Here is a 132370-nt window from a genome sequence, read left to right on the forward strand (position 1 = left end):
TGCCTCGGTCCGCGCCCAGGATCCAAACCTGCAAACCCCGGGCTGGTGAAGCAGAGCATGGGAGCTTAACCGCTATGCCACTGGGCTGGCCCCTACTTCTTTTTTCTTTTAAATTCAGTAGTTTCATTTTGAAATAATTTTAGATTTACAAAAGAGTTGCAAAGATAGTACAGAGAGTTCCCACATACATTTCACCTAGCTTCCCCTAATGTTAACATCTTACATAATCCTGGTACTTTCATGAAAACCAAGAAATTAACATCAGCATAAAACTATTTTTTTTTTTTTTGGTGAGGAAGATCCACCCTGAGCTAACATCTGTGCTAATCCTCTCCTTTTTACTGAGGAAGACCGGCTCTGAGCTAACATCTATTGCCAATCCTCCTCCGTTTGTCCTTCCCCAAAGCCCCAGTAGATAGTTGTATGTCATAGTTGCACATCCTTCCAGTTGCTGTATGTGGGACGCAGCCACAGCACAGCCGGAGAAGCAGTGCGTCGGTGCGCGCCCAGGATCCGAACCCGGGCCGCCAGTAGCGGAGCACGTGCACTTAACCGCTAAGCCACCGGGCCGGCCCAGCACAATACTATTAATTAAACTCCAGACTCTATTTAGATTTCCCTAACTTTTCCACCAATGTCATCCTTCTGTTCCAGGATCTACCTCACACTTAGTGTCTTTCTTCTTTGGCTGGGAAGAGCTTCCTGGTTGGAGATAGTATGGTCTAGGATTCCATGGCCATCTGGAAGACATTCCATAAGATGGTAGTGTTGGCAGGGACACTATAGGCGGGGAACACAAATCCACTTCCTGAATAAGTGCCTATTCCAGTGAGGACAACTCTCTGTCCCCCCTGTTGAACTGCCACCAGAGAACCGGCTGGTTGCCTCGAGGTCTGGTGCTGTGTGAGGGCTCAGGGTTCTCCCTGTTGCTGGGTCATTGGGCAGTGGTGGAGCTGCACTGGGCTGGATGAAGGAAAGCCCATGCGGTTTCACATGCATAACCTCTATTCCTGCTTTGTTCCATGAGCCCTAGTCAGCCCAGTGGTCATCCCATCTACGGGGTTCCAAAGGGCCTTTTCTGCAGTTGGGGGCCTTCTGGTAAACCTGTTCATGACACTTGAATATTTTCAGTCTCTGTGCTTACCTCAAGGGGAAGCCACATAGCTCTCCCCAGATTTCTTTGTCATCAGTCCTTCAGTTGCACTCTAAGACCTTGATCATCTGACTAGAATCTTAATTGCTTCTCAGGAATGAGGGAGGAAGGAATTTCTTTCCCCTCTGACTTTCAGGGCCACCCCTGAGAAAGGGGAATCACGGGGATCCAGACACCCAGGTGGGATTAGGGACTGAATTGGGGAAGCGGAGCAAGAAGGGAGAGGAGATGATGAATTGGAGAGATGATTAGGAAGTAAAATTTTCAGGGCTTAGAGATTGAATGAATGAATGTTGGGAGAAAGACAAGAAACCATCAAGGATGACCTCGGTTTCTGTCTCAGATGACTGAGTGAACGGTGGTGTCACCAGCTGGAAAGCCCTCCCCACCAGGTGATTCTAGATGATTCCCCCAGGTTTCCCCTCTGTCCCCTTGTTCCCTGTTGAGAATCATTGATTGGTAGTAGCAAAAATAGGTGAAACTGCTCAAGACATCTACGTGGATCAAGATGAGAAGAGGGTCAAAAATTGAACTTGGAGAACATCAGCACCTTAGGCTGCGGTGGAGGAAAAAGAGCCAGGAAAAGAACCAAGAAGAGGGGCCGGCCTGGTGGCGCAGTGGTTAAGTTCGCACACTCCACTTCGGCAGCCTAGGGTTCGAGGGTTCGGATCCTGGGCATGGACCTACGCACTGCTTATCAAGCCATGCTGTGGCGGCGTCCCATATAAAGTAGAGGAGGATGGGCATAGATGTTAGCCCAGGGCCAGTCTTCCTCAGCAAAAAGAGGAGGATTGGCGACAGATGTTAGCTCAGGGCTAATCTTCCCCACACACACAATAAATAAATAAATAAAAACAGACCATTATAAAGAAAAAAAAAAGCACTAAGATGGGAGGATCAGAGGTATAAGGACGCCAAGCAGAGACTGGATAATTGAAATTCTGATGATCCTGAGCAGTAAAATGATGCAGAGGGAGGAAGAGAGGGGGGATGCTCTTGAACTCCTGATTTCCTGGTCAACTAACAATCCAGCTGAATAATTTTCAAGTTTCAAGAGCTATATCACCTTCTTTCCTCACTCTGTGTTCAACAGAGACTCCCAGGATGGGATTCCCAGGAGGGGAACAGCTGACTGGTTAATTCGGGGCTCAGCTTCTGGGGCTGGCAGCAGCTCAAAATCCTTCCTAGTGGATCAGGCAGCCCAGATCTCCTGACTCGGGTGCCTTCTGGATCTCACCCCTGCAGCCTGGAGGGAGTGGGGTGGGGATGGAGGTCTGCTTGGCATCTTGGTGCCTCAGAGCCCTCTGCTGCCCCCCACCAATTCCCTACCTGAGCTTGAGGCCTGGGGACAAGACCAGCTTTATGGACATGTTCCACCTGTGCTGTCACACAGGGCCTCCTGCTTAGAAGGGCCCTGTGCTCGGTTTAATTCTTAAGTTTTGAACAAGGGCCCCACATTTTCATTTTGCTCTGGGCCCACATATTATGTGTTTAGTCCTATATAGGGAGACAGAGGCTCAGGCCTGATAGAGGAGGCAGGATGCTTATCCAGGAGCAGCGTTTAAGGTGGGGTTCAAAATAGCACCAAGCCGTCCTATTCCTTGTCCTCCTCCACCATTTCTGAGGAATAGAAGCTGGGAGTGGGGAGGCGACTCTGAAGTAGCTTCTCAAGTCCCCTCGGCCCCTCTGACTTTCCTATTCTCTACCAGACCGCAGAAATCGGTGATGTGGGTGACTCATCGTCTGCAGCATCAGAGCTGAGGAAACAGAAACCAGAGAGGCTGGGAGAGAGAGAGGCAAAGAAGAGCTGGAAACCTGCCTCTCCCCAGCCCACTCCCCCCACCCCATCTAATCAGAATTTCTAAAGATTCTGTCTTCTCCGTCTCTCACACATTCATCTGTTCCTCCCTTTGCTCCCTCTGCCACGCCTTTAGTTAAAGACTCACCACCTCTCACCCCTTGATTCAACAGCCTCCCACAGAACTCCCCTCCTACTGGGCCCCCCTCCCGCCACCCCCTACTTGGCTGCTAGTGTCTTTTCTGTGGTTCCCTTGCTTAAAACCCTTCTTGACTCTCCGGACCCTTTAAGACCAAGTCATGATTCTGGGTTGAGCACCAAGGCCCTTCCTGCTTAGCTGTGGGGCCTCACATCTCCCGATGCTCAACCTCTGCCCCCAGGGCCCCAGTCAGCAGAGCTTCCTTTAACTCCTCCAACCGTTCCTGCTGTGCTTGAGACATCTTATCATGCCACCCCTTCCCTATCTAGCTGATTCCTACAGAGTCACAGCCAGGTTTAAGCATCACTTCTATGAGCTTTCCCTGACTCTCTCCTTGGTGACTGAATGAATAGGTCATTCAGAATGAGGTGGTCCAGAACTCAAGAGATGTAAAGGGTAGATGGCGAACAGTCCTCCCTCCTTTTCTCCCTCTAGTTTCCTCCCTGGAGAAACCAGTGTCACCCGTTTCTCATGTAACCTTTCAGAGATGTTTTATGCATATACAAGCCAACAATACATACAAACGCTCCCCCTTTTTTACACAAATAGTAGCACTTACATGCTGTTCTGCGCTTGAGTCTGGATTTCTTTTTTTTCCACCTTACCTAGGTGGGTTTCATTTACCTTTGTGTTCACATATACTCCTGAGCCTATTACTTTCTGTGTGTGTGTATGAGGAGGATCAGCTCCGAGCTAACATCCATGCTAATCCTCCTCTTTTTGCTGAGGAAGACCGGCCCTGAGCTAACATCTATTGCCAATCCTCCTCCTTTTCTTCCCCCCCCAAAGCCCTAGTAGATAGTTGTATGTCATGGTTGCACATCCTTCTAGTTGCTGTATGTGGGACGCTGCCTCAGCATGGAGAAGCGGTGCGTTGGTGCGTGCCCGGGATCCGAACCCGGGCCACTAGTAGCAGAGCGCGAGCACTTAACCGCTAAGCCACGGGGCCGGCCCCGGCCCCTATGACTTTTCATTTTATACTCTATTTTAGTCTTCGTTTATCAGTCAAGATTTCAAGCTCCTTGAGGGAGAGGTCAAGTCTTTTATTTTTGTATTTCCAGCTCCTAGAACATGGTAGGTATTCAACAAATGGATGTTCAATGATGATGTGTGTTCTCTAATTTATTGGCTTCCTATGTGCCAGGCATTGTGACAAGTGTTGTATATACATTATCTCATGTATAAATGAATAAATAAAGAAGATAATGAATGGACAGCCCTGGGAATCTAGCATAAGGGAGAGACCAGGCTAGGCACAGACCTGGCTGCGCTGGTGGTCCTGGCACTCCGCCATCTGCTGGTGACTCTGATCAGGGACAACATACGGCAGGCACTAGCTTCTGGAAGATGCCCTCGTCTGGCGGCCCTTCACAAGAATAAAACTATTGCAAAGGGCTCCTCAGACTGTTGGTGAGGAGGAAAGAAAGGTTCTCCCCTGAGCTGCTGGGCATGGAGAGAGAAGGAAATGTGGAGAGGGGCTCAGGGAAGCTGGAGCTAGGAGAGGAAAGATGGGGGATGGTGGTAAGCTCAAAAGTGTTTTACTAACTGTGGTTTAAGAACCATTTGTGAGTTATGAAATCAATTTAGTAAATTGTGACTAACTTTTTAAAAATACAAAATATTGGAGTGTACTTTTACATGTAGTGTCAATGCAAACCATCCATACTCAATCTATGAATCAAAATTGGGGTGAGTTTATTATGAGCCAGGTTTGAGGACTACAGCCCAAGGGAGGAAGGGCACCAAAGAAGTGGGGGGTACAGACTGGTTATATACCGTCTTGGAACAAAGAGCATACATCACATGTGATAGGAATGTCCCTTTTATAATTGTCTCGAGATGCTCAGCTGGCACAGGAGGTCAGTGGTCAGCAGGTCAGTGGTCACAAAGTGAGCACGGCAAGTGGGTAATTAATCCTTAGTTCCCAGGAAGAGATGCTTATCCTTAAGGAAATGCCAATATGGGTGGTGGGGGGAGTTACATCCCTATCTTTAGGGGCATCATTCTTGTCTTTGGGACATAGTAAATGTTTAAAGCAGACGTACAATGTTTGCTTAACTGGCCAGATCAGGCCCTTTTGGAAAAACAAGGTCAGGCCTAATTAATTTTAAACCAAATGGCTTCCTCATATACTCCAATATATCCCATTACTTTTCACTTATTTATCAGTAGTAAAGGTGAATATTGTTTCTTAAATGTTTGTTTCAGTTTTGTGTGTGTGTGTACTGGTTTGTGATGTAAAACAAATATCTTACTGAGGGTCTTGGTACAAACAAACAAACAAACAAACAAACAAACAAACAAATGGTGAAAGCCACTGGAGAAATGATGAGAAAGGTCCTGGTGAGCAGGGTCCTGAGTGAGCACGAGGATTCACGTGCAGAAACCTTCCTATACCCCAAAGTGACGAAGACCTTTGACCCCCACCCCCCACCCCAGGAGGCATCAGAAGCTCAGAGTTTATCAAGCCTGTGCTGTTGATGAATAACTCAAATTGTTAGAAAGTTCTTCCTATTTTCCTCTCTAACTTCCACCCACAAGTTCTCATTCTCTGCCTCTGTTGCAACCCTGTAAGTGTTGTGTTCCTCCCCGTATAAGCTTGTGTTCTTTTCTCAAGGATCTGAGCTTCCCTAGTCTTCACTGTGCTGGTTGTCCTTCTAGCAGTTACCATTGTTGAGCCTATCATGGATCAGACACAAAGAAAAGGGCTTTTTCCTTACTATATCACTAATTCTCACAACACTGCCACGCAAAAGACACCATTGTTGTCCTTTTACAGATAAGGCTCAGAATATTTTTAATTTTTTCCAGCTTTATTGCGATATAATTGACATATAACATTGTATAAGTTTAAGGTGTACAACATAATGATTTGGTATATGTATTTATTGTGAAATGATTACACAATAAGTTTAGTTAACACATTCATCATCTCACATTGCTACAATTTCAGAACATTTAAATTGCTTATGCACCCAGCCAGTTAGCGGCAGAATGAAATTTATCGATGTCTTTGTGTCACGCCTAGAATTGAGTCTGATCCTCCGAATGTGGTTCGGCTGGTTCAGAGTAAAGGATCTTTATCCCGACTCCCTCTCTTTGGACAAACTTTTGATCGCAGATTCCTCATCAGTGACCAGGTCAGAAACATGTCTCTAGATAGACGTTTTTTTACTTTTTCAATTGAGAAAATAACACACATTCAGAATAGAGAATGCACATCATAATGTGCATTTTAACAAATTTCTATAAAGTGAACAATCTCTGTAACCTCCACCCAGGACAAGACATAGAATAGTGCCAGTACCCCCAGGAGACTGCTGCGGCCCTTCCAATCATAGCCCTCTCTCTTCCCCAAAGGTATTCAGTCTGTCACTTACACGTGAATTATTTCCTTGTTTAACATGATAGTTTTACCATCTAAGTTTGCAGCTGTAAACAATATATGGTACTGTAGTTAGTTTTGCCTGTTTAGGAACTCTCTGTAAATGGAATCACGTATTATTTATTCTTTTGTGTCTGCCTTCTTTTGCTCAATACTTTTTTTTTTAAAGATTCATCCATTTTGTTGCACATAGTTGTGCGTTTGTTTTGTTGTTGTATAATATTCCATTGTATGGCCTTACCGCAAATTACTCATCCATTCTACTGCGGGACATTTGACTTCCTTCCAATTTTGGGCTATTATTTTGCCAAAGAACACTCTTATACATGTCTCTAAGTACACATATGCCCACAATTCTGCGGGTATATGTACAGAAGTGAAATTGCTAGATCATAGGATATGAGTATCTTCAACGCTAATAGTTAATGTCTAACTGTTTTCCACTAATTTACACTTCTGTGAGAGTTCACATTATTCCACATTCTTGGTAACATTCAGTATTGTCATTCTGGTGAGTGTGTCGTGGTATCTCACTGAGCTTTTAGTTTGCATTTTCCTGATGACTAATGATGCTTTGCATCTTTTCATGTGTATATCAGTTATTTTTGGATTTTCTTTTTTTGTGACGTGCCAGTTCTTTTGCTATCTTTCTACTAGGTTGTTTGTCTTTATTCTTATTGATTTTTAGGAGTTCTTTATACAATCTAGATACAAGTTCTTTGTCAGTTATGCATTACGAATATCTTTTCTTATTCCGTGACTTTTCACTTTCTTATTGGGGTCTTTTGATAAGAAGAACATGGAATATCATATTAATATGGTGACATATGTCAAGCTTTTAGAACCTTTTGTGTTTTGTTTCAGAAGACTTCCCCTACCCTGAGGTCATGAAAATATTCTCTCATGTTGTCTTCCAAAAGCTTTATTGCTTTTCTTTTCACATTAAGATCTGTAATTCACATGGAATGTATTGCTGTGTTTCGTGTAAGTTGCGAGGAATCTGATTTCATATTTTTCCATATGGACACCCAATAGTCCCGGAATAATTTATTGAAAAGTAGGTCCTTTTCCTACTGCTCTTTGTCATAAATCAGGTGTCCAAGTACATGTGGGGCTGTATCTGGGCTGTCCATTCTGTTCCATTGGTATGTTTGTCTGTCCCTGCACCAGTATCACATTATCTTAATTCCTATAGTTTATAGTTGACAATACTGTAAGCTTTAACATATGTAGAGCAAGGCCTCCCACCTCTCATGCCTAGGTATTTTTGAGGCTGTGATCGTTTATACACACAAATCCATTCAAATGATTAAGGAGTGTGTGGGGTGGGGTGGGGAGGAGAGGTGCTCAGGGGAGAGGTGGGGAGAGCAGGATCCTTTCTGTTTCCACGGCATCCTCCCAAGGGGAGGGAACGTATAACCACAGTGCCAATCACCCTGTAGGGAGATCACAAATGCGTCAGTGGGGTCCCTCGTCACTTACCCCAGAGGGACAGACGGCTCTCAAAACCCAAATACCAAATCCGAAGAAGACAACACTCCATGCACGTGTCTTCCCGCTCTCCCAGAGGTACATCGTTTCCTGCAAATCACCTGCGCCTGGTCAGCACCCAAAACACCGATCCTGGACAGATTCGCCAATAGAGACGTGCTCAGCCGCGTTCGTGACCCCATGGAGATTCCTGTCCTCCGCTTGGGAGAAGTACCCCGTTGAGAAACCGCCGGCAGAGATACCCTGTCCGGCTGAGACGGACTGAAGAATCGATACCTTGACGAAGGGATTTTTGTTTTTCTTCTGACCGAAAGACGCGGACAACCACACTGTCCACTGCTTGAGCACCGGACAACCAAGACAGACACACTTCATATGTGCTCCCCAAACACGCACCCTCCTCCCCAGCCTGTTACTCCTTCTCGCGCCCCTTGGCTCGGTCGGACCGTTTCGTTCCTCGTTCCTAGCTTGTGGAGCCGTAAATGTTTCGCTCTCTGCACACTAGCCAATAGGAAGAAGGATTCCGGGGAGCTTTCGGGGGGTGGGATGCCTCGGGCTCCTTCGGCTGTGGCCTCCAGGGTAAAGTCACGTTCCGTCAGTCACCAACACTTTCACTTTTCCGTCCAGATTCTCGCGCATGCGCCCTGTGACCCTCAGGCCAGCCTTGAAATGAAAGCATCCTGAGAGAGGGGGAGGTACCCTAAACCGCGATCCGCTAGGTCACAGGGGCAACGGCACAGCCTGCGGTGGCCGCTGCCGTCAGCTGTCTCCAAAACATAAATTGTGGAATCAAAATTGCTGGTGAGGTCCCACCGAGATTTGAACTCGGATCGCTGGATTCAAAGTCCAGAGTGCTAACCATTACACCATGGGACCTGCCGGCTACTTGAGGCTGCCGGGCGCCTTCTCAAGCCACATGGCTCACTGAGCTGCCCTTAGACAGCGCCTGGCGATGCCCGGTTCGCCCGCCCTGGGCCCTGGGCTCTGGGCCCCAGGCCACACCGGCGGGCGGAAGCGGAGAAGCGAGGTCCTCCGTGTCGCCCGCGTCCCAGCCGTTCCCGGTTCCCGGGGTGTCATCTCTTGCCGCCGCTCTTTCTGCTCGCCTCCCGGGGTCCTAACCCGCGCCCCGGGAAGCCAGGAGGGCGGCGGGCTGGCGGGGGCTCGGCCCACGATGCCGGGCCAGGCTGGGGGCTGGAGAAGGCCAGCTCCGATTCGCAGCCCCGGGAGCAGGAGTCTCGGCGCACGCATCCTGGGCTTCGTACTTGTTTATTTATTTATTTACATAGGGAGTACTCTACGAGGGACACTTTGGCCGAGCGGGGAGCGAAGCGGACTGGGACGTTGGGGGACAGCGATTCAAAGCCCAGGCGGCCCACCTGATTCCGCGCGTCCCAAGTAGCTAGAGACATGTACACAAAGCGCTTTTGCTTCCACTTCTGTGCCCTGCTTTAAAAGCTACTTGATGGGACTGCTAACTTGGTGGGCGGTTCCTCTTAACATGTAGGTTTCAATCAGGTCAGTGAAAGAAACAGCTTCTTTTGAACTGTCTCATAAGTTTTAGTGAAAGTGTAAACGGTTAATGTTTCTTCACGTCAATCTGGCCAGAGGTAAAATTTTATATGCCATTTGACTCAGCAATTTCACTTTGGGAACTTTATCCTAAGGGACTACTAGGACGAGTGCCAAGTGTTCAGGATGTTCTCAGCTGTGTTGTAAAGAATAGAAAATAAATGCACATCAAGTGAAAATTGATTAAATAAATATTTTTGTTTTGTTTTGTTTTTGCTGAAGGGGATTTGCCCTGAGCTAACATCCGCTGCCAATGTTCCTCTTTTTGTACGTGAGCCACCACCACAGCATGGCCACTGACAGACGAGTGGTGTAGGTCTGCACCAGGGGAACCCACTGAGCTGCGGAAGGGGTGGGTGCCTAACTTAACCACTAGGCTACCAGGACTGGCCCCGATTAAATAAATATTGACAATATCTATATAGTAAATATTGTGCAGGAATTTCGGGGATAAGTTATTGTATTGACGTGAAAAATATACAGGCCTAAACAAAACGAACAAAAACAAAAGACTACTTACCAATTAGTATGTATAATAAAATCTCACTTATATACAAACAGAAAAGCTATATACATATGTAATGAACATTTGCCATTTATTTGACCTGGGACATCTGACTGACTCCCTTTCTTGAGGGATCCAACATTGTGTGGGTCTGGGTGACAGCAGGGCTGTGCCCCAAGATAGACATACTCACTCTCCAGGCTTCTGGCAGCCAGAGTGGAAGTGTGTGTCCTTAGCTTGGCCAATTGGATTTAGAATCCAGAAGAAGGGACTGTCTGCTTAAGGTACCCAGAGTCCCATTCTGTTGCCTACAGTCGAGAACCTACTTAGCCCAAATCCGAAAAGGTCTGTGAAAGACAGTTACCTCTGGGGAGTAAATTTATGGGGGCCTCTTTTTCTGTACTGCTTGAAAAATTTTTTTATAACTCTTGTGTATTGTCAGGAGAAACATAAACGATTTTCCATTTTGAGGAATGACCAAACTCCCCTTGAGTTTCTATGTTGACATAAGGGTGTCCTTCTGTTAAGGCTGGAGTGGCTTAATATCGAATGACTTGAGCATCTCTGGACCTCAGCTTTCCTGTCTATTTCCTTCTTATAGGGCTCCGGACCAGCAAGAGTGCATTGAAAATAATTTTTCAAAAGCTACTGTAGAAATCCTAAAGGATGATGATTATATCCTTTGAAAGTGTATAGGACATAGTTCCTTCTGTCCAGTATGAGGGTAAAGGAGCACCTCCCTTCTACTCCCACTTCTCCCTACTCCCATTCCCTAGTTCTTCCTTTCCAGTTCCCTCCACCATCTTCCTCAGCTTGAAAAAAATCTTACCAGCCCAAATGAGACCCTCACTGAAATCCCCCACTCGCACATTCCTCAGGAGGCATAAAAGGATTATCTCCCTTACAGCTTTTGCCGTTACTCACTGGGATTATAGGTAATTGTGTTCTGTGGCTCAGTGCCTCCCATCTTTCCCCCCTCCCTCCCTTGATTGGGCTGTGAATTCCTTTGGGGACAGGGCCCAGGACTTGCTTACCTTTGAATGTGGCTAGTACCTTACCAAACATGTTCATTGAACCCCCCTTAGAGGGCACAGGAGAACTTAGAAGAAACACATTCCACTTTTGTGTTCAGAGACCCTTTAAGATCACATTCATTAATTTTTTTACTAATAACAGAGAAAATGGAGACAATATGTAATCTCCCTGCCCCAGCGTAAATAGTTTCTTTTAACATAAATCCACGGTGCCGTGACATCCCAAAGATGGCATCCCAAGACATATTTGATAACAGACTCTAAGCCTCCAAAAGGTGGCTCCTGAAGCGTGGGGGAGGCTCAGTCCGAGGTGGGGTTAGTGTGGCTTCAGCTGTGGCACCGAGACTGAGGGCTGAACAGCAGCAGAGTGTACCCCAGAAAGTACAATCAGGGCGGGGTTAAGAAAAGAGGGCTAAAGTGCAGGATTAGGGACTTTTAAGATACTCTCCCAAGTTTCTTGTGAGCCTGTAAATGGATAGTGAATGGAATAATGGGGACAACGATGCTTTAGGTAGTCAAAGTGGAAAGTATTCATATTCACTATCCAGGCTATGTGCAGTCGGTTTCCTTTATCCATGCCTGGCTGCTCACAGCTAGCTGGGCTAGAACCAGCCTTGCTCTGTGTCCTCGCCACCCAGGAGAGGTGATATCTGCCACAAATCCCCTGCTTTGCCTTGGGAGCCCCAACTGTGCCAGACAAGCCATCAGCGCCTCCTTGTGCAGGGTGACCAGTGATAGCCTGAGTCTCTGAGCTCGCCCCCTAGAACCCCTACGCCCAGCCCCCTACTCTGGGCCTGGCATTCCTGAGGCTCTGATGGGGAAATCTGGCCACTTATTTTTTTCAACAAGGCAGCATCCGCTTTTTATCCTTATTTTGAATATTTTCACTTTCTCTTTTTAAAATAATTATTTTATCTTTTCAGATTATAAAGGTAAAACATCTATTGTGGAAAATGTAGTAACGTAGAAGAAATATTTTAAAATCACCACAACTCCAACAAGCACTCTTAACATTTGATTTATTCCATTTCCTTTTTTAAAATGTGTTTTTACAAAGTAAGCCTCACTGTATATATAATTTTATGTTCTGCTTTTGCCCTTTACCTAATAACAAAATATCACTTGAAAACCTTTTTGTTTTTTCTCTCTTTAAAAACATTAAAAATATTTAAATGTGTAATACACGAGCATAATACAAAATTCAGAAGGTATAAAAGGAAATATACAGAAAAAGAAAACTTCCTGACTATAACTTTCTGTCCTCAGAGCAACTTCTGATGCTCTCCTTCTAGAGATTTTATTCTTAGACACATATTCATGTGTATGCATACTCCTCTTCTTGAAAAAACTCAAAACACTGTTCTGCACCTTGTTTTATTTACTCAGCACCACACCTTGAGGATTGTTGCATAACAGTACCTATAAAATAGACCTCATTCTTTTTCAATGGTATTTTATCGAGAGACTATTACCTTAAGTAAAATGCACAAATCTTAACCAAAGAAATCAACTATTTTCTACAAAGATATACACCTGTATGACCATCACCTAGATCATTTCCACCACTCCAGAAACTTCCCTGAGGCCCTTTTCCAGTCATTACCTATCCTGCTCCCTTGAAATCACTCCTCTGGTTTCTATCGTCATAAATTAGTTTTGCTTATTCTTTATATATTATATTATATTACATATATAGGTATATAACTGTGGTATATTCATACAGTGGGATACTATTCAGCAATAAAAAATATGCTATTGATATATAAAGCAACATGGACGAACCTCAAAAACATTGTGTTGAGCAAAAGAAGCCAGACACAAAAGATATCACAAAGCAATATCTTTTGCTCAAGATAATGTTTTCTTTTTCTTTTGTGAGGAAGAGTATCCTGAGCTAACATTTGACGCCAATCCTCCCCTTTTTCTTGCCTAGGAAGATTCGTGCCCATCTTCCTCTACTTTATATGGGACGCCGCCACAGCATGGCTTGACAAGCGGTGCGTCAGTGTGCGCCTGGGATCTGAACCTGTGAACCCCGGGCCAATGAAGCGGAGCGCGCGCTTAACTGCCATGCCACTGGGCTGGCCCCTGATGCTGAGGAGTAAACTACTCTATGGATATACCACAATTTGTTGGTCCGTTCTCCCAGTGATGGACATTTGGGTGGTTTCCAGTTTGGGGCTAACATAAACGAAGCTACTATGACCACTCTTGTGCAAACCTTTTTTGTCTTGGACATTACTTGGGAATGGAATTGCTGGATCATAGATTAAGTGTACATTTAAGTTTATTAGGAACTGCCAAACAGCTTTCCAGAGTGGTCGTGCTATTTGACACTCCCACCAGCAGTGGCTGAGAAAGTCCCACTGGCTTCACATCTTAGCTAATAGGTGCTTATTGTTGGTCGTTTAAATTCAGCTGTTCTAGCGGATGTCTAATGAGCTCGCCTTGTGGTTTTAATTTGCATTTCACTGACGGTTAATGATGCTGAACATCTTTTTTACACTCTCACTAGCCACTTGGATATCTTCTTCTCTAAGTGCTTCTTCAAGTACTTTGCCCATTTTTAAAAAAATTATCTTTATCTTATTGCTTTATAGGAATTCTTCGTATATCCTGGATATGAGTCCTTTGCCAAATTTCTGTATGGCAGATATTTTCTTCCAGTCTGTGGCTTGTCTTTTCCCTTCCTTCATAGTGTCTTTTGATTAGCAGAAGATTTTAATTTTTTTAATAATTTATTTATTTATTTATTTTTCCCCCAAAGCCCCAGTAGATAGTTGTATGTCATAGCTGCACATCCTTCTAGTTGCTGCATGTGGGACGCGGCCCCAGCACGGCCGGAGAAGCGGTGTGTTGGTGCGCGCCCGGGATCCGAACCCGGGCCGCCAGCAGCGGAGCACACGCACCCAACCACTAAGCCACGGGGCCGGCCCAGAAGGTTTTAATTTTGATCAAATCAAATTTATCCTTTTCTTTTCCTTTTATGATTAATGCCTTCTGTGTCCTTGCAAGCAGAGAGCTGGGATGTTTCCAAGCACATGGGGTAGGAGAGGGCATGTGCAGTTATACAGATTACTCAGTTACATAATGACAACTTTGATAATCTCTAGGTAAAATTTAAAGTGGGATGAGAGATGTAGATTTTATACGGGAGACGTGTTTGAAGCCAGAGCAGAGAGGCTGAAGGGCGTAAAGGCAGCTGGAGCATCTAGGCAAAGGATTAAGAAAAAGAAGAGCCATCTATAGATGTGAATCCTCTGTGAAGGTCATTAGATACAGGCTTGAGCGGAAGAGATGGCATAGAGAGCAGTGACCTCCTGGGAGGCTGGTGATCCTGAAACTGTTCCTGGCGTCTGGAACACAAGACTACATGCCCATCAAGACTGTAGACTATCAAGAATGAGAAATGGTAGGAAAAAATCAGGATGTTGGCATGTGTTAGCCCTTCATGCAGTCTTTAGGATGGTCCTAGAAGAGAGACAAGTTTTGGGCTGAAGGTGCCCTGTTGTAAAGCAGGTGTATGTGGTTGCAAAAGAGTGGCTCGCAATCCAAGTTTACTGGAAATCCTGTAATTTGGAGCCTTGCAGGGCTGGAAAAGCTGAATTCTCTGCCCCAGAAGAAAGCAGCAGCAGGGACGTAGGGAGACAGCATGAGACCTGTTTGAGCACAAAACCAGCCTGCTACATTGCGAGGCTTTAAACACTTTCTGTCCCTGAAAAGAAAAAACCTAGGGGCAAAGAACAGATTATACATGGTCTCTCTGTACCTTAGACAACTATTTTGAATAGCGTCAAGGTAGAGGCCATTTAACTGAGTGCCAGAGAATAGGCAAGGTGTAGATGTCTGTGGTTGCCAGAATGGATTTCCCAATCTCAAAGACTATGTCTAGACAAAATGTCTGGAATTGATTGGAAATGACAAAAAACCTGTAAGTTTGAGGGATCTCACTGGCAATTCAGTTTCCTTTAAAATCTGACTGATAAGAGCTAGTGAGTTTTAACGCCCACGGCCATCTGCAGGCTGGTGAACACCACTAACAGGAAGTTGGCAGTTAAAGCTGTGTAGGTCTCAGAAAGGTCAACCTAGCTAATGCTTGCTCAAATAAGGACCTGAAAGAAAATGGACAAGGGACTCCTCCTAGAGAGAAGAAACTGGAGCCACTGGATGGGCTGACCAAGGCACCCTGTCCACTGCCAGGGATTCCGAGCCTGTGGGAATAATATTCCTGTCCGTGATAGGACACCCGCGGTCTGCCCCACCTCCGGGCGTCAAGCTATATGAGATAATTTAAGACGGTTTGGGTCAAGTTTCTGGTACCCGCAGGCAAAAACATTCTACTAGATACACTTTTTGTAGTAGCTTATGTATATTTTTGGTCTATCAGAAATCAAAAACAGTTGGGGAGGGACTTTCCTCAGGGCGGAAGAGAGAGTATCCAGAGGGAAGCAGACTGCAATCCCATTTCCACTTCAGCCACATGAAATGGGCATCCCCAAGAAGGCCAGAAAAAGGCCACTTGCCCAGTAGCCAATAAGATTCTTCTTTTCTGGGGGCCAGCCCCACAGCCCAGTGGTTAGGTTTGGCAGGGGCCGTGGCAGCCTGGGTTTGGCTCCCAGGCGTAGACCTACACCACTTGTTGGCGGCCATGCTGTGACAGCAACCCACATACAAAAACAGGGGGAGATTGGCACAGATGTTAGTTCAGGGCTAATCTTCCTCAAGCAAAAAGAGGAAGATCGGCAACAGATGTTAGCTCAGGGCAGATCTTCTTCAGCAAAAAAAAAAAAAAAAAGTCCTCTTTTCTGAAAGTCATGGCAGCAGTTTTCCTTTCTGAGCAGGGGGGTGAGGAACAAGCAGAGCGGAAACAGAGGGAGGAGGCTTGAGCTCCCCCTGGAGGCCCACACAATTATTTGCACCAACCTGTCCTAGACTTGGGAGTTCAGCAGGAAGTATCAGGGGACCTTCACTGTCCTGGAAGGATACCTTTGTCAATTGGTTTGGTCCAAGCTGCTTGGTTGTGTCTGAAATTCAAGGCTGGAGAGAGGCCTATGTGGCTGTTATTGTCTGTGACCTGAGTTTTGCTTGCAAACTACCCAAGGAAAAAACCTTTTATTTATGCCTTTCTGTTTTGAAAACAGCCAGACACACAGAGTGGTTGTATTATTTAGGACACTTTGGCTATAAGTCACAGGAACCCACTCAAATTAGCTTAAGTAAAAAGGGAAAAATATAAGGGTATACTGTTTCACAAAACCCCTGGGCCAGACTGTAGCCAGACCTCAGGAAAGAACCAGAAGGCTGTCAGGAGTCTCTCGTTGCAGCTCCTCTTGGTGCATATGTTGAATTCTTTTCTAGCTGCAGACTGGCCTTCTCTGCTCCTCAGTCCACACGGCATAAAGGGGCAGTTCTGCTCCTGTGTGGTGTCTGAAGGGCAGCCACCCACAGAGCCTGCCTTGATGTTTTTCAGGCCCAATTCAAATCCCAACAGAGACAATCTGATTGGCCATTGGTTCAGGAGCCTGCCTCTCTTGGTCTAATACATTTTGACCAGGGAGTGGGGCACACACTCTCTGGGTAGTTGATCAGTTTCTGGAGAAGAATTCCTGGAGAATTGGCTCACAGTTTAGGCAAACACCCTGCAAGAGCTCCATTTTAACTACTCCTTCCTATTGGAGTAGAAGGCTCCAGATCCTGGGACAGGGAAGAGGATGTGCCTGGAATATACTGATAACTACAGCATGTCAAAATGGTCCCTGCTGGAGGATATTGGCAAAAGCTATAATTGCCAGGAAAGTGCACAGCTCTATCCTCCTAAATCAAGAATGCAAGTAATTAATCAGGATGGCAGAAATTTTGTGGAACCAGGCCAGGGACAAATGTACAAATTAAATATTTGTCTAAATATTTAATTTCTGTTTTAATTATTTTTAAACGTTTAAAAGTTATAATAACTGAAGCTAGCAAACTGTCAAAATAAATGCTCTATCCTCTTACCTCGACAAGGCAAAATCGAAAATATTATAAAGCTGTGGTTTTAGTAAGACTAAAAGTAGGCAACATACCAAAGCAATGGAGTTTAATAATTATCGTGCATGTCTGGTGGTTTAGTTGACGTTTGGATAAGAACAAAGAAATACATATACATTCATAATTTGTCATATATTTATTCCATACAATAATTTGCTTTTTGTTTCAGCAAAATCATGAATTATGTTTTTATAACTGATATTTTTCACATAATTTATAGCCAATGACTTTACTGATCTGTCAATAAACTACAGCCAGTAGACCAAATGCAGCCCGTGGCTTGGTTTTGAATGGCCCCACAAGCTCAGAATGGTTTTTACATTTTTGAAGGGTTATTTAAAAAAAAAAACAATATGTGACAGAGACTTTAAGTGGCCCGGAAAGCCTAAAATATTTACTATCTGGTCCTTTACAAAAACGTTTGCTGACCTCTAAAGTAATGCTACTCAAAGCATCCTCTGAGATCTGGTCCGTGAGCTCTTTGTTTCCAGTCTGCAGTGAGATAAGGAGCTGGTGCCAGAATCAAAATCATCTCCATCCCTTAGCACACTGTTTAGTTGAGGTGACATTTTCTCATGGCAAGACTTTCTCAATAAAGGAAGCAGTATGTTGATTACATTCTGATGCATGCTCCTTATCTCTTTGTGGACCAGCACACTGAGTAGTCATAATCTAAGGAATTAAAACATTAAGTACGGGGCCAGCTCTGTGGCGTAGTGGTTAAGTGCCTGCGCGCTCCGCTTTGGCAGCCCGAGCGTTCGCAGGTTTGGATCCCCGGCGTGCACCGACGCACCGCTTGTCAAGCCATGCTGTGGCGGCGTCCCATATAAAGTAGAGGAAGATGGGCACGTATGTTAGCTCAGGGCCGATCTTCCTCAGGAAAAAGAGGAGGATTGGCAACGGATGTTAGCTCAGGGCTGATCTTCCTCTCACACACAAAAAAGTATGATTATTGTTCACAGTGTACAAAATTTACCTCGAGGGTAAAATTGAAACAAATGTAAGATTTGCTAAAAATTTGTAAAAATTAAAATTATTTTTCACGTTTTTAGAAGTTATTTTTCTTTTAAAGTATCCAAAATTATCTACTAAGATTAAAAGACAAAATGAAAATTATAATGAACAAATATCATATTTAAAAATCAAATGTGGGGGCAGCCCAGTGGCACAGTGGCTAAGTGCATGCGCTCCACTTCCGCGGCCCAGGGTTCGCAGGTTCAGATCCCGGGCGCACACCATCGCACTGCTTGTTAAGCCGTGCTGTGGCAGCGTCCCATATAAAGTAGGGGAAGATGGGCACGGATGTTAGCCCAGGGCCAATCTTCCTCAAAAAAAAAGGGGAGGATTGGCATCGGATGGTAGCTCAGGGCTAGTCCTCCTCACAAAAAAAATCAAATGTGGTTACTTATTTTAAATTTAATTTTTGAAAATTTAAGTCATCAAATATTTTTATAAAAATAAAATTATTACAATTTTAGCTTTCAATAACCACCTAATTGCCAATGTAAAGAATTGGTGTCACATTTCGAGCATGATACAGCTAGATCTACGTATGAAAAAATTACAGAGTAATACAAATTTTTTACTATTTTTAAGTGTTCTTAAGCTGCCATGTGCAATTGCTGTGAATACCACACTAAATTTTTAGTACTTCTGGAACTGTGAATCGAAAGGCAAGAAAATAGACACTAGGTAACAGGCAAGACTCTATGGCTATTTATGTGATCTGAGAGGAAGAATTTAGTAAATCAAAAATTTGGTCTTTTTCTTTTACCTAAGCAATCTAGCTCAAATCTTACCTGCACTCCAAAGTATTGTCCACAAACTTTCAGTGCATTTGGATGTAGCTGTCTTTTGTTTTGAGGACATAAGGCAAGAGGTGTGGAGAAGTACCTTCCTGGGGCCTTAACAGTGTTAGTCCCAAGAATGGGTATTTAGGGTAACAGGTTACACTGTACTAGCTCTGAGCACTGGATCCTGAGTGGCAGAGATGCTCAGATATTCACCGTAAACACACGTTTGTGATGTTCAGGGTTCTCTGAAGCCCAGGATCCAGGTGGGGGCTCTGCTTGCCTGGGTCCTAGGGAAGTGCTGAATGGAACAATCCAACATAGTCTTCCTATATAGCTATGTTATAGTATGTAAAATGCATGTACTATTGCATGAAACGATTGTGCATATTAGTTAAAGCTGTAAAAGCTTTTGCAGTAGAATCTTTATGACATACACAATGGAACGGGGTATGTGTTCAATTACGGTTTGGCAGAATAGAAAATGACTGTCAGTCTATATCCATATCTGAGAAATGCTGAGTTAAACAAAGTTAAACTAATTTCTTTCTTTCTTTTTTTTAAAATTTATTTTTTCCCCCAAAGCCCCAGTAGATAGTTGTATGTCATAGCTGCACATCCTTCTAGTTGCTGTATGTGGGACACAGCCTCAGCATGGCCGGAGAAGCAGTGCGTTGGTGCACACCCGGGATCCGAACCCGGGCCACCAGCAGCGGAGTGCGAGCACTTAACCGCTAAGCCATGGGGCCGGCCCTATTTCTTTATTTCTTTACTGCAGGACTTCTTAGAGCCTTTAATATGTTAATGTGAATTGCAATTTTCCAAGAGGGAGATATAGCATGTAGTATTTTTCAAAATTACTTAATGACTAAAATGTTTTTCATAAAGTTTTACTAATATCTCACAGACACATTTTCAGAGATCCTGAACTACCCTAGGCCATCTTCAGTAAAGAGTGGAAACCACAAAGGCTAGCGCAGTAGTTGTAGAATCTACTGCCTCCCAAGATAACAGAGAGAGCCTTCCTCAACAATGTGTGGTGGCTCCACTCTATAGATGACATGGGTCTTGAGTGGTCAGCAACTGGGCTCAAGTCCCTGGAATTCAGTAGCTTGCCACCGCACTTACACTGTTTATCACGGCATCTTAGCACGGTGTCTTCACGTTCAATCCTTGATATTCTGGACGTGTCTTTGTGGTAGTGAGTCTGATGCCAGAGGAACCTTTGTTCTGGCAGACAGTGGACTACCTCAGTGCTCTCCTCCCTCCCTCTCTCCGATTACCTGAATCTCCTCCATCTTCCAGGCTCTAGATGAGATTATTCCACAGAGCCTTCCTCAGCTGCCTTCTCCTCCTCTGATCCTCTGACTCTGGCTGCCCAATTCTGAACTGAACCAGGCTGCAACCTCCTCAAGGCAAGGACCGTGGAGTACTCACGTTATGTGAGTCCACAAGGTAAGACCAAGTAAAAATTTGTGGATGACAGTGATGCTGGAGACGATGCTTCTGACTGTGACATCATTCGCACCAAATAACCCTCAAGGACTCGGCAGCCATTCCTTTGACTGAGGACACCAACCTATCATATACTCTTGTGTGAGATCAAATGAGATGACGTGAGACACTGTACTTGCAAATGCTTCATAAATGGTAAGGCATCACACAAATAAACGATTGTTATTAATACAGTCTCCATTGCCCCGATCAGTGATTGGTCCATTTTTAATGACCCTTAACCTTTGATTGGTACTTCCTGTAACTTGACCCATTTGCCCTACCCACTAGATGTTTCATTGCAGTTCATCTTATCAGGAGTCCATTTTTTGGTAGCCCAACAACCAGTTCCACTGTTCTAGATACCCACAACCAGTCAGCCTCGTGCTTTTCCCATGCCTGGGCACCTTTATGTGGAGCACTGGAGATGGTTCTTGAAGTAGTGGAGAGCCAGCTTGAACTGGACCTCAGCATTAGTGTTGGCCCGGAACGTGCTGTAGGTCTTCTCCAGGGAGGCCAGCTCTGGGTCCACCACTGGAACATGGGACTGGTGACCTATAATTACCTCTGGACATGACCCCACGAGCAGGCTCCCGAGCCCATCAATAAAGAACTCTGCCAAGAGAAGGAAAGCACAAGAAGGAAATGTGAGCTTCAGCCAGAGATCCAGGGTCATATTCCAGGTCTGGCAGGAGAGTTAGGGGGAGGGGACACAGTTTATAGCCCTGGTAAGGTTCACATGCAAAGCCACCTGCCCAGGCTCATGAGTTGGAAGGAAATAAATAAGCTCATTTATCAGACAGAGATATGGGCAGAGAGGCAGAGAGACACAGATTAGCTTTCCAGTTGGACAGAACTGTGGATTCCAGGACTGAGGATATAGGAGGGGAAAGAGAGGGCAGTTAACTGGTTGCAGTTAAATAGGAAAGGAGGGGCCAGGTTGGTGGCATAGTGGTTAAGTTCACGTGCTCCGCTTTGGCGGCCCAGGGTTTGCAGGTTTGAATCCCGGGAGGAGACTGATGCACCACTCATCAAGCCATGCTGTGGCGGCATCCCTCATACAAAATGGAGGAAAATGGGCACGGATGTTAGCTCAGAGACAATCTTAGTAAAAAGAGGAAGATTGGTAATAGATGTTAGCTCAGGGCCAGTCTTCCTTACCAAAAAAAAAAAAAATAGGAAAGGCTTTCTGGAAAATGAGAATAGGAAGCAGGGTAGGAATAGGAAGCAGGGTGGGAAAAGAGGGAGGGGACAGAGCTGTGGGGAAAGGATGGGGAAGGGTGTCTCAGATAGGCAGGAACAGCCTACGGGAAGACAAGAAGTCAAAGAGAGGGTGGAAGGAGGCAAGAGAGACCATGAGCCCCTTAGCCAGAAGTGAGAAGGGAAGGAAACCCACTGTGGCCAGGCAAGCGACCACCATCAGTGGTGCTCGGCCCTTGGAAAGTACGAGCTTCCTAGGCCAGTTCACAGCCCAGCTCCCCTTCCCACCTGAGTGAGCCACTCGGTGCAGGCGGGGGTCAAAGCCCACTCTTTGGAGTCGCTCTGTGTGGGCCAGGAAGAAGTTGACAACGCCACTGGTCACCACGCAGCTGGGGAAGCCGTCCACGGGCTGGAAAAAGCCCGGCTTCCGGTGAAGACAGTCCCCATTCTTGCTCTGCTCCAGCAACAGCTTAAATTGGAAAACGTTTCCAAGCACACTGCCACCTACCTAGCCGGTGGGCAGAGAAATGTGTTAGAGAACACAGATTCTGTATCCACGTTGCCTCTGCCAGGAAGCCTTACTGGAGTGAACCTCAGTTATAATGAGAATGACACCCTTTCTCTATGTACTCTTCAGAGTATCCCTTAGTTACTCCCTTTTTTGCTGTTGTGGCCACAGCCTTCAGCAAACTACTGCTGGGTCCTTTGGATCTTTTCTTTCCTGCTTACCCCAGAAAATCTTCTCGGTGGGAGCAGCAAGCACTTACACCAAGTCCAAAGGGAAGACAACTTCTCTGCTCTGCTTACCCTACTCTTTCCAGAAGAAGGTAACTCACTCCTTTCCATTAGGAGGAGCAGAATGTGGGTGCAGGGGTCTGTGTGTGGTGTCTCCACTGCTGGGCTTCTTGCAGTGAGCCATTTGTCTCAAGCTGTCTTCCTCCCGTTCTCTGCTCCCAGCTCACCTCTCTGAGCTGCCTGTCCATGCGCTCACGGGAAATGTTCACTTATGTGATTGAGCCTGAGCAAAACAGGACGAGTAAGTACATCTCCTCCTGAACCATCATAATCCTCTAGGGTGGCACAGTAAAGTCTAATTATCCCCCATCACCTGTTCTTTCCTTCTTCCTTTTAGTAAACGAACCCTCTGACTTTTTTTTTTTAATAATTTTATTTATTCACTTATTCTTTCCCCCAAAGCCCCAGTAGATAGTTGCATGTCACAGCTGCACATCCTTCTAGTTGCTGCATGTGGGACGCGGCCTCAGCATTGCCGGAGAAGCGGTGCATCGGTGCGCGCCCGGGATCGGAACCCGGGCCACCAGCAGCGGAGCGCGCTCACTTAACCGCTAAGCCACGGGGCCGGCCCCCCTCTGACTTTTAAGTGGACTAAATTAAGATATAGCCAACTATCCAATTAAAGACTAAATTTCCCCACTTCCCTTGCAAGGTTTGGCCATGTGGCTAAGGTCTGAGAGGATACGATTTAGAACAGATGTCTGCAACTACTAGATCACATTCTTAAAAGCTGGTTGTCCTCCGCTTCCTCTCTCCCTTTCTTCTGGCCATGCAGCCAAGGACCACAAGGATGGCAGGACAACAAGGGAAGGAAGCTGGTCCAGGTGACCCTGGAAACAGAGTCATGTGCCAGCTTGGATTTCTACGTGAGCAGAACTATACCTTCTATCTCATTTATGCTATTGTGATTTGGTCTCTAGAAGAGAAGCCAAAGAGTATCTTAGAAGCCAAGAGGTGTCTTAGTCAATCAGGATGCTTTGGAGACTGCCCACCTGGAGTAGGAGTTAACTGTGGTCACAACGTCACTTACCTTCTTATCCATTTTCTTCTCTTTTCTTTGTTTTTTAAACAGTCTTATTGAGATATCTTTGACATATTAATATCATATATATTTAAGGTGTACAGCTTGATGTTTTGATATATGTATACATTGTGAAAAGATCACCACAATCAAGCTAATTAACATATCCATCACCTCTGCATAGTTACTATTGCGTGTGTGTGGTGAGAAGATTGAAGATCTATCCTCTTCGCAATTTTCAAGAATACAACACAGTATTATTAACTATCACCTTTTTCTTCTCTTTTCTATATGTGAATTGACTTTTGATGTTTCTATCATTATTTTTTTAAATGTCATTAGGGTCATGTGTGCTCTTAAAGTTTTGTGCCATTTACATTTTTTTTTAATGGTGTGGGACAGAACCAGAGCACTGCTCTCTTTCATCTCACACCAGTCTGGGGAGGAAGTTAGACGTGAAGCATAAACACACCATTTTCAAGATGGAACAATGGTGAATTTGGAGGGGGCGTGTAATTTGCTCCAAGAAAAGTGAGCATGGAAGCAGCAGAAATGCACATCTGATCCTGTGTGGTGCTTGCAATGCCAGAGCTGGGCTGGCTTATTCATCTCCTGTCTCAGCCCCTCTCCCTCCCCTGCCTGCCCTCTCCTCTTCCCTCACATACTTTCCTCTCTTCTCTTCCCCTCCCCTTCCCTCTCTTGGCTGTCTCTACAGATTGCAGCCTCGGTAAATCTGGCAACCCCCCCGACCCCTTACCACATCCAGTTCAGTTTTCTCCAGGACATCCACCAGCACCTCAATCTTGGTCTTGTTGTTGAAGAAAAAGTCATCGTCCACCCAGAGAACGTATTTGGTGGTGACCTGAGATATGGCCAGGTTCCTACCAGCAAACCAACCCTGTAAGCGGAATGAGGTTACATCAGGTTGGCTACATATTAGAGTGATCACTTGGGGAGCCTTCTAAATTCCCAATAGCCAGGTTGCACCCAGGCAAACGAAGTCAGAATCTGTGGGAGTGAGTCTGATGTACAGCTGAGCTTGAGAACCACTAGGTTAAAGGGAGTCCATGTCTCAGAGATACCAGAAGAAGGACAGTGACTTTCTGGATCAAAGATTGAGACAAAGAAAGGCTAGCAAGCCCCTCTTTGGCCCCATGGCCAACATGGATCAATTAAAGTCCTTTTTCCCCTGACGGACTCTCTGTGGCTCTGCTTCCTTTTCCCCTTATGTTTCCTGGGAGATGTTAGAGCGTGGGACACCCAGGTATGTATAACATCCATTTCCTTTTGTGTGTCTTTGAAGAAAGGTATATCGGGGGAGAGATAGACAGAGGGAGAGACACTCCAGCTTGGATGGAATCACAGGGATGAGAGATTTCTCTGCTGTTGGATCTGCATGTCAGGAATCCTTACGATGTCAGACACTTCAAGTCACTTAGAAAGGCCTCAATTTGCACATCAAGTGTGAGGAAAGGCAGATTAACCACCCCGTTAATGCAGAAAAGGGAGAGTGACTGGATTTCTTTGTGAACTGGGAGTCAGCAAGGGGACTCAGAGGAGAATCCTACCCCTTCCACTCCAGGACCCTGCTTCCTGGGAGGTCCCTGGAGCAGCCCTATCCAGGGTAGAACCTAACTCTGCAGCTCTCTTTTCCCGGGACCCATTGTCTCCCAATCTGGGAGGGACGTACCTTCCCAAAGGGCATGGCATAATACTCCACGTGGCTGTCATTAATTTTCAGGTGCTCCTTGCTGTCATCAGCCACAATCACCGTCAAGTCTGGGTAATACTCACGAAGGCTCCGGAGCATAGTCATGAGCTTATGGGGACGGAGGAAAGTTTTGGTGGCAACGGTCACCAGGTCTCTGAGCTTCCTCTCTGGGCAAGAAAGGGTGGATGTCAGAGCTCTGTCTTCCAGGAATCCTCATTGTCTTGACTTGTATTGTTCTAGTGGTTTCTTTATGCCAAGACCTCTCAGTGCTTGTGGGCCTCATGTCTCTTGTACACAGTCGGTGCTTCATAAGAGTTTGCTAGTTGGATTAGAAACTAAATATATTTAAAATACATCCAATTTGTTGAAATTTTATGTCTTCTATTCTAGAGTTTCTTTTCCTGGTTCTGTTGGCTCCACGATGCCATTTCCTACCGTCTGTTTGAATGCTCCATCTTATACTTGCCTGTCAGCATTTTGCTCGCATCCTGCTTCCATGTTAACACTAGGAGTTGAGATGGACAGAGCTTTGTCCATCAAGGGGTTCAGTATGGAGGGTCACCGGGCCCAGAAAGAGGAGAAAAGATTTAAAGGACTTGAGACTTGCCCCTGTCACCAGCTACACTCCGAGAGAGAAACCTACTTCGTCTTTATCCTCAGGAAGACATGAGTGGAAGTAGGTCTACTTGGAGACTGGAAGGCCTGGACCAGATTGTCCATCTTAAGGCGTGTGATATATATAAAAGGTTGGAGAAGGGACAGCTTTTCTGTGGAAAAAACCCCATGATGAAACAACAGGAGCTGCTGGTGTTTGTGTGGGATTTAGTCACTGCACGTGGAGCCACGCCAGCTGGCTGAGCCCGTGGGCTGTCTAGGCAGGGTGGGGTCAGCTGGGGTTAAGGCATGCTGAAAGCCACAACCCTGCCTACTGTTTGTGGGTGAGTGCTCCACGACGCCCTGCAGAGCGACTTTCTCAGAATGTCAGATCAGAAGTCATTCCAGAACCCTCTTTTTCATACAAATTGCACCATTAACCCAGCTCTACCTGGGTCTGAGGGAGTGAGGGAAAAGACATCAGTGGAAAGAGTCAAGTAAATTGTGTTCAAGAGCATGTCAACTGAATCCTCTCCTCCTTTTTCTTTTCTTGGGCCACGTGACAAGTTTGGTTCTTTTGTTATAGCAAAGAGAAAACCAGGGGTGTGAATTACCACAGGATATGGTCAAGGTAAGGGACTCTCGGCCAAGTTGGTGGTGTAGCTTTCTGCTTTGAGATTCCCTTTTTTTCCCAAACACACAGCAGTGATAAAGAAAAATACAAAAATATAGCCATGCTCAAAAATGGACGACCTTTCTTCCAAGGAACAGAAATAAAAAGCAGCGAGCAGAGCAGGAGCTGGGGTCAGAGCAGCAGAGGCCAGGAGGCTGATTCCTAGGGGAAACAGGGAGTAAAAGTGTCTCATGGGATGTGTGGCTTCAGAGACAGGCTTTTTGCTAAAAGCCATGGACTGCAGCTAGGTTGCACCCCTTCCATCCCACACCACATACCATCTGCTGGGCAAGGAACCCCCAAACCACTGTCATCCCTGCACACGCCTCTGGGTGCAAAGAGATGACACCGCCTCACAGCCAGGACGTGTGCCAAGCCACCCTCAGGCCCAGCAACTGGGTCTTCAATAATGCCAATATTACCGTGGGACAGGAACCCCAAGACTCCAGTATAAAAGGATGGACTAGGAATCTGGGGATACTGGGAGTAGACGCAACTATAAAGCTGGGAGATGAGAAGGAGTCAGGAGGGAGAGAGGAGAAAATGAAACAAACAAGCAGGCAAAAGACTCCTACTCAAGATGAGCTCACCAACAGAAATTCCAAAACACTCCAAGAAAATTAGTGTGAAGAATGGCAGCCAACACATCTACCAGGTGCAGAGGAACCCGCTCCAGATAGACTGAAAAGAATTGAGAAATCTGAAAAGAATTTAAAACGAGAATGTTTAAAATCTTTAAAGTGATAAGAAAAACAGAATCACACATATGAAAAAGAAAATATGAAACAAAAACAGGCAAAAATAAAACGAGAATATTTGGATATGAACACAACTTAAAATTATTAAAGATCTGGGATCAGTCCGGTGGCGCAGTGGTTAAGTGCGCGTGCTCTGCTTCGGCGGCCCGGGGTTTGCAGGTTCGGATCCCGGGTGCACACCAACGCATCTCTTGTCAAGCCATGCTGTGGCAGTGTCCCATATAAAGTAGAGGAAGATGGGCACGGATGTTAGCCCAGGGCCTATCTTCCTCAGCGAAAAAAAAAAAAAAAAAAAGAGGAGGATTGGCATCGGATGTTAGCTCAGAGCTAATCTTCCTCACACACACACACACACACACAAAAATCAAAGATAGGGGCCGGCCTGGTCGCACAGTGGTTAAGTTCACGCACTCCACTTCAGCGGCCAGGGGTTTGCCAGTTCGGATCCCGGGTGCAGACCTACGCACTGCTCATCAAGCCATGCTGAGGCAGCATCCTACGTAGAACAACTAGAAGGATGTACAACTATGACATACAACTATCAACTGGGGTTTTGGGGAGAAAAACAGAAAAAAGGAGGAAGATTGGCAACAGATGTTAGCTCAGGGCCAATCTTCCTCAAAAAAATAAAATAAAATTATCAAAGATAAATGTTAAGAACCAAAAGTGGGACATGACTTCAGATGTATTAAAATATTTTAAAAAGCACAAGAGAATGCTATGAACAACCTTATGACAAAAAAATTAGCGATTTTATGTCAAGTGTACTTTTATAGAAACATTTAAAAAATTGACTCAATGTACATATAAATCAATAACCATTAAAGACAAAGAATTAATATTTTAAAATTTCTCCCCTTTCTCTCACTCCTTCCCATTCACATTCCCACCCCTAACCCCTAACCACTTCCCCCCCAACTTAGACACAGAAAAGACACAGGGACCAGATAAATTTTAAGGGACATATAACTCCTATTTTATTATAATTCATTTCAGATAATAGGGAAAAAAAAGGAAAGCTACCCAACTCATTTTATGAGACTTGTAGAATATTGATAACAAAACAGGGCAAAGACATTATAGGAGAAGATAGTCTCACTTTTGAATACAGATGCAAGAATTTTAAATAAAATAGTAGAAAATTTAATTCAGCATTTAATCAAATGATGCATTGCAATCAAGATGGGCTTATTGCAGAAATGCAAGGCTATTTCAACAGCATAAAATCAATCAATGTAAATCACTACACGAACCCAATTAAAGGAGAAAAGTATTTCAATAGATGTAGACAAATTACCTGATAAAATTCAATACTCATTCATAATAAAAGAATACTCATTCATAATAAAAACTCTTGGTAACAAAATAGAAAGTAGCAATAGAAAAATTCTTAGAAATCAAAATAGGAAAGAAGGAAACATTCTTACCCTGATACATCTACCACACTCCTACACAGCAAACATTAATGGTGGAACATTAGAATATACTTCTTAAAGCCAGGAACAAGCAAAACTGCCTGCTACCATTGCTACTATTCAACACTGTACTGGACATTTTAGCCAAATGCAGTAAGACAAGAAAAAGAAAGAAATTATGAGAATTGGAAACGAAAAGACAAACATCATCATTATTTGTCTAACAGACTCTCTATGTCAAAAAAATAATCACTAATATGAGTGCAACAAGGATGCTCTTTACAAGTTCAACATTCAAAAAATCACTAATGTTCTTTATGCTAGCAACAACCAGTTAAAATGTAGAAGAGAAAGATCCAATTCATAATAATAATAAACAATATAAGGTACCTAAGACTAAATCCAATAAAATAGGTACAATTCCTTTACAAAATAAATTATTGAATAACCTATGAAGAGACTGTGACATAGAGAATACAATATGGAGAGGCAGACCGGATTCATGGTTGGGAATATTCAACCTTATAAAGTTGTCACTTCATCTCTAATTAATCTATAAATTCTATGAAATTCTTTTTTTTTTTTTTTTTTGGTGAGGAAGACTAGCCCTGAACTAACCTCCGATGCCAATCCTCCTCTTTTTTGCTGAGGAAGACTGGCCCTGGGCTAATATCCGTGCCCATCTTCCTCCACTTTATATGGGACGCCGCCACAGCATGGCCTAACAAGCGGTGTGTCAGTGAGTGCCCGGGATCCGAACCAAGGAACCCCGGGCTACCGCAGCACAGCGCGTGCACCTAACCGCTTGCGCCACCGGGCAGGCCCCGCTATGAAATTCTAATCAAAATCTCAAGGGATTTTAGGAGATCTTGATGAGCATATCCTAAAATTCTAATGGAAAAAGGAAAAGACCAAGAAGAGATAAGAAAATTTTGCAAATGAAGCACAGTCATCCTGAAGTACAGAATTTATCCCCATAGATATAAAAGCTATTATAAAGCATATTGAAACGTAATGGAATGAGCCCGAGGATAAACAGGTCAATGCAACCTCACGAAGCCCAGATTCAGACCCCTGCATATATTGGGTGTGTGACAGAGGTGGCAATACCAGCCAGGGAGGAGGAGGATGGGCTATTCCACATAAGGTACTGGGACAATATGCTATTCGGATACAGAAAATTAGATCTCCATTATCTGCCACACATAACAATAACTTCTAGGTGGATTAAATATCTAAATGTGAAAAGCAAACACGTGCAACTTTGGGAAAAAATGCAGGAGAATATCTTTACAGCCTCAACGTAGGGAAGAATTTCTTGAGCAAGGCACAAAAAGCAAAAGCTAGAAAGAAGACAGTGAATCAATTTTACTATATTAAAGGATAAAACTTTCATATAACATAAGACCCCAGAAACAAAATCGAAAGACAAGCTGCACACCGACAAAAGGTCAGAATCTAGAACTTCATAACACAGAGAGTGACAGCTTTCATGAAAAGTTCAAAAATGCATAAAACCACACTGTATGCTCTGTGTGTGTGTGTGTAATAGAAATCTGCATATTAAATGTACAGAAACAGGAAAAGAAAGATCATGGTTGCTGGAAGAAGGGAGGGGGATAAGATTGTGGAGATTTCCATTGTGTCTGTAATACTTTATCTTTAAAACAAATCTAAAGCTAAAAATAAAAATAAAACTTTTTTTGTGAATTTCTTGTATGTATTTCTTTTATTTTTGAGATAGTTATGATGTTAAACAAATATTTTAAATCTTTCTTCATAGATATTGAATGCTATTACTTTTAAATAATAATTTGTTATATTTTGAATAGAATCTATTTGGATAGATTATATTTTGAAGATATAGGTAATACATTCAAAAAATGCCAAGCAGTTCAAAATTCTAAATATACCAAAAGTTATACCATGAAAATACTTCTTCCCATCCCTGTCCTCCAATTACTTGGTTTCCTCCCAGGAGGTAACCAATATTACCAATTTCTTGTTTATTTTTCCATGATCAAGCAATTACGTACATACATTCTTTTTTCTCTCTCTTTCTTTTTACAGAAATGGTAGCTTACTCTTCACTCTCTTCTGTACCTTGCTTACATCTTGGAAAGCATTTTCATCAGTACAAAAACCTTCCTCCTCCTGTTTTCCTCCTCCTTCCTGAATGCCACTGCAAGGAATTTCATTATACGGATGGACCGCACTTGATCTAACCAGTGCATCCCGCTTTTAAGGTTTTTGCCATTGCAAACAATGCTGCAATCAATAACCTCGAACAAACGTCATTTCACACAGATGTAAGTATCTGGAGGATAATTTCTAGAAGTGGAATTGCTGGCCCAAAGGGTATACACATTTAAAATGTTGATAGATATCGCCAACTTGCCTCCAGCAAGGTTGTGCCAACTTACATTCCCACCAGCAGTTTCTAAGAATGTCTGTTTCCCCTCTCCTCATCTAATACTTTTTTGATATGAATGTAGTTTTCATTTTTACTTTTCTTAGTGTGAGATTGAGCATATATTTTAATGGTTAAAAGTATTGTAGAATTTAAATTTTTGTGAATTGTGCATTTTTCCATTGGCTTATTATGTGTTTTTTTCTATTGATTCATAGGTGCACTCAAGTAAAATTAGACCTTTCGCTTTAGCGTGTTGAAGATATTTTTTGCCAATTCGTCCTTTGCCTTCTGACTTTGCTTATGGTGGGTTTCTGCCATAAAAATCTTTCAAAATTTTATGTATTTTCTGTTTTTAGTCTTTTCTTTATGGCCTCTGGGTTTTGTGTCCTATATAGAAAGATCTTGTACACTAAGGTTATTTTTAAAACTCCATTTTTTTTCCCTAGTGCTTAAAAAAAGTTAAGATATCTGACCTATTTGGAATTTATCTTGGTATTGGCTGTGAGATAGATTCAACTTTTTATCTTCCACATAGCTACACAGTTATCCCACAAGATTTCTTGAATAATCCATCTATTCTCCCTTTAATTTGAAAAGCTACCTTTATCACATGGTAAAATTCCAACACATCTATTTCTGGATTTCCAATTTGATTCCATTGATATATCTATCCACTCCGTTTTGTACTACTATTACTTATTAAAATGTTATAGTTCATTAGTTTTTTTTTGAAAATAAGCATAACCATATAAGTTAAATATAATTAAGCAATATTAGGAGAGTGTGTCCTAGAATTTTTTTCCTCCAAACAAAGCTTGTTGTCAGGAATGACATCAAGGTTGTTATTTTCATCAATTCTCCTCCTCCATCTCAGAAGGGATCACTCCTGAACTTCACCAATAGCTCTACAGGATCCCACCACGGAGCCCCAGGACAAGGGCCTTACCTGGTCCAGGGTCATATAACTTGGGTATGACAGGGTGGCGGATGGTCACTGGAAACTTGGCCACTGAGGACTCGGACTCCAGACTCACTGGAGGGAGAAACAAGGTCAGAGTGGGCAGCAGCGCATCTGGATCACTCTCCACGCTACCCCAGGGAAGCCGACACTATGGTGGAGAATGTCCTGGCTGGGATGAGATTGAGGACCCCATAGAGTCTATGGCATTCTGACTCCTGACTTGCTGTTTGCCACTAGGGTAACCTGCTGAATGCCTCCTAAACTCACATTTCCTCCCCTGTAAGAATCTGTGGGGTGGTGTGGGCTTATAAACAGGGGCTCTAGATTAAGTTTGACTTTGCATTTATTATCTGAAATACCTTGGGTAAATCACTTAATCTCCTTCTCCAGCTAGAAAACTGGGATAATAATACCTGCCCCATTGTACCTCACAGGGTCATTTTGTGAAAGGAAATGTTGGAAAATCTGAAAGTGAAGAGAACACTCTTTGGTTTGTGGTCATGGGTAATCTGTCCCATGTTTCATTTTTTCTGTTGGTGCCCTGGGAAAGCATCCTATGTAGCTAATTGGAAGAGAAAAGGGTGACTTTTAAATTCATCCAGAAAGAAACTGGGGCTTCCCCTAGGGTGGCAGGAATTGTTCTCCCGGGAATTCCTGGGGTGGGGTAGGGATTAGGATGGGAGGAGGAAGACAGAGCCACTGCTCTTGGGACTGGGATTTCCCCCACATCCTTCTTTCCTGTTAGTGCCCAGGACAAGATACAAATGCATAGACTGGCTCCCTGCTCTACGGCAGCTGAAGGCTTCAGCTTTGAGAGCAGCAGAGAAGGAGGAACAGAATTGCATGGTTTCCAGGTACGCAGCATGAATGATCTGTCCTCATAGAGAGACAAGCAGGCATCTCCTCTGTTCTTTCCTTTGAGTCACACTATGGGGTCAACGGCAACGTGGGGATAGTATTGGGTACAGTAATTGGGAAGTCAGGTGTGTAGGGTTAGAAACAGGAGCAAGAGCGGAATCTTAAATGCAGGCAGGCTTCCTGGAGGAGGAAGATTTTGAGAGGGCCCGGTGGTGTTTTCCAGCTCCCTAAGCATTTTGCCATCCAGGGACAGGCTCTCACCCACATCCACCCCGTGGTTCTGGTACACCGTGCTGGTGTATGTCACATGCTGGAGGATGAAATTCAAAAGCTTCCGGTCACTGGTCGAAATGGTCAGCTGCTTCTGACCTCTGCCCTGCACCACACTGTCTGACACGTCAGCGAGGGTGTTCAGTGTCCCCAGAGAAGCTGTCAGGGTGACCTAGGGTGGGTGAGGTAGAAAGACACTAAATGCAAGGAAAGGCACATACCCAAGATGGCCAGCAGGGGGCAGAGCACATAGAGTGAGAGGAGGAGCGTCATGAGAGTACCCCTGAAAGCTAGGGTCTGGCTCCAAGCAAGCTGCTGCTCTCGCCCCAGGCAAGGAGAAGCAAGCCCTGGGCCTGGTGTGTTCAACGGCCAATTCTCGAAACATTCTTAGCTCTCGGCTTGCAGGATACCTTCCCTCTAGATTTCCTGCTGGCTGCTCCTTTCGACTTCCGTTAGCCAACTCCTCCTCCTCTATCTGACCACCAAGTGGAGATTTTCAGGGTTGGGTCTGCATCCTTTTCCTCCGTCTTACTTTACCCCTCGCTAGAGGAGGCGGCTTTAAAAACCATTCATATGCTGATGGCTTAAAAATATTTGTCTCATCTCTTTTTTTTTTTTTGTGAGGAAGATCAGCCCTGAGCTAACATCCATGCCAATCCTGCTCTTTCTGCTGAGGAAGACTGGCCCTGGGCTAACATCTGTGTCTATCTTCCTCCACTTTATATGAGAGGCCACCACTGGCCTGGCCTGACAAGCGGTGCCTGGGTCATGAGCCGGGGCCGGGGATCCGAGCCCGGGCCGCCAGCAGCGCAGCGCGCGCACTTAACCGCTACGCCACGGGGACGGCCCCTCTCATGTCTTTCTGAGATCCGAGTTCTGCCAGGAAGTTTCACAGGCAACCCAAATTGATCTCTTCAAAACTGAACTATTGATTTTTCTCTATAAACCTGTTTTTCACCCTCTCTCTGGCTCTCCCTGCCTCGTGAATGGCACCCTCATCCACTCAACTGTTCAAGTCCCCAAATGGATCATGCCTGCTCTGCTCTTTCCCTCATGCGTACAGCCCATCTATTAGCGACTCCCGGTCAGTTCTACCTTCAAAATGTAGCTAGAATTGGTCCACTTCTCCCCATCCTCGTGGCTACCCCCTAATGCTACTCTCCTCTCTTGCCTTCGTGTCTTCTGTAACAGCCAGTTATCTTTACTGGATTACTAGAAAAGTAAACTGCATTATGTCACTCCTGCTGAATTCACTTTAGTCAGTCAACAGATATTTTCTGAGATCCAAATTACAGGCACTGGGAAGAGAGTAGTAAATAAGACAGACTCCCTGTCTCCAAGAAGCTTCCATTCTAGTGAGGATGAAAGGCGATAAGCGTCTCATGACGCATATGGGGTATTCAGGTACAAAGTGCTGTGAAGAGAATAACACAGAGTAACGAGGAGTGACAGAGGCGGGGGGAGGGGTCTTAGCTCCAGGGAGGGGACAGAGAGGCCTCTGGAGGATAGAGTAGCTTTGCAGACTTGCTCATTCCAACCTCTGTCTAGTATGCAGAGGGGAGGAAACTAAAACTACATTTCCCAGACTCCATTTGCATTAGGATTCTGGATGTGATTTACATCCCAGCGATCAGATATACTTGCGTAAGACCTCGATTTGGAGCTCTGTTAAGTGGGGAAGGTAGGGCACGGAGCATGCATCTTGCTGGCGCCAACCCTGACACAGGCAACACACCACAGGAGTCTGCGGCTGTGGCGGTGGCTTCCTCTTGCGGCACAAGCAGCAGCATCCGTGGTGGCCCAGTTCTTTGGAAGTCCTCCCTGAAACTCCAGCCACTCCCATGGCTGGAAACATCATGCCTTCTGTAGGCACCCTTCTCCTCCTCCCACCTTGGACTCATGTCTGAAGTTTAATCTGGAGAGCGGTCTCTGTCAAAATCTGAGACCAGCCACCAGTGGGGGAAGGAGGCATGGGCAGTAAGCCGAAGACAGGATGTCAGGTGCAAAAAGGGGCTGGGAAGGGGACTCTTGCCTCGTAGGTGGGGGCTTCGGGTCCTTCAAACTGGAGACCTGGAGGACACAGGAAAAGGGACAAAAAACACCATCTGAGAGGATGCCAAGGGCTCCCTGATGCTCCCACCTTCCTGGCTGACCAACACACATGCTTCCAGAGTCCCTTCAAGTGTCACCTCCTCTCCAGGGTGTTTTCTGACCACTGCCCTCTCCCTAGGGTTTTGTTAGATGGTGTCCCACAGTCCTTCTCACACTCCAGTGGTTCTAAAGCCTCTGATACCCACCCTCAGCTTTGGATGGGTGTTGTGAATTAATCCCATCCCTTCCAGGTATCTCTGTTACTGAAGGGAAGGAAGCAATGGATAAATAATAAATCCTCCTTATATGAAGTTCCTAGACTAGTGAAATTCATACAGACAGAAAGTAGAATGGTGGTTGCCAGGGGCAGGAGGGAGAGGGTAGTTAATGTTAAATGGGTACAGAGTTTCAGTTGAGAAGATGAAAAAGTTCTAGAGATGGATGGCGGTGACGGTTGCAGAACAATGTGAATATACTTAATGCCACAGAACTGTACACTTAAAAAATGTTTAAAATGGGTAAATTTTATGTTATGTATATTTTACCATAATAAAAAAATGGATCACTCAGAATGACAAATCATTTTTAAAATGACTATTCAAAAGCACTGGCAATTCATCCCAAATGTATTTACTTTAGAATCCTTCTCTCTTTTTATAATATGATTAATTCAAGTTCCAATTCAAACATATCCTCCCTATGTGGCCTTAGATAACTTACCAAACTCATCTGTGAAATCGGCAAAACAATATTTACCTCACAGCGATGTGATGCTAAACTAGAGGAGTGTGTAAAAATCCCTCGAGGAGGGGAGTTTTAACTGACATAAATGTTCTTTTCAATATGTGCTCATTGGAGATGGGCTCATGCTTCGCCTGCTCGCATTTGCTGGAGAACACCAAAAAGCCAATCATGTCCTTAGATTCCTTGAGGCACACAAATTTCTGTCCTGTTTTGTGTTATCTCGGAGCCCCAGGGAAGTCACAGCTAAGGGCATTCCCCGTGGTGGAAACAGTGAGACTAACGTTAAATGAAACCACGGCAAGCTTCTTGCATTGTGCTGGGTACATGGCAGGTACTCACTCAATGATTGTTCCCTTCCACTCCCTCCTTTTGCTTAAGAAGAAATAAGAAAGTTGCCCAGGTCCTCTCAGGATGGGGATGTACCTACCTGGGATGGGAACTGTGTGCAGGGGCATCACCTCCACTCCGTGGACCGGGTACCCAAAGGGGAGGTTGGGCTGAGCCAGTAGGGGCGCTGGGCGGGGCAGCCCTTCTCTACAAGGAAACAGAACTGTTAGCAGTGCCCTGGTTGGTTCTTAAAGTGGTACCTGTGCCCAGAGCCTTGTGCTGCCAATGGGGAGAAACTGAAAGTAGACCGTCCCACCAAGCTCACAGACACAGAGAACAGATTAGTGGTTGCCAGAGGCGGGGGGTGGAGGGTGGGTGAAATGAGTGAAGGGAGTTAAAAGGTATAAACTTCCAGTTACAAAATAAGTAAGTCCTGGGGCTGTAACGTACAACATGGCAACTATAGTAATGATACTGTATTGAATATTTGAAAGTTTCTAAGAGAGTAGATCTTAAAAGTTCTCAGGACCGGGCCGGCCCGGTGGCGCAAGCGGTTGGGTGCGCGCGCTCCGCTGCGGCGGCCCGGGGTTCGCTGGTTCGGATCCCGGGCGCGCACCGACGCACTGCTTGGTAGGCCATGCTGTGGCGGCGTCCCATGTAAAGTGGAGGAGGATGGGCACGGATGTTAGCCCAGGGCCGTCTTCCTCAGCAAAAAAAGAGGAGGATTGGCGGATGTTAGCTCAGGGCTGATCTCCTCACAAAAAAAAAAAAAAAAAAAAAAAAAAAAAAAAAAAAAAAAAAAAAAAAAGTTCTCAGGACCTTCAAAACATACTACAAAGCAATAGTAATCAAAACAGCATGGTACTGGTACAAAAACAGACACACAGATCAATGGAACAGAATTGAAAGCCCAGAAATAAAACCACACATATACGGACAGCTAATTTTCGACAAAGGTGCTAAGAACATGCAATGGAGAAAGGAAAGTCTCTTCAATAAATGGTGTTGGGAAAACTGGACAGCCACATGCAAAAGAATGAAAGTGGACCATGTGCTATCGCCATTCACAAAAATTAACTCAAAATGGATCAGAGACCTCAAGGTGAGACCTGAAACTATAAAACTCATAGAAGAAAATATAGGCAACACACTATTTGACATTGGTTTTAAAGGAATCTTTTCAGATGACATGCCTACCCAGACTAGGGAAACTAAAGAAAAAATAAACAAGTGGGACTTTATCAGATTAAAGAGCTTTTATAAGACAAATGAAACCAGAATCAAGATGAACAGACAACCAACCAGCTGTGAGAGAATATTTGCAAAACATACATCTGACAAGGGGTTGATCTCCATAATATATAAAGAACTCACACAATTGAACAACAAAAAAACAACCCGATCAAAAAATGGGCAGAGGAAATGAAGAGACATTTCTCCAAGGAAGATATACAGATGGCCAATAGGCACATGAAAAGATGCTCAACATCACTAATCATCAGGGAAATGCAAATCAAAACAACACTAAGATACCACCTCACGCCCGTTAGAATGGCTATAATCACCAAGACAAAAAACAACAAATGTTGGAGAGGATGTGGAGAAACAGGAACCCTCATACACAGCTGGTGGGAATGCAAATTGGTGCAGCCTCTATGGAAAACGGTATGGAGATTCCTCAAAGAATTAAAAATAGAGATGCCCTATGATTCAGCCATCCCACTACTGGGAATCTATCCAACGCACCTGAAATCAACAATCCAAAGAGGCTTATGCACCCCTATGTTCATTGCAGCATTATTCACCATAGCCAAGAAGTGGAAGCAACCTAAGTGTCCCTCGACTGACGATTGGATTAAGAAAATGTGGTATATATATACAATGGAATACTACTCAGCCATAAAAAAAGACAAAATCGTCCCATTTGCAACAACATGGATGGGTCTGGAGCGTATTATGTTAAGTGAAATAAGCCAGAAAGAGAAAGACAAATACTGTATGATCTCACTCATATGTGGAATATAAAGCAACACATGGACAGAGAAAACTGGACTGTGGTTACCAGGGGCAGTGGGGGTGGGCGGTGGGCACAAGGGGTGAAGGGAGTCATATATATGGTGATGGACAAACAAAAATGTACAACCCAAAATTTCACAATGTTAGAAACCATTAAAACATCAATAAAAAAAAAAAAGTTCTCAGGACAAGAAAAAAATTTCTGTAACTATGTATGGTGACAGATATTAACTAGACTTACTGTGGTGATCATTTCCCAACATATACAAATATTGAATCATTATATTCTACACCTGAAACTCATATAACGTTATATGTCAATTATACCTCAATTAAAAAAAAAAAAAGAAAGTAGATTGTCCCTATCTCCCCTCCATTCTCTTGCCCCTCCTTTATTCCCGCTCCTTCCCCCAGCCTCTAATTCCACAAAAGAATTGAGGCAGTTTACAACAAAGCACATAAAAAATAAAATCATGACCAGCAAAAAAGAAGAAACAAAATGAGGCTGGATAGGCCAACCCAGCTGCAGTAGCTGAACAGCAGAGTCACAACTAAACTTCCTGGTAGCCAGGGTAGAAAGTGATTTACAGCAGTGCTCTGGGCTTATTATCAAAAGGACAAAGCAGACCAGCTCGTCAAGGGAAGTAAAACTTTTCCTGGCACTGAATTAAAAAATAACATATATCACAAGAAACTTTCTTTGGGAGTGGTTGTGTCTGGATATTTTCAGATGCAAACATGGTGACGATTTTCATATGGCTTTGATGTGGCTGGAGCAACCTTCCATCAAAGGCAAGTGCATAACCCAGTCCAGTGAGACCCATTCTTTGAGAGATTAAGGGATATGGTTGAAATGCAGCCTTCAGGGATCCAGTTTAGCCAAGGATATCACTTAGATTATCTGGAAGAAAGGTTAAACTACTATAGTGAATATTTATGGGAATATGAAAAATACAAAATTTAAAAATGAAAAAGGACATAAATAGGCAATTAACAAAAGAGAAAATACAAATGGCTAATAAATATATGAAACATGCTCAGCTCAAATATTAATCAGGGAACTACAACTTTAAAAAACAATGAAATGCCTTTTTCATTAAAGTTTTAAAATCTGACGCTAGCGAGTGTTAGGTAGGGGGTATGGAAGGCACTAACTGCACTTACCCACTCTTCATCAAAGTGTGAATTAATATAGGCCCTCTTGAGGGCCATTTGGCAATATTTCTTAAGAATAGAAATAAGCATATCCTATGACAGAGCAATTCAGATGCTAGGTAAGCATGTTTACACATGCTTGCATGTGTAAACAATACATGCAATAAAGACGTTCATTTCAGCGTTGTTTGAAATGAACATCCTTATACACATCTTAATGAAATAAGGAAAGAATGTAAATATAATGTAATATTATTATAAATTACATAAATGTCATAATGAAAAAATTTTTTTAATCTGAATGTCTTTCTTTTTTTTTTTTAACTTTATTTATTTATTTTTTTCCCCCAAAGCCCCAGTAGATAGTTGTATGTCATAGCTGCACATCCTTCTACTTGCTGTATGTGGGACGCCGCCTCAGCATGGCTGGAGAAGCAGTGCATCGGTACGCGCCGGGATCCAAACCCGGGCCGCCAGTAGCAGCGTGCGCACTTAACCGCTAAGCCACGGAGCCGGCCCCTGAATGTCTTTCAATAGGTGAATGGCTTAACAAAACTCAGTGTCTTCATATTCATAGCTGTACAGCAATTAAAAGGAATGAACTAGGGGCCAGCCTGGTGGCATAGCGGTTAAGTTCACGTGCTCCACTTCGGCGGCCCAGGGTTCGCTGGTTCTGACCCCAGACACAGACCTACGCACCACTTATCAGGCCATGCTGTGGTGGCATCCCATATAAAGTAGAGGAAGATAGGCACAGATGTTAGCCCAGGGCCAATCTTCCTCAGCAAAAACAGAGGAGGATTGGGGCCGGCCCTGTGGCTTAGCGGTTAAGTGCTCGCGCTCCGCTACCGGCAGCCCGGGTTTGGATCCCAGGCGTGCACTGACACCCCGCTTCTCCGGCCATGCTGAGGCCGCGTCCCACATACAGCAACTAGAATGATGTGCAACTATGATATACAACTATCTACTGGGGCTTTGGGGGAAAAAAAAGGAGGAGGATTGGCAATAGATGTTAGCTCAGAGCCGGTCTTCCTCAGCAAATACAGGAGGATTGGCATGGATGTTAGCTCAGGGCTGGTCTTCCTCACAAAAAAATAAAATAAAATAAAAAAAGAGGAGGATTGGCAACAGATGTTAGCTCAGGGCTAATCCTCCTCACCAAAAAAAAAAAAAAGGAATGAACTAGATATGTAGCTAGGTCTTAAAAACATGTCATCGAGTCAAAAAAACGAATTTCAGAGTGATTTGTTCTCATGGCACCAATTACACTAAAAACATACACGCAAAACCCCAATAGTATATGTTTATATGGATATATATAGACATAATATGTGTGTGTGATTATGTGTGTTCATCTGTGTGTGTAACAGTAAAAAAAAATAGTGTGGAATAATATATACCAAACTCACAATGGCAGATTCCTCAGCTGGGTTGGCAGGGAGCGTACCATATAAGGAAGGGAAGAGAATGGGGGTAAGGGGTTGGTTCAAGTGGAGTTTTTTTTAAGGAGCATTATCCATGTACTACTTCTTAACTGAAGTACAATATGGAGTTAACACACAGGATCAGACTGACGAATCAGACTCACATGAAGCAGAGCTCTACCCAGTATCAAGCTCCACTAATAATTTCCAGGATACAGACAACTGAGGCACAGACAGAGCACAGAGAGGTCATGGGCATCCTGGGTGGATCCCCCAGTCATGCCTTCCCACATCAGACATCCACTCTCTGGCAGAGGATAGTAGATGTGATCTCCAAATGAGGCTTTGCTGGATTCACTCACACAGCAGGAAGCATGTAAGCTATGAAGCATCTGCATTTTATACCCCTAGAGACTTGTATAGCTTATGAAACACTCGTCAGGGAGCCAAAGATGCTGGGTTATTTACCACACATGATCTCTTTGGCTGGAGACAGCCTGCTAAGAGCAGTGTCAGCTTGCAGAGAATCCCTAATCTATGGGAGGAGACAGAGTCCCTGTAGCACGAACCTTCCAGTCTGATGGAGGACAGTTTGGCTTTCACAGAGCCCTTGGGTTGAAGGGAGAACTACACAGTTCCACCTTTGGGAGCCACCAATCAGGTGGGAGTGTCAAGACATAAGGCTTAGCTAACATTTGGGGAGTAACAAGTTCTGGAAATTAAGACAAGGCAGGGATTGTCAACCTGGTGGAGTGAGGTGTGTGCAGAGGGAAGTAACAGACTTTCTAGAAGGGCTTTCTCAAACTACACAGTCCCATCTACTGCCCAGCCCTGCCCCTCATCACCTCCAGAAGAATCACTACTTGTTGTTACAATAAATTGTAGATTGCCCTATTCCCCTAGGTGTGCTGAGACAGAAAAACTTTTGGGAACCACTGATCCCCATCAATAAAGTTTGTACTTTCTGAGCTGAGAAAGGAAAGTTTCCAGCCTGAAGATGCTAAACGAAGCTTGGAGGAAGAGTGTGTGGGACAGAGAATGCAGAAACAAATCCCAGTTAACTGGTGTGTTTTGCTAAGAACAGGGCTGGGAGAATGTGGGGAAGGGACATGGGTGCCACTGAGAGTGTCAGAGTCCAGCCTCCTGGTCCGAGAGCCAGCCTGTCCCTTTCAGCCGATATTTATTAGGGATGCAGCACCCGGGCTGTGATAGCTTGGCTCACACCTGTATTGCCAGGTGAAAACCCAGGTAAACTGAGTCCTACCCCTCCTACAAGCTCCACACCTGCCCCACCGGACTGTCAGCAGTGTGCAAGGAATTAGAGTGAGCCCGCAGATGGAGTTTTTGCACCTGAGTGTAGTTTATTCACAGTGTAATTACCACTGGGGGGTGTCCCTCAGACTGCAGGGGAAAATGTGAAGATCTTGAGCGCTGGAAGGGTTGGGGTGAGAAGAAAGACACTGTGAGCCTGAAGCAAGATCTTCCTTCCTGAGCAGGGAGGACTGAATAGCAGAAAACTTATCCCAGAGTGGTGGCCTCTTGGATACCCCAAAATTGGTGGCCAGCATGTCAGCCATTGAAAGCTGGTGCCTCAGTGAATTGGCCCAGCCCACTGTCCATTGGTAAGCTTGGATACTTTGTGTGAAAGGGGCCTGTAAGGCAAAATCTTGCCTACTTGCCCCCATGAAGAGGCCTTGATATATATGTATATATATATATCAAGAGAGCCAATTGTTGAATTTTCAGGAATTTTGCAAGCCAGCTGTTAAACACAGCCAATAATAAAAATTAAGTTATATACACTTAAATATAATGTAATGAAAACAAAGGTAATAAACTCTCAAAACTCATCACTTCCTAATTATTTTGCATGTTACTATTATCTCTGCTCTCCAGGTTATTCATATCTACTGTGTCTGTATGGTGGAGATATTGCATCACGGCGACCTACTGAGAATCTCTTCCCAACTCCACATTCAGTGACATCATGTCGGTAGCATGAAATCAACCACGGTATGATTATTAAACCACAGAAATTGGCAAACACTACAAGCCACTGTCAAAAGCCCATTGTTACACACTTAGCACCACTATTCATACCTCTCCCCCAACATGTATAAACACACCTACACACTCACACACAAACATCCACTCCACTGTTAAAAACACAAATGGTCGTATACTGCACCTTGCTTTTTCGACATAAATAGTAGAATAGTATTTCGTAATAAATAGTAGAACTCTTTCCCTTTCAGTGTTATCTAGATCTACTTCATTCTTTTTAATGCCTGAAGCTTTGTCTTCTGAATTGCTCCCTTTCTCTGGGTGTGAAGTGAGTTACACCCAGGGCTCTGCCCAGAGCCACACATCACTTCATGCCCCATTATTCATTCATTTCTTGACTGCCAGGCCCTGTGCTAAACTGGGGACAATAAAAAAATAAAGCCCATTCCCGGAATGGGGAGAACCTAGACCAGACGCCAACAACTAGAACACGGGGTCATCTGTTCAGTGGCTCGGAATGTCACCTTCTTCTTGACTATTCCTTTGTCAGTTCTCAGAGCTGGAAGCTGCTCTCCCTCCTAAGATCGACCACCTCACTCCCTCTCATGGCTGTTATAACTTTGAGCTTTGAATTGAACTCTTGAGTTCCACACAATTTGCCAGATACATTCTGTGGGCCTCACCGCCCACATTCACTCAGCACTGGGTTCTGGCATCCGTAATGATGGCGGCACGTGGATACTGATGTGGAGAATGGACACCACCTGGGGGAGGGCGCACCGACTGTATCCCCTCCGTCATACCGTAAGCTCACTGAGAGCAGGATTTAGATCAGACTTATCTTTGTACCCAACTCAGCGCTTTGCTCAAAGCAGACGTTCAGTGTGTTTCATCAGCTAATTGGCAAAGATTTGAGGCACTGGTAGGAGCTGGGCGTCTCTCTGCCCAGCTGCTTCCTTATTGGCAAGAGACCTGGTTCACATCAATTGTTGTTACTGGGCTTTGTTTTTGTTCATACCTGTATTGCCAGGTAAACCCCAAGAGAGCTGGGCAATTCCACAGGGGAAGGAGGGAGCAAGTGAGAACGTGGCCAGCTCCTTGGCCATCCCTGTTTGGAGTTAGTTCCTTCTTATAATTCCTTCTTCCCTGCTCCCTCCAGATCAGTACCCCTCCCAACAGTCACCCACCTCATGTCCTCTTATCCCTCCCTGTCCCCTCCATCTCACCCTCTCCGATCTCCTGTTCTCCCTTCCCCCACCATGCACCTCCTGTGATGTGCACACGCGAGGCTTTCCCTGCTGGAGACAGCCATGACTTCTTTCTCTGCAGCCCCTGCCTGCCCAGGACAGACAGAGCCATTGTCCTACATAAACGTGCCCTGTGTTTCCCCTCACACCATCCACTTATTCTACAGACCCTTGTTGAGTCCTACTCTGTGCCAGGTGCCTCAAGTCCCCAACTACAGGGACCTCACAGATAACGGCAAAGAGAGACCAGGAGACACACAGTGGGAACCATCCTGGCAAGAAGCAGGCAGAGGGTGTTATGGGAGCGCAGAGCCAGGGAGCAGGTTCTACACGGTGTGAGAGCTTATCACAGCAAGTTATGGTTATTTATATACTTTCCTTCTCTCTTCTACTATCCTATAACCTCATTGAGGCCACAAACCTGATACAGTTTAAGCTCTTCCGTGTATCAACTCACGCTCACAATACCTCTAGGTACTATTACTATCGCCATTTTACAGAGGAGGTTAGGCAGCTTGCCCCAGGTCGCCTAGCTGGGACGTGGAGGATGCAGGACTGGAATGCAGCCAGCCTGCCGCCCTTGGCAGCACTGTTGACTCCTGAGCCCTGAGCCTCGCACAGCTGGGTGGGGCCAGCATTCAAACCCACGCCATAATCACCTGTGTGTTCCACTGGCTGGCTGACTTTCAATACTCCTTCCTGTGTCCTCTCTTCTGAGGGGTCTTCCATTGGTATGTGGCTTGGGGGGGTAGTAGCTGATCCCTGAAGATAAACATGGAGGGGCCTGACTCACCCTTTCCCTTCCCTGATTCATGACTTAGGCTCAGTCAACCGAGCAGCAAGGCAGTGACCCGGGACTGTTCATCATAGAGGCACAGACAACATCTGTTCCAGCACAGAAGGAGTATTTACTTTCCACCCAACTCCTCAACAGGTCTCCCTATCTTCCCTATACCTCCCCTACAATTTAGTCTCCACAGAAAAGCCAGGCTGATAAAAGTATCTCAGATAATAACTTGCCACTTTTTAAAACTGTTCATTCTTTGCATTACCCAGAAAGCAAAATGCACACTCCTCCTCCCGGCTTACAGTGGCCATCCTGACTGGCCTCTCTCTGGGCTCACATACCACCAGCCTTCCCCTGATTTACTAGGCTCCAATAGCCAGGTCTGCTTTCTTGTCATGCAGCCACCACGAAAGGCCCACCCTGACTCTGGGCCCTGCATTAACTCTTCCTTCTGGGATGCTCTTTTACCGGGGATCATGGTAGACTCCTGCTTGATATACAAATCAGAGGTCAAGGTCACCTTCCTTCATCATCCCATGAAATTGTATGCCATCAGGTCACATTCCACCACGATATTTTAATTTACATCTCCAAATAGCACTTATAACCATCAGATATTTAGGTGATTTATGTATTTCTTAATGTGTTACGTATTGCCTGTGAAGAACTAGAAGAATGACAATATTAATAATAAACCACAACAATAACAGTAGGTGATATTTCTACAGAGCTTTTTTTTTTTTTTTAATTTTTATTTATTTACTTTTTTCCCCCAAAGCCCCAGTAGATAGTTGTATGTCATAGCTGCACATCCTTCTAGTTGCTGTATGTGGGACGTGGCCTCAGCATGGCCGGAGAAGTGGTGCGTCGGTGCGCGCCCAGGATCCGAACCCGGGCCACCAGCAGCAGAGCACGCGCACCCAACCGCCAAGCCACGGGGCCTGCCCCTCTACAGAGCTTCTGTATGTCAGGCCCGTTATGAGTTACCAGTTCTTTGCATGTTAACACAATGCTCCTTAAAATAAGCCTATGAAGCAGGTATCTCTATTACAGTTTTTCATATGAAGATACTGAAGCACTGGGAGGTTAAGTAATTTGCCATTCAGCCTCCTCTAGAGTTCAAGTCCTTAATCATGGTGCTATTATTTTTTTATTGTAGTACATCTTCCACCGTAACTCATAAGCGATTGCCAAAAAAAAAACTGGAAGGGCCTGCCCAGCTCTTCATGCTCCCTTGGTTCTTGATTTCCCAGCCTGGTCATCCCACCACCCGTGGATTTAGTGAGATCCCAACATCCCTCCCACAAATTCCCATTTGATATAAGCCAGCCAGAATCAATTTCTGCTCTTTTCAACCAACAACCCTGGTAGATACACCCCAAGGGTTTATCTCTGGGCCTTGCACATGGCATGCGGACCACACGCTCTCAGTGTATAAATGACGTAGACGGTGCAACTCGGTAAGACTGCAAAGCCACCTACTCTGATGGCCCAGGTGCGCGGAAGCTGTGCCACTAACACCACACTGACGTTTCTATCTATCTTCATATCCCTTTGCTCTTTTTTTATTAGGAAATGTCTTAGACATGCAAAGTTTTATAAATCTTCATTTAAGGATTGTTTCCTCAGTTCTTTTTCCTTGGTTTATTCCTAATAATCCCTCCCAGGGACCCCTGCAACAGAGAAAGTTCCTTCCTTTTCTCTTCGGACCCGTGCCCTCTGGACAGAGTAGAGAGAGCTTTTCCTCACCTCAGGACCCAGGAGCCCTCCCGGTCTGCATTACCTCCTCTGAAAATGTTCGAATTCAGCCTGTCTCCTCGCATTCACCGCAGGGAGGTCGCTCTGGCTGTAGGCATCCTGAAAGTTATAGCCGTGCTCTTTGGTGACTTCACATTTGCACTGATTTTTCGGGAACAGCCTAAAACAAACAAGGGGACTGTGAACATGGATGGGTGGGTGGGCTGGTGGGTGAGAGGGAACCTGAGGTCTAATCCAGTGTGTTACTCACCCTGAGAATCAATCTCCTTTTCTATACCCGGCTGTCCTAGTTGGGCTGAGACCCTGGAATCCCAGCAGTGGCCCCTCAGAGACACAGGGAGGGAGGGAAGGGGGAAGAGGGAAGGGGAAGAAGGTCTCCCTCTCTTGAATTGTCCCCTGCACCAAAATTCTTTAAACTTGAGAGTCACGTGAATGTCAATGGCATCTCAGCCCCACCAAAAGAGGAGACCTGTGGGCCAGAAAGGGAGCGTCTTTCCTGTAGTTTTGGTCAAACAGGCCCTCCAAAGTTTTAAGAGACTTCGTTGGGTGCTGTAGAGAACAGAGACTGTGGCCTGCAGACCAAGGACTTTCCTGATCTCGCAGGTGGGAATCACTTTAGCAACCAGCACAGGTTCAGGAAGGTAGGAAACCGTCTATAAAATGGGCTCAATAGAGCAGAGTAAACCACAGGAGGAGCAAGGGAGATGTCGGACCAAGGGAGAAGCGAGCGAACACTTGATATCTCACCAGATTCCGTCGTAGGTAAAGAGGTTCCTGAGACGCTCCTCAGGCAGAAGGTTCCGCATCCGGACAGCCATGGCGGGACGTGGGAGCCCTGATGTGAGGCTACTGAACTCTGCACGGAGGGACACACTTCTGAACATAAATAAAACAATGCCAAGTCCTGAGATTAAGACTGACATCTTGAGGAGCCACAGAAATCTAGAGCTGTGGGGACACAAAAGAGCAAATTCCATTAAAATCTTTTTTCTTGATTACGTAATAAATGACTTGATCGTGTCATGCATACGGAAATAGTAACTTGAGGAAAAATGTAAGTTAAACCTAGATCTTATACTATTTACCAAAATTGATTTCTGATAAATAGAAGAGTAAAGGATCAAATTGCAATAAAGAGGCTCAGAAAAGTCACAAATAAAAGAGTGGGCAAAAACATCCCAAGGGGAAAAAAAAGGAGAGTAAGATTTGCAATATTAATGTCAGTTGAATTAAAGACAAAAAATACTATTAAATAGGACGGAAAGGATCACTTATAATGATCAAACGCCAGATCCACAAAACAGATGTGGTGGTCATGAACTTTATCCACTAAATAATGGCAGTGAAGCACACCAAGCAAAGAATGGCAGGATATGAAAGGAGAAGGATTAGAAATACAAAGATAGTCATAGATTCTAAGATTCTCACACCTAACGTCTAACGTTCTAACATCTGTCCTTGACAGATCAAATCTCAAAAATATATAAAGCAGTAGAGCAACTAAATGACAGAATTCATATTCTGTTAAAGAGCTCTTAGAACATTTACAAAAATTCACCATTTATTTGGACACATAGGAAACTATAATGAAGTGGAAATCGTTCAGATCATATACTCTTGACAGTGCAATCAAAATGTAACCTAATAACAAGCCCCCTCCCTCCAACCATGTGAAAAATTTTAACAGACTTTCCAAAGCCACTCGTGAATCAAGGACAATATCAGAACAAGAATATAAAGGTAGTAAAGACGCTACATAGTAAAACTATGGAGCACACTAAAACTATACTAAGAGGAAAATTTGAAGATTTAAATACAAATTTCTAATCACAAGACATAAAATTAATAAATTAAGCAATCAAATAAGAAGTTTGAAGAAGGACAACGAAATAAATCTAAGAAGAGCAGAAACAAGAACTTAATAACAATGCATGTAGAAAGTGGTGAATTAGAAAAAAAACGAAAACAGAATAATTACTAAATCTGAGCACTAACTGAACAGACAAGTTTTGGGATATCTGCTTGGTTTATAATCTCCCTTCTCTAAGACTTTTCTCCGGACCCACAGAAGTGATACCTACTAGCCTACATGATACCCCCCTGGCCACGGCTGACTGGACCAAGGATGAACACCTCATCTGAGCTGGGCCAGTCAACCAGAATTTTTTTCCCAGGAACTAGGGAATCAGAGATATCAATCAGCTTATCAGAGATATCAATCAGCTTAAGAGAGGAGAGAATAGAAGAAGGTGAGAGACACAAAGAGAAGCCTACATATTGAATATCTAGATGAAAGAGATGACTTTCCAGAAAAACATAAATGACCTAAAGAGTCTTGTAAAAGTGAAAACAACTGAAGAAGTTGTCAAAGGCCTAAGTACTCTCCCTTTCAACAAAGTCCCAAATCCATGTTTCACAAGTAAACACTCCAGCTTGGTTTATAAAAACAGGTTTACAGTGATGCAAATATAAGTACTTATGAATAAAGATGTAAATATGCTAAATAAATATTAGCAAATAGAATACAATGGTATGTTAAATGAACAATTCACCGTTAATAAATGGAGTTCTTTCTAGAAGTGCAAGGATGATTCAATATTATGCAATTTATTAATAAATTTCACCAAGTGAAAATTCAAGTCAGGAGAAAAACCAATATGATTATATTGACAGATGGTTTAAAAAGCATTTAATAAAATCTAACATCTATTCTTAATTTTTTAAACATCCCTCACTGAAGAAAGGACCTAGAAGAAATGACGCCACACTAATAATTATGAGCACGCCTGACACCTGGATCTTGGTTGCCAAACATTATTGCCCTCTAAAGGAAACCAGAGCTCCCTGGAGAAATGGCTGATTCTGAGTTTGGAGTAAAGAAAACTCAAAGTGAATCTGGGACATCCTGCGGTGCCAGAAAGGAAGGGAGGTATCTAAGAGGACCACAGTCATGACCAAAGAAAGAGGAGTCAGCTTAAAGGGTCTTCTACCAGCCATATTTGGGACAACTGAGGTATCAACGAGAACCATGGCTATAATTAATTATAACACACTGAATAAAAGAAGATCCATGAACCTAATGATACTCCAAAGGAAAAAAATGCAAGGGATGGGGGCCAAAACTTAAAAAAAAACAAAACAGGGGGCCGGCCCGCAGCTTAGCAGTTAAGTGCGCACGCTCTGCTGCTGGCGGCCCAGGGTTCGGATCCCGGGCGCGCACCAAGGCACCGCTTGCCCGGCCATGCTGTGGCTGCGTCCCACATACAGCAACTAGAAGGATGTGCAACTATGACATACAACTATCTACCAGGGCTTTGGGGAGAAAAAAGGAGGATTGGCAATAGATGTTAGCTCAGGGCCAGTCTTCCGCAGCAAAAAAGAGGAGGATTGGCACGGATGTTAGCTCAGGGCTGATCCTCCTCACAAAACAAAACAAAACAAAACACTTTTTTTGTTGTTTTGTTTTGTTTTTTGTTGTTGCTTTTTTTCTTCCCCCAAAGCCCCAGTAGATAGTTGTATGTCATAGTTTGACATCCTTCTAGTTGCTGTATGTGGGACGTGGCCTCAGCATGGCCGGAGAAGCGGTGCGTCAGTGCACGCCCCGGATCCGAACCCAGGCCACCAGCAGCAGAGCGCGCACACTTAACCACTAAGCCACGGGGCCGGCCCACAAAACACTTTTTAATTGTAGAAAAATTCCAAGCAGACACAAAACATAAAGAGGATAGCAAAACGAAGCTCCAGGTACCCATTACCCACCTTCTACTCACGGACAAAATGGACTTATCTATTTATTCACCTATTTCCCTCACTTCCCAAATCATTTGGAAGCAAATCTTGACATCATATCATTTCATCAGTAAATAGTCTAGTACATATCTCTGAAGGGTAACGAGGTAGTTTTGTGCTCAACTCAACTGAGCTGGAACCAGTTTCCTGGAATTCCTTTCCTGGTGTAATGCCAGGTTAAGAAAGGCTACAAGAAAAATTTGCATCAGATTTGGGAGGCAGCAGCCTTTATGCTCTGAAGGTCATCCTTCACTAGCGTAGTGAAGGGCAGCTGAGGTACCGGCAAGTTCCATCCACTTGGTCCTCTTTCCCCTATTCTGGGTCTGGCCCTTCTTCCCAACGACTGACCCTGCTGACCAACAACCCCAGGTTCACTACCAGAACTTTCTCTGTGAACTCACAGTAGTGGTAGCCACGAAGCAGTAACAACCTTTCATACTCTTCTCCACCAACTTGCTTTGTGGTTGTCCTCCAGAAAATGGACGTTTGTGGATTCTTGCCAGTTTCAACTTATTCACCTGTGCCAAGGCTCTGAGCGACTTTTCTCTGATCCTTTTTGGACCTTGACCTCCCCAACTCGTCCCACAATTGTGTTAATTCCTACAATAAATTTCTCATTCTATAATACTCATAGTGGTTCTGCTTCCTTGATTGCGGCTTGACTGATACAGACAGATAAGGCTTCTTACACACACACATGATCCCATTATCACAGCTAAAAAATTAACAATCATTCTTTAATACCATCAAATATCCACAGCGTTTAAATTTCCCCATTGTCTTTTTTTTAAGGACCAAAGCAGGATCCAAATAAGGTCTATATATTGGTTGACTTGTCCCCTAAGTTCCTTTTAACATATAGATTTCCCTGCATCTCTCTTTTATTTTCTCTTGCAACTTATTTGTTGAAGGAACCGAGTTGTTTATCCTATACAGTTTGGATTTCTCACATCTGGACTGTGTGGTTTCAGCCCCCTGGCATCACGTTCCTTTGTCCCCTGTTCTAGAAATTTGTAGTTAGATCAAGAGGCTTAATCAGATTCAGGTTTGATTTTCTGAGAAAACTACTTCACAGGTGATGGTGTGTGTCCTTCCATCAGGGAGGCGGGGCACAGAAGAGCTCATCACCTTTCTTTTTTGGGGATATTAGCAGCTATTTGTTGATGACTGCTCGAATCAGTGGTTCTCAGTCTTTTTGGTCTCAGGATCCCTTTATAATCTGAAAAATTATTGAGGATCCCAAAGAGCTTTTGTTTGTACCTATCAGTGTTTACCATTTTCGAAATTAAATTTGAGAATTTAAGTATTTATTTATTCATTTAAAAGTAAAATAATAAACCCATTACATGTTAACATAAATAACAGATTTTTATGAAAAATAGCTCTGTTTTTCAAAACAAAAAATAGTGAGAAGGGTAGCATCATTTTACCTTTTTGCATATCTCTTTAATATCTAGCTTAATAGAAGACAAATAAATTTTCATATTTGTTTCCGCATTCAATCTGTTATGATATGTTGTTTTATTGAAGTAGATGAAGAAAATATGGTCTCACACAGCTATGTAGTTGGAAAAGGGAGAAATATTTTAATTGCTTTTTCAGATAATTGTGGATATTCATCTCCGATACTACACCAAAAATCAAGAAGTGGTAGTTTCTTAAAAGGTTGGTCATGATGTGGAATCTGAAACCATATCAATGAATTTTTCAAACTTTTTTACATTAAAATCCAGTGATAGGGCCGGCCCCGTGGCTTAGCGGTTAAGTGCGCGCGCTCCGCTACTGGCGGCCCAGGTTCAGAAGCCCAGGTGCGCACCCACGCACCGCTTCTCCGGCCGTGCTGAGGCCGCGTCCCACATACAACACCTAGAAGGATGTGCAGCTATGACATACAACTATCTACTGGGGCTTTGGGGGAAAAATAAATAAATAAAATTATAAAAAAAAAATAAAAAATAAAAAAAAATCCACTGATACGTCTTGCACTTTGAATGGATCTTTTACCCATGCATGATTTTATAACATCATGCAGTGGTCATGTGAAAAATATTGGTTCACTGAGTTATGCTGATCTTACAAATGTTGATGCATTTCATAATGCAATATCAATAATTCACATTCATTAATATCAACACCAATCTCATCAGAAAAGTCTCTAAATATTAGAGGCTGTCAAGCTCATGGTGCTGCAAAGAAGTTTTACAAAGTTCTAATTTTTTAAAACTTGAATTTTATCACTGGCAACAAATATCGCCACCTGTTTTCTTGAAGCGACAGGATCACTGGGTCAATTTTTTGAGAAGACTTCTACCAAATACACAAGTCTGAATAACCACAGTTTATTAGTCATTATTTCAAGTAAAAAAGATTTCCACTAAAAAAGCAGCTAGTTCAGCTCACAAGTCAAATTGCACAAGTGCTTTTTCTTGAGACAACAGCCATTGTAAGCAGCAAGCATGTTTTATGTGTACATCTCATTAAAAAGATATACTTAAAAGTTGCAATTTTAAAAAAATCAAGTTTTTACTGTTTCATCAAGGATATTTGAAGTGAACTGGGTTTTTTTGTACTGTGAGTGTGTGGTGGTGAAGTAGATAACTACCACTAGTTCAGTTTGGTGCCACTGCATTAATTTGCCCATTATTGCCTTTGCATCATCAGTATAAATATCAGCATAGCAAAAAAGGCAAATAACATCTTAATATTACTATGAGAAGAGTTTTGACCTTGCAGACTCCCTTCCCCTCAGGAGTCTACGGCCCACAGTTTGAGAACCTCTGCTCCAGCCCCTTCTTCTATAGGTTGTCAGAGTTTTTCTTCTCCATATTTAGAAGCTCTTGATGTATAGAGATATTCACCTTTGTCTGTCACGTTAAGTAGCAAAGATTGTTTTTTCCAATTTGTCACTCGTCTTTTAAAAAAAATTTTTAATTGTGGTCATAAACATATAACATAAAATTTACCACCTAAACCAGTTCTAAGTGTACAGTTCAGTAGTGTTAAGTGTTTTATTCACATTGTTGTGCAATGGATCTCCAGAACTTCTGTCTTTTTTCTTTGTTTCTATTTTTGCATTGCAAAACATTTTTTCGAATTTTTTTCTGTAATTGAAATTCAAATCTTTTGCCTATTGAAGAAAAGCTCTTGTTTACTGAAGAATGAAAACTAATAAATGTAGAAGGAATGACAGAATTAGAAAAATCACTATTTTGCAACCACCAATGTAATGAATGATTCTGGCCAGGATCATGCATATATGCTGAAATTACTGGGTGAAAGGTTGTTGAGGAGCAGGATATTTAGTGGTGCCAACACAGAGATCACATACTATTTACAAAGCAAAAAAACGTGCCTTTACAATGAAATGATCAGGCTGTCACTACCTTAACCAAGTGATCAAACTTAGCATCACTAATAGTGAGACAGTCTGACAAAGTGTGCCTTCTGACATGATACCATATGAAGCACACAAATCACTTATGGAGTATTACTGCCAGAAATGTTTAACCAAGACGTAATCAAGCCTCGAGACCTACCTTCCAGTTTACAGAAAATAACAGGGCATAGTGAAGCAAATTGAATAACACCATCAAGAACAACCAGATACGTCAGGATGTGGGACATTCTACAAGACAGCTGCCCTGGACTCTTCCAAAAGACAACGTCATGAAAAGAAAAATAGTGGGGGGATGGGGACTGCTTTTGATAGTTTAAAAAGATCTAACAACCAAATGCAATGTGTGAACTTTGATGGGATCATTGTTCCAAAAATGTGGATATTTGACCATGGGCTGAATGTTAGATTATGTTAGGGAATTGCTAATGTTTTTAGGAGAGACAATTATATTGTGATTATATAGGAGAATGTTCTTATTCTTAGAAGTATGCTGAAGTAGTTAGGGGTGAAGTGTTAAGATGTCTGGAACATCCTTTCACATGGTTTGGCCATTAGAGATAAGGCAAATGCAGTAAAATATCAAGAATTGTTGGGTCTAGGTCGAGGGTGTTTGAGTATTCACCATAACATTCTTTCAAGTTTTCTTTAGTTTGACAATTTTAAAAATAAAACATAGGGATTTGGAAACAATTAAATAAAAATTCCTCATGTAAAATAAGAATAGGTGGATGCTTTCTCAGCATGGCAAAAGATTTACATTTCAAACCAAAAGCCAGCGTTATGTTTAATGGTGAAATACTGGAAAATTCCATTATAGTCAGGAATAAGATCAGAATGCCCACTGCTATTATTTAACTTTGTCATGAAAGTGCTAATCAATGCAGTAAGATTAGCTTATGGAATAAAAAGATATATAACAAAAAGGAGAATATTATTTACACATGAAATAACTGCATATTTGGAAAACTAAAATGTATTAAACGAGAAACTATTAGATATAATAAGATTTTAGTAGGGTAGCTAGTTATAAAATAATTAATTAATTAATTAATTAATTAATTTTTTGGTGAGGAAGATCAGCCCTGAGCTAACATCCGCCAATCCTCCTCTTTTTGCTAAGGGAGACTGGCCCTGGGCTAACATCTGTGCCCATCTTCCTCCACTTTATTTGGGACGCCGCCACAGCATGGCCTGACAAGCGGTTTGTCGGCATGCATCCGGATCCGAACCCCGGGCCGCCAGCAGTGCAGCGCGAGCACTTACCCGCTATGCCATGGGGCCTGCCCCTAAAATAAATATTTTAAAAATAATAATAATTATAGTTACTTGTAATGACCACTTGCAAGGTTCTAACCCTCTGCTAAGAGCTTTGTGTGCATTATCTCCTTTAATTCTCACAACAGCGTAATGAGAGAGGTTCCATTACTCCACCCAATTAGCAGATGAATTAGCTGCGGCTTAAAGAGGAAAAGTAACTTGCTCAGTTGATTAGTGACAAATGCAGGATTCAAAACCAGACCACACTTTTAAATGCTACACTACACAGTTTTCCATAAGCCAACAACAAAGAAGAGATCTGATTCAAATTAACACAAAAGGATAGAATACCCAGGCAGGCAGAAACTTAAGAAGGAATCTGTGGCACCTGTATGGTAGACAGACTGTTAAAGTGGTCCCATGATCTCTGTCTCCTGGTCCTATTTGAAAACCTCGCAAAAGATTCTTGCTGTGCAGCATTTAAAATGGGCTTATCATTTGTACCAACTGACCTTCCTTGAGATCATGCAGTCTTACCTTATGTCTTCTTTAAATCTATTCCCCCGCCAGAATCGTATCAATACATGAAAATTTTAGAGAGACTAAGTACCAAAATACCCAGCCCAATACTTGTATATTTTTAGTATCATATGGAATTAAAATCCTAGGAACTATAAACCCTCTAGATCTTATGTGGTTTATCCCTTCAGGCATTTCAGACTTTGAAAGTAGGGCCTGTGTGGTTATTTGCCTGCTCGTTTGATGTTTACATTTCCCGTATTTGTATCAGTATATATCCGGTTTAAGCAATCACTGATCTTTGTTGGATTTTAACCAAGTCTTACAGTGATTATTTGTGTTTCTATAGATCTCATTTGTGCTGTTATAGAAAACCTCCATTTTGAAAATCTACATTGTACAGAAGCACGTCTTTAACGTCTTCAGACAAAAAGCCTTAGAGTTAACTGAATGTTTACACTTGGTGTGCAACTTAACAGGGAGGGCCTGAAAAAGAATGAGAGTGGACTATTAATATTTTTAGTAAAATGTTGCCTTTGTCTTGTGCAGAACATGTAGAATATACCCTTTAGTAAATATTTTTAAAAGGTAGTGATGCTTTGTTTTGGAACTATAATATTTAATCATAAAACTTCTGAACATCTTGTAATTTTTTAAACCTATTGGAAGTTGTTTACCAATATTATTTTTGTTGGAAATGTGAATTTCTTCCTTTTCTTCCCAACTTCTCTTAAAAAAAAAGGAAGTCAGTTTCTGGTAATGAATTGAGCAGATATCTAATATATAATATGCCTTTTGAGCTGTGTAACCTAATATTTGGACACTTGACCATTTGTTTTATTATGTAATTGATAAAATAGTGATATATATTGATATTCGTTCAATCATATATTTATGCCATCTGGGAATGTGTGATTATAGTTCTTTGGGAGAAATAATTTGTCAAGTATTGACTAGTCTGTAAAACCTTATTGTGAGAGCTTAAACACCTAAATAAATAATGAAATGCATTTCTAAAAAAAAAAGCAGGGGGCCGGCCTGTGGCGCAAGCCGTTAAGTGCGCCCGCTGGGCTGCTGCGGCCCGGGGTTCACTGGTTCCGATCCCGGGCGCGCACCAACGCACTGCTTGGCAAGCCATGCTGTGGCAGCGTCCATATAAAGTGGAGGAAGATGGGCACAGATGTTAGCCCAGGGCCAGTCTTCCTCAGCAAAAAAAGAGGAGGATTGGTAGATGTTAGCACAGGGCTGATCTCCTCACAAAAAAAAAAAAAAAAGCTGAATATACATAGAATACACAGGATGAGCCTTAAAAAAACTAAAACTTTATTGGATTATATACCAGACTACATGTATATTTAAAGTATACAGTCATAGGGGCCGGCCTCGTGGCTTAGCAGTTAAGTGCGCGCGCTCCGCTACTGGTGGCCCGGGTTCAGATCCCCGGGCGCACACTGATGCACCACTTGTCCAGCCATGCTGAGGCGGCGTCCCACATACAGCAACTAGAAGGATGTGCAACTATGACATACAACTATCTACTGGGGCTTTGGGGAGAAAAAGGGGAAAAAAAGGAGGAGGATTGGCAATAGATGTTAGCTCAGGGCCTGTCTTCCTCAGCAAAAAGAGGAGGATTGGCATGGATGTTAGCTCAGGGCTGATCTTCCTCACAAAAATAAAAAATAAATAAAGTACATAGTCATAGAAAAAATATCTGAAATGACACTCATCAAGTTGTTAATTGTGGCCAATGCTAAGAATTGGATTATGGTGAGGAGTTTTTCAATCAACATATTCTTATATCAACATATTCCTATACTCACTCTTTCTCTTTTTTTTGCAGTGATCAAGTATGAATTTTGTCATTGAACAAATAAGAATTAAGAAAATTACAACTACATTAAGGAAATATGAATAAATGGAGATAAATTCCTATTCGTAACTAGAATAACTCAATATTGTAGGGATGTAACTTCACCCCATATTAATCTATAAATTCAATACAATAACCACATAAATGAAACTGCAACAGAATTTTTTAATTCGTCAAAATGACTCTAAAACATATTGGAAGTAACGTGTGAGAATAGTAAAGAAAATATTATAAATAAGACAGATGGCTGTACATTAGGCTGTGCTACCACTAAAGAATAAAATTATTATAAAGCTACAGTTATTAAAAGTATGATACTGATTCAAGAAATAGGTGAATAGGTGAATGGAACAAACCAAAGTCTAGAAATACTTGAGTACATATAAAAATTTTATGCGGAATTTTCACTACTTTGTTGTATATTTCTATAACATCTGTATTTTCTAAAACGGTATTCAGAAAAAGGTAGATATATTTAAACTAATCAAGTTATCGAAACACTGGCAGAAAATAGACCTTTACTTCCTCTTTGTCAAGTTCAACCATCTGATCAGACCTGTCTCAGCTTAGTTCTGGTTCACCAACCCTGGGTCCAGCTGGGGACAGCATCTCGTGATGCAGTCATTAATAGAAATTGTGTGGTAGGAAATTACCAGTAAAATGTTCAACAGCTGAATTTTTATCAGATAACTACAAATGTTCTACACTATTAAAATTGTACTGTTTATGTGCTTAAGTGGGGATGTTAAAATTATAAATCTATGAGTCTGCTATTCTGGTTGGATCATATTTGAGAAACATTCAAGAAAGGGCCAAGATGCAATTTATGAAGTCAGTGAGAAATGAGGAAATGAACCAGTCATCTGTATCAACTGATGGCAATTTGCCCCTTCAAGCCAGGTGAAGCTGTTTAATTCTGCCAAGCAATTCTCATATTCCAGGTAGAGCTTTGGGAACAGGCAGAAACCGGGTGGGCAGCCTGAGTCCTGAGTTAGAAGATGGAGTCCCACTGCCCCAAGGGCTCTTGTACCCTAGCAGGAATGGTCCTGATGTCAAGCCCTCTCTGCAGACAGTGAAAGCCGGTTAGGCAAGATTTTCCATTTGCCTAAGAAATTATCTCATGATTTCTGTGTGCTCTGTCACACTAATCCCTTTATGACCACAACTCTTTGACAGAAAGACCTACAAGGGGAAAGGCTGAAATACTTAAATATGCAGCAGAACCTTTTTTAACGTCTGCACAGTGAAAAACAGCACTGAAGTAAAAATGGTAATATCGGATTTCTGAAATTGTTCTAACAAATATGAGAGCAAAGGTTTAATCTTAATTCACTTATGAGAAAAACATCAAGACACCAATTAACAAATGGGCACGGAATATGAAGAAATGACTGACCCAAGAATAAATACATTTAGTAGGCGAACGCATAAGAAAATATTTGTCTTCACTTGTAAGTTAAAAATATTGAAATTAAAAATAACTTTGAAGTAGCATTTTAAGCCTGTTACGTTAATGACCAAAAAGGTCTGGTGAGATTGTGGACAAAGGTGATATATACACACTACCTTTGAATATTTTCGTCAGTAATTTTTGGTTGCAAGTATCAGAAACCCATTCAAATTATATACATAATAACTATGAATTATTACATAATTATATAATAACCATGAATTGTTTCACAGTACTGAGTACAAATAATATCACCTGTCTTTATTTTCTTGAACTAAATTAGAATTGGCTACATGCCACCCTTTACTGTGATTGGTGGAAAGTTCAAAAACAGTCTTACAGAGCTTCTCCCTCTTCTACCAGCTCATGTAAGAGCCTTAGGGGCAAAATGGACTTCTGTCTTATATAATAGTGGACTAGGTGATTCAGACTTAACTTTCCCGCTGATGACTAGAAAAGCTGGACCAAAAAAAAATCTGCTTGAAAAGATCAGACAGCTACCAAGATAGCGAATTACTGGGATAGGATTCAAGGGATAATGGAGGCTACGGAACAAGGCTACTTCCTCTGGATGTGTTTGCTGATTCCTAAGGGAGCTGCTGAGAGGCTGAGCATGCTTCTCTCAGTCTCTTGGGGTTAGGAGAATAGATATTAGAGTCCAAGATTCACCATGGGGTGGAGGTGGGGGTGGGGGTTCCTGGTGACCTCCACTTGCTTTGCATTGGAACTCCAATGGGCTACACCAGGAGAAGGGGTGAACCAGAATTAGACAGACACTCCTAGGCATGGCTGGTAGCCTTCCCATCATCTCTTGAAGTGGAAACATTGCCAGCGCTCCCAGTGCCTAGCAGAACCAAACATAAATCACCTCTGGAGGAAGCCTAGGTGTTTGATTATTTCCACAAACTATTTTGAAAAGACAATGCTTCACACATGTGGAGATAACATTTTTAAAATGAGGCAAATAAGGCAATAGAAACACAGGGCTTCAGATATTGGAGTTATCAGACACATATTGTAAAAAAGTAAACCTATGATGCTAAAGAACTGCAAGTTAATGATTGAGAATTTTAACACAGAACTGGAAAATATAAAAAGAACCAGACAGAAATTTTAGAAATAAAAAATAAAATAACAGGATTGAAAGCTCAGTGGATGAATTTAACACACAATTAGACAAGACTGGAAGACAGGTCGGAAGTCAACAGCCGAAATGAAAGATGGAGGAACAAAAGATTTAAAATTACTGGAAAGAAGTAAAGACATAAAGTAAAGATACAGTGAGTATTGGAGTATTGGAGGAGAGAGAGAATGGGGCAGAGTAATATTTGAAGGGAAAAATGGTTGAAAACCTTCAAAACTAATGAAAGACTTCAACTCATGCTGTCAAGAAGCTCGATAAGCAACAAGGAAGAAAATTTAAAAGTGAATATGAAGCCGGGTGCCTGAGGTTACTGTAAATATTCAGTAAGATTGCTTTTCAACGTTGTTATGAAAAGAAGTTAACCTTGTTAAAGTGCTGTTTTCTTGTTTAACCTGAGGAATTACTCAAGAGTCACAAGGATTTATGAGTTTGTTTTAAGGAAGAAAGAGAACGCCTTCAAGGAAGTTACAATCGCCAAATAAACAGCCCCCAGCTGCTGTTGACACCCAAAAGTTAGATTGCCCAAGGGCTTATCTGGAGTGAAAGATTACCCCTTTGTTTCTCCCAAACTCTTCCTGCCAAGCCCCTTAGCTCTATAACACCCCCTGCTTTCTTCTCTGGTGAAGGCAGATTTGAGAAAACCTATCTTCCCACCTTCTCATTTTGGCCTATTCAAATAAACATTTCTCCATCCCCAAGCACTAATGTCTTAGTGATTGGCTTACTGTGTGCATTGGGCACATGAACTTGAGATTAAGAGGTTCAGTATCAAATTCACACCAAAGAGCTTCATCGTAAAAATGCTGCAAATTCAAGACAAGGAGACAATCTTAAAAGTTGCCAAAGAGGAAAAGATTACCTTCAAAAGAGATTGTTAGCTAACTTTCCAAAAGAAGACATGGGAAGCCAGAGATATTGAAATATCTTCTATCCCAGCAAAAATATTCAAGAATGAAGGTGCAATAAAGACTTTTTCAGACAAACAACATTTGAGGGAATTTGTCACCAGCATACTTGTACTAAAGTAACTACTAAGGCAAATTATCCCAGATGGAAGGTCCTAAGGAAAGAAGGAAGAGAAATAAAAATGGCAAATAAGGGGGTAAATCTAGATGACTACTGACTGCATAAAACAATGATACTGTTTTGTTTAGTTTAAAAAACTACAGAACAAAAAACAGTCAAATAATGACATAAGTCAGGAAAGGCAGTAAACAGACTGACGGTGTTCTAAGGTCTTTGCCCTATTCAGGAAGAGGATTAAAAATACCAAGTAATTTTAGACTTTGATGAGGTCAAGAATATGTTATAATCTATAGTGTACCTACTATGGAAATAGTACATATAGAGAATAACTTCCAAGCTAATAGATAAGAAAATGGAATAATAAAAAAATAATCAATATCAAAAAGTGCAGGAAAAGAGAGCAAGAAGAACACAGATCAGGTAGCAAAAATGGAAATACTCAATGAGATGTTAGATTTAAACCAACTATATTAATAATTACCTAAATGTAAATTGATTAAATGCTCCAATTAAAACACAAAGATAGTCAGACTGGATGGAAAAAAGAAGCCCAATTATATGCAGTTTGCAAGAGACACATCTCAAACACAAAGATATAGAGTAAAAAGAAAGATAAATATACCAAGTGTAACCAAGATAAAGTTGATATCTCTGTATTAATATCAAATGAAGTCGACTTTTAAGACAAAAAGCCAAAACCACAGATAAAGAAGAATACTACAAAGTTAGAAAATATTCAGTTCACAAGAAGAGATAACAATTCTTTATTCTAATAACATAGCCTCAAAATATAAAAAGCAAAATACTAAAAGAATTATAAGGAGAAATAGACAAATCCACAATCATGGTAAGAGATTTTAACATACTACTCTTCCTAACCAATAGAGCAAGCAAACAAAAAATTAGTAAGTATTTAGATGATTTGAAGAAATCAGCAAACTTGATATAAATGGACATATATAGAACACTGCATGTAATGCCCGTAGACACATTCTTTTCAAACATATACAGAACATTTACAAAAACTGAACAAATGCTGAGTCGTAAAACAAGTGCCCAAAGTTTCCAAGAATTTAAATAATATAGAGTATATTTTCTGACCCCCATGCAATTAAGCTAGCAGGGAACAACAAAAATATAACTAGAAAATCCCCATTTTTGGAAATTCAGAAATACACTTCTAAATAACCATGGGTCAAAGAAGATATCACAATGGAAATTAGACAATAGTTTGACCTAAATGATAATGAAAATACCACATATCAAAACCTCTGGGAAGCAGCTAAAAAGCAGTACTTAGAAATATACTATTGCACAACTTCCATAAATTCCCAATTACCTGCTGATCTTAGCCCTCTGTTTTGTCAACCACTTCCTTAAAAACACATTGGGGGACCGGCCCCGTGGCGTAGCGGTTAAGTGCGTGTGCTCCGCTGCTGGCGGCCCGGGTTCGGATCCCGGGCACGCCCTGACACACTGCTTGTCAGGCCATGCTGTGGCAGCGTCCCATATAAAGTGGAGGAAGATGGACACAGATGTTAGCCCAGGGCCAGTCTTCCTCAGCAAAAAGAGGAGGAATGGCATGGATGTTAGCTCAGAGCTGATCTTCCTCACAAAAAAAAAAAAAAAACAAAAAGGAAAATGTCTCAGGGACAGGATTATAAAGAACTGGTACTATACAGAATGGGTTTAACCAGAGTATGCACATACTAGATGGAATTCTGTAACACAACAGACTTTAGCTGTGGTCACACACAAATGAGTACTGTGGGCTCCTTACAGTTTGTATATGGGAAAATACGGGGCATAGCTTGTCCTTTTAGGATATTTACCCACATAGGATATTTATACAACATGTACACACATATAAACATATATTACAGATATGCATAAATTTTGCAAAAATCCAATCTAATTTAGTAAAAATGTACTCATTATGTGGCAGACAATTTTCTAGAATACAAAGATGGGTCAGGAATAGAACCTGCCCTCAACGAGTTCAGTGTAGTTAAATGACATACAGACTTATTCCCTCACTCCTTCTTGGTAAGGGTGAGTATAGTTTCCAAGAACCAAGAGGGGTTAAACCATTCATTTATTGTTTTAGCAACCACATTGCTTCCAAAGTTGTCATCTGGTTTGGATTGGTAGTTAAGTCACAGTTTGGCTTTTTCCTAATTCTTTTTTCCAATAAGCTTTCAGCTAAAAAATATCCAAACCCTGCAACTAATTTAAAAATAAATAAATTATTGCTTAAGGTTTCTTCTATTTTGGCATATAACAGGGAAATTTTTGACTATGTGAAGTTAAAGACTGCTTGGTGTTGAATGTTTAAACTGGACTCAACTCAGCTTGGTTCCACTTATCAAACATCACAAAGTTAAGAAAAAGGGGGAGGAGGGAGGAGAAAATGCAGGAGAAACAAAAAGTAATATGTCAATGAACTGATGACACTTTTCATGTCCTAAAGATAATCTTTGAAGGCAGAACATGAACTGAAAAAGATATTTAACAGAAACTTCTCTCTCCAGTCTCTTTCTTTGTATAATGAACTTTCATTCACTCAACAGACAATGGGTGTTGACCATGCCAGGCACTCTGCTAGGCAGTGAGAAATGGAAATAAACCAACTATAGTCCCTTTCTTCAAGGAATACATAATTTAATAGGGGGAGATACTCGTATAAACAAATATGTACTAGGTGAGAAAGAGAGAGAGATGATAGAAGGAGAGAGAGAGAGAAATACTTTGAAAAAAATTTAAATGTCCATATACAAAGGTAATCCTGATAACAGGTCAGAACTTTTCGTCTCTGTATGATGGACACTAGGATTTTTTTAAAAACCTTGTTCATGGCATTTCATACTAGTCATCTACTCCGTTTGGCAAAACAGAGAACACGTCATAGACCTGGATTTTGGTCAGAGCTCCTCCATTTTATAGCTGCGTGGCCTTGGGCCGGTCACGTCATCTCGCTGAGCGTGTTACCTCATCTGACAGAAAAGGAGTCTGCTTACTACAGGAGGATGTTGATAACAGAAAGCACTTTGCAAATGAGAAATACTCTAAGGATGGCCACGTTCTTCATTAGAGGACCTTTCAGCTGGATGATCTCTCATTTTTCCAGTCATCCATCTTGCACTTCCAATAGAACAAGAGATCTTAACCTAGGTCCATGGATTCATGGTTGGCTCCCAAGTTTGGAGCACTAGCTAAGATCATTTGTAAAGTGTTGGGTGTATGCACATATGCGCATTTTCCTAGTTCCGCAGTATTCATCAGATTCTCAAAGGGGTCCATAGCCGGGAAAGAGGCTAAAACCACTGGTCTAGACAGAGTATTTCGGGGGGGGGGTGCAAAGGGTGCCTTATTTATCTTTGTATCCCAATACCTGTGTCACAGTGCCCTGCACACAGTAGGGACTCCTAGATTTGATATATTAATAAATTATCAAAATGGATATGTGTTATGTTGGCAAATATTAACATTCAAAATGAGTCTTGCTTCATCCTAAGGACGAAGTATTGAATTTTGATGAAGCCTGTCATTGGCTGTCAAATAGGAAGAGGCGCCAAATTTAGAAGGCCTGGTAACTGCACGGTTTCAAGCAATTGATTTTAGAAGTTCATTATTTCTTTACTTGTGTGTTCAACCAACTTGGGGAAGCTCCCTCTCCCCTCTTTGTTGAACTTGCAGATGGTTCCATTTGTTTGTGTCAAAGCTGAAGGCTGCTCAGTCATCAGGTCTCCTAAAGACTCTTCTCGGAACACAGAACAAGTGCCCCCTCCAAGAGAAACCACAGCCAAAAAGCAGAGGCAACTTTGGGTGAGTAGACCCAAACCTTTCAGTAATTTGCTATGTCTGCTCTGACTAGATGTTTCTTACCGAAACGCAAATCTGCTAATACAAAACTTTCCCGGACATGATTACCTGAGATTGTAAAGTTTAACTACATGCTTCATACTAAAGAACAATTGAAATAGGTGAGGCGCTCAGCCTGTCAAACCGTATTAACAGGGGAGGTGAAAGTACAAGGTTGTCCATTGCATCATTATCCCAACATCAAAAACCCAGAAAACAACCTAAATCCCTATCAGTAGGAGACTAGTTAAATGAATTACCATATATCCTAACAACAAAATACTAGTAACTCATTCAACAGAATGAGGTAGTTGTAATTTCCTGAAATGGCACTATAATTAAGATAAATTTTTTAAAGTGAAAAGTCTGTTGCTTTTTTGTGTATGTGTGAGAAAGACCAGCCCTGAGCTAACATCCATGCCAATCCTCCTCTTTTTGCTGAGGAAGACTGGCCCTGGGCTTAACATCCATGCCCATATTCCTCTACTTTATATGTGGGGCGCCTGCCACAGCATGGCTTGACAAACAGTGCGTCTGTCCACACCGGGGATCCGAACCTGTGAACCCCGGGCCACCAAAGTGGAGCGTGCTAACTTAACTACTACACCACCAGGCCGGCCCCTGTTGCTTTTTAAAAAACATTTTATTCTGAAATATTTATGGACTCATGAGAAGTTGCAAAAATAGTATAGTAAGGACAGTAATTCTTGTGTACCCTTCATCTAGCTTCCTACAATGGGACATTTACTGGGGTTTTTTTGGTTTTGTTTTCGTTTTTTGTGAGGAAGATCAGCCCTGAGCTAACATCCATGCCAATCGTCCTCTTTTTGCTGAGGAAGACTAGCCCTGAGCTAACATCCGTGCTGATCTTCCTGCACTTTATATGGGACGCCGCCACAGCATGGCCCGACAAGCGGTCCCCGGCCGCCAACAGCGGAGCACGTGCACTTAACCACTACGCCACAGGGCCGGCCCCGGACATTTACTGTTTTATTTTATTTGATTTTATTTTTTTTATTGTGATAACATTAGTTTATAACCTTATATAAATTACAGGTGTACATAATTATACTTCTATTTCTGCACAGAATACATCATGAGGGACAATATTTTAATCATCAATGCTTTCTATGGAAAAAGGGAGAAAATGATAAATAAATACACAGCAATAGGATATATTGATGTATATGAGGGAGCCATTTGGTTTAATTTTTTTTTTTTTGAAGATTTTATTTATTTATTTTTCCCCCCAAAGCCCCAGTAGATAGTTGTGTGTCATAGCTGCACATCCCTCTAGTTGCTGTATGTGGGACGCGGCCTCAGCATGGCCAGAGAAGCAGCGCGTCGGTGCGAGCCCGGGATCCGAACCCGGGTCGCCAGCAGTGGAGCGCACTCACTTAACCACTAAGCCACGGGGCCGGCCCAGCCATTTGGTTTAAAATCAATTTGGCCTAACCCAATTTTTTTTTACAAAAAGTCCTGACTGGCCTGTTGGGCAGGCTTTGTACCATCTGCTTTAAACATTTACAATACCCCAAAAGCCAAGATAGGGATATCGCCTTCCCTCTCACCCCGGCATCTCTTTATAAATAAGAATTTCTTCCCAACAGGTATGGCTGTACGTACTAATAGGTCATTTGGTGATGGTCTTGTTATACCTTCTGTTCAGATTCAAGACTCTTAATTCTCTTGTCAAGTCTATTCCCAGAGACCTAAGGATATCCATCCCTCCAGGAACAGTGCTCTGGAACTTGTAGGTAGTTACAATTATAAGCTGGTCATTCCTCAAGTCCTTGTTAGGCATACATCCCTCACCAGCAGGAAGCAGCTAGAACGGTCGTCACCCCATTCCCTCAAGATTGAGGAATAAACAAAAAAAAAGGGAGGGATTGATACCCGCTCAACACAAGGTTGACAGAAGAGAAGCCATATTGTAGAAAAGAATCCATATTATAACTTTGAATGACCTCTGATGAACTCTGTAGATCAGTCAGATCTGATCTGATCACTTATGGCCCCTCCCAGCTTCTATAAGGTGATAATTCTCTTGAGTTCCTTAGGAATGCGATAACCTGCAGGGCAGAAAGTCTAGGCTGATAGCCATCACCAAGGAAAACTGAAAGATCAGGGTATAGGGCATTGCTCCAGTCTCTGATGCATATCCAGTAAAACAAAAGACTATCAGGAACTAAAACAAGGTATCTGCCTCCACCCAGATCAGATGGACACCCCCACCCCAAGACCAGATGCCTCCCCTGCCCGGAGCCCAGCCCTCTATAAAACTGGCTGGTAGTTTTTGTTCTGGGAGATGGTTCTTTAGGACATTAGTTGGCCATCTTCCCCCTTGCTAGCAAGCTGTAATGAATTGCCCTTTCTCTGCCTCCATCTTGCCTCTTGATGATTGGCTTTTGTCTTGCTGGGAGCAGATCGTCCCCTTTGTGCAGTAACAACATCTGTGCCAGTCTTCCTCTACTTTATATGTGGGATGACAGTCAGTGGGGGTGGATCTGGGCCTGTGAACACCTGGCCCCCAAAGCAGCTGCAACAGAACTTAACCACTATGCCACCTGGCTGTCCCCCTCCTTGTCAGTGTTTTCAATGATTTTTCTACTTTTGAAAGATACAAAGAAAATAAAGTTTCAGGATAAAAATGCACAAAATGTATTTCTGATCCTTCTTCGTAGTTTATAAAAACTAAATTAGACCTCCAAGTCTACTTCCCCTGGTTAATTACTATGCTTCTCCCTACCGGCTCTTCAGCGTCCAGAGCTACGTAACCCACGCTCACTCTGCCTTGAGGCTGTGCGTCTGGATCTGAAAACCGACTTTCCAAAATCCCTGGTTCTGTTCGGGTGTTTCGTGAAGCTACAGAAGGGAAGCAGCCTCAGCTCCCCCGACTGCCCAAAGCCCACAACCCCCGGGCAGGGGACCCACAACCACAAGGCACTCGGTCCCGGGCACAGGAAAAAGGCCCCAGCCCTGGTCAGAGCCTTCCGGTTCCAAGCCTCGAGCCCCGCACTCCAAAGGCCGCATCCCACGCTCGAGACCACCACGCTACACATTCCCGGCCACGAGAGGCAACCTCCACGTCGAATTTTCCAACTGGAAAACCAGTGTTCCCCGGGGGAACGGCGTTCGGGAAAGAGCAGAGGCTCCCAACAGTGTCCCCATGCGCCGCCCCTTTCCCGCTGCCCCCACCTATGTGGGCGACGGGCCGGACTTGATTTGGAGACCACTTGCCACCCCCCCACCTCCCCCAACCCTCTAGCCCCCAGCCCCCAGCCCCCAGCGTCCGCGGCGCCGGAACCTGGGCCCTCTCCGACCCGCGCGCCCGGCTGGCCAAATTTAACCTCCCGCTTTTCTCTGCTCTAGGAACACTCACCCGCACCAAGTCATCCTGAATCCCGCCGCCTCGGACTGACCGACCTGGTCGAGCCGGGCAGCCACCCTTGCTGACTGCCAGCCCAGGCACCAAGCCCGGCAAATTCCCTGGGAGCAGAGCAGGCCGAGGAAGCCGCGAAAGCTTAGGTCGGTCCCCGCCTACGTCACCACCAACCCCCGCCCAGCTGCTCGGTCTTTCAGAGCGCCCAGCTTGGCGCCAGTCCATCGAAGCATCTTTGTGGTCGTTTGGGAACGACCGAATCTGGTGGCGAACAGACCCCCAACTGGCCCACGCCCTGGAGAGCTCGAGAAGGTGACAATAATGACCACAGCCCCTGCTTATGATACTTGGTACGGGCTCGGCGCTAAACGCTTTATTTACGTTGTGCCATTTATTCGTCACCACAGGCCTAAGAGGTGAGTACAGTTATTAGCCTCACTTTTAGCTCGGGGAAACTTAGGCCAAGCGGGGTGATCAGCTAGTAACTGGAGGAGCTGGGATTCGAACCGCGGCAGGGTGACTCGGAAGCCCGCGGCGAGTCGAGCATTTTCTGTCCCTCGGACGCGGAGCCCCCAAGCCGGCCAGACTCCACCGCGTCGGTGGTCCGAGTTGATAGAAGGGGGCCTCTCTGCAGAGGGCCGCGTGGATACAGCGTTTCACCCAAACCTCCGAATGGCCAGGGGCTGGGAGAGGCTGGACAGGAGCACGGCCCCGTGCCCCCTCCGCGACTAGGAGCTCGCGGCGTCACCCGCGCTTCCCTTCTTCCCCGCCCGGGTGATCCTCCCCAGGCTGCCGGAGCCAGTCCTCGCACCGCGCTTTTAACTCGGAGCGCACCCTGCCCGAGGGCTGAAATTCGGCTCCCACGCGCTTCTCCGCCCAATCTCCCCGCCTCTATTTGGGACCTCTTCTCCTTCCCCTCGGGCGGCAATTGGACTTCTTTCTCCACCTTAAACAACAACAAAATCCCCGCGCGCACATCGAGTCTCCCTACCATGGCGGCCCCTCCATTTGCTTCCAGGGGAAGTTGTGCCCTCGGGTCCACGAGCCTCACGGCCTCGCCCGCCGCTCACACTTGGGTTCGTCACTTTCGGCCTTTGCCCCGCCTCCACCCTCCCCTTCACCCCACACTCCACCGGAACTGTTGTGGCGAAAGAGGCAGGAAGGAAAGCTGAAGTGGGTTCAACCCCTGTAACAGACCTTTGTGGCAGCTCACTGCCTCTGTGCCTAGAAGAGTCTGGTGAATTTCGGATGAAATGAGCATTTGCAGGACCCTTTTCATATGCCAGGAGCGGTGCTGGGCACTGGCCTCCTGTGGCTCAGCTCAGGTGTGATCGTACCATATTTGACCATGACCCAACTGAAGTCGCCAACATCATTTTTTTGTGTGTGAAATAGACAAAACAGTGGCATGCAAACAACCAGTGTTTCTATCTGTATACAGTATGTACTTAATTATACCCTCCTGTGTCCCCAAAAGGCTTTAACACAGAGATACATAAAATACAAGGTCGTGTAAATAAAAGAGAAAAATGATAGTCAATCTATCAAACCAAGTATGTCCGTAAAGAGAGTAGAAAGAAACGTCAGAGGGGTCTACGACCTTAGTGTAGGTGAGTTCCAGACTCCCCGCGGGGTTGTCAGCAGCCAGCAGAAAAAGAAACCTGCTGGAGGGGAGTTCTGAAGTAGCAATTGCAGATAACTGTTTTCTAGGAACAGCTGCAAAAGGGATCTTATCCCTTCCCAGACAAGACTCATCAGCAAAGCATTGTACTTACCATGTGCATTTAGTAAAAAGACCTGGTTGTTTACAAAGGGCTTTCGCATACGTTGTCCTCCATAATCCAACCCTCCTCACAATGCTGTGAACCACTTTGAAGTCGTGAAGACCCAACCTATGAGAGATTTCATGACTTGTTCAAACGTTTGTGGCCAGTGGGAGAGCTAGGACTTGTCCCCAGGTGCTGTGTCTGTAAGGCCAGTGCTGGCTCTGCTGTACCCCCTCCCTCACCAGCTCTTTCTAAATGAGAAAGCTCTTCCTGTGCCTTGGAAGGGGAGGTGGGGTTAGTTCAACCACAACTTCTGCCACACGAAAGTGTTATGACCTGTGATTTCCATGCCAGGGTGAATTTCCTGTGATTTTGAGTGTGTCTGCCTGCTCTGACGGTAATTGGCAGGAAGGGAAAGTTAGCTAAGTGAGAATGTGTTTGCTCTTTTTTAACTTGATCAGCCAGGAGCTCAAACACCAGTTCCCTACAGCAGACCTGGGCTGTGGTCGCTAGGCATCTAGACCCAGAACCAAGTAGTGTTGGCTGCTGCCCTGAGGGGTAGAGACAAAGCGGCCCCTCAAGACCACCTGGAGCCCTAACGGGTGGCCGGGCCTGTGCACATCCCACTCCAGGCGCTATCTGGGGCCAGCCCAAGGGTAGCCTCTCCCCATAGGTGACCTCAGGCTCTTTCACTGTGGCTGGTTACTATTTTACCACCACGACAAGACCTCCACTTCTCCCTGACTGTGGGCCCATTTCTGACTATCAATTAGAGAAATTGGCAATTTCTTAACTTATTTGAATTCCTCTGAGCTTGGTCATTTCAGCCACTCCCAGTGCCCAGTACATCCACTTCTGCCACTGGTGTTGCTGGCCCAAAGGCCAAACTCTTTATCTTTGACAATCAGGCTTTTGTCTACTCGTCCCTTGTGGGAGAAGGTTCAAGTGGCCCACAAGGAACTCAGATGTATCCAGCGGATCTTGATGCCACATCTGAGTGTTCTGAATGGTATTCTTGAAGACTGATTAATCCGCTTTGCATCCTGGTCCAATGAAAACAGTGCTTTTGGCCAAGAGGCGGGGCATTCAAGGAAGAAAGAAGTCATGATTTCTGACACTCTACAAGGTGCTGGTGCCTCATAGCCACTTCTCAGCTCCAGAGGAATGCGACCATGTCCTATTCATTTTTCCACTCCCAGAGCTTCGCACAGGCCTGCTCAGAGTTGGCACTATTCATTGACTGACTGAGTAAATGACTGCCTTGACCGGTGGGATTGTTTTCTCACTAGCCCTTCCTCATTTCCAAATCCAGCCCTTGCCAATGCTCAATAAGTGTATGTTGAAAGAAAAAAGGTTGGGTGGTCAGCTGTTCAGAGGACTGAAGGAGTAGGGACAAAACACCCTGGTGTTGGTTTGCAGACTGGCCCCCATACACGGAGGGCAAGGAGAGACTGAAGAAAGAGGCAGCCCATTACAGATTGGTAGGTGTCAAGTTTAATAAGCAAGGGAACTTACTTACGAGGCTTGTCTTGGGCAGCCACGAGGCTAGTAGATCTCGCATCCACCTGCCAGAATCTTAAAGGTTATATCCAAGCCTTAACTGGGTTTGGTCACATATACTGTCCAGATGGTCTAGACAACACCTTACTCTTTCAAGGCTATGTCCTTGGAACAGCTCCCAATGTGGGAACGGTAGGTAGAGCATACATTCCAAGACAGAGGAGGGTGTGAGAGCCTCCGATTGCCCAGGTCCAGCTCGCAGGTCAACTGGCAGTCTCGTCCTCTTGATTACCTCCTCCAACACCTGGCTTGCCATAATCTCAAGGAAAAAGGAAGTGATATCCTTTGCTCAAGAATGAGAATTAAGCAATGTGTGTGCAGGGTTAGCCCTCAAAGGAGAAATGTTCTAAACAGATTGTGCCAGGATCTCAGTGAGCCCTGAGAGGTGTTCAGGCTCTCACACACTGGTCTTTCTCCCCAAAAGACACCTCCACACCCCCGTGCTTGTTTTATCTGGCTTTCACTTTCAGTTTCTGGTTAAAAGTCACTTCCTCAAAGAGGCCTTTTTCTGACTAGGACAGTTCCTGTTTTGGTGTCCTGTAGCACCCAGTACTTCATGGTCACAGTCCTGGCCAGAGTCTGTAGTTGAATATTAACGTGTGTGTGAGTTTGTTGCCTGTTTTCCATGTTCTCTGGAAAGCAGTACCACTTCTATTTTGCTCTGCATTGTATCCCTAGCGTAGAGGCTGCCTCATAGTTGATATTCAAAAACTATCTGATGGAGAAAGGAATGAATGGATTTTATTATACAATTTGATGCAGAACACTCTTGGGCCCTCCATGTTGCACTTGTCTCATTTTCACAACGAGGAAAGTGAAACTCAGAGACTTGTGCAAGGACATGGAGGGATTGGAGCCAGGCCTGCTGAGTCTAACGCCCTACACCTCCCCTGCTGCCTGGATGTAGGAGGGTCTCCGTTAGTGAGTATGAGACAAAGAAGAGATAGAAAGAAAGTCAGGAAGGACCAGGGCCAAGTCTAGAACAGTGAAGCAAGGACAGAAGTCGAGGATGCTGCCCAGCTGGCTTCTTGACCCTGGTGGTCAAGAAGTACCCCACTGACATGGACCAAGGCAAAAGGAACACAGACTTGAGGGGCTGCAGACTTCTCAGTTGTCTTCTGAATTGTCTAGATGTCTTCAGGAGGCAGTATAGTGTACTGGTTAAAAGACGAACTCCAGAACCTGGCTCTGCTCCTGCCCCCTACCTGCTGTGCCTCAGCATCCTCAGTTGTAAAAACATAGATGATAATAGCACCTACTTCATGAGGCTGTTTTAAGAACTAAGGGAATTAATACATGTAGAGTGCTTCAAACAGTGCCTGGGAAGTAATACTTCCCTAGTAAATGTTAGCAATTATGCAGCTTTTATGCATTGAAAAGTCTTTTTGTGATTACTAGGGTTTAAATTAATATTAAATTTAGTGAACTCACAAGTGCAAGCTCTATATTCAACGAACAGATCTTATTATTTGGGCTGGAATGAGTTATTGGTTCCAGTACTTTACTCTCCTGTAATAGAGTTATACCTCACACACTTGCCATGGCCTCAGGGTGAGCCATGCCCCTACAACCTTGGGTTTAACCATGACTTTGCTTTAGCCAAAGGGATGTTAGCAGAGGTTGAAATATATTTATGTGGATTGGCTTTTTCTCCTGAGTTCCAGTGATCTGCCATTAGAAGAACACGCCCCAGGCCAGCCCCGTGGCTTAGCGGTTAAGTGCTCACGGTTAAGTGCTCACGCTCCGCTACTGGCGGCTCGGGTTCGGATCCCGGGCGCGCACCGACACACCGCTTCTCCGGCCATGCTGAGGCCACGTCCCACAAACAGCAACTAGAAGGATGTGCAACTATGACATACAACTATCTACTGGAGCTTTGGGGAAAAAAAGGAGGAGGATTGGCAGTGGATGTTAGCTCAGAGCCAGTCTTCCTCAGCAAAAAAAAAAAAAGTGGAGGATTAGCATGGATGTTAGCTCAGGGCTGATCTTCCTCACAAAAAAAAAAAAAGAGAGAAGAAGAAGAACATGCCCCAGGTAGCTGTTGCCCCTTTGACCTTGGCTCCAGAAAAAAACCAGGAATCAGATTCAAACCCAATGCATGGCCTGAAGCCAAGCCCAGCTGACCAGCAGTGTATAGCAGAGTCGTTTCACTCAGCCCCGCTTAGATCTGCTGAACCATAGTTGATATTTGTACCCAAGAGCTTGAGAATAAACGCTTGTTGTAAGCATTATTGGGGTGTTTTGTTATATGGCACATATAACAAATGGTGACAAAAGTCAACTAAGAGATATTTCTATTAATAAACCCAGTAAATTTTAACCCTAAGTTTCAAGGGAAACTTTGATTAATATTAAACTTCCTTAAACAATCATATGCATCAGTCAATGTCAACCTCACAGGCGGAAACACATGGCTCACTCTAAAGGGCATAACTGAAGTGAGTCCAAATAAGGAACTGTTTACAGAGATGTGGGTAGGGTTAAGGAAACTGACGGGATGGTGAAGCCCTCAGCGACTAGCAACAGCCAGAAGCTATTACCACCTTAGGCTGAGGGGCAAGGAGTGGAAAGGGATATCTGAATCCAGCAAGAGCTGTGGCCTTAGGTGGAGGAACCACAGCCACTGCCAAACCACAGGGAGGGAGGTGGGGGATAAATACAGCAGTCTCCTTATCCATGGGGGATGCATCCCAAGACCCCCAGTGGATGCCTGAAACCACAGGTAGTACGGAACCCTATACACACTATGTTTTTCCTATACGTACATACCTGTGATGAAGTTTAATTTCTAAATTAGGCACAGTAAGAGATTAACAACAGTAACTTCTCTTTGGCATATCCTAATTGCCAGCATCACTACTCTTGCACTTTGGGGACATTATGAGTAAAATAAGAGTTACTTGAACACAACACAAGCACTGAGATACCACGACAGTTGATCTGATAACTGAGGTGGCTACAAAGTGACCAACAGGCCAGTAGCATGCACAGCGTGGATATGCTGGACAAAGATGATTCATGGCCCAGGCGGGATGTAGCTGAAGGCACAAGATTTCATCACACTACTCAGAACAACATGCAATTTAAAACTTATGAATTGTTTATTTCTGGAATTTTCCATTTAATACTTTCAGACCACAATTGACTGTCGGTAACTAAAATCGTGGAAAGCAAAACCTCAGATAAGAGGGGACTACTGTGCTCTGATCTCTTTCTTCCTCCACTCTCTAATCTCTTTCTAGTTCCTCCCATTGACTGAATCCAACTGGAAGCAGGAGGACAAGGGACCATGAGTCCTACAGACTATAGATGTCTTCCTGGAGTACAGGACAGCAGAGAAGGGTGGAGGATAGATCTGGAGGAACAGAGAATAACTAGCACACAGTCTCATTCACAACTGGATCAGTCAACGTTTGATAATAGCTGTTAAGAAACAACCCCTAAATCTTAGCGGCTTAACACAGTAAACTGTTATTTCTTGCTCATGTAAAGACAATTGTCGGGGCCGGCCCCATGGCTTAGCGGTTAAATGCGCGTGCTCCGCTACTGGTGGCCCGGGTTCGGATCCCGGGCGTGCACCGACGCACCACTTGTCCAGCTATGCTGAGGCAGCATCCCACATACAGCAACTAGAAGGATGTGCAACTATGACACACAACTATCTACTGGGGCTTTGGGGAGAAAAACAGAAAAAGAGGAGGAGGATTGGCAATAGATGTTAGCTTAGGGCCAGTCTTCCTCAGCAAAAAGAGGAAGATTGGCATGGATGTTAGCTCAGGACTGATCTTCCTCACAAAAAAAAAAAAAAACCATTGTAGATGTTCCTGGTTGGGTGGTTTTGTTGAATGACTCTCCTTCAAAGGATGATTCAGGGACTCAGGCTCTTTCCACCTTGTAAACCCTTCATCCTCAACGTGACCTCTAAGCTCACCACTCAATAGAAAGAAGCTCATGGGAAAGGCATGGCAGATACCTAATCCCCCTATATAGAGGGGATATATAGCTTCTCCTCCCTTCCACTGACCTCAGCTAGTCACTGGGTGCACCCAACCGCAGGGGCCCTGGGGAATGTAGTCCCAGGTTGCACAGTCACTTCCTGGCAACAACCCTAGCAACAAGCCACAGAGGACTTCCCCCCGTGCAAGAGAGGCCCACTTTTTTGGTGGCCAGATAGTCTTTTTTTGCACACCAATCTAAGTTCATTAAATTCCTTAAAATATTTCTAGTTGCATTTTTAAGGGTAATATATTCATATTCATTTTTTTTCTCTTTTTTAAGTACTTCACTTGTCTGATCTGATGAACAAAACTTCTCTAAGTACTTTAACCACCCAGGAAAACCTAATCAATTAAATTGATAAAATATTGTAAATCTCAAGTTCTCTAAAACCATTCCATCACTATTTATAAACTTAATATGTCTCATACATTTCTCTTAAATATCAAAAAATGTCTAGAATTTATTACCCAGTTGCTTACTAACACACAAATTATTCCTGAATATGACATAAAAGTACTAATACGATGGGTTTTATTTATTTTATCATCTCTATATTTAACTCTGAACTATCCAGGAATTAAAATAAATTGCATTACTAAGAAAACAATTTCACTTTACCCAGAAATAACTAGCAGGCTGAGTTGTTTATCAGCTGGACATTTTTTACTGGGATGCAAGACTTGACTCTCCATGATTTAAATAAATGCTCAGGGGCCGGCCCCGTGGTTTAGCGGTTAAGTGCGCGCGCTCCGCTGCTGGCGGCCCAGGTTTGGATCCCGGGCATGCACTGACACACTGCTTCTCTGGCCATGCTGAGGCCGCGTCCCACATACAGCAACTAGAAGGATGTGCAACTATGACAGACAACTATCTACTGGGGCTTTGGGGGGAAAAAATAAATAAATAAAATTATAATAAATAAATAAATAAATAAATGCTCGGCCAGCTGGGCCTTGCAAATGCGTATCCTACAATTGGGGAATTCTCAAAGGACCTATCCCTTTCAGTCTTGCTACACCATTACCTAATTTTTTTGTTAAATTTGAGTATACTGAAGGCTTCATCCTCTCCAAGATTGCATCTAATTTCCTCACCACTTGGATGAATTTTGCATTTCTTCTATTTTTTTGAGGAGCAGTAAGTTAAAGTAGTGAGAGGGGTTAAGAGCATAGACTCTAGAGCCAGACTGCCTAGGTCAAATTCTGTTCTACTCTGTAGCTGTGTGACCTTGGGCAAGTCCCTTAACTTCTCTGTGCTTCAGTTGCTTCGTCTGTAAAATGATGATAATAGGACCTAACTCACAAAGCTGTTAAGAATATTAATAGTTAGCAGAAGTAAAGCAATTAGAACAGTACTTGACATATGAGTAACTGCTATCTACTTATATATACTCATTTACTAACATTTTTAAGACTCTTTGTTGTTGTTACTGCTGTGGAGCTGATTCCGACACCTAGCAACACTGTGTACAGGAGAGCGAAACCCTGCCCAGTCTTTTTGCGCCGTCCTCTCACCTTGCAGTGCTGTATCAGACAATGCTCCACTGCTGTTCACAGGGTTTTCATGGCCAACTTTTTTGGAAGTGGGTGGCCAGGTCCTTCTTCCTAGTCTGTCTAGTCTGGAAGCTCCACTGAAACCTGTCTACCGTGGGTGACCCTGCTGATGTTTGAAATACCAGTGGCATAGCCTTCAGCATCACAGCAACATGCTGCCACCACAGTGTGACAACAAAGAAAGGGGTGGTGTGGTTCCCTGACGGGGAAACAAACCTGGGCCATGGCTGTAAGAGCACCGAATCTTAACCACTAGACCACCAGGGCTGGCTTTTTAAGACTCTAAAGTCTCTTAATGCTATTTCATTCACTCCTTCACACTGTTATGTAATTCCGCCGTAATGTCTTTACATTCTGTATTCTGTGTACATTCTCCTTCTCTCTCTAGGCATAAATGCACCTGAATGTACCTGCATCTCCTCCAAGGCTTTGTTTGACATTACACGACACACAGAATACATGTATACCTAGGGTGAGATGAGACAAATGGCTTGCGCAGCAAACTACAAGATCTCCGCGGCCCTGATCTCAATCACATCATTCTAGACTTTCCCACTAATACTCATTTCTAGAGTAAACAAGGAATGAGATTTTCCTCAGAGACAGAGAAAGACCAAGATGGGGAGATGGCTTCCACAATTCCCACCATGTCATTTTTCCCTTGAAAGCAAACACCACCAGTTCTAACCTTGGATCAGAATGCCTGGAATTGTTTGGACTCTGTGCTGGTTGATTTTAAGTGTCAACTTGACTGGGCCATGGAATACCCTGATATTTGGTTAAGCATTATTCTCTGTGTGTCTGAGAAGGTATTTCTGGGGGAGATTAATATTTGAATCAGTAGACTGAGAAAAGCAAGTGGCCTTCCCCAATGTGGATGAGCCTCATCCAAGGGGTTGAAGTCCTGAATAGAACAAAGAGACTGAGTGAGAGAATTTCCTCTCTCTGACTGACTGTCTTCGAGCTGAGACATCCGTCTTCCGCCTTCAGACTCAGACTCAGACTAGAACTTGCTCTCCTGGTTCTCAGGCCTTTGCACTTGGACTGGAACTATCCCATTGACTCCCCTGGGTCTCCAGCTGGCCAACCACAGATCTTGGGACTTCTCAGCCTCCATAATCACATGAGCCAACTCCTTATAATAAATCAATCAGTCTATCTATCTGTCTGTCTATCTATCTATCTAAATCTAAATCTCTATCTCTATTTATATTTATATTTATATTTATGTTTATATAGATAGATACAGATTTATCTATTTATGTAGATAGATAACAGACCTGTTGGTCTGTTGGTTCCGTTTCTCTGGAGATCCCTGACTTATACAGAATCCTAGCTTGGAACATCCATTCTTAGGAAAGAGATCTGAAGCATCAGGATCCCAACAGTGCTCCTCTCTCTGCACCAAACTCTTCTATGTGGCTTGGCCTGGGGCTGGGGCTGGGATTGGGAAGGAGCTTAGGGGAAGTGTGCTGGGGGCCTCAGGTAAGAGAGACACGTAAGGGGAGAAAGCTCTGCCCCACTTTCCCCGTTTGGGGAGCTGCTGCCATAGTCTTTCCACCATGAAGAGAAACACTAGGTAAGACAGTGGAGGAGGAAAACAGTATGAGCTTGGGTGCTCAGTGACACTGGGGAGTCACTGACAATTCTGAGGAGCAGGCTCCTCTGGCTTCAGGCAAAGCACTGACCAATGCCCTGCTGCTTAAGCCATTCTGGCCAGGTGTTAATTGTAATCTGTAAAAAAAACATGTAATCTTAATCTTAACGTGACCATAAAGTTCCCCCAACTCTTAGAGTCACCTCTGTAGGTGACACACTAGACATGGAGTGAAGGACAAAGAGGCATTTACGAGACTCCGCAGTTGCCAGTTGGGGCTATCAGCATCAGCAGAATGGAGGTGACAGAACCCTAAGCCAAGATGCAAGAGACTCGATTCTGACAGAAGCTCCAGCTGTGCCCTCCTTCTCTATGTGTCCTTGAGAAGGTCGCGTCACCTCTCAGGGTCTCAATTTCTACTCTCTCCTCTTGCCCCATTCTTTCCCTATTATATGTACAGACTCTTAAAATCTCCACCTTCTCCTCCTACCAACACCCAGAATTAGGATAAAGATAAGAAGAATAAATATTAATTTATGTATTTATGACATTTTGCAGATGATTCAAAGATGAGAAGTGTAGCTAATATACTAGATGACAGAAACGAGACCAAAAGAAATTTGGCTCTATCTAGTAACGCCTGAGCCTATTCTGATGAAATCTGCAGGGATAAATGGCCAGAGGGGCACTCAGATCCCAAACACTGGTGCTCCATTACAAGAAAAGGGACTCAGAACATAACTGCCCCAGCTGTGAAAAAGATGGGGGCATTGGTGTCAACTCTAAGTTCATTATGAGTCAAGAGTGGGACCTGGTGTGGTCCCTCCTACTACATATAGTGCAAATCTCACCTGTTACTTGGGTCCCTCCCTGCCCCTTCTCAGGGCCCCGCCCTATCAATTACCTCCTCTGTCTCCTGTATCTTTAATTTCTCCCTCTCTACCAGACCCTTACAGACACTATACATGTTCATGCCTCTCTCATGAAAAAAGAAAAATCCTCCCCAATTTTTTCTTCAGCCACTATTCTCCTCCCTCTCTTCACAGCCAGATTTCTCTGAAGAGGTGTCTATATTTATTGCCACCATTCCTCCACCTGCCACACACTCCTCAATCTCCCTATTATGGATTCTACTCCACAGTGTCACAAAAATTGCCTTTGGCAAGATTACCAATGACCTTCACGTTGCTAAGTCTAATGTACGATTTTCAATCTTCATCTTTCTCAGTCTTGCAGCAGTGTCCTCACAATCCTAAGTGTAGAGAGTTGGGTTATATACACCCCCTTCTTCCCAACCACTGATGGCTTCCCAACCATACCACACGTAGTAGATTGCATTATTGTTCCCAGTTATTCACCCTTCCTTGTATCCATACCCTTGGTGATGCGAATTTGCAGTTCCCCCCATAGAGGAAGAGTATACTTCCCCACTCTGCTGGTGCTGGGACTGGCCACATGACTTGCTTTGGTCAGTAGGGTAGGGGAAGATATGACAGTGTGCCAGAATGAGTCCAGGACTTCAGAGGTGTGGGAGATCAAGATTTGGCCACCCTGAAATATATCTCTTTACCTTGGTTGCTTTCTCTGACGGACATTTGACCTCCCCCACTAACTGCTAAAGAATTTGACATAGTGGCTCCTTCCTGGAACAGATCTTCCATCTGATGGCTGTAATATAATGTAAAATAGATGTTACAACAGGAAAGGCACCAACAAGCCCATCTTATCAGAAATTCTGTCTCTCTGGCCACAATCTCTGGATGGCCCTGCCAGGAGTTGCCAAACAAACATTTAGATTTATAAGGGAAATCTCCATTTGTAAAGGTATCTCCCTCTCTGTCTTGGGAAGAGGGGGGATGACCTCATTTCTAGAAACTTATCAGTGTGGAAGGTGAGGCCTTAAATCTGCATAATAACCTTACTCTTGTTTACTGTGCTTTAGTGGTAATGTCCTGTAACTGACTCCCCCCACCCCCAACATCCTCCTTTGTGTTTAGCTCAACATGGTACTTAAGACGAGAATTTCTGCTATTGTGTTGAGAAACGCAGTGTCCCTGCTTTCTCCCATGTATACATGTTATTAAACTTGTTATTATTTTCTCCTGCTAACCTGTCTTGTTAATTATTTGGCCAGTCATAAGAACCTTAAGGAAAGGGGCAGAGGGGGATTCTCTCTCTTCCCCCAACAGAGGCATTGCATGTTTCTAGTCACATTGCTGTGTTGCTCCCATTGCCATGAGGGAAAAAAATGCCCTGGTTCCAGAAGAATGAGAGACACATGATCAGAGCTGCTCCAGGTGGCCCACTATCTTGTTAGCACGAGTGTGATAATTAGTGCTTTCTGTTGTATGCCTGAGTTTGGAGCTGTTTGTTACACAGTACTGCTGTAGCAATAGTAGCCTGATACACTGTGCCTTTCCCACAAAACAGTCATGGGCCTCAAAGTTAGTCAGTCTAGATATCAAAGCTGTTCATCAATGGCTGTCTTAAGTCTCTTCTTCCATTTCTTCTCTTCCTATATCTTGGCAGTAGAAGACGAATGGAAGTTTCTAGGAAGAAGACATGTCAGCTCTTAGAAAATTGTGAGGACCCCTCATTTCCACATCAGAGTTTGGGATTGGGGATCTGTGGGTTTGGACCCCATGGGAGGTGTCTTCAAATATTATCACAGCTTTTTGGTCCAGGAACCACCATCTGGAACTTAAAGTAACCAAATTTTGTTTCAGTTTCCTACCACTTGCCGGGCCAGAAGGAAGATTTTCTTCCTCCTGCTGGAGCAGTAAAGTAGTTACACTTCCTGTTTGGGAGGGCAAGGTACCTCTCTTCCTGTTGGGATCTGTAACTGTGTAATAAACAATTGACACTGTAATTGAAGTCTTCCTGTGTGGGAGTTATTGAGGGTGGCATGGTAGGGCATGAGAGCTCCCTCTACAGACCTTTTCGACTCCAATTTTAGTTGAGGTTTCCTTTATTAATTTTCACAGTATTTGTGACCCTAGATTCCCAATGGTCAGTATTTGTAACCATAAATATTAACACAGTTTCCTATACTTCTGAAAACAATAAAATGCTCATTATTAAATTTTGAAACGCCTTCCAACTATTTCTGTTCTTTTATGAGTTATGTACCTCCTTGACACTGGCCCCAAAGTTTCATCAGCAGCAGTAGTTGTAGCCATTTTTCATAGCTAAGTCATCTATAAAAGTTTTATTTCTAAATTATGCTATCTTTGTAATGCCAAGCTAGTGTAGTTTCTTCTCATCTTTGTGGCCCATCCATGAAAAAGTGTGAGGGAGAATTGAGCTGGCTCCGTTAGGTAAGTACCCTTTACGTTTTTATATATGAACTTGAATTATCTGGCTATAAAAGGGACTGCCATGGCTGGATGAGGAGATTAAATAACATCTTGGGCTATAATCCCTCTAACAGAGACCACGAGTGCTCATCAGTATCAGTGTTTTCCTCTTCTTCCTGACACATGGCTCAGTAACATCCCCCAGCCTCCGCCGTAGTAAGAAGCCACACAAACTTTATGATGGGGTTACCCTCACGCCCTCTTCCATTTGGCTCTAACCATTACCCATTGTAACTGATTCATAACATCCCAACCAGTGGCTGCAATATCCTCACTCATCTCCAGGTCTGTGGTGTGGGACCACATGGTCTTTATGCCATCATGCCCATCAATTTCAGGCCTATTGCCTGGATTTGGAAAACTTATTAAATACCCATCCCATTCATAAATCCTCAATTCTCCATAGACCACTGACTCCAGGTTCTACTCATGTCCCCCAGACAAGTTAAGAAAATCCCTTGGTTTCTCAGAGCTGAGACTCACTTAAGTGGTTCTGTTCTGCCCTGTGGCACAGGCCCCAGACAGAAAGCAATGGCAGACATGTTTTAGGTGCACTGTTTTTTATCACCTGGACCTGGCATTCTCTTTCTAGAATAAGTATGGGGACCATGGTACTAGGTGAACCAGTCACAATGACAATTAAAGGTGCATAGGAGGCTTTTGTCCGTGCTTAGAACCATTCATCTGTTACCCAGCATACCTCCGCTGGCTCCTGACTTCTCTAGAGCTGCTGTGCCAAAGAACAGAATGACCTCCCACTCCAAAGGACACCTAATGGCATTGTCCGCTTGTAATCTGACTCCCTTGGGAATACTACCAAGTTGTGTTGGTCCTGTAGTTGATTCAGAGGTTTCATGGAGACCCAAGTAGCCAGGTGATGGCTGTGTAGAGCTTGTGAGCAGTTCACTACAAAGGTGTTTCATTCAACCAGGTGGCACTGCATAAGCCTCAGGGTACCTGATACCACAGGGTTTGGTTGGGTACCTGGTGGCAGTGTTGTGAGGTCTCAGGCCTGGAAGCAGCGTGGTATTTTTCCTCTATAGTTAATTCAGCATAATAGTAAAAGCCAGAACCACACCACAGTTAGAAATTGAATCCTTAAAACAATGCCAGAACATTATGGAAAAAACAACAGGCAGATTTGAAAAAGATTCAAATAGAAAGTATATAAATGGAAAAAAGCATTAAAATGAAAACCAGTGGATAGATAAAAACTGTTTGGACTTAGCTGAAAAGAGATTCCATGAACTGGAAGACAGATCTGAAGAAATTCCCCAGAATGCTGCAGAGAGTTAAAGAACTTAAAAAAAAAATGAAAAATAGGTTAAGAGACAGGAAGGTTAAACGAGAAGGTCCAGAAGACATCTAATGGGAGTTCCGTTAGAAAAGAATAGCAATAATAGAGAGTCACAATATTCAAAGAGTTAATTGCTAAGGATTTTCCAGAATTGAAGAAAGGAGTATGCATCCTCAGTTCGAAAAACACACACCAAGTTCTGAGCAGAATAAATAAAAACAAATCAACATATTGTGGTGAAACTGCAGATCGAGGATTAAAATGGAAAACTTAAAAACCACCAGAGAAAGAGGCAAATACTAATAGATTTCTAACAAGGAAATGATGTCCAGACTGGCAGCAGCCTGCTTATTAGCAACACTAGATGTCAAAAGACATTTCAGGGCCGGCCCCGTGGCTTAGCGGTTAAGTGCACACACTCCGCTGCTGGCGGCCCAGGTTCAGATCCCGGTGCGCACTGTCGCACCGCTTCTCCGGCCATGCTGAGGCCGCGTCCCACATACAGCAACTAGAAGGATGTGCAACTATGACATACAATTATCTACTGGGGCTTTGGGGGGAAAATAAATAAATAAATAAAATCTTTAAAAAAAAAAAAAAAGACATTGCAATTATATTTTGGAGATCCAGCTAGTGCTCAGGGAAAATAACTCTCAATTTAGAATCTATACGCAACTTCAAGGGTGAAGTAAAATAGACATTTTTAGGCTTACAAAGAATGAAAGGGTTTTTTCAACCCCTAGATCGCCTCTGAGATATCTACTAAAAGATGTGCTTGAGTGAAGGCAAATATACCCAGAAGGAAATTAGTGGGATGCAATGAGGAATAGTAAGATTAGAAATCAATAAAACAAACTGATGTGTCTAAATAATAATTGATTATAAATAAGGACTAATTTGTGCCTAAAAACCTAAACTTAAAATATTTAAATATTTGTAAATTGAAATATTAGAAAACAAGATCATAAAATATGAAGAGAGAAAGTTTGGAATACAGTAAAAAAAAAATGCTAAGATTCTTATCTTACTCAGAAGGAGGAAAGATATTTTGATCAAAATGAGTTTTGTTTTGTTTTGGTTTGTTTTGTTTGCTGAGGAAGATTTGCCCTGAGCTAATATCTGTGCCAACCTTCCTCTATTTTGTTTGTGGGTCACTGCCACAGCATGGCTGCCGAAGTGTGGGTCTGTGCCCGGAAACTAAATCTGGGCCGCTGAAGCAGAGTACGCCGAACTTAACCACTAGGCCACAGGGCCAGCTCCCATCAACATTACATTTTGATGGAAAAAATATAAGGATAAGTACATATGTCAAGAATGTAAGAGTAATAATTAAAAGTATAGAAATAGATGCATATCTTCCAAATGAAGAGAGAAGGGGGGAAACGGAGAAGAAAAATTTTCTTAATCCGACAGAAAACAGAAAAGCAGTAGGGAGTGGAGGAGGAAAAAAGCATGGGTATCATAAAATTCCAAATAAGATATTAAAAATACATCCAATGATATTAGAAATCATAATAAATATGAGAAATAAACTCATCTATAAAAGACAGCCTATCAATTTGAGTTTTTAAAATGAGCCACATGATCCTTGTAAGGCAGACCCAAAACCAAAATAAAACAAAACAAAAAGGACACGGGAAGGTTAAACATGAAAGGATGGAAAAATATTTACTGGGAAAATAGCTAAATACAAGAAAGCTGGTAGGGCAATACTAAAATCAGACAAAATAAAATTTTAGACAATGAATATTAACAAGTGTTGGTATGAGAATCTGGAAATCATCTGTCCCCTTATAACAGAACCTCAAAAAAATAGAAAGAACTAGAAGGAGAAATTGACAAACGTCCAATTATAGCTGGAGATTTTAACATAAACAGTTAAAGTAGAAAAAATTCTAGTGAGGATTTAGTAGAATTGCACAACCCAATTAACAACCTTGATCAAATGTGTGTGTGCACATACACAGACACATATACACACATAGATGTACCCCTAAGATAGAGAATACACATTCTTTTTAAGCATACACATAAACATTTACAAAATAGACCATTTACTGTGCCCAAAAGAAATCTCAAAAAAATCGTAACTTACACACCACATTCTCTAACCACAATGCAATGAAGTTAGAATTACACACACACACACATACACACAGGCCAGAAACTCCTACTGATTTGGAAATTGAGACACACACATAAATAATGCACAACTTAAAGAGGAAATCTCAGTGGAAATTTCTAAATATTTAGAAATGAACTATGGCATGATTCTGGATTTTACGAATATGCTGAATTAACTACAGAGGAAAAACACCATGAGATGGGAAGATTGTGAAAAACCCCAGGGGTGGTGGGGTGGCTGCAAGGTTAGGGCAGTAGCTTTGGCTAGAGGCAAGCTGACTGTGGGTGTGTAAACTCCCAGAGAGGAGCTGTTGCAGTGGTGTTATTGCTTCTTCCCCACCATTGCCTTGGGACAAATAGTGCCTGCCCCACACCTATAGTGATTCAGAGCTGGTCCAGGTGTCCTCAGGAGTAAAATCAGGGCAGCACAGGTGCAAGTGAGAGGCTAAGGAAAACAAGTGCATTTGACTGTGCTTTCAATGAGAACATTCCTCCTTGTGTACTAGGATTTTCACATCCCCAAACTCCAGGTCATGGGGGATGAGATGCAAAAATTATTCAACCAGGCTATTATGTGTGTGAGGGGGCTACTTCATCCTTCACCCCTTGGTTCCCCAATCCATGCATTCAGGTTAAGGGGAAGAAGCATATACTGGCCACTGGTTTAAGGCATGTGCCCTTTAGACCTGGGCAAAAAGAGCCCCTGACTTGAGCCCAGCACTTCAGAGGCCCTGCTCTGTTTCTCCTGTGGGGGCACCCTCATGGGATGAGGAGTCTGGGCCAAGGGAATGTACCAACCTGGAGCCCACACACCCCAGGCCACTCTGGGTGCCCAGGACCCTGGAACTCCCTGCCCTCCAGAGTCTGCACAGTCCTCTTCCCTAGGCTTGTGCTGCCACCGTCAGCATACACACCTCTAGGCTCATGGAGTGGCCAAGGGTTGGCTGTTTGCAGGGCATGTGGATGGAGCTTGAGATATGAAAGTTTGGGTGTCCATACAAATTGATGGAAAGACAAAGTCAGTGGTTGGAAAGGGAGGGGCTGGTCCATAGGCTGCACCTGGGGGCTGGCTTACCTTGTGCTACAGATATCCAAAAACTCTAAATTCAAATCTGAGTTTCCAATTCATTAGGAAGGTGTATTTGTTAAGATAGGAAGGCAGAACATACTGTATTTGACTGTTAGCTTGATTTATAACTTCAAAATATTTAGACATATGGTATGTCTGCCTCTACGTATATTCTTGCCTTACCCTTTCAAATGTTAGGGGTGGGCCCATGTACTGTATGCTATAGGACAGAACCCCAAAGTCACGAGGTATTGTCTCCCAGGTAGCACATAACTGAATCTTCAGCAGACTCTCCTGCTGTTCTGTCAGCCACTGTGGTGGGGCCATTCGTTAAGACCAGGAGTTCTGTGAGCATAAGCCCGTTGTCATACTTGCTTCACCATAAAATGTATCCCCTGGTTGGCATTCCACATTTTATGGGGAACACCATGGTGATGGATGAAGTATGCTGTAAGGCCATGACAGGGAGTGCTAGCAGAAGCACTTGAGGGTAGGGCAGGCAAATCTATACCCAGAAGATGTGTCTTATCCTCATGTGGACAAAGCACTGCCCCTCTATGATGAGAGAGGGTCCAATGAACTCCACTTGCCTCCAGGTAGCCAGCTGGTTCCCCAGGGAATTTGGGGAGCTTAGTATTAGTCTCTGCTGTTTAGGTTGGGCACTCAGCAGTAGCTCCTAAATCAACCTTGGGATGGGAAGAACATGTCTCCACTATGGCCACTTTGTACATGGGACCCCATTGAGCATGCTCTGGGGTAGCTGGGCAGAGAAAGCAAACCCATGCAGGGAATACATGTCAATTCCATTTAGGAGCTACCCCCTCCAGGGTAGAAAGGGTCTGATGTAATCAACCTGCTTTTGAGTGGAAGACTGGTCTCCCCAAGAGATTATACCATATTGAGGGCTTAGCCGTGCTTTCTGCTGCTGACAGGTGAGACATTCAGCAGGAGCAGCAGAAGCTAGATCAACTTGGTGACATGAGCCCATGTATAGGCCCATTCATAGCTTCATCCCTGGGGCCGGCCCCATGGCTTAGTGGTTAAGTGCGCTCGCTCCGCTACTGGCAGCCCGGGTTCGGATCCCGGGCGCGTACCGACGCACCGCTTCTCTGGCCATGCTGAGGCCGCGTCCCACATACAGCAACTAGAAGGATGTGCAACTGTGACATACAACTATCTACTGGGGCTTTGGGGGAAAAAAAAATGAGGAGGATTGGCAATAGATGTTAGCACAGAGCTGGTCTTCCTCAGCAAAAAGAGGAGGATTAGCATGGATGTTAGCTCAGGGATGATCTTCCTCACAAAAATAAATAAACAAACAAACAAACATACCTTCATCCCCGCCACCATGGCTACTCTGTCCATAGGCCTAGTGGCAAGCACCAGGGAGGGAGCTGGGGCAAGGACAGAGGCTGGCTGACATCCACTGAATGAGTCAGTGTATCCACATGGTTGTTCAGTGTCTCTGAGGTGGATGCCCTCTGATGGTTATTGATGGAAAACATAAATACATGCACACTAATGCTCACTCCCATTGGTCCATCCACATGCATCGTGGAACCACACCACTCGTCTGTCAGTAGCTCACAAAGAAGAACTAGAAGGACTTACAACTAGAATATACAACTATGTACTGGGGCTTTGGGGAGGAAAACAAAAAGGAATATTGGCAACTAGACCTCCTTTCTCCAATCTTTCAGTCTTGCTTCTTCCACGCCCCAGACTATCTAGCGAGTTATTCTTCATTGTCCAGGAGTTCATAAGTATCTTTATCTCTGACCACTTTTCCATCTATACAAATTTGATGACCACATGAGGACTCAGAAAAAAAACTATGATGCTGCTGTTAAGACACAGCTTGTATCAGTTAGCTTTTGCTGCATAGCAAATGTAACTGCGGGCCCTCCAGAACCAATTCAACTGACCCCATCTTATCAACAGAGTAATTAAGAGTGGTTTTTCAGAAACTGAGACCCCTTGTCCAGTTCAGGCTGGTTGAGACCACCAATCCATCAACTGGGCCTGTGCAAATGCTCAATAAGTGACCTTTTTGACATCAAGGAGCTAAAAACTCCACTCTCGGATCATGAGGCCACTGCCATTTTGTGAACATGTGTCCTATGAAAAGGCATGAAGCTTGACTACACTTGCACAGATCATCAATTACGTCACTTCCTCTTACCTCCAATCATCTTTTCCCACACTTCACACCACTTTGCTCCCTACCCAATATATATACTCGAGTCCCCGTTTTCAGGGAGGCGGATCTGAGATTGATTCTCCCGCCTCCTCACTTGGCTGCCTTGTGATTAAATCTTTTCTCTTTGCAAACTCGTTGTCTCAGAGATTGGCATAATTGTGCGGCAGGCAAAATGAACCTGGTTTGATAACAATTTGGTGAGCCAGCCAGGAGGAAAGTCCTGATGGACTTTTTTCCCCATAGTTTATCAGCCCCTTGGCAATGTGGAGAACCTGTGGATGAGTCCAGCAGCTGCCCGGGACCACTTGTCCCAGGGACCATTCCAGGATTTTTTCATGGCTTGGCACTGCTGGCTCCGGTGCCTAACTTCACTTTGCAATAGAGAAATGGTTTCTGGGTTTGGAAGATGTCTGTTCAGTGAATAACTTCGATACAAGTGACCAGATTCTTATCTCTTCTTCCTTCTAGTTTGACTTCCAAAAAGGAAGCTTTGGATTGGCCTTCATTGTGAGGGTCTTGGTTTCGAGACACCTGATATTTTCAAGATCTGGTTCTAGCTGCAGCATAAATATACTTTTGACCAGTCGTGCCTAAATTCTGACACAATGGGAAATGCTAATTTGATCCCCACCTATAGCCCTCTGGGCTACATTATCCAAAATTTGGTGACTCTGGTGTGACTGGAATAGTCACTGGCTCCTCTCCCTGATTCCAGCCTCTCAGCTCCCAATAGGTGAAGCAATGGGCTGCAGCAGCACCTCCTGGGCTGACTCACCTATGCTGCTGGAGGCTTGCGAAAGGGAGGGAAACCAGGACTGTCCTTCTCGGTGCTTGACTGCCGGACTCTCCCCACTGACTCTTACCAAACTGGCACCTACAGCTGCACTTAGCCTTTTGTCTTCTGCTGCTTCGTTCAAGTCAAGGGGGATCTCCCAAGAGCCAACATAAAGTCTACCTTTGGTTTAGTATCAGAATAGGGTGTGTGCACCCACACAGGACTGAGGGAGAAGAGGGGCTTCTCCCCAGGAACAGACTAAGGGAAAGGAGAGGCCTTTCCCCAGGAATGAACTGAGGGAGCCCCACTCCCCAGAAAAGGACCAAGGGAGCTTCTCTCCTCGGGAACAGTTTTGCCAGTCCCTTAAAGGATCCCCTCTCCTAAGCACCAGTACCCGTCTATGAGGGAGGGACTGGGTGAGGGGTCAGGGATGCCTGATCACCCCAGGTCACAGTCAGGGTCGCATGACCCTCATGGCCAACACACCTCAGTGGGAAGTTTCAAGGTGGCGATGGAAGGAGGTGAGAACAGCTGTTCAGGGTTTTTGTTTTGTTTTTGTCTTTGTGCTAATCTTCTTCCAACAGGACCCTCTGGGAATGATGGGCTTTGTATACAAGTGATTACATCTCTTATGCCTGACTGTATTTTAAATTATATTGTGGGGATAACTGTAAATGCTTGGATCTTTGGATCAAGATAACCTAGGATAATTTAAAATTACAGTGGCCACTTTGGGGCTCCTTTGAGTCTCTAAAACTTGTTCATTGGCTATTAGAAGGAACGTTCCAACTAGGTAAGATCATTTAAGAAGTGCACTTATTAATTCATGGCTTTTACAGATACCCCTGTATCTACCTTCGAAGGAGGACCCAAGACGGCCCCTCCCAAGGTTAACAAGACTCTGAAAGAGTTTCTGGGAAATTGCTGCCCTTAATCAGTCAAAGGGAAACTAAAATAAAAAGATTAATGGAGTTGTTTAATGCTTTCAGGAATAGTTACTGTTTGTGCCAGCTAGAACTTGACAAGATATTTGAAAAGATTTAGTAACTTATGATCAGGAATTTGGCCAAGCTGATATTTAAAGCCTGATAGGAATTTTTTTGGTCTTCTTCCCTAAATTAAGATAAAACTATGTACCCAGAGGGAAAGAAGCAAATTAAGGATAATGTAACTGGATGGGCGTGTCAGTCCCTTGACAAGTAACTCATCTCCCCTATTAATCTCAAAAACTCGTGACCTCTCCAGGACTTATTATCTAGACTACCCCCGACTCCTAAGACTGAAAGAAAGAAAGAAAAAAAAATGAGAAAAGAAGCTTTTGGAGATGCAGACTGCTATGAAAGTGTTACCAAACCTTTAAATGCTCAAGTTCGTGTGCCCAATGCACAGGAAGCCAAACACTGAGACATCAGTGCTTGGAGGTGGAAAACAGTTTATCTGAATTGGCCAAGATGAGAAGGTGGGAGCATGGGTTGTCTCAAATCTGCCTTAACAAGAGAAAAGGGCAGGGGTTTTATAGAGCTAAGGGGTGTGGCAGGAGGAGTTTCAGAGAAATAAAGGGGTAATCCATGTTTCTTTCCCAATAAGCCCCTGGGCAATCTGACTTCTGGGCATCAATGGCAGCTAGGGGCTGGTTATCTGGTGATCCTTGAAAGCATTCTCTTTATTCTGTAAAACAAGCTCATAAATCCTTGTGACCCTTGAGTTACCCCTCAGGTTAAACAGGAAAACAGCAAATTAACAGGATTAACTTCTTTTCATAACAAGGTTGAAAGGTAATCTTATTGAATATTTACAGTAACCCTTAGGTACCCAGCTTTGAAAGCACCCTTGCCTAAAAATCTAAGGAAAAATTTTAAAACAGAGGCTATAGAATCTTTGTTGTATCTGTCTGTTATTTATGTGTGTGTCTATATATATGTTATGTATGTGATATTTTTCTACCTCCAGATGGTATAATTTCTAAAAGCTCTATTTAATTGGCTTAATGTAAGTGCTTACATAAATTATTTCTAAATGTAATAGAAACTAAACCAAATGTCTTTCAAGTTAACATGATATAAGTTAATCTTTGGTAACTGAGAGCTTGTTTAAGATTGATGGTTTGATTAAAATGGACATGTCCTCAGAGTTATCAGCATTATGATGCAGACTTGCAGCCTTTATTCTATGTTTATTGGTCATCTAAGCTGATGTTATCTCTATTACAAAACTGGTTAGCAAAAATAATAACTTAAAATGATAGCTAATTTTGTCTAATGTCTCATGAAGTTTTATAGGGAACCTAAATAATTACTGGGAAAGAGTAAACTAAATAGATGTGGAAAAGGTAAAAGTGTTGGGTGAACTTTTTAACAATAATTATGTGTTATGGCATATACATTAAAGATAACTTCCAAAATCTCTCTGGTATCTTGAAAATTTGAAGTTTTGCTAGGTGAAATTAAATGATAAAAAATTCATTGAATATCTGGGTTGTTTTCAAATAAGAAAAAATACTGAAACATTATTGTTAAACATGTCTAAGTTTATCTACTTTGGCTTCTTATTACAGAGAAAAAATGGTGTTTGGACCTATTAGTAAACATATCTTGTATTTTATTAAAAATTGTACTATGAAGTAGCATGTTCCTAGAAATTATGAAAAGTATTTACAAATTTGCCAAGCCACAGAATGCTAATGTAAAAGACAGTTCATTATTGTTTACTTCTTAGTTTTCACTAAAAATTAATGTCTGTAAGGGTTAAGAATTCTAATTAATATATGCAATTAAAGCTACTAAAAATTAATAAGGAAAATACCTTTGTATTCAAGGAAGTAAGATGTATGTTTTCAGTAAAGAAGCTATAAATAATGGAAATATTTTCATTTGTTTTGTTAAGAAAGATAAATTTGGGGGCTGGCCCGGTGGCGCAAGTGGGTAAGTGCACTCACTCTGCTGCAGCAGCCCGAGGTTTGCTGGTTCAGATCCCAGGTGTGCACCCATGCACTGCTTGGCAAGCCATGCTGTGGCGGCATCCCATATAAAGTGGAGGAAGATGGGCACAGATGTTAGCCCAGGGCCAGTCTTCCTTAGCAAAAAAAGAGGAGGATTGGCAGATGTTAGTACAGGGCTGATCTCCTCACATACAAAAATAAATAAATAAGTAAAAAAAAAAAAAAGGAAAGATAAATTTGGCCTAAAGTACTAGGAGAGAAACAAAAGAAGGCATGGGACACATTCTGAATGTAAAAAGAAAGTTATAGAAGGTTTATGGAAGAGGAACCCTGAAGAAAGAGTTTTGTACATGGTCAAATTGCCTAAGATTGAAATGAATTTAATTAAGTGAATGAGTTTTAATATCAAAAGTAAGCTGGTGCAGAATTAGAATTTGGTTTTCTGGGGCCGGCCCAGTGGCGCAAGCAGTTAAGTGCACGCACTCTACTGCGGCAGCCTAGGGTTTGCCGGTTCGGATCTCGGGCGCACACTGACGCATTGCTTGGCAAGCCATGCTGTGACAGCGTCCCATGTGGAATGGAGGAAGATGGGCACGGATGTTAGCCCAGGGCAAGTCTTCCTCAGCAAAAAAAGAGGAGGATTGGCAGATGTTAGCACCAGGCTGATCTCCTCACAAAAGGAAAAAAAAAAAAAAGAATTTGGTTTTCTGTCTCTTAAAAGGATAATTTTCCTGGACTTTTAGTCTGCTCTTGATAATGAGAAGATAAAAGGTTTTTCTTTACCTTTGAGTAAATCTACCTAAAAGACAGAAATTCTATGTTTTGTCAAAATAACTTCCTATGTTCTAAAAGGCTAAAATCTTTCTATTAAAAGAACTAAGGTTGTTTTTACTGTTTGCCTTTAACATCTGTTGTCACTTTGGTTAATGGATAACTAAGCATTGTTTCATAGACACCTATGATATTATGTGGGTAAATGTTACTGCTATAAGTGTTTTAAAAATTATATAACAGGGGGCCAGCCCGGTGGCATAGCAGTTAAGTGTGTGCGCTCTGCTTCAGCAGCCAGGGGTTAGCAGGTTTGGATCCCAGGCATGCACCAATGCACTACTTGTCAAGCCATGCTGTGGCAGCATCCCATATAAAGTAGAGGAGGAAGGGCACGGATGTTAGCCCAGGGCCAATGTTCCTCAGCAAAAAGAGGAGGATTCGCATCAGATGTTAGCTCAGGGCTAATCTTCCTCACAGAAAAAATAAAAATAAAAAATAAATAAATAAAATAAAAATTATATAACATTCCTAAAATTCTGATCTGTCCTGGTTGTCAGCTGTAATTCTAGTTATTATCTTGAAATGTTGTACGTCACAGAAATAGCCAAGTTTCTTTGTAAATTTCCCTTCTTGAGTCTTTTGTCATTTGCAGATAGTTGTTGTTTTACTTTGATGTTGTTGCAGATGTATTTCATCTTCAGAGATACTCATGAAAAGGACTCTGACACTAACTCTAGAATGAAGGTTTCTGATAAACTATCAGACAATAAAACTGAACTGAGTAAGAAATTACAGAACTCTAATGGAGAACCTGATGGCATCATAAAACTGCTAACAGAAGATCAAGAATTGATTACATGGGGCTAAATGAACTGATGATTTAATTTTCATGACTTTTCGTTTGAAATATTGATGATTTTTTAAATATTTTGTTTTTCCAGATTTAAGGAAATTTTTTTCTCTTTTCTCTTAAGCTAATTATGACTTATAGCAATTTGGTAAATTATGTCTTTGTAAGCAGAATTGAAACATTTCTCTTTTCCTCCCTACTTGATCCCTCCAGAATTTGGAAACTCTTGATGAATGAATATTCTTATTTTCATGGCAATATAGTTATTTGCATAACTTCAATAAGAATCTGATCTCCTTATAGCAGGACACAATTGAAAACATTGGTTATATTACCAAGGCTTTGACTGGAATGTCATATTTGAGAGAAACAGGCATGGACTCAATGACCAGACAGCTTTGAGGAAGAGATTGGACTTTATGGAATAAAGCCACTTGGAAATATTGGCCTGGTACCTTGCTTACAGGGTTCCCATCAACCTTACTAGGTGAGTAAAGAAGGTCACTTCCTTGGCAGGTGCAAAGAACTTCAGGATATTTGGAGGAACTTCAAGAGAAGAGAGGAATTCATCCAAATCTATAGGTATTGCAGGTAGAATCTGATGACAAGTCCTTAGCTTGGCTTTCCTGGCCTTGAGAGGCCTTTAAAGTTCAATCTGAGATTCTTCATGAAAAGTTCCAGCAAAGCAGATTTGAAAGAGCCTATATGACGAATTGCTATTCTTGCTGTACTTATGTAAATAATTGGGCCAAGTTTATTGAAACTAGACTTATTTTGCCAATCAGTGACTCTTAATTTGGCTATCTTTGGCAAAAATGAGGGTGATTTTAGAGAGAAAAATTATGTTTCAATAAAAACTATAGTACACATTCATGGATATTAGCTTCTAGTTCTGTTGATTGTCTTTGAGGTTATTTTCTAGCTATAAACCGGACTGGATGCTGAATTCTTCTGGTCTCCTGAAATATCTGGCTACAAATCTCCAAACTAATGTTTTCAATTTATTTTCCATCATTTTCATTTGAAATCATTGAGAACTAAAACCATTCTTTTTCCTGAAGCCCTGAAACTGAAGCTGGACAACTTATACAAATTTAAGAGAGATTCGTGTCTGTTGCTGTGTAAGTCTTGACATGAGTACAGTCATGTTAGACCATTCCATTGACCTATAGCCACCAGCACACAAAGAAATATAAAGCTGCTTTCTGTGTGGTGGGAACTGGCCTTTCTCCCAGGAACTGGCCCTTCTCCCATGGAGAGAGTTGCAAGTCGTAACATTTCAAGGCTCTTTGGGCATCATAGCTCTGGATAGAGTGGCCATCTGTGCCAGGCTGGGATGATAACCAGGGAAACCAATGCACGTACACAACTGCTGGGCTGGGATGATAGCCAGGGGGCTCAGTGCACGTACGCCACTGATAACCATTTGTGCATGGGAACACTAAATGCTTGCTCTGCAAACTCTGTAACTGCTTACTCTGCAAATTACTGATGCTATATAAACTGCTGGAAACCGAGGCCTGGTGAGAGTCTCACCTGTGGAGGGGATGCCTTGCCCAGGACCTCTGATGATTGGATTCCCACCCAGCCATGTCAATTGAAGGAACTCTCCCTGGCAGTGGGGCGTGGATGTTGTGAGTAACCGATATGATGTGTTCTCTTTTCAGTCAAGCTGGTGTTTCTCTTTCCAGTTGATTTGTGTCATTTCCCTTCAGTCAATTTGGGTGTTTCCCTTTCCAATCGATCTGATGTTTTTCCCTCTTATTATATGATCTGTTTGAATCTGCTGCTATCTCAGTCAATGCAGGTGTTTCCCTTTCCGATCGAGCTGGTGTTTTTCCCTCTTATTATTTGACCTATTCAGATCTGTTTGCAGACTATCACCTTTACTCTCCTCTATATAATAAAATATACCTTCAGTCCATTTGTTTGGAATGGAAAGTTTCTTTTACATCTCCGATGGAATCCCCCGAACCTCTCAAAACATAATTGGCGCTGTGAGCAGGATTCAATTAAGGAGATGGCTTTCCTGTTCAAACAAAAGGTAACTGAAGCCAAGGTGGAAGAAATTCCAGGATGGGAGGACCCTCTCTTTTGCACCCTGCCTGGGGAGTGGGCTCGTAGGACAGGATTATGTGAATCTTGGGATGTTCGTCTGCGAGATATTAATCATTGGATGTGACCAAAGCTTTGCAGATGGTGGAAAACAAGAGATGATGTTTCTTTTCTGGCACAGCGAGGTTGATGTTTGTTGACTGCTTATGGTCGGGCTATAGAAGATAAGAATAAAATACAAAGGGAGAAGGTACTCTTAGAAACATAAGTTTCAGATTTGCAGTCCCGGCTGATGTCACCCAAAATAGGAACTCTTTCCTTGCCATGAGCCTGGCATTCTAGTTTTATTTGGCCCCTCTTATGTGACAAATAGAGAGCCTGAATATGTATCCAATAATTTGGCGAGCCAGCCGGGAGGCTCTTTGCCCATGGCTTGGCGGCCCTGGGCTGGGTGGGATGTCCTGGAAAACAGTCCAGCAGCTGCCTAGGTGATTTGCTCTAGGGACTGCTCCCAGTACTTTCCATCTGACCCGGCACCACTGACCCTGGTCACATTTTCTTATGACAGGGAAACAGGCTCTAGAATTATTTGTTTGGTTGGCTGGTTGGTTTTGCTTACACTGAGAACTCCCTTCCCCTCCATCTGAGGTCCTACCTCTTTAAGAGTCAGGGCTATCCCTACTGGAATGGAAATAATTATAGGACTTTTACCCAGAATCTGTTGGATGCACCTATCTGTTTTGTTTGGGATCCCATTTGACTGTCTGTTATGTATGTTTGTAATTCTAAAGCGGGGGGGGGAGTTCCATCTGTCCCCAAGAAAAGCCCTCTGGGCCACCTCTTGGCTAAATGGGCTGACTTCAGCTAGGAGCCCATGTCCAAGAAGAAGATAGTTTTTTCTTGTAACACTACATGGCCACAATATTCCATAGACTCCAGAGAAAAAGTGACCAAAATGGGGCAATTTCAGTTTACCCAAATTGATGTATTTGCTTATGCAATTGGAAAAAGCCAGCTAAAAAGTTAAACAACCAATGGGAAGCCTATTTTAATCTTTTGAGGCTTCTAAATAAAATCAGGAATACTGTACTGCCTCTTTAAAAAAAGTAATTAAACATGCCAGCAGCTGAAACTGAATCTGCTGCTCCTCTCTCCTCTCTTGCTGAGCTTCCCCACTTCAACTCCCCCAGAATTCCTGATCTAAAATTAAGCAAGTGAAAATAAGTAAACTTTTGAAGTAACTTAAAATTGTAACGGCTATTCTGGAGAACCTATGTTTCAGATGAGTCCGCCTTAAGGGTCACCCTTAAAAGAGAGGATTCAAAACCTCTCACAATGAAATGCAATATTTAAAATATACAGAAACTTCTAAAAGACAAAGTTATTTCAAAAACAGCTTCCAAAATCTTTTTGGTAACTTGAAGCTTTTTTGCTAAATTAAGTCGATAAAAATTTATTGAGTCTCTGGGTTATTTCCACATAAGATAAAACATTAAAAATCAGTTAGTAAGCATAGATTTGTCTACCTTTGGTTTCTTATCACAGAGAAACTGAAAGATGCTTGGGTTTATTGATAAACATCTTTTGTACATGGTGAGGAATTTTCTATGAGAAAGTACATATTTCTGGAAAGTCTGTATACAAGAAAAGCAAAATGTATGTTGTCCGTAAAGAAGGTATGAAGAATAGAGATATTTTTGTTTGTTTTATTAAGAAAGATAAATTTGTCCTAAAGTACTAAGAAAAAAAAAGAAAAGAAGGCATAGGACAAATTCTAAATGTAAAAAGTAAGTGACAGAAGGCTTGTGGAAGTAAAACCCTGAGGAGTTTTATACATGGTCAAGCTGGCTAAAGTAAGCTGGTGGAAAATTAGGATTTGGCTTTCTCTTATAAAAGTAATTTTCTTAAACTTTGGTCTGTTTCTTGATATAGAGGTTAAAAAGGTTAAAAGGGTGTTCCTTTGAGTAAGTCTATGTAAAAGACAGAACATCTATGTTTTGTTAAAATAATTTCCTATGGGACAGAGATTGGATTGCTGGTTGCCGGGGGGGGGGGGGTGGGGTGGGTGGGGGGTGAAGGGGATGGTTCGGTACATGTGTGTGGTGATGGATTGTAGTTGGTGTTTTGGTGGTGAACATGGTGTAATCTGTGCAGAAGTGGAGGTGTAGTGATGTACACCTGAAATTTTTACAATGTTGTAAACCAATGTTACTGCAATAAACAAAAAATTTAAAAATAAATAAAAATAAATAAAAATAAAAAAATAATAATTTCCTATGTTTAAAAGGACTGAGTTCTCTCTTTTAAGGTTTTTGTTATTTGACTGTTTTAACTCTCTGTTTGCCTTTGACTGTTGCTATTGTCAACTTGATTAAATGAATAACTAGGCATTGTTTCCTATTTGACCGTTTTAAAATCTTTTGAAATTTTTGATAAACTTCTGCCAAAATTAAAGTCTTTTTTTAACTTAAAAATAAATTATAAAAATACATATGATTATGGTGCCAAAACACAATTGCTACTGTATTTCATGTTGATGCTCACAGTTCTTTAATTTCTACAGGAAGACAGTATAACTCTCATGCTGATCAGCTGGTGCAGATTCGTGCAGCGCACAACTCAGGCTTAGCACGATGGGTTCACGAAAAGAGTGGACACTTGGGAGAACAAACTTCATACAGGTAGGCACAACAAAGGGGAATCCTTGTCACCCATGAAGATATTGCCACTGCAGTACAACAATGTCAATTTTGCCAACAGTTAAATAAACGAGGAGTTCCACACCCCTACCAAGGTCGTATTCAAAAGGGATTATTTCCCACCCATACCTGGCAAATAGATTTTATTGGACCATTGCCAAATTCTTGTGGATATGTTTATACTTGCACTGCTGTTGATACATATTCTGGTTATTCATTAGCTATGCTGGCTAAAGCAGCCACCCAACAGAGTGCCATAAAATTATTAGATACAATTAAGTTATACTATGGAACACCAAGGCAAATTCAGAGTGACAACGGTTCCCAGTTTACAGGTAAGTTAATTCAAACTTATACAGGGAAAATCATATAAAATGGATTTATCATATACCTTATTACCCCCAAGCTGCAGGCCTCATAGGACGAATGCATGGATTGCTTAAACAACAATTGAAAAGACTCAGTCATGGCTCATTAAAGGGGTGGCACAACCATCTAAGTACTGCTCTAAATATGTTAAATAACAGACCGTTAGGCCCTAATGAGACTCCCCTGTCAAGGTTATTACCAGCAAAGATTACAGAAGTGGCAGCCGCCACTCATGAGCTTATGATCTTAACACATTGGCCATTGACTCAACCTGATAAACTGCCTTTTCGTGCCACGGCGGAAGCAGCTGGATTGAACTTATCCACTGTTTATTCTATTCAATTGCCCCCTAAGAAGCAATCTATAGTCCCTACTGGGATAAAGGTACAATTTCCCAAAAACACTTTTTTTTTTTTTTTTTTTGTGAGGAAGATCAACCCTGAGCTAACATCCGTGCTAATCCTCCTCCTTTTGCTGAGGAAGACCGGCTCTGAGCTAACATCCATTGCCAATCCTCCTCCTTTTTTTTCCCCCCAAAGCCCCCCAGTAGATAGTAGTATGTCATAGTTGCACATCTTTCTAGTTGCTGTATGTGGGACGTGGCCTCAGCATGGCCGGAGAAGCGGTGCGTTGGTGCACGCCCGGGATCTGAACCCGGGCCGCCAGTAGTGGAGCACACGCACTTAACCACTAAGCCACGGGGCCAGCCCCCAAAAACACTTTTGGTTTGCTGAAAGGACTCTCTGGACTAGCAGCAAAAGATATTGATGTACTAGGAGGAGTCATTGATCCTCCAGATTACCAAGGAGAAATAAAATTTATATTATATAATGGTAGTGACACAGTCCTAACTATAGAGTCTGGGGAACGAATGAAACAATTATTGGTACTTCCCCTCCTGACTCCGAATGTGTCACAAGGACAACCTCCAACTGAGTTAACTAAAAGAGGAATGCAAGGATTTGGGTCTACAGATGGATGGAAACCTGGAGCAAAAGTGTGGGTGACACACCCACCCAATGCGGCTCCCTGCACCACAGAAGTAATGGCCCAAGGGCCCACTGCAACACTCATAGTCATGTATCCAGGAAATGAACAATTATATCATGTCCCTAAAAATTCTGTTTCTTTATGTGAATAGATATTCCTGCTGCGCTCGCTATGCTATACTGCAACTCCATGTCTGCTGCAGACCTACATGCCAACTAATGTCTCTGTAGGACAACCCTTGACCGTGCACTGCTGGACCAGCTGCTCTATAGTGGGACCTGTAACCTGGACTATGAATGGTCGAAAAATTTGGTCTCAGAAACATCAAACAACTTCTCAGTATAAGCCTATATCTGATCAATCACACAGAACTAATTATAATTTCTCTATTACCCTGACTTCTGCTGCCCTCTGTGATGGGGGCTGGTCTGGACTTCTACAAGCTAATTTGTTTAGGCCTAGGTGTTACCTTATCTAATGTTATCTTTGATGCTGTACATGATTTGCAAATCAAGTTAATAATATTTCATATTCTAAGGGGTTATTTGATTGGTTACCTTGGGGTTTAGGCCCTTTGTTGTGAGATAGTTTTGTAATTATTGTAGTCATTGGATTTTGTGGTCTTGGGTGTGCCTTATGTACTTCTGTATGAAGTTCATTGTCTGTGCATATGGTGTCTTATGGTTAATGGAGACGGCCACGGCCGAAAATGTCTTGACATGGGTACAGCCATGTTTGGCCGTTCCATTGACCTATAGCCACCAGCACACAAAAAAATATAAAGCTGCTTTCTGTTGATGGGAACTGGCCTTTCTCCCGGGAATTGGCCCTTCTCCCATGGAGAGAGTTGCAAGTTGTAACATTTCAAGGCTCTTTGGGCATCGTAGCTTGGGACGGACTGGCCATCTGTGCCGGACTGGGATGATAACCAGGGAAAACAATGCACGTACACAACTGCTGGGCTGGGACAATAGCCAGGATGCTCAGTGCACGTACGCCACTGATAACCATTTGTGCATGGGAACACTAAATGCTTGCTCTGCAAACTCTGTAACTGCTTACTCTGGAAATTACTGATGCTATATAAACTGCTGGAAACCGAGGCCTGGTGAGAGTCTCACCTGTGGAGGGGATGCCTTGCCCAGGACCTCTGATGATCCGATTCCCGCCCAGCTGTGTCAATTGAAGGGACTCTCCCTGGCAGTGGGGCGTGGATGTTGTGAGTAACTGATCTGATGTGTTCTCTTTTTGGTCAAGCTGGTGTTTCTCTTTCCAGTTGATTTGTGTCATTTCCCTTCAGTCGATTTGGGTGTTTCCCTTTCCAAAATGGATCTGATGTTTTTCCCTCTTATTATATGATCTATTCGAATCTGCTGCTATCTCAGTCGATGCAGGTGTTTCCCTTTCTGATCAAGCTGATGTTTTTCCCTCTTATTAATTGACCTATTCGATCTGTTTGTGGACTATCACCTTTACTCTCCTCTATATAATAAAATATACCTTCAGTCCATTTGTTTGGAATGGAAAGTTTCTTTTACGTCTTCGATCGAATCTCCCGATCCTCTCAAAATGGTAAGCTGGTCAGAAAGATACCTGAACATCCAACATCATCATCAGAGACACTTCAAACTGCAAAAGATGATTTGACCATGACATCTAGCGATCTTCTTGACTGGCTGCCCCCTGGGCTCAGAAACTGGTTTATAATTTGCTCCAGCTATTAAGTTTTTTTTCTTTTTACTTCTCCAGAAATGCTTCTTATTAAATACCTGGTTACTTGCTTTCATAATATAAGCCTACCTTTGGGAGCCCACCTGCATCACCACCTTACTAAGAGACTGGTTCAGTGAGATGGAACAACCTACACCCCTTATCAGCAGGAAGAACCCAGAGCAGTCATCACCCTATATCCCTCAAGGTTGAGGAATGAACAACAAAAAGGGGGTATTTCTAATCACAGGCCCTCCAGGACCAATTCAACCTTACCCCATCTTATCAAGAGTAATTAAGAGTGTTTTTTCAGAAACTGAGACCCCTTGTCCAGTTCAGGCCACTTGAGACCACAAATCCATCAACTGGGCCTGTGCAATGCTCAAGTAACCTTTTTGACATCAAGGAACTAAAAACTCCACCCTCAGATCATGAGGCCACTGCAATTTTGTCAATGTGTCCTATGAAGAGGCATAAAGCTTGACTACACTTGCACAGATCATCAATTACCTCACTTGTCCTTATCTCCAACCATGTATTCCCACACTTCAGACCACTTTGACCCTCTATCCCATAAATAACCCTGAGTTCCCATTTTCGAGGAGGTGGATCCAAGATTGATTCTCCCGCCTCCTTGCTTGGCTGCCTTGTGATTAAATCCTTTCTCTTTGCAAACTCATTGTCTTAGTGATTGCCATAATCATGTGGTGGGCAAAATGAAACTGGTTGGGTAACACAAACCACTCCAAAACTTAATGGTTTAAAACAACAAGCATTTATTATTTCTCATAATTCAGTGGGTTGACTGGGCAGCTCTTCTGGTTTGGACTTGCTCAGCTGGAGCTGGGGCTAGATGATCTAAGAGAGTCTTACCTGAATATCTGATTGGGCAGGCTGAGTGGTCTAAGGAAACCTGAGCTGGAACTGCTGATCTCTGCTCTATTTGGTCTCTCATTTTCCAGCAGGCTTCTTCACACATGGCAGAAGGGCTCCTAAATTCAGTGAGAGGGCAAACCCTTTTTAAATCTCTGCTTTCATCATGTTTTTATTTTTTTGCTTTCATCATTTTTGCTAATGTACCATTGCATAGAGCAAGCCACCTGACTAAACACAGATTAAAAGGGTGAGAGATAGAATTCATCTCTTGACAAGAGGATTGGCAGTCACTGTGCAAAGGGATGTGCACACAGCAATTGGAGGAATTTGTGGCCATTATTGCAATCTACCACATGGCTTTAGGACAAAGACTAAATCAAGGGTGTGGCTATCACACTCTTTTCAAAGGACTTCTGAAAGGATTAAGGTGGTGCCAATAGATGCATTCAACTAGACAAAAGGGTTCCCAGTATGATTAACCATGTAGTCCCACAGAAACCTGATATGCCTGTGTTAAGTATCTGATGTGAAGTCTAGAGAGAAAAGCATAAAAGAATTGTTGGCATAGCTTTTGGCCCATGAAATTGTCTGAAATCAAATATTTAGAAAATATTCAGTTTTGAAAGAGCTACATTGGCAAAATGCCCCCAAACTTGACTGAAAGAGACTGGAGATGTAAAATGACCTCTATGCCCCCAACTTTCTACACACAGGAGGGAGGCTAACAAAGTTTCTCTGCCAACATAGAGGCATATTTTCAATGCCCTCTTCCAAAGTGACCAAGGAGTGATATCGGCTTGATACGAGGTTGACATAAGGGAAGCCATATTGTAAAAAAAGAAACCATATTGTAACTTTGAATGACCTCTGATTAACTGACAGGCTCTGTGGATTTTACGGCACCTCCCAGCTGCAATAAGTTGATAACTTTGTTCTTTTGAGTTCCTTAGGAATGTGATGACCCTCCAGGCAGAGAGTTTATGCTGATATCCACCATCAAGGACAACTAAAAGATCAGGGTATAGGACCTTGTTCCTTGGTCTCTGATGCATATGCAATAAAACAAAAGACTATCAGGAACTAAGACAAGATGTCTGCCTCCAGCCGGAGATCAGATGGATGCCCCACCCTGAGAGTAGATGTCTGCCTCCACCCTGAGACCAGCCCCCTATATAACTGGCCTGTAGTCTTTGTTCGGTAAGATGGTTCTTTTGGACATTAGTTGGCCATCTTCCCCCCTGCTAGCAAGCTGTAGTAATAAGTCCTTTCTTTCCTACCTCCTTGCCTCTTAACTATTGGCATGTCTTGAGGCAGGCAGACAAACCCCCTTTGGGGGGTAACAGGAAGATGATGAGAAAGGAAGGACCTTGTGGATATTGAGGTAGATCTAACAGGAAGGATGCTTAGGTTGCCAAATGCAATGGTTGCTTCTCTCTACTCATGCTATTTGTCTTCTTAGGAGCTTTTAACACAGTTCACTGCTCCCTTTTTCTAGGAACTCATTCTTCTTTTGACTTCTACCTCACTACATTCTTCACGTTTTCCTCCTACATCCTGTACCTGCTTTCTAGTCTCATTTCCTGGCTCTTTTTCTGATCAAAATCAAAATATTAGAGTACTCGAAGGTCAATCTTGAGACTTCTTTCTCCAAGTGTACAGTATCTCTAGGAAATTTCACCCAGACCATGGCATTAAATACCATCTCCATGCCAATGACTATCAAATCTATATCTCCACCATTTCCCTAAACTCCAGACTTGCTGTAATACTGCAATTCAATTCTGACACTAACCACCCAGAGTGAGCACAGATTCCATGGGTTTAACGTAACAGTCTCCAAAACTACCCTCACTTCACGTGCCAAGTTCAGGGCGTCCAGACCACCCACATTTCTGACCAACTGGCTACCAATTCAGGGGTTACCACAACCCCTCAGATTCAATAATTTGCTAGAATGACTGACAGAACTCAGGAAACTCTATAGTCATTATTATGGTTTTATTATAAAGGATAAAAATCAGGATCAGCCTGGGGCCGGCCCGGTGGTGCAAGTGGTTAAGTGCACGTGCTCTCTGCTGTGGTGGCCCGGAGTTCGCCGGTTCAGATCCCGGGCGTGCACCGATGCATCGCTTGGCAAGCCATGCTGTGGCGGCGTCCCATATAAAGTTGAAGAAGATGGGCATGGATGTTAGCCCACGGCCAGTCTTCCTCAGCAAAAAGAGGAGGATTGGCAGATGTTAGCTCAGGGCCGATCTTCCTCACACACACACACACAAAAATCAGGATCAGCCAAATGAAGAGACACATAGGGAAAGATCTGGGAAGGTCTTAAATGCAAAACTTCTGTGTCTTCTCCCCATGGAATCAGGACAAATACACTCAGCGTATCAATGTGTTCACCAACCAGGAAGCTCAACAAGCTTTGGGTATTTGGTGGAACTTTTATTGGGGTTTTATTATATAGGTATAATTGACTAAATTATTAGTCATGTTGTTGAACTTAACCTCAAGCCCCTCTCTCCTCACTGGAGGTTGGGCTGATATCACCTTGCTCAAAGCTCCAACCCTCTAATCACATGGTTGTTCTTTCTGGCCAGCCCCCCACCGAGTCATCTTTTTAGCACAAATGCAGGAGTGGTTCAGAGGTTCATGAGAAACAAACATAATCCTATCACTTGGGAAATTCCTAGGATTTAGAGGTTATCTCCCAGGAACCAGGGAAAAAGACAAGCCAAATTCTTTATTATACAACACTTGCATATCCAATTGTCTACTTGATACAGCTAATTGTCTACTTGACACTTGGATGTCTAATAGGCATCTCAAGCTTAATATGTGAAAAACAAAACTCCTGAATATTCTCCAGACCCAATCATCCCCCAGTCTTGCTGAATTCAGTAAATGGCACTGTCTTCCAACAAGTTTCTCAAGTCAAAAATCTTGTAATCATCCTTGATTCCTTTCTTTCCCTACTCACTCTTATCCAACCTATCAGCAAGCCCCTGCAGGGGAACAGAATATGCCATCTCAAAATGTGTCTCTTTGGCTTGAGGATTATTTTGGGCTGATTATTTTTATTTATTCATTTATTTATTTATTTTGTGAAGAAGATCAGCCCTGACCTAACATCCATGCTAATCCTCCTCTTTTTGCTGAGGAAGACTGGCTCTGAGCTAACATCTATTGCCAGTCCTCCTCCTTTTTTTTTTCCGCAAAGCCCCAGTAGACAGTCGTATGTCAAAGTTGCACATCTTTCTAGTTGCTGTATGTGGGATGCAGCCTCACCATGGCCAGAGAAGCGGTGCGTCAGTGCGTGCCCGGGACCTGAACCCAGGCCGCCAGCAACAGAGAACGTGCACTTAACTGCTAAGCCACAGGGCCGGCCCGGGCTGATTATTTTTAAAAACAAAAGACTCAGAAAGAAAAATTTTGATCTTTCCCTTAACTGCCTAAAAGAATTTAAGATAGAAGCCCTTTCTAGGAAGGAGCTATCACCATAGATAACTATAGTATAATATGAACTAAGTGGGATAGACAAGGAGGAACCTAGCAGGCCCATTTGATCAAAGTCCTCTCTGTGTCCCATTGTCTCTGCAAGGCATGGCAAACGTTTGTTTACTAGGCATTTGCTTTCCCATCCCCATGTGAATTGCCTTCCTCCCCTCTGAAGTCCCAAACCACTACTCCCAACATCTTCTTTTGCCATTAGCTGAAGATGGTATTCAAGGTGATGGCTTCAGCCATTTTGGCAAGTTACTAAGTTTTCCTGGGTTTCTCCCATGTATACATGTTATTAAACTTTGTGTCATTTTCTCCTGTTATTCTGTCTCATGTCAATTTAATTCTTAGACCAACCAGAAGAAGCTAAAAGGGTAGAGGAAAATTTCTTCCTCTCTTACAGTTGGCAACAAGGATGGGAGAAAACTTAACTGGCTGGATGCTACTCGAGCCAGGACTACTGCAGCTGAGAGATCCTGGACCTCTGAGAAGAGCTAGCAGGAGGTAAGAGTTTTATCACATCAGTCTCCCAGATCTCTCTGCCTGCAGGGTCCAGTGGAAATGAGAGTGATGAGTTTTTTCCTTTTCTAAATTTAGATTAGCAGGAAAAAACATTTGTGAAATTTGTATCTTGGATTTAGCAACTCTGGAAAATTTGGTAGAGTACTCTTTGGTTTCTATTGATCCTTCTCCTCTCAGAGATGGTCACTGTTTTTTCCTTGTCTCTGTCTTTTGTAACATTTGTCATGAAAAGGAAAAACCATAGGACAGGCATAGGTCCCATAAGCCTGTTGTCCAGGCCATCCCCGCAGTCTGGTGACAAACTTTGCTGTGGGTTAGTATGCACATGAGGTAAAAGCTATTGCTAAGAGACATATTGGAAGCCTAACCTGCAAAATTGGTGGGCATAGGTGGAGCATTTAAGAGCCATCAGGGTGCTCGCCACCTCAAGAAGTCTCCCATGATAGGATAAGTTGGTCACGGAACAGGTTAGATCCACAACTAGATCACTTGCCAACTTCAAGAAAATTTCCACACAACAAGGTACTCTGTAAAACAACACACAATTCCCAAACCCATGGTACATCCCTCTTAGGTATTAATTCGGCTCCAAGGCTTAGCTAAAGTTGTTAATATGCGTATAAGAAAAAAAAAAAAAAGAGGTTTTTTCTTTTGTCTTATTCTATGTCTTGAGAGCTTGACTTTGTGACCTGTGAGAATATCCTGTCTGATCTCTGCCACCTGGAGGATGCACGTACTGCATCTTGACTGTCAGTCAAATAGACTGGGTTCTGAGATGCACTCTCTTTGTCCAACTATGTCAGCTCTCAGGGGAGTTTGTCATAAGGGGTCCCAGCCCATAAGGGGCCTTTGTCATCTCAACCTTTGTTGTTTGCTAGTGCTGGAAAAATCCCATTCCAATAGTGCTTGCCTGTCACCAAATAAGTGCCCTGAGAAGCTCAAGGTAGGTTTCCAAAGCATTTAACTGTTTCTCCAAATTGTTTTTTTGTTGTTGTTACATTAAGAGATGCAGGGGCTGGCCCCATGACCTAGTGGTTAAGTTTGCACACTCCACTTAGGTGGCCCGGGTTCTGCGGGTTCAGTTCCTGGGCATGGACCTACACCACTCATCGGCCATGCTATAACAGTGACTCACATATGAAATAGAGGAATATTGGCACAGATGTTAGCTCAGGGTGAATCCTGCTCAAGCAAAAAGAGGAAGGAAGATTGGCAGCAGATGTTAGCTCAGGGCGAGTCTTCCTCAGAAAAAAAAAAAGAGAGATGCAGTCACCAGCTGCCCTGAACCAGACCACGCCCCACTCTAAGAGCAGCACCTGCACAGATGAGCCAAGAGATTACCTAAAATCACTCTTTACTTCATTTTAATGCTAAGATCTCCACCCCCAAGAGGAGCTTAGGCCTTATTACCATAACATGCGATGTAAGTGGAAGCATGTTTTCTAACCGAGCCTGCACAAGTGAATACCCATGTGAATGTTCATTCCTCATCCAAGATAAAAGGCCCCTGCTGTCACATGCCTGGGGAGAGTCACAACTTTGGAAATGATTCTGCGTGGTCTCCTATTTGCTGCAAATAAACCCTCCTTTATGTGACAGCTACTTCTGGTGAAGAGTCTGATTTTAACCTACCTGGAAGTGAACGCACTTTGGTTCAGTAACATGCCCAGCATCACAGAATAGCAGGTTTTTTTACTGGAGGTGTCTCACATTCCTATGGGACACCAGAGACAACGTTTTCACTACATCATCCTTACCACCTGTGCAAAGAAGGCCTTTGCTTTCTTAGACTATTTTTGGGAGTGAACTTTCTGGGTCTTCTTCTTTTGCACTCTCTTTTGGGGACACCTCTTACACCCATGGTTAAGCCATAGAAGGCTTATTGGTTTGAGTCACTATTAAGAGTCTACACATCAATGGCCAGAAAATGGATCCTTTAAATTGTAAAAATTTTTAGAGTGCTCTCATCATAAACAGCTGTTTTATTGGTGCCGATGGAAAGAACAAATTAAAAAGGTGGATATAAAGAAATAATGACTAGCCTTAAGACCTTAATTGAATTTGGGGTCTCAGCTTCCCCTCATGGTCTTACAAATGCTAATGAAAGCATTAAGTTAATTAACAAGAGAATGGGAAGAAGCTGAGGGGAGCGTCAAGGGACTCTTCCCAATGAGGTGGAAATTTTTTAAAGGGTTATTAAGAAATAAGACAGGGCCAGCCCCGTGGCTTAGAGGTTAAGTGCGCGCGCTCCACTACTGGCGGCCCAGGTTCGGATCCCGGGCGCGCACCAAGGCACTGCTTCTCCAGCCATGCTGAGCCTGCGTCCCACGTACAGCAACTAGAAGGATGTGCAACTATGACATACAACTATCTACTGGGGCTTTGGGGAAAAAAAGGAGGAGGATTGGCAATAGATGTTAGCTCAGAGCTGGTCTTCCTCAGCAAAAAGAGGAGGATTAGCATGGATGTTAGCTCAGGGCTGATCTTCCTCACACACAAAAAAAGGAAAGAAATAAGATAAATAAAGCAAATGTTGAAAGGGGGGGAAACAAAGAGGAATCAGAAAGGGAAGGGTCACGGAACTCATCCCAGCAGGATGGAAATCTTTAGATGGTTATTAAAAAATGAGATGAATAAAATGGACATTAATAGGGTTAAAACAAAGATTTTTGGTTTTTTGATTTTTACAAATAAAAGTTTTTTTTTAATTGATGTCATAATAGTTTATAACATTGTAAAATTTCAGGTGTACATTATTATTTGTCAGTTACCATATATATGTGCCCCTTTACCCCTTATTCCCACCTGCCAACCCCCTTCCGCACTGGTAACCACTAATCTGATCTCTTTGTCCATGTATTTGTTTATCTTCCACATATAGGTGAAATCATTTGGTGTTTGTCTTTCTCTGTCTGGCTTATCTCAGTTAACATAGTACCCTCGAGTTCCCTCCATGTTGTTGCAAATGAGATGAGTTTGTCTTTTTTTTATGGCTGAGTAGTATTCCATTATATGTATATATATATATACACACACTACATATTCTTTATTCATTCATCAGTTGATAGGCACTTGGGTTGCTTCCACATCTTGGCTATTGTGAATAATGCTGCAATGATCATAAGGGTGCATAAGTCTCTTTGAATTGTTGATTTCAAGTTATTTGGATAAATACCCAGTAGTGGAATAGCTGGGTCATATGGTATTTTGATTTTTAATTTTTTGAGAAATCTCCATGCTGTTTTCTATAGTGGCTACACCAGTTTGCATTCCCACCAACATTTGTTGGTTTCTGTCTTGGTAATTATGGCCATTCTAACAGGTGTAAGGTGATATCTCATTGTAGTTTTGATTTGCATTTCCCTGATGATCAGTGATGTTGAACATCTTTTCCTGTGCCTGTTGGCCATCTATATATCTTTGGAAAAATGTCTGTTCATATCCTCTGCCCGTTTTTGAAACAAAGGTTTTAATACAGCACTACCTAAGATTGGGTGGGCCAAAGGGACCCCTACTGGCCCTCCCAATATTAAAGAACCCCAAACAAGTCTGCTGTATTTACCCTAGTTTGGAGAAATTTAAAAAGCTGGAAGGCAGAGATCACAATGAGAAAACTGACCAACAATCACTTGTGGCAACAGTTAGTCTAGACAATCAAGTTAAAGACTGACAAAAGAGCCAGGGTCCCTTGGCTCAACTTCTCCCTGGGGACTCAATGCCTTTTGCACAGGAATGGGTAAAATGGCCAGGAGATGGAGAGGAGAAATTTCTAGGACTCCATTATGCAGGTGGTACCCCACAAGCTATGGTACCAAAACTCATTGGTGGGACCCTGGCCTAGGCTAGCTACAATTAGATTGAGAAAATATAAAAGTGTAAGGGTTGATAGGAGTACTAAAGGTTGGAATGTTTGAGCTAATATTATATGAAGAGATCACATCAACTTTGCATGAGTGCTTTATGGGAATGGATGTTATGTCCAGCAGAGAATGCTTCCTCTACCCAGTATTATAAGACCAAGACTTGTTGATGGGGTCCTAATGGAAGCTATGGTTAGAGGTATAAGAGTTGATAGAATTAAGATGAAAGTTAGTAGGAGAATTGATGTATTTGAATGGGCTTCATGTGAAATGATTTCATCTCTTTTGCCTAATTGTATTATGGGTTGTATTATGGGGATGGACATTGTGTCTCACTGGGGAACATTTCTCTTGCCTGATATTGTAAAACAGAGAGCGTATAAATCTGCCCTTCGGGCAATGTTAATTAAACATGCTAAAGAGATGATCAATAGAGTTGCCTGAGCCTATAAGAAGGGGCTAAAAAGGGGGCTTATAAGAAGGATAATGGAAGTCCCCCTCCCAAGGTGAATTGGTCTACGGTTGAATTGTGTACTCAGAAAGAGGGCCTTTGTTAAACGCTTTGTGCAGACTTTTTGAAAGTGTAGTACATTGCCCTGAAGTTCTAGAATATAAAAATCTTTTGATTTACCTCTTAGTTAAAAATCTCCCTGATATAAAGAAGAAAATTAAAGAAAATATAGTTACATAAGCAGATCAGCCTTTTGATATCATATTCAGGCTACAACCCAGGTATTTGAGAAATTAAAGCAATTATCTTTGTCTTGCAAATCTCTACAAAATGAGAAATGTAAACACAGCCTATAATCATCCAAGACTGAACCCAGTTAGTTCAATCTGTAGAACCTAAAAAAAAAAAAGATAAAGTATTTGAAAATTTGGCAAAAAAAAATCCTAAATGTGCTCTCCACAATATTAGTAAAAAGATTTAGCAAGTGAACTTAACTCTTTCCAACTGCTAAGATAAAATTTGGGTCCAACTATTCTTTTGTAAACTAGTGACATATATTGCACCTGATTCACAGCAAAAATTTAATGGAAGCTATAGAGTCTCTGTGTCTGCCTGTGTGTTCAGGTATGTCTATATGTATATATGTTGTAAATGTGAGATACCTTTTTCTACCTTAGGATGGTATGGCCAAAATTAAGAGCTATATTTAATTGGTTTACAGTAGTCACCTATATAAATTATTTCTAAATGTAGTAGAAACCAACGCAAATATTTTTCAAGTTAACAGGATGTAAAATAATCTTTGGTAAATAAAAGCTTAAGTTTGTTGGTTTGATTGAAATAGGCACATCCTCAGAGTTATCAGCACTGGGCATGATGCAGACAGGCAGCATTTTTTCTACCTGGGTTTATTAGTCAAATAAGCTCATGTTATCTCTGTTACAAAAATTGTCAGCAAAAATAATAACTTAGAATGTTGGCTAATTTTGTCTAATGTCTTATGAAGTTTTGTGGGTAATCTAAACATAATTATTGGGAGCAAATGATTTAGATAGATATAAGTGAGATAAGAGTTTATAGGTAAACTCTTTAGCAATAATTATATTTTATGGCATGTGTACTTAAAAATAGCTTCCAGAATCTCTTTGGTGACTTGAAACTTTGAAGTTTTGCTAGGTTAAATTAAATGATGGAAAATTCATTGAATATCTAGATCATTTTCAAATAGGATAAAATACTGAAACATTAATTGCTAAACAAAGTCTAAGTTTACCTACATTTGTCTGCTTATTATAAAGAAACTAAAGATGTTTGGGTCTATTAGTAAACATGATTTGTGCTTTTGTGAAAGAATGTACTATAAAGTAACATATATTTCTAGAAATTATGAAAAGTATAAAGTGCCCAAGCCATGGAATGTAATGTAAAAGACAATTCATAATTGTTTGCTTCTTCATTTTTCACTAGAGATTAAGGTTTTTAAAGGTTAAAAATTCTAATAAGAATTAGGTTAAAAATTCTAATAAGAACATACATTTTGTTAAGGCATATGAGAGTAATTTGTCTAAACTAGAACTTCTGGTTATGAAGGACAAAACTAATTGTATACAAAAGGTTGAAAAGAGAGAAATTTACTTTGTGTTGTCAAGTAGGCTAAAAATTGAGTTATCATAAGGATTTTAAAATTAAGTTTTAATATCAATAGTGTACTTATGTAAGACTAGAACTTAATTTTCTTTCATTTGCTAAAAAGAAAATTTCTTTATATTTTTAAGTAACTTGCCTAGAAGATGAAGATACTATATTTTATCAAAATAATTTCCTGTGTTTGCTGTCTTCATTAGGTCCTTGATTACTTAGGAAAACTGAGTCTTCTTAATATTAAAAGAGCTAAGTTTTGCTAACAGCTATATAACCTTCTGTATTTGCATTTAATCTTTTATTGTCACTTTGGTTAAATAGATAATTAAGTATTGTTTCGCATTGATCTGTGATCCTAGTTAGCCAATGTCCAAATTTTTGATGTCTTTAACAAACTTCTCAAAATCAGATTCTAAAAATGAAGTCTTTTTGACCAGGAGGAAACTTCAGAATTTTTCCAGAGGGCCCCTGGAACATTCCAAAGTTTTGTTAAACTAATTAGGCTTATTTGGTATGGTAAATTACATGGGAAGCATTGTCAAATAAGTGATGCTAACCCTCCTTTATGGATATCCTTGTATGTGTATGCTATTAATATAAATGTTCTAGGAATTATATGAATATTTTTTCTGATATGTCCTGGCATGATGTTACAAGTCATAATTTTAGTCACTACCTTAACGTGTGTGTTACGGAAATAACCAAATTTCCTTGTCAAATGTATTGTAATCAAATCTTTAACCATGCCATTTTAAGTCTTCTGTAATTTACAGACAGTTATTGTTTTACTCTAATGCTTTTGCAAATATGTTTCATCTTCATAAAGATTCATGGAAGAGACTCTGACACTTACTCTAGAATACAAGTTTCTGATAAACTTTCAAATCATAAAGCTGAACGGGGTAAGAAATTACAGATCTCTAATGGAGAAACTGATAGCTTCACAAAACTGCTAACAAAAGATCAAGAACTGATTAAATGGAACTGAATGAACTGATGAGGATGATTATAATTTTATGACTTTTGTTTGAAATATTACTGATTTTTTTTTTTAGGGTTTTGTTTTTCCTGATTTAAGGAAAACTTTTTCTCTTTTCTCTTAAGCTAACCATGCCTTATAGCAATTTGGTAAATTAGGCCTTTGTAAGCAGAATTTAAACATTTATCTTTTCCTCCCTACTTGATCCCTCTAGAATTCGGAAATTCTTGATGAGTGACGATTCTTCTTTTCATGGCAATATAGTTATTTACATAAGTTCAATAAGAATCTGTTCTCCTTATAACAGGACACAATTGGAAAGATTGTTTATATCACTAAGGCTTTGACTGGAATGTCATATTTGAGAGAGACACACATAGACTCAGATATGACCAGACAGCTTTAAGGAATGAAGGTTGACTTTATGGAACAAATAAAGCCCCTTGGAAATATCAGCCTGGCACCTTGCTTACAGGGTTTCCAGCAACCTTACCGGGTGAGCAAAGGTGACTTCCCAGCAGGTGCAAGAATCTCAGAATATTTTGGAGACCTCAAGAGAAGAGGAATTCACGCAAATCTATAGGTATTGCAGGCAGAATTTGATAAGTCCTTGGCTTGGTTTTCCTGGCATTGAGAGGCCTTTAAAAGTTCAATCTGAGATTCCTTATGAAAAGTTCCAGGAAAGTAGATTTTAAAAAGCCTATATAATCAATTGCTATTCTTGCTGTACTTTTGTAAATAACCAGGCAAAGTATATTGAAACTAGACTTATTTTGTGAACAAATTAGTTTCAATTTGGCTATCTTTGGTAGAGATGAGGGTGATTTTAGAGAGAAAAATTGTTTCAGTAGCATACCTTTGTGGATATTAGATTCTAGTTCTGTTAGTTGTCTTTGAGATTTTTGTTTTCTATCTGTAAACTAGACTGGATTTTGAATTCTTCTAGTTTCCCCAAATATCTGGCTACAAATCTCCAAACTAATATTCTGAACGTTTCCTCATTCTTTTGATTTGGAATTATTGAGAACTGAAACCACCTTTTTTCCTGAAGCCCTGCAAAGTGAAGCTGAACAACTTGATATAAACTTAAGAGAGATCACCACAATAGCACATGTTTAGACAATCTCCATGCCTGTTTCTGTGTTAGCCACTCAGAAAGTTACGTGAACACTCAATGACATTATCAGAAACATTTCAAACTGCAAAAGATGCTTCAAGTCTGACACTAGCAATCTCAACTGGCTGCCCCCTGTGCTCAGCAACTTTTTAATAACCTGCTCCAACCATTAACCTTTGTTTTTCTTTTGTTTCCATAGAAATGCCTCTTATTAAACACCTGATTGCTTGGAGAAGTTTCAAAGGCGGCACTGTAGGGGAGCAGAATTTGCCACCCCAAAATGTGTCTCTTTGGCTTGAGGATTATTTTGGGCTGATTATTTTTAAGAACGAAAGACTCAGGAAGAAAAACTTTGACCTTCCCCTTAACTGCCTAAAAGAATTTAAGATAGAAGCCCTTGGGCAGGCCCCGTGGCTTAGCAGTTAAGTGAACACGCTCCGCTACTGGCGGCCCAGGTTCGGATCCTGGGCACACACCGACACACCACTTCTCTGGCCACGCTGAGGCTGCATCCCACACACAGCAACTAGAAGGATGTGCAACTATGACATACAACTATCTACTGGGGCTTTGGGGAAAAAAAAAAAGGAGGCAGGATTGGCAATAGATGTTAGCCCAGAGCTGGTCTTCCTCAGCAAAAAAAGAGGAAGATTAGCATGGATGTTAGCTCAGGGCTGATCTTTCTCACACACACACAAAAATAATAAGACAGAAGCCCTTTCCAGGAAGGAGCTATCATCATAGATAACCATAGTATAATATGAACAAGTTATGGTAGACAGGGAGGAACCTAGCAAGGCCCATTTGATCAAAGTCCTCTCCATGTCCCACTGTCTCTGCAATGCATAGCAAACTTGTTTACCAAGCATGTGCTTTTCTATTTCCATGTGAATTGCCTTCCTCTCCTTTGAAGTCCCAAACCACTACCCCCAACATCCTCTTTTGTCTTTAGCTGAAGATGGTATTTAAGGGGGTGGCTTCAGCCATTTTGGTGAGTTACTCAGTTTTCCTGGGTTCCTCCCATGTATACATGTTATTAAACTTTGTGTGATTTTCTCCTGTTATTCTGTCTCATGTCAATCTAATTCTTAGACCATCCAGAAGAATCTAGAAGGGTAGAGGAAAATTTTTTCCTCCCCTATACCTCAATTCACATTACAGATCCGTTCACTTCATTGCCACAGGTACCACTCTTGCCAAAATCTCCATCATTTATTAACTCTCTTGTTTACAAAAGTTTCCTAGCAGGTCTCTTCACTTCCACTCTTACTCTACAGGCCATTCTTCACATCACAGGGTGAATCAGATGACACTTCCCTGTTTAAAAACCATCTCTCCACTGACAGACTACAATGAAGACTTCTCACCATGGCCTATATGATCTGGTCTCTGGCTGTTTCTCAGACTTCATCTTCTGTTTCTCCATCTCCCTCACTTTCTTCCAGCCCCACAGGCCTTATCTAATTTTCTCAAACACATTGAGCTCCTTTCCCTATGCAGCCCTTATATCAGCTATTCCCTGCCTGGAACAGTCTACCTCCAGATCACATGGCTGTCCCTTTCTTGTCACTCAGGCCTCAATTTAATGTCACCTCTCAGAAAGTATGGGTAGTTTTCCAGACTAATCTATTCCCCTAGTCACTCCCTGTTTATTTTCAGACAGCACTTATCACTACCGGATATTTACATGTTAATCACTTTATTGGTTTATTGCTTCCTGACCTCCTGCTCCCTGCAGAATGTAAACAAGGGAGTGGAGATCTCATTTATTTTGTTCAATGATATATCCCTAGTACCAACACAAGGCCTGGAACGTAGTACAAATTCAATAAATGAATGAATTTAGATGAGCTTTCTCACCCAGCTAAAGGCTGAACTAGTCTGCCCTGTCTTCCTCTGATCTTTTTGTTCTGGAACAGCATGGTTGCATGTATTAGTCAGCTTGGGCCACCATAACAAAATATCATAGACTGGATGGCTTAAACAAAAGAAAATTCTTTTCTCATAGTTCTAGAGGCTGGAAATCTGAGATCAGAGTGCCAGCATGGTCAGGTTCTGGTGAGAGCTCTCTTCCTAGCTTGCAGATGGCCACCTTCTCACTGTGTGCTCACATGGTGGAGAAAGAGCACGAGTTCTCTGGTGTCTTTTCTTATAAGGGCACTAATTCCATCTTGGGGGCCCTTGCCTCATAACCTCATCTGAACTTAATTACTTCCCAAAGGCCCCATCTCCAAATACCATTACACTGGGGGTTAGGGCTTCAACATATGAATTTGGAGAAGACACAAATCAGTCCACAGCATTGCAGTTTTCTGTGATCTTGCTTTCCTGCAAGATATGTAGATATCTCATACATATCTTGGTGGTTTGTGATCCCCCCCAAAAAGCATGTTTTAGGTGACTGAGAAAGGACCTACATGTCTTGGACCTCTTTGATGTTTGCTTGGGTTTTCTTTCTTCTCTGTATTGTATCCTTTGTCATTATTACAGCTTATAAAAGTATACTTTCCTGAGTTTCATGAGTCCTTTCAATCATGTGACCCTGTGTAATTGCTGTATCCCATTCCTGCCTAGCGACCTGTTTGGCTTCTAACACTTCTGTGAATTCATCCCGAAGGTCAGATGCATCTCAAGGGAGAGAGTGAGCGTGAGATAAGGCAGTGTCATCACCTACACAGCATTGCTGCAAGGCCCCTATGGCCACTGGAGGAAAAGGACAGGAATGGCTCTAGCAGCTGGAGGCACCATAAGACCATTCCACCCCTACATCTGTGTCCAAACTGAGTTCATACCCCAGAATCCTCAGCTACTCAAACTGCTCCTGTACATCATTCTGTCACCCTCAGTGTGATGACCTCAAGTAGAAAACAGCCCACAGGCATCAGAAGGTATCTACTAGATTGACCACCTCCCTACGGGAAGAGACCTGTAAGGCTCTAGGACCCTCACTACTGACTAGTGCTCTTCCAAGGTCCTTTCATGGCCTGTTTGAAGCCACCAGGGAGGCCAGATGGAAAACTGAGCCCCTAAGAGTAGGGGATGCAGCTGGTTCTCAGGGATTCAAGAGGGATGTGCTCAGGGCAGCCTGGTGGTATAGTGGTTAAGTTTGCACGCTCCGCTTTGGCAGCCCGGGGTTCACAGGTTCGAATCCCAGGCACGGACCTACACACCACTCATCAAGCCATGCTGTGGTGGCATTCCATATATAAAGTAGAGGAAGATTGGCACAGATGTTAGCTCAGGGCCAATCTTGCTCACAAAAAAAAAAAAAAAAGAGGGATGTGCTCTGCTTATGGATTAACCAGTCCACTTCTTTCTCATAGCACCTCCACCACAAAACAGGAAGATGACAAGAGAGATTTCCAAATCATGATTTTGTAAATCATGATATTCTCTATGTGTGAGTGGTCCTGGTAAAGGGTTTAAAAGAAAGAAATGGCAGGTAAAGCTATTGCTTAGGGTTAGAGTTTAAAATCCTAATTATCCATAGACCTTCCCTCATAACATACATAATTGAGACTTGGTCAAAATAAATGTTCCTGGTGATGGTGCAAACAATGAGAATGCATCTCAGGACACCTCGTGCCTAGCCTAGAACAATTTACTAACTAATCCAATTTTTTATTAAAAAGGAAAAAGTAAAGAGGAGTGAGGTCAACATCATGACAGAATGAGTTGTTCCCTTAGTCGCTCCCCTTTAAGTTACAACTAAATAGACATTCATTAACCAGCAGAAGATTCCCTGCACAGCACAACAGGATGTCTGAGAGATCCACGCAGCTGTGCGTCTGAAGGTGGGTGGACTGGATCCCTGGGAGGCAGTGGACATAGGTGAGTGCACCCCTCCCCGTCCCCGGTGGCAGCGAGCCAGGTCGTGGGTCCTCACACAGCAGCAGCCACGACTGTAAGAGGAGGTGGGGACAGCCCAGCCTGCGCAAACACTTTTGGAGTTGCAGCCCTGCCCAAGGGAGCGCCCACCATGCCGTGGCAGCCCCACCAGTGGGAACGCTCTACACCAAGTGGCAGCGGCTCAGCCCCCGTGTGCACAGCCATCCACTGAGCACAGCACAGGAGAGAAAGTACCCCCGTCTGCTGAGAAGGCACCCCACCCATGGAGCACAGCAACCCATGGGACCTATCAAGTGGTGGCTCAGCCCCCATGTGGGCACCACTCCTCCCTAGTGTAGCACAGGCAAGAAGGCACCCCACCCACTCAGAAGGCACCCCGCCCATGAAGCACAGTAGCCCACAGGTCCCACCAAGTGGCAGGTCAGCCCCCGTAGATGCACCCCTCCCACCTAGCATGCAGCAGTTCAGCTGGTCCCCTGACAAACACAGAGGCCCTGCCTACAGTGCCACCTGCCCACCCAGCACAGAGGCCCTGCCTGCGTGAATCCAACCTGCAGAGTGGTGGCGGTCAGCCCAGGCAAACACAGAGGCAAACACATAGCCCTACCCACACAACTTCCAGCAGATGGGGCAGAATCAGAAAACACAGCTCCTGCTCCCCCACAGTGGTGGCAGGTAGAATCTGTAACCTGATACTATCATAAATGCACCCACAAAGGATCACCCCATCAAACACCATGAAGAACTACAATAACACTTCAGAGCAGAAGGAAAATGATGTCTCCAGAAGCCAATCCTGAACTCACATCTGTTGACAATCTGCCAATCTCCCTCTTTTTTTTTTTTTTTACTGAGGAAGACTGGCCCTGGGCTAACATCTGTGCCCATCTTCCTCCACTTTATATGGGACAGCATGGCCTGACAAGCGATGCATCAGTGCACACCCGGGATGCAAACCCCAGGCAGCTGAAGCAGAATGTGTGCACTTAACCACTACACCACTGGCCCAGCCCCTAGAATTAGTGATTTAGAGGATAGAAATATAGAAACGCTTCAGGTGGAGGAGGAGAGAGAAGTATGATTTTTAAAAAATGAAGAGGGCCAGCCCCACTCACACATAGAGAATACCACGATTTACAAAATCATGATTTGGAAATCTCTCTTGTCCTCCTCCTGTTTTGTGGTGGAGGTGCTGTGAGAAAGAAGTGGACTGGTTAATCCATAAGCAGAGCACATCCCTCTTTTTTTTTTCTTTCTCTTTTTTTTCCTGGTGAGGAAGATTGGCCCTGAGCTAACATCCATTGCCCATCTTGCTCTTTTTGCTTGAGGAAGATGGTCCCTGAGCCTCCATGGCCTACTGGTTAAGTTTGGCGTGCTCTGCTTCAGCAGCCTGGTTTCAGTTCCGGGGCGTGGATCTACACCACTCATCAGTGGCCGTGCTCTGCTGCAGATCATATACAAAAAGAGGAAGATTGGCAACAGATGTTAGCTCAGGGCAAACCTTCCTCAGCAAAAAAAAAAAAAAAGAAAAAGAAATTCTTCGAGAAAGATCCAACTCAATTAGGAAAAGTAACACAAGGATTAAAGGTATTCCAGAGGGAGAAGATTGTTCAAAGAAATAGTAGCTGAGAACTTCCCAAACATGGGGAAGGAACTGGACTTACAAGTATCTGAAGCCAATAGAACTCCTAATTACATCATTGCAAAAAGATCTTCTCCAAGGCATATACTATTGAAAGTGGCAAAAGTCAATGACAAAGAAAAAATATTAAGGGCAGCAAGGCAGAAGAAAATAACCTACAAATGAACCCCTATCAGGCTTTCAGCAGATTTCTCAGCAGAAATCTTACAGGCTAGGAGAGAATGGAATGATATATTCAAAATACTGAAAGACAAAAATTTTCAGCCAGGAATACTCAATCCAGTGAAACAATGCTTCAGATACGATGGAGAAATAAAAGCTTTCCCAAGTAAAAAAAAAAAAAAAAAAAAAAAAAAAAAGCTGAAGGAGTTCATTGCCACTAGACCTCCCTTACAAGAAATGACGAAGGAAGCCCTCCTACCTGTAACAAAAAGGCAAAGATTCACAAAGCCTTGAGCAAAGAGACAGAATCAGAAAATTGCAGGTTTATATCAGAATAGGTTAGTAAACATTTAAATATAACACAAAAGACAAAGGAAAGGAAAGCATCAAAAGTGACTATAAACACTTCAATTTAGTCACAAACTCACAATACAGAAAAGAAAAATTTGTAACAACAATAACTCAGAGGGAGAAGAGGAAAGGGATGGAACCTGCTTAGGCTAATGGAAATAAGAGGCTATCAGAAAATGGACTATCCCATCTATGAGATCTTTTATACAAACATCATGGTAACCACTAAGCAAAAAATCAGAGCAGAGCCACAAATCATAACTAAAGAGAAAACCATCACAGAAAACCACCAAACTGAAATGGCAGTTAGAAATACAAGGGAAAAGAAACAATGGAAATATAGAACAGGGGACCGGCCCCATGTCTTAGTGGTTAAGTGCGCGCACTCCACTGCTGGCAGCCCAGATTCAGATCCTGGGCACGCACTGACGCACCGCTTCTCTGGCCACACTGAGGTGGCATCCCACATACAGCAACTAGAAGGATGTGCAGCTATGACATACAACTATCTACTGGGGCTTTGGGGAAAAAAAAAGAAAGGAAGAGGATTGGCAATAGATGTTAGCCCAGAGCTGGTCTTCCTCAGCAAAAAAAGAGGAAGATTAGCATGGATGTTAGCTCAGGGCTGATCTTCCTCACAAAAAAAAGAAGAAAGAAATATAAAACAACTGGAAAACAGGAGATAAAATGGCAGTATTAAGCCCTCATATATCAATAATCACTCTAAATGTAAATAGATTGAATTCTCCAATCAAAAGACACAGAGTGGCTGGATGGGTTAAAAAACAAGATCCAACAATATTCTGCCCCCAGGAAACACATCTCAGCTCTAAAGACAAACACAAGCTCAGAGTGAAGGGATGGAAGACAATACTCCAAGCAAATGGCAAGCAAAAGAAAGCAGGTTTTGCCAAACTTATATCAGACAAAGCAGACTTCAAGATAAAAAAGACAATGAGAGACAAAGAGGGGCAGTGTATAATGATAAAAGGGACATTCCACCAAGAGGACATAACATTTATGAATATATATGCACCTAACACAGGAGCACTGAAATATATAAAGTAACTATTAACAGACCTAAAGGGAGAAATTGACATCAACACAATAATAGTAGGGGACCTGAACACCCCACTTACATCAATGGATAGATCATCCAGACAGAAAGTCAACAAGGAAGCAGTGGCCTTAAATGAAATACTAGACCAGATGGACTTAATAGATATATATGAACATTCCATCCAAAAATAGCAAAATACACATTCTTTTCAAGTACATATGGAACATTCTCAAGGATAGTCCATATGTTGGGAAACAAGGCAAGCCTCTATAAATTTAAGAAGATTGAAATCATGTCAAGCATCTTTTCAGACCACAATGATATGAAACTAAAAATCAACTATAAGAAAAAGGCTGGGAAGAATGTATGTGGAGACTAAATAACATGCTACTGAATAACCATTGGATCAATGAAGAAATCAAAGGAAAAATCAAAAAAACTTGGAGACAAATGAAAATAAAAACACAACATACCAATTCTTGTGGGATGCAGCAAAAGGGGTGCTAAGAGGGAAATTTATAGCAGTACAGGCCTACCTCAACAAAGAAGAAAAATCTCCAATAAGTAATCTTAAACTACACCTAACAGAACTAGAAAATAAGAAAAAACAAAGCCCAAAGTCAACAGAAGGAGGGAAATAATAAAAATTAGAGCAGAAGTAAATGAAATAGAGACTAAAAAAACAATAGAAAGGATCAATGAAACAAAGAGGTGGTTCTTTGAGAAGATAAACAAAATTGACACACCCTTAGCAGGACTCACTAAGAAAAAAAGAGAGAAGGCTCAAATGAATAAAATTAAAAATGCAAGAGGAGAAATTACAACAGATACCACAGAAATACAAAGGATTGTAAGAGAATACTATGAAAAACTATATGCCAAACATCACGGCAGAGTCAGCTTTCCCTGTAGACTCTCTCTCCCCAAGACACAACAAAAAGGACATTCATATACCAACAGAGGACATTCACACAACACAAAAGATGTCTGAGAGACCCACACAGCCATATGTCTGAAGGTGGAGGTGCTGGAACCCCCAGAGGAAGTGGAAGAAGGTAAGGAGAACTCCTCTCCTTCCCAAATGAGAGCAACCCTGGGATCCATGCAGCTCTGAGAGAGAGAGGGGAAAGAGGCAGCCCTCTGCAGGAAAACTGTCCCTCTCCAACTTCTCTCACAGCCTGTGGGAAAGTCCCATATAGAGGGGACTGAACTGTTGCAGAGGTCTCTTCATCAAGCTAGCACCCTGGGAAAGCAGATAGCGAGGGAAGTGCAAGAAGCCCCCAGGATCAGGCAGGCAAAAGAAAAAGCCCACCCCTTGCCTGGGGCACCAGCACAACCAGTCAGCCAGAGCACCCACAGATCACAGTGGGCTCAGAATACACAGCTCTTGACCTCCATCTAGTGGCAGCAGGTGGAAGCTGCGACGAGATATTTTCAGAATGAGGAAAAATAAGCCCACATCCTCAAGCAGTATGCAAAAATATATTAAGTCTCCAGACTGGAAGGAAAATGGCAAGCACCCAGAAATCAATCCTGAAGGCATAGAAATTTATAACCTAAACGACAGAGAATTCAAAATAGCTATCATAAAAAAGCTCACTGAATTACAAGATAAAAACAGATAGATAATTCAATGAAATCAGGAACTTCTTCACAGAGGAGACTGAAACTATAAAGAAAAACCAATCAGAAATGTTGGAGATGAAAAACACAATGGAGGAGATAAAGAAAAATCTGGAATCTTTAAAGAACAGAGCTGACAATATGGAGGAAAGAATTAGCATTATTGAGGATAGGAATGCAGAAATGCTCCAGATGGAGGAGGAGAGAGAACTAAGACTAAAAAGAAATGAAGAAATCCTCCAAGAAATATCCAACTTTATTAGGAAATGCAACATTAGGATTACAGGTATTCCAGAGGAAGAAGAAACGGAAAAAGGAGCAGAAAGCTTGGTCAAAGAAATAATAGCTGAGAACTTCCCAAACCTGGGGAAGGAGCTGGAAATACAAGTGAATGAAGTCAACAGATCTCCTAAATATATCAACATAAAAAGACCTTCTCCAAGGCATATAGTAGTAAAGCTGGCAAAAGTCAATGACAAAGAAAAGTTATTATGGGCAGCAAAACCAAAAAAAAAGTACAAAGGAATCCCAATCAGGCTCTCAGCCGATTTCTCAGCAGACACTCTACAGGCTAGGAGAGAATAGAATGATATATTCAAAATTCTGAAAGACAAAAACTTTCAGCCAAGAATACTCTATCGAGCAAAAACATCCTTCAGATATGATGAAGAAATAATAACTATCCCAGATAAACAAAAGCTAAGGAAGTTCATTGCCACAAGACCCCCACTACAAGAAATGCTCAAGAAGGCCCTCATGCCTGAAAAAAAAAAAAGGGATACAAAGCTTTGAGCAAGGAGAAAAATAGGTAGACAAAAATCAGAAAAATTGCAGCTCTCTATCAGAATAGGTTAGCAAACACTTAATTATTACATCAAAGATTAAGGGAAGGAAAACACCAAAAATAAATATAACCTCATCACTTTAAACACAAACTCACAACACAATATGGAATAAATTGTGACAATAACAACTTAGAAGGGGAAGAGGAAAGGGATGGAAGTGACTTAGTCTAAGGAAATAAAAGCCCATTAGAAAATGGACTATCTCATCTATGAGATTTTTTTATACAAACCTCATGGTAACCACTAAACAAATAAACAGAACAGAGACACATATGATAAATAAAGAGCAAGCTAAGAAAACCATCATACAGAACTACCAAACTGAATTGGTAGTCCAAAACACACAGGACAAGAAACAAAGCAAATGCAGAAGAACTGGAAAATGAGCAATAAAATAGCAACATTAAGCCCTTATATGTCAGTAATCACTTTAAATGTAAATAGATTGAATTCTCCAATCAAAAGACAGAGAGTGGCTGGATGGATTAAAAAACAAGATCCAACAATATGCTGCCTCCAGGAAACACATCTCAGCTCTAAAGACAAACACAGGCTCAGAGTGAAAGGATGGAAGACAATACTTCAAGCTAATGGCAAACAAAAGAAAGCAGGTGTTGCCATATTTATATCAGACAAAGTAGACTTCCAGATAAAACAGGTAATGAGAGACAAAGAGGGGCCATATATAATGATAAAAGGGACATTCCACCAAGAAGACATATCACTTATAAATATACATGCACCCAACACAGGAGCACCAAAGTACATAAAGCAACTACTAACAAACCTAAAAGGAGATATTAACAACAACACAATAATAGTAGGGGATCTTACTACCCCACTTACATCAATGGATCGATCATCCAGACAGAAAGTCAATAAGGAAATAGTGGACTTAAATGAAAAACTAGACAGGATGGACTTAACAGATATATATAGAGCACTCCATCCAAACATAGCAGATTATACATTCTTCTCAAGTGCACATGGAACATTCTCAAGGATAGACCATATGTTGGGAAACAAAGCAAGCCTCTAAAAATTTGAGAATACTGAAATCATAACAAGCATCTTTTCTGACCATAATGCTATGAAACTGGAAATCAACTACAAGAAAAACCTGGGAAAGTGACAAAGATCTGGAGAGTAAACAACATGCTACGGAACAACCAATGGATCACTGAAGAAATCAAAAAATATCTGGAGAAAAATGAAAATGAAAATACACCATACCAGCTCATATGGGATGCAGCTAAAGCGGTCCTGAGACCGCTTTAATGAGACTCATAGTCTCATAGTAATACAGACTCATAGTAATACAGGCCCACCTTAACAAACAAGAAAAATCCCAAATAACCAACCTTAAACTACACCTAACAGAATTAGAAAAAGAAGAACAAACAAAGCCCAAAGTCAGCAGAAGGAGGGAAATAATAAAAACCAGAGCAGAGATAAATGAAATTGAAACCAAAAACAGTAGAAAGGATCAATGAAACAAAGAGCTGGTTCTTTGAGAGGATTTAAAAAATTGACAAACCCTTAGCCAGACTCACTAAGAAAAAAAGAGAGAAGGCTCAAATAAATAAAATTAGAAATGAAAGAGGAGAAATTACAACAGACACCATAGAAATACAAAGGGTTATAAGAGAATACTACAAAAAACTATATGCCAACAAATTAGACAATAAGTAGATAAATTCTTAGACTTATACAACTGCCCAAAACTGAATCAAGAAGAAATAAAGAATCAGAACAGACCAATCACAAGTAAAGAGATTGAAACAGTAATCAAAAACCTCCCCAAAAAACAAAAGTCCAAGACCAGATGGCTTCTCTGGAGAATTTTACCAAACATTCAAAGAATATTTAATACATATCCTTCTCAAAGTATTCCAAAAAATAGAGGAAGATGGAACACTTCCTAACACATTCTACGAGGCCAATATCACCCTGATACCAAAGCCAGACAAGGACACCACAAAGAAGGAAAATTACGGGCCAATATCGGTGAGGAACATAGATGCAAAAATCCTCAACGAAATATTGGCAAACTGAATACAGCAATACATTAAAAAGATCACACACCATGATCAAATGGGATTTATACCAGGGACACAGGGATAGTTCAACATCTGTAAATCAATCAACGTGATACACCACATTAACAAAACCAGGAATAAAAAATACATGATCATCTCAACAGACGCAGAGAAAGCATTTGACAAGATACAACATCAATTAATGATAAAAACTCTCAACAAAATGGGTATAGAAGGAAAGTACCTCAACATAAAAAAGGCCATATATGACAGACCCACAGCCAACATCATACTCAATGGGGAAAAACTGAAAGCAATCCCTCTGAAAACAGGAACAAGACAAGGGTGCCCACTCTCACCACTCTTATTCAATATAGTACTGGAGGTTTTGGCCAGAGCAATTAGGCAAGAGAAAGGAATAAAAGGAATCCAAATAGGCAACAAAGAAGTGAAACTCTCGCTGTTTGCAGATGACATGATTTTATATATAGAAAACTCTAAAGAACCCATTGGAAAACTGTTATAAATAATCAACAACCACAGCAAAGTTGCAGGGTACAAAATCAACTTTTAAAAAAATTGGTTGCATTTCTATACTCTAATAACAAACTAACAGAAAGAGAACTCAAGAAGACAATCCCATTTACAATTGCAGCAAAAAGAATAAAACATCTAGGAATATATTTAACCAAGGAGGTGAAAGACCTATGACAACTATAAGACATTATTGAAAGAAATCGATGATGACATAAAGCAATGGAAAGACATCCCATGCACATGAATCAGAAGAATAAACATAGTTAAAATGTCCATACTACCTAAAGCAATCTACAGATTCAATGCAATCCCAATCAGAATCCCAATGACATTCTTCACAGAAATAGAACAAAGAATACTAAAATTCATATGGGGCAACAAAAGACCCCGAATAGCCAAAGCAATCCTGAGAAAAAAGAACAAAGCTGGAGGCATCACAATCCCTGACTTCAAAATATACTACAAAGCGATAGTAATCAAAACAGCATGGTACTGGTACAAAAACAGACACAGATCAATGGAACAGAATTGAAAGCCCAGAAATAAAACCACACATCTACGGCCAGCTAATCTTCAACAAAGGAGCTAAGAACATACAATGGAGAAAGGAAAGTCTCTTCAACAAATGGTGCTTGGAAAAATGGACAGCCACATGCAAAAGAGTGAAAGTAGACCATCTTCTTTCACCATACACAACAATTAACTCAAAACGGATCAAAGACTTGAAGGTAAGACCTGAAACTATAAAACTCCTGGAAGAAAATATAGGCAGTACACTCTTTGACATTGGTCATAGAGGGAACTTGTCGAATTCCATGTCTACACGGACAAGGGAAACAAAAGAAAAAATAAACAAGTGGGACTTCATTAGACTAAAGAGCTTCTGCGAGGCAAATGAAACCAGAATCAAAATGAAAAGACAATCCACCAACTGGGAGAAAATATTTGCAAAGCATATATCCGATAAGGGGTTAGTCTCTATAATATATAAAGAACTCACACAACTGAACAACAAACAAACAAACAACCTGATCAAAAAATGGGGAGAGGATATGAACAGATATTTTTCCAAGGAAGATATACAGATGGCCAACATGCACATGAAAAGATGTGCAACATCACTAATCATCAGGGAAATGCAAATCAAAACTACCATGAGATATCACCTTACACCCGTCAGAACACCTATAATTACCAAGACAAAAAATAACAAATGTTGGAGAGGTTGTGGAGAAAAGAGAACCCTCATACACTGCTGGTGGGAATGCAAACCAGTGCAGCCACTGTGGAAAATAGTATGGAGACTTCTCAAAAAATTAAAAATAGAAATACCATACGATTCAGCTATCCCACTACTGGGTATTTACCCAAAGAACATGAAATAAACAGTTCAAAGAGATTTACGCACCCTTATGTTCATTGCAGCAGTATTCACAATAGCCAAGACATGGAAGCAACACAAGTGCCCATCAACTGATGAATGGTAAAGAAGATGTGGTATATATACAATGGAATACTACCCAGCCATAAAAAAAGACAAAATCGTCCCATTTGCAACAACATGGACGGACCCTAAGGGAATTATGTTAAGCAAAATAAGCCAGATAGAGAAAGACAAACACCGTATGATTTCACTCATATGTGGAAGATAAACAAACACATGGATAAAGAAAACAGATTAGTGGTTACTAGAGGTGAAAAGGGTTGGCTAAAGGGGTAAAGGGGCACTTATGTGTGGCGACAGATAAAAATTAGACTATTGGTGGTGAACATAATGCAGTCTATACATAAACTGATATATAATAATGTACACCTGAAATTAAACCAATATGACCTCAATAAAATAATTGAAAAAAATAAAAATGATTTAAGACACATACCAACCAAAGAAAAAAGGAAGGAAAGGAAAAAATCGCATTTGTTTTTCTACCAAATTATATTTGTTTCATTTCTTCTTCACTCTCCCAACGTCTGTTTTTTCTAATAGAAGAAGTCCAAAACTTCTGCTGAAGACTAAATCTTGGTCCCTCTTTCTTCCAGAATCTTTAACACTCTTAACCCCCAAACTACACCTGTTCTGTTCCATCTGCTATGTTTATAGACTCTTGTTCAAAGTTTGAGGAAGAAAACCTAATCCTGAGAAATGAAAAGTGAAATATATAATTAAAAAATAAAATTTCTCTCTAGAAGAGCCAACTGAGGGCAGCAAATTTCCCATAAAACCTAATTTTACTCCCATGCTTCTTAGATTTGCTTTCTTGTGGTCAGCCCAGATTTCCCAATCCAGAATAAAGAGAGCTTGGCAAACAACCTGAGCTGTTCTGAGAACAATCTGAGATCTCAGACAGACCACGTCCTTGGAGTAAGGCCATACACACTCCAGGAATAAAGGCAAACCTGAAATAGACCTACTGTAACAAAGACTGAAACCAACATCAACAAGACAGGGTTGCTAATTTCACTGCCTGCCAGAACAAAATATAATAGTCTTCATGGGAAGCTAAAATAATCCAGAACCTCCACAAAATATTATCACAATGTCCAACATGCAATAAAAAATTGCTGGACATGAGAAGAAGGGAAGAAGCAACTAATAATCTGCAGATAAAACAGTCAATAGAAGCACTTTCTTCCTTTTATTTGTAGATACTTCAGACAATTCCTAACTCCATGATATCCTAGAGTTCTCTTTTTACACTTTGAGTTACCTCCTTAACAACTTTATATCTAGTTAACAATTCTTTTTTTTTATTATTGAGGTATAATTGACATACAACATTATACTGGTTTTTGGTGTACAACATAATGATTTGATATTTGTATATATTGTGAAATCATCACAATAAGTCTAGTTAACATCTGTCACCATACATAGTTACAAAATCTTTTTCTTGTGATGAGAACTTCTAAGATTTACTCTCTTAGCAACTTTCAAATATGTAATACATTATTAATAACTATAGTCGCCGTGCTGTACAGTACATCCCCATGACTTATTTATTTTATAACTTGGATTTTGTACCTTTTGATCCTTTTCACCCATTTCACACCCTACCACCCCCCTCCACACCTCTGGCAACCACCAATCTGTTCTCTGTATCTATGAGTTCAATTTTGGGGGTTTTTTTAGATACCACATATAAGTAAGATCATATGGTATTTGTCTTTCTCTGTCTGACATTTCACTTAGCATAATGCCCTCAAGTTTCATCCATGTTGTTTCCTTCTTTTATATGACTGGATAATATTCCGTTATATATATAAAATATATTCCATACATATTATATAGATATCACATTTTCTTCATCTGTTCATTCATCGATGGACACTTAAGTTGTTTCCATTTCTTGGCTATGGTAAATAATACTGCAACGAACAAGAGGATGCATGTTAATTCTTAATAATGATTTTTATATTAAATTCTATCTTTTCAAATAACTAATATGGCTTCTGTCTCCTCACTGGACCAAGCAACAAGAAGAATAACAACAGCAATGAGTTGAAACACATCAATTATGTTAAAATTCATAAATTCATAATACTTTAAAAAATTTTTTGGCTTTGGAGAATGCTTGGAAACCAACTTGTTATTCAGAAAACAAGTAAATAAAGGTGAAGATTTCAAGCATTTATCCTGTCTTTTCTTTTCTTTTTTGTGAGGAAGATCAGCCCTGAGCTAACATCCATGCTAATCCTCTTCTTTTTGCTGAGGAAGACCGGCTCCAAGCTAACATCTATCGCCAGTCCTCCTCCTTTATTTCCCCAAAGCCCAAGTAGATAGTTGTATGTCATAGTTGTACATCCTTCTAGTTGCTCTATGTGGGACACGGCCTCAGCATGGCCGGAGAAGCGGTGCATCGGTGCACGTCCAGGATCCAAACCCGGGCCGCCAGTAGTGGAGCGGGCGCACTCAACCACTAAGCCATGGGGCCGGCCCTATCCTGTCTTTTCTATATGAACTGTTTCTCAGGGCAACCAAATAGTTGATGAGGGAAAGATTTTATTACAGAAATATTCCAGTTAATAAATAAAGAAGGAATGATAGAATATCACAATATTGCAATCTCTAATGAAATAATGAATCCAGGCAGTAATTGTAAGCAGCTGCTAAAAGCATTAGGTGAAAAGCTGCACATATTTTCACTCATGCATGCATAATAGTAATATCTGATAAAGAACAATGTCTAAATAAGTCTAAAAAGACTCTTTCAATAAAATAAAATTTCTAAGTGATAGCAAGCAATGATAAGATGCTCAACATCATTAGAAATGCAAATCAAAACAGCTTGGCAGTTCCTCAAAAAGTTAAACAGAGTTACCATATAACCCAGCAATTTCATTCATAGGTATGTACCCACCGAAACAAAAATACATATCCACACAAAAACTTATACAGGAATGTTTCTAGCAACATTATTCATAATAGCCAAAAACTGAAAACAACCCAAACATCCATCAACTTATGAATGGATAAACAAAATGTGGTATTATAAAATTGGTATTATACATACAGTGGGATATTATTTGGTAATAAAAAGAAATTAAATATTGATACATCTACAACATGAATGAACCTTGAAAACATAATGCTAAGTGAAAAAAGTCAGTCAGAAAGGCCACATATTGTTTGATTCTATTTATATGAAATATCCAGAATAGGCAAATCCACAGAGACAGGAAGTAAATTAGTGGTTGCCAGAGGCTGGAGGAAGAGGCAGTGGGGAGCGACCACTAATGGGGTTTCTTTGGAGGGAGGGATAAAAATGTTCTAAAATTAGATTGTGGTGATATTCAACTCTATAAATAGACAAAAACCATGGAATTGTACACTTTAAATGGATGAATTTCATAGTTTGGAACTATATCTCAAGAAAATGGTTACCAAAAAAAAAAAAAAAGAGCAGCAGCAAAGATGGCACTTTCCTTTCACGGTGATACCTGAATTAATGCTACATCTTACAACTGATGTCATCTTGGCATTGATTAAGTATGGTAGTGTGTCTGTTTTCTTAATTATCAAAGCAATTTGGGACTTAAGTATTCATATCTCTGACTTGTAGAGGAGAGAACAGGCCTTTTTCTGGATCTGAGGTTAGGTCTGTATGGCTCCCACACTCTGCCTGGGGAGAGTTTGAGTGATTACAACCCAGGGTTAGTGCCCAGCAGGAAGCAGGCTGTGTCAAGCACCTCTGAAGGCGCCAAGGTCAAGGCTGAGCCTACAGGGAAAGTAGAGCTGCTTTTGATCCCAGGAGTCCAGGTGGAGGGGAATTAGGCA

The 132370-nt window shown here is 42.3% G+C and overlaps 1 protein-coding gene, 1 long non-coding RNA gene and 1 other non-coding gene across 5 annotated transcripts; 1 reads left to right on the forward strand and 2 right to left on the reverse strand.

Annotated features, from left to right (window-relative positions):
• Positions 1 to 8830: 8830 nt before the first annotated feature.
• TRNAQ-UUG (transfer RNA glutamine (anticodon UUG)) lies at positions 8831 to 8902 on the reverse strand. Its single transcript has one exon. It is a non-coding gene; the product is annotated as a tRNA-Gln (tRNA).
• A 10634-nt stretch (positions 8903 to 19536) lies between these two features.
• Positions 19537 to 69457, reverse strand: B4GALNT2 (beta-1,4-N-acetyl-galactosaminyltransferase 2). Of its 3 annotated transcripts, none has more exons than XM_058560744.1 (11): positions 69357 to 69457; positions 47418 to 47618; positions 46696 to 46830; positions 36380 to 36486; positions 35150 to 35187; positions 33109 to 33289; positions 31975 to 32061; positions 25155 to 25342; positions 24222 to 24362; positions 21937 to 22156; positions 19537 to 21063 (listed from the first exon to the last, which is right to left on the reverse strand). In XM_058560744.1, the coding sequence occupies exons 1-11, from the start codon at positions 69371 to 69373 to the stop codon at positions 20858 to 20860; spliced, it is 1521 nt and encodes a 506-aa protein (XP_058416727.1). In that variant the 5' UTR covers positions 69374 to 69457; the 3' UTR covers positions 19537 to 20857. The 3 variants fall into 3 exon arrangements, with proteins under 3 accessions (XP_058416727.1, XP_058416728.1, XP_058416729.1); XM_058560745.1 differs by lacking the exon at positions 69357 to 69457 and adding an exon at positions 68366 to 68539; XM_058560746.1 differs by lacking the exon at positions 19537 to 21063 and having other exon boundaries at positions 21947 to 22152.
• Positions 68549 to 101808, forward strand: LOC131417374 (uncharacterized). Its single transcript, XR_009222713.1, has 3 exons — positions 68549 to 68781; positions 98839 to 98956; positions 100485 to 101808. It is a non-coding gene; the product is annotated as an uncharacterized LOC131417374 (long non-coding RNA).
• Positions 101809 to 132370: the final 30562 nt, after the last annotated feature.

Source organism: Diceros bicornis, chromosome 18 (genome assembly GCF_020826845.1).
Source record: "Diceros bicornis minor isolate mBicDic1 chromosome 18, mDicBic1.mat.cur, whole genome shotgun sequence".
Taxonomy (NCBI): Eukaryota; Metazoa; Chordata; class Mammalia; order Perissodactyla; family Rhinocerotidae; genus Diceros; species Diceros bicornis.

Coding starts and splice junctions, on each gene's coding strand:
- B4GALNT2 (XM_058560744.1), bottom strand. Junction 33,290..35,149: donor CCGAAGCCCCCACCTACGAG/GCAAGAGTCCCC, acceptor CACCCACCCTAG/GTCACCCTGACAGCTTCTCT. Junction 22,157..24,221: donor AGAAAACTGAACTGGATGTG/GTAAGGGGTCGG, acceptor CCCACCGGCTAG/GTAGGTGGCAGTGTGCTTGG.